At 48.7% G+C, this 143,886-nt stretch overlaps 1 protein-coding gene and 1 non-coding gene across 4 annotated transcripts; both read right to left on the bottom strand.

Annotated features, from left to right (window-relative positions):
• Positions 1 to 296: 296 nt before the first annotated feature.
• Positions 297 to 92,268, bottom strand: WHRN (whirlin). 3 transcript variants are annotated; one of them, XM_070795346.1, is made up of 13 exons: positions 90,812 to 92,268; positions 64,760 to 64,978; positions 56,837 to 56,962; positions 24,555 to 24,757; positions 23,384 to 23,420; positions 22,054 to 22,266; positions 20,838 to 21,047; positions 17,767 to 17,799; positions 6,041 to 6,112; positions 4,066 to 4,603; positions 2,056 to 2,237; positions 1,430 to 1,552; positions 297 to 1,173 (listed from the first exon to the last, which is right to left on the bottom strand). In XM_070795346.1, the coding sequence occupies exons 1-13, from the start codon at positions 91,427 to 91,429 to the stop codon at positions 991 to 993; spliced, it is 2,757 nt and encodes a 918-aa protein (XP_070651447.1). In that variant the 5' UTR covers positions 91,430 to 92,268; the 3' UTR covers positions 297 to 990. The 3 variants fall into 3 exon arrangements, with proteins under 3 accessions (XP_070651447.1, XP_019822356.2, XP_070651448.1); XM_019966797.2 differs by lacking the exon at positions 17,767 to 17,799; XM_070795347.1 differs by lacking the exons at positions 297 to 1,173; positions 1,430 to 1,552; positions 2,056 to 2,237 and adding an exon at positions 2,246 to 2,439.
• Positions 49,863 to 49,996, bottom strand: LOC139184709 (small nucleolar RNA SNORA43). The gene has a single exon (XR_011568274.1). It is a non-coding gene; the product is annotated as a small nucleolar RNA SNORA43 (small nucleolar RNA).
• Positions 92,269 to 143,886: the final 51,618 nt, after the last annotated feature.

Genomic DNA, 143,886 nt, shown 5'->3' on the forward strand with positions numbered 1-143,886 from the left:
CTCATAACATACCTGTGTATTTTAAATATTCTTATATACGTTTCAGGGGTACAGCATTATTAAAACCTATATATACCTGTGCATTTTGATCTAAAGATGTTATCTATAACCTTCAGGGAAGGTGTTCCAAGACGTGAGTGTGGCTCCAGTGCCCCTGCAACACGCTTGGTGTGACCCAGGTTGAGCCACGGGAGGCCAGGGAAGATGTGATGTCTGGGTGCCTCCATCTGTCCTACCCACCCCTCTCTCCACAGCAAGCCCAGCCACACACGCAGGCCACAGAGCACGCTGGATCCTAACCTTGTTCAGATCTCTTTATTGAAAAATTAAAGTCATAAGCTCTGTATATAAATACACTGACGTCGCTGGTCACCTGCAAGGCCTCTGGGATAGGCTGGGGGAGCAGTGGGAAGCTGGGGTCTTGCGATCCCCAGGGGTGTGGGATGGAAATAAATAATAAATACCATGGGGGATGAGGAGCTAGGAGAAACAGGTGTGTGAATGGGGGTGCTCGATGCTTATTTGTGGCACTGAAGGTCCCGCAAGAGGCCCCCCGGGTTGGGGGACATGTCCACGAATTCTTCTGCGACTTCATTCCAGACAAAGACTCCTGCATCGGGGGATAGGCCAGGTCCTAGCTGGCCAGGGAGCACTCAACCCAGAGTTACAGGCCTTGGGAGGCTTCAGGTGAAGACACAGGTGCTCCGCCCTTCCCCTTTCTTTCTCCCCTTCCTGAGGGTTCACGCTTGTATTGAGCGCCTACTGTATACCAGGCATTGCATCAGACCCTGACTTGACCTTCTGTTTGCCTCGCCCAGCTCTCTTCTCCCGGTTCTGGTCCAAAGGGCCAGTATGGAATGGGGGTAGGGATGTCTTCCTGCTACCCTGGCCATGCAGCTCCAGCCCCCGACGGAGCTCAGTAGTGCCAGGAGGGAGGAGGGACCAGGGCCGGGGGCTGGACAGAGGCGGGAGGCCCTCGGGCCTCGGCCCCTAGAGCAGCACATTGAACTCCGTGACCAGAAAGTCGATGTAGTCACGCTCCTTGGTCTTGAAGGCCTCCGCGATGATGCGCGCGGCTTCCCGGTGCTCCTTGCCCCGAAGCGTCACCCCGTTCACTTCCAGGATCACGTGCCCCACCTTGAGCTGCCCACAGTTGTGGGCTGAGCCGCCTCGCTGCAGGAGTGAGACACAGGGCATGTAACCTCGGACACCCCAGGGCTGGCCTGGACTGCCCCCCACTGCCAACAGGGGAACCACAGTCTGTGTCCACGGCCCTGATGAGGAAAACTGAGGCTATGAGCCAAGGTGCTATGAGCCGGAGGCTGCCTGTGGTGCTGGGTTCCTCTGGGCATAGCAAACCCCTGGGGATGCTGAGAGAGGGACCCTCAGGGGTAGAGAGAGACGGTCAAGCAGGTCCCTGGGGATGTACCTGAATCGTGACGATCCTAGGCAGGGGCTGGCGGGTGTTGGCACCACCCTCGATGGCAATGCCCAGGGTGGCCGCACTTTTCTTCACGCGGATGAGGGTGGACGTGGGCTCCAAGAGCCCGGGCTGCAGGTATGAGGAAGGAAAGTAGTGGAAGCCTTCTTGATGGGTGGGCCTGGCCTGGGGGCTGGCCTGGCCACGACAGGCTCTTGGGTCAGCAGGGCACAGACTCCAGCCCTTTGCTGGGAGCCTGCCGTGTGCTAGCACTGAGCACAGCGCTTGGTGCACCCAGCTGTCTAATTCTGAGGCTCTGGAGGGTAAGCAGCTTCCCCAAGGCTGCTAGAGGTGGCCACAGGCCTTGAATCTGGCCTGACTGCCTCACCTCCACCCTACGCTGGAAGGGAGTTTAATGATCCATAAGAACAACCTTCAGCGCCTGGCCTGTCTGCATCAGTGGCACAGCAGCAGCCTTCAGACTCTGAACACAGAGGTCTCTCCGGACACCCACATCCGGACAGCACCTCCCTTGTAGTCACTTGTCAAGCTGTACCCTGGTCGGGACTTCCTGTTGCTCACCCCCAACCAGACTTCCCCCCGCCTGCCTTCTGCACACCTTCCGTCTCACTTACAGGTTTGGTGGCCCCCTCGGTGGGCCTCTCATTCCGAGGCGTCTCCTTGCCACTCCTGCTCCTGGTGGGCGCCGTCTGTCTGCCTCGGCCAGGGACGCTGGCCTCGGCCTCGCCGGCATCCACGCCACTATCCTCGCTCAGGGTCTGCCCGCTATCTGAGAGCTGGGAGAGTGTGGAGGCGGCTGGGGTGGGAACAGGAGGAGAGGGATTTGTAGAGCTGGGGTCAGTAAGGGCTTCCCGGAGTAGCTGAGGGACAGGCCAGAAGGCTGGGCGGGGGATTCCCTGGGCAGAGACTCCCTGCCACCCTCCACCTGTTGAGACCTGCCCTTCCAATAGGGTCTGGCCCCAAGGCTGCCACTTCCAGGATGTCTGCCTTGACAGCCTCTGGCAAAATGGTGAAAAAAAAAGAAAAAGTCAAGAGGCAAATCCAGCCCACAGATATGGGATTTTTTGTTTGTTTTAACTCTTAGTGTTATCAATATTTAATGATGGACCAACACATTCAAATTAGGAGATTTCACATTAAAATGGAATTCTAAGCTTCTTGGGGAAAACAGGAAGGTCTGGGGCGGGGGGAAGGAAGGTCTGCCATACCTGGTCTGTGCCCTTGCTGACCCCACCTGGCCTAAGCTAAGGGGAGGAAACATGCCCTCTGGTGCAATAGTCAAACCCAATCCACTCCACTAGGTATGTAATGGCTTGGCCCCTGAGTTTGAGACACTCTGGGGTCTGGCAGTGGGGTCTGAATCCCCTCTGACCAGCTGTGCAATCCTGGGTGAGTTACACAGCCTCTCTGAACCCCAGTGTTCTGATTCCAACCCAGGGGCAATGATGCCTATCCCATAAACACTAATAGACAGGACATATGGGGTGAACAGGCTTACGCTAGCCTGCCTGGCTCCACGATTACTGCGTCTCAGTCTCTTTCGCGTGGAAAATGGGGGTGATAACAGTACCAGCCTCACAGAGCTGCTGAGAGAACTGGGTGAGTTACTAACACAGGCACGTTCCAAAGAACAGTGTCCTTGGCTTACGGAGAGTGCTGTCACCTGTCAGCTTCATCATCACGTGTGTCCGGCTCAGTGCCAGGTCCAGAGCCATCTATCGGACAGCTCGGGTTTCCCTCACCACATCCTGCCTTAGCAGCCTTCCCTCAACGAGCTACTGAATGCAGGGACCCCGCCTTCCGCATCCTAGTCCGACCCTTACTTGCATACCACAGGCGCTCAGCAAATGTCCCCTGACCTGGTTGGCCACCCACCCTCCTTGGCCACGGCGGGCCTACGTGTCACATTAGCCACGAGATGGCAGCAGAATCCAACAAAACGGACCCTGGCCTCGCAGTGGGCTCAGGCTTACGGGGTGGAAACCAGCGCTCCCTTCCTGCCACCTCCCCAGTTGGACATCCTCTGAAAACCCCGGGCTGCAGCCCCGGGCCGGCCTCCCAGGTGTCTGGAAGGTGGACCCTACACTGTGACCCTGCAGCCCCGAGCCAGGAGACCTCCAGGGATCCAGAGGTGACAATTTCAATGTGCACCTGTCCCTCGGCCCCAGCTCTGTGGGACAGAGATCACAAAAGCCACCCCTGCCCTGAACAGGCTCAGTCTTCCTGGGGAGACTGGTAGGTGGGTGCAGGGTGACCAGGTCTGGGGATCCTAGAGGAGAAATCCCACCCTCACAGCCAGCTGGCAGAACTGTTGCTGTTACAGCAACAGTTACAGAACTGTTCCAGCCCGCATGGGATGGCCCAGCAGCCGTCCAGTCAGACACGGCAGATCTGGGACTCACATTCCAGCCTCTGCCTCCAAAGCCCCTCAGAGCAGGCTCGGGGCCCTGTTCCCCGGCTCCCCTGACCCTTAATGGGGGAGGACTGGGTTCAAAGGCTTCCCACTGGGTGAGCACCTGGCCCCACCTGAGCTGTGTCAATGAGCAGATCAATCCCCCAGTGGGGAACCCCTAAGGCGGCGCAGCGGCCTCCCGAGCCCGCCCACCGGGGCCTGCGGTACTCACTGCGTGTCTGGGGCAGCGCCCTCACTTCATTTACATCCGGCTCGCTGTCCGGGCGGTGCACCTCCACCATGACAAAATGCTGGTTCGTGCCCGCCTGGTCTGGGTGGCCGGAGGGGGAGGGTGGGGGAAGGCCACCACCGGCCAACGCAGCCTCTGCAGGGGGGCTTTTCAGGTGTGGCGGTGACTGGACCCGCGGGAAGGGGCCGATGGGGTGCTGGTTGACCAGGGCCAGGTGGGTGTCCAGCGGCCTCTTGGAGCCGAGGTTGGCCGGGGAGATGGAGGCATAGATGGGGGAGGAGGGTGAGTTCTGTGCTGTGGGGGCCTCCGGCACAGGAGCGGTACCCGCGGGCGGGCTGCGGTTCTGCGGAGCCGAGAAGACGATGCCCGAGTGGGAAGACGCGGAGGAAGGCGGCTGGAGGTCCTCTCTGCCCGGCTTCCTCGGCTGGATGAGGAGGTGGTCGTGGCCTTGGATCAGAGGGGGCGGGGGAGGCGGCGGCTTGTAGCTAGGCAGCCCCTTGGAGGTGGACTTGACATCATCCTGCCAAAAGACCCAACAGGAGCAGAAGGAGTCAGAGCCCATTGCGGCCATTAAGAGGGGAGACCTGAGCGCCCCAGTGCGCCGGACCCTGGCTGGAATTCCGTCCTCGCTCTATCAGCTCCTGGCCACGCTGCTCTGAATTATGCAACACCCGAGTGGAAAACTTCTCCTAGCATCTGAGCAGCTGATAAGCATCGGGATCTTGTCTCTGGGGATGGCATCGTTACCTTCGGGAACTGAAGATCTTGGCATCGGCCAGGGCTTGTCACAGGGAACGGGACTTAATTAGAGGTGGGATGCAAAGATGAAAACAGAAAAGGCCTCTCTTTGGCTTTTCTCTTTAGGGGATTATCTAGGAGCCTAGAGATATGACAGGACTGATGGGAGAGGATGGGTAGAAGGTGGACAGAGGTGGGCCAGGCTGCTGTGTGGCCCTGGGCAGGGCACAGCACTTCTCTGAGTTCACCTCGGGGCCATGGAGGAAACGACCTACTCAGCAGAGTCGTGGGGAGGTGAGAAGTAGCGCGTGTGCTGCACTAGCAAGGGGCCTGAGATCCAGCAGGTGCTTGGTGAGTGGCAGATTCTGTCGTCACTATGCCCCCTCCCCATGCCAGCATCCAACACTGGCAAGGCTCTAATGGCCATGCAAGCACTGTTTCCAATGCTTTACTTAGAATAACTGATTTGCCCTTTGTTACAGGCTTATGGGGTGGTACAGTATTATTGGACTTCCCTGGTGGCTCAGATGGTAAAGCATCTGTCTACAATGTGGGAGACTTGGGTTCGATCCCTGGGTCAGGAAGATCCCCTGGAGAAGGAAATGGCAACCCACTCCAGTACTCTTGCCTAGAAAATCCCATGGACAGAGGAGCCTGGTGTCCATGGGGTCGCAAAGAGTCAGACACGACTGAGCAACTTCACTTTCACACTATTATTACACCCCATTTTACAGATGGGAAAACTAAGGCACAGAGAAGTTGAGAAACTTGCCCAAAGTCACACAGTCAGCGGCACAGGGTGGGATTTGGACCTGGCAGTCTGGCTTCAGAGCCCAGGTCATTCGAAAGCCACGTGAGTCAGATCACAAAGCGAGGCTGCCCGGACTGCTGCTGAGTGCGCATGGGCGTGAGGTCACGTTTCACCCCCTTTCCCAGCGCAGTCACAGGGCCTCCTTGAGGAGAGCTCTCGTCACACACTTCATGCTTCAGTCCTTGCTATGATAATGTTCAGATAACGTATCAAAAGTAACACCAACTCAGCAAACAGTCAAACAGCCTGACAGCCCTGCCTCAAATCCCTGGAACTCGCTAACAGCTCTTCGCTGAGGGCCTCAGTCCTCTCCCTGTGGTCTTACCAGGGAGCCAGCCCCCAGGAGCCTCAGGCAGACCCAGGAGGGGGAAAACACAGTGAAAGGGTCTTCCCAGAGCGGGGTCTCACCAGGGAAACGTCTGAGAGGGTGTTCGCATTGCCCTGGACGGCCTCCCCGGTCTCCTCCAGGTCCAGAGTGTTCTAGAACAGAGAAGAAAGCCTGGTGAGCAAATACACATTGAGAGGGGAAAACCACTTTGCTCTCTAGGACACAGAACTCTGCAGGCCCTAAGACACCTTCGTGGGGCTTCCGTGTTTCCTGACAAGCCCCACTCCGGGGGAACTTACATGGTAAAATGAATGTTGATTTTCCTGCCTTTCACTTTGAAATCAATTTCAAGGAGTTCAATTTCTTGGAGACTTTCCAGGCCTCCCCAGAACTACGTGGAAACGTTGCGGGGTGGCTCTGGCCTTAACTAGCAATCCCCGAAGCTCGGCCCACGCTCAACAGGCTCAACTCCTCAACCCGAGGGTTCTCTCTTCAGAACCCCAGGGAGGTGTGAAAATGGCAAGTGAGGGGCGGAGGGGGAAGGTCTCTAGTTCTTTTTTTAGTTCATCAGTTACTCGTTCATTTTGGCTGCATTGGGTCTTGGCTGCGCATGCGGGATCTTTCACTGTTGTGCCCAGGCTTCCTTCCAGCTGTGGCTGGCGGGCTTAGTTGCTCCCTGGCAGGCATGTGACATTCTAATTCCCCGAACAGGGATTGAACCCTTGTCCCCTACACTGGAAGGCGGATTCTTAACCACTGGGCCACCAGGGAAGTCCTTCTCTCTCTTTTTTAATTTTAAGGGTTTTAATGGTGTATCCTGGGGGAGGGGGGAAGGGTTATGGTTTCAGTGGTGCTTATTTTGCAAAGATGCTCATTTCTTCCTTCTTTTCCTAACTTCAGTTCAGTTCAGTTGCTCAGTTTTGTCCAACTCTTTGCAACCCCATGAATCGCAGCATGCCAGGCCTCCCTGTCCATCACCAACTCCTGGAGTTCACTCAAACTCACGTCCATCGAGTCGGTGATGCCATCCAGCCATCTCATCCTCTGTCGTCCCCTTCTCCTCCTGCCCCCAATCCCTCCCAGCATCAGAGTCTTTTCCAATGAGTTAACTCTTCGCATAAGGTGGCCAAAGTACTTTCCTACCTAACTTACCAGACGCCTAATGCTTCCTCAAGTGACACTGAGCTGCCGTGAGGCCATGGCTAGACACCCCACACCAGGAGGTTGAGCAGAGCTCTTCTTTAAACTCCTGAGGGGGCTCCTGAGGGCTCTGCAATCACTTCTCTCCACCCCACAGGACCCAGGCTTGCAAACAAACTTCCCTGACCATCACCCAGCTCAAGTCTCAAGTTCAGGGATTAATACTGGGCAGTCTCAGTGCTCCTGACTGAGGGCCTGGGGACTTAGAGGAAGTGAGACACCTCCCCTGCCTTCAGTAGCTTAGAGACAGTGTGCGCACTCAGCTGCTCAGTCGTGTATGACTCTGTGACCCCAGGGACTGTAACTCGCCAGGCTCCTCTGTCCATGGGATTTTCCAGGCAAGAATACTGCAGTGGGTTGCTGTCTCCTACTCCAGGGGATCTTCCCAATTCAGGGATCAAACTCGAGTCTCTTGTATCTCCTGCATTGGCAGGCAGATTCTTTACCATTGCCCCACCTGGGAAGCCCTAGAGAGAGCAGGGTCGACACAAATAAGCCAGGAGGAGGCTGCACAGGGTGAGGAAACACAGTTATATAATGCAGCTAAGGAAGAGTCATCCAGGAAGTCTTCCTGGAGGAAGGAGCATGGGTTAAAGCTGGGAAAAGTAAAGAATGATGGGTGTTTCAGAGGGTGGGGGGTGTGCATAAAGCTGGGAGGATAGAGGATGCTTGAGAATCTTCAGCGGTTCTACAGCAGTCAAGAGCTGCTTAGACCTAAGCCTGAGGACAGTGGGTTGCCATGGAGATGTAGTCAGGTCTCCCTTCTAAGAAGATCCCCTTTGCTCACTTCCCTTCGAGTCACACTAGAGCTGTGCAGGCATGTCAGGGCTTTTATACTGGCCCTTCTGTCTGGAACATTCTTCCCCAGAACTATCCACAAAGCGAGCTCTGTTTGTTCACCTCCTTCAAGACCTTACTCAAATATCACCTCCACAAAAAGATCTACTCTGACAACCCCACCTAAAATCACAACCTTCACCCCTGCCCTGCTTTATTTTTTTCCTTTGCACTGATCACTGTTCCTTACCCAGCAGCCAGGATGTAATCTTGAAACACAAGTCAGATGATGTCTCACGCCAGCTCATAACCCTCCAGGGTCCTTCCATTTTAAGTGGAGGGAATTCCAAACTGCATTCACTGGGCACAACGAATTCTGGGCCCTTTCTTGCTACTCTTGCAGCAGGACGGGGTGGTTCCTGCCTCAGGGCCTTTGCACTCACTGCTCTGCCTGCAGAGCACTCCTGGTTCATTCCTTCATTTTAGACCTGGGTGAGGCTTTCTTTGACCAGCCCTGTTTCAAACAGCACCCCCTCCACCCCCACACCTCTGTCTAACCCTTGACCCTGCTTCATTTTTCTGTGTAAGATTTATCACCACCTGATGGGATACTATTGATTTGCTCATTGTATGTCTTCCTACTAGGATAACTCCTCAAAGGCAGGACTTGTGACCACCTGGTCCCTACTGTATCCTCAGTATTCAGGATAGTAACTGCTTGATAAATATTTACTGAGCAAATTAATTAACCCATGAATGAATCGATGGGTGAATGAATTAATCAATAACTCTGTCTGTCATGGGGAGGAGGCCTGAGTAGACAGAGAATTGAGCCAGGCTGCTACAGTAGGTCATGGAGAGCAGCGATGATGGTTTGAATGAAAGTGAAGGTATAATGAGAGTGAAGGTGTGGGGGGATGGGAGGAGCCCCCTGACTCCATACCCCCAGAGCAGAGGCTGCCAGGTCACTCCATACTGATCCCCGTCTCAAATAAGCCTCCTGAAGCCTTGAGTATTCTGGGCAGGCACCATGGGAACCCACTGGCCAATAAGATGCTCTGTCCTCCCAACCATGAGCCTTTCTCACCCAAGACGCCTCATCTGGTCTTGTGACGCCTCTGGGGCAGTGTCACGCCAGGTCAACTGCCTTTCACCCGCAAAGCTGAGGCTTGTGCAAACATCCTGACATCTCCTGCCCTCCCCACCCTGATCTCTCACATACCGCTTCGCAGGAAGATGTTCCTGACAGCCCCGGTGATACAAGGACAGGGGCACCCTTGAGGAGGGGAGGGCTGCTCCTCCCCACCTTGCTCAGAGGCACCAGTTGTGGCTTCTCTGAGATCACTCCCAGCTCTGCCACTCACAGCTGAGTGACAGCGGACAACCCACTGGACTGCTCTGTGCCTCACTTTCCTCATCTGTAAAACGGGGAAATAGCAGTCCCTCCCTCATGGAGTGGATGCATTAACACTTGAAAAGTGCTCAAACAGAGCCTGGCACAGTATCTGAAGGGAGGTGACTGTCACACTAGAATCCTGGGATCTTGTAAATCTGCCCCAGGAACTGAATGGCTGCAGGTGCCCTGGCCTAGGTGAGCACATCGATGGAAAGAAACAGTGGTCCTCCAATAAGCCCCTCCCCCAAAACCGCAATGTGTCCAGTGCTCCTAGGAATCAGTCCGCCTGGGCAACACAAGCCATCTAGGGTGAAGGTGAATGGCAAGGCAGGCTACATGCAAAGACTTCCCAAGACTGGGCAGTCACCGCCTTGGCCTCAGCAGGAGGCCCCCAGGAGGTCAGAGACCTGGGAGCTGTCAATAGCGAGGACGAGAGGGGCCTCCATCACCTGCAATGCAGCTAGCTACTGCCACCTGCCCCCAAACTCAGCCTGCAGACACCCTGGGGGCTTAGGTGACAGTCCATGGTTGGGCCAAAGATATGGGATTCTGTCCTGTTCTGGTATCAGGAGCTTTGAACATTCATTTAGTTGATCAACAAGCATTTAACAGGCAGCCTTGACTTATGGGGAAAGCTCATGGGGATAAAAGATGAGCAGGTCCCCGTGTTCCCAAGACCCACCAGAGGGCCATGCACACAGGAGCTGCCCACAAACTCTTGTTCGGAATCACTGATGGAAGCTGGCATTGTGATAGGGCCAAAGGGAGGGAGCAAGGAAAGAACCCAGAGTCTGATAACACCAGCATGTCTTTGCCCAGCACTACAGGGCGGCTGTGACTTAGAAAGGGCGTGGGAGAACTCCAAACTGCGGCAGGCCTTACTGCATGCTAGGCCCCTGCTGGGCATTTTATTTACATGGTCTCACTGATTCTCCTTATGACCCTGTAAGGTAGGCACTCTGATTGTCCCAGCTCACAATTTTTACACTTAAGTTCAGAGAAAGCAGTGACTTGTCCAAGGCAACAGGACTATTCTACAGCAGATTAGGTTTCTAACCCACATCAGGGTGACCCCAAAGCCCATGCAACCTTAGCAGGACCCCAGAATTAGATGCTGTAGGAACCAAGGGACTCCAGGAGGAGGACCCTCTCTGAAACAAGAGAGAACACGGCCATCGCTGGCCCCTGACCTCAGTCATTCCCTGTTATTAATGGCATCCTGGAGCCAAGATGGAAGGCAGGGATGGATGGGTGGGAGGGTGAGGGTGGAGTGTGGACAGGCATCCAGCCCTGGGAGGAAGGCCTGAAGTGGAGCAAACGGCAGACGGGTTGGAGCCCAGCCCTGCCAGACTCCATCTGCCGAATCCAGACGCTCAGGAGCCCCGAGTCCCCGAGCCATGTTCCTTGTGCGTCTGAAATAGCTGCAGACAGCAGGCTAAGAACCCGGGGGATGCGTCAGCAGAAACGCTTCCGGGACAGGCTTCGAGAAGAGGATCAAGGTCAGAGCTCACGCAGGAGCCGGCCAGAGCATCTTGGCCTCCTTCCCATCCCCCTCTCAGCCCCAGCTGCTCAGTGGATGGGGGTGGGGGGCTCCTCCTGCACCCACGGAGGCCAGAGACTAGCTGAGGGTTTAGATCTGGCAGCTCAGTCAATCCTGCCAGGTGGGACCCTTTTTCATCAGTTCTACAGCTGAGGTGACTGAGGCTCAGAGACGGAAGGCCACTTGCCCAAGGTCACACAGCAAGGACAGAGCAGAAAGCTGAGCCCTATTCAAGGTCTGAGTCTGCCATCCAGAGAGAGGACTTCCCACAAGAGCCGGGATGCTCTCAGGACCTGCGGCGGTGGCTCCCTCATCCCCTTCCTCCTCAAATCTGTGGCGGTTCAGGAAATCTCCCTTTCAGACAGAATTTGTTATTTTTATTTTTTTGTCTGAGTTGGCCCAATCAGGGTTCTAGATATTCCAGGGTCTGGTTTGGGGGCACTGTGGGGCGAATATGAAGTCACGAGGTGCCATCACCGAGCTGGCCTCTGCCAGATGGACTCACGGTTCTGGAAACGGACGCCCAAAAGGCCTTGGGTGGCCCAGGTACCACCCCCAGCAGAAGAAGGCTCTCTGCTCCCCGCCCCCTCCTCCCTTCTTTCTCCCCTCCCCCCCAGCCCATTCCTGGGCTCTGCAACCCCGCCCTCTCATTACAAGGGGAGGGCTCTTACATAAAGGTGCTATTTCCAGCTCTTTGTTCTTTTGGCTTCTTTACTCTGAAGTCTGGACAACAGGCTCCCCATCACCTCTGCCCCCACCCCTGCCAAATGCACCAGAAGCCTGAGACTGGGAGTGCCCTCCTCTCTCTGTCTCTGGAAAACTGAGGCAGGGAGTCACACGGGCTTCTGGAAGGTCGCATCAGGGGGCTGCTGAGCGGAAGAGGGCCACAGGAGAGAGACAAACTAGAGAAGGGGGAGTGAGCATCAGAGGGGACAAGAGAAGGGAGGAGACCAGGGAGAAAAGACCAAGAAGAGGAGGACAAAGGGAGGTCGAGGAGGAAAAGCCAGAGGCGGTGGCCCTGCCGGAGCTGGAGAAGAGGAGCTTGTTGGCCCAGCCACGGTGTGGGCGGTGGCAGGGGGCGGGCAGGAGTGACCGCAGCCGGGGGGAGCCGGAGAGTCCTGGCGTTCTTGGCAGGTGGTGGGGCTGCCCAGAGTGAAGGGGACAGGTCTGGGGATCCAAAAGGATCAAGGGATGGACCCCGGGGGGCTGGCTGTGCTGGTGGAGACCCATCGATGGAGCAGCCCCCAGCCTCTCTGAGCACCGGCTGGGGTGGAAGTCTGGATGCTGGAGGGAAGGGTGGAAGACAGGACCGGGGAGAGGAACAATCCCCGCACTCACAGAGGGCTGGGAGCCCGCGCTCGCAGACCAGGCTGAGGCTGTGGGAACCAGCACGGGGTCCTGGAGCAGCTGGCCCACTGCTGCTACCATGTTCGGCCACCGAAGCACAGAAGCAGAAAGGGCCCAGGGAAACGAGCGCACAAAGTCCTCCCGAGATGAGGGTGTCCCTCGTCCCAGCACAGCCCGGGCTTCCTTCTACCCCTTTGCATCTCCCTCCCAACGCTCTTAAGAAAAGGATGTCATTCAGCGGGCAGAGGGCATGAGGCAGAATCTCCAGGTCAGGCCCAGAAAAGTCCTCAGGATAGGCATTGGAAAGCAGGGCTTCAGGAAGGAGTCAGACGCCCGTGAAAAACCCTGCATCCTTTATTTTCATTAACCTCTAACTGAAATGTAGCATCTCCTTCCATTGTGAGTGGAAGCAACACAGCTTTGTGCGATCAGCAGCGCCTGGGACACTGTCACAGCTCTTTCATATCACACTGCAGATGCCGCAAAGTCCCATTTATGCTCATCACGGCCTCATAATTGCAGCTGTTACCGACCTGCCATCAGACCTTGTTATGGGGCATGCTAAGAAAAAAGCACACCTTTCAATGTTTCTTCCCATCTTTGAAAACAGCATTTTATGACGTTTCCTTTGTCATTCTACATGTTTTCTTTTTAAATATTTAAAACTCTTACTCTGAGAAAGGTCCCCAGGGCTTTGCCAGCCTGCCAGAGGGGTCCATGGCACAGAAAAGGTGAACCCCCCTCCACCAGTCCTAAATCAGTGTTTAGTCTAGCTCTCCTAGGGGGTAGCTGGAAAAACGCAAGCTCCGAGGGGCGCGGGGGCTGGCCATGTTCCAGCAGGCTCTGACCTCCATGGACTTGGTTTTGTTTTCTGGAAGCAGTTCCCACACCCCCAGTCCCCACACAGAGGGGAGGATTCTCCTCAATGCACCGGCTTGGAGGAAGGGTCCTTATTTCAGACACCAGCCCAGGGAAAGCTGCACCCGCCCAGAAGGTTATTAACATCCTCTGGTGAATCTATGGTTCTGGGGAGGTAAAGGGCATTGCTGAGGCCTCTCAGAAGGGAATGGGATGTTCCACTCAAGGGAAAAGACTAATTCCAGCTTCACCGTGTCCCTGTCTGTGCACGGGGGAGCTTCCTTGGAGAGGGGCTATAGACAGCATCTCTGTGTGAATGAAGACATTGCGATCGTAGCCGTAAACAAAGGGAGGCAGTGGCCATCAAGCCACCACGTTAGAGCTGTGGGCCCCGAGGGAACTCGGGATGAGAAAATATGGGATACTGGTCCCAGAGAGCTGAGGTGCACAGCCAAGGAATGGTTTCAGTGAGCCCAGACTCTTGCATCTTCCCATATACAGAAAAGCATCAAATTCCTTGAGATACCTGGTTTTCTTTAGTGAACAGTAATCTCTTGTGGGTCTGACTACCTGATTTTTGTTACAAAAACTCCTATATATCCTGGCTCCTCTGGCCCTTGCCTCTTCGGAGCAGTCTCTTGAGTTTTCTGAGATGTTATATCCTCAGTTCTGTCCACCAAATAAAACACAACTCTCAACTTCTAGGCTGTGAGTATTTTTAAAGTTGCTATCATGTAAATAAGGAGCCACAGAGTGACTGGGCTCCATAGATGGGCTCCTTCCTGCTCCCCTACTAGGAGGGGCCTGCCCAGCAGAGGAGCTAACCCAACCAGGCTGGACCAGAGGCCGATGCAGTAGGTGGGATGTCAACCTCTCATCACTTGCTCCCTCTTTCTGGGAAGGGGTGCTTTGACAGTCAGGGGTCTCTGCAGCAGGAGGCATCTGAAACAGGCTGGAGCTTCTCCATCCTTCTCTGGCCCCAGATGAGCAGGAAGGCATGGAGGCCAAGGGGAAGAGGCTGGCGCTACCAAGGGCTGCCAGCCACGCCCACACCCCCTTCTAGCCTTATTGCAGGGGAGATGGCAATGGCCTTTAGAGGCAATGACCGCATCCCAAGCATCCTTTGACAAGACTGGAGAGCCCCATTCTAGACACATGAGGGGCCTGGAGGGCAAATCCAGGAGGAGAAGGGCTCTAGTTAAGGCCCTCAGCAGGGCAAGTTCCACTGCACCCCGACCTGAGTGACATCTACCCGGTGGGCACAAGCTTGGCCTTGGCCTCTCAACCCCTTTTCCTCCGCAGTCCTCTTCAGTGCCCTTTGCCAGCCTTAATTTCCTTCCTTCCTTCCTTCTTTTCTTTCGCTGAGCTGGGTCTTAGTTGAGGCATGTGGAATCTGACTTGCAGCATGCAAACTCTTAGTTGCAGCAATGTGGGATTTAGTTCCCCGACCAGGAGGCAAACCCAGGTCTGCTGCATTGGGAGCTTGGAGTCTTAGCCCCTGGGCCACCAGGGAAGTCCCTGCTGGCCTTTAGAGTATCAGCAGAACCAATGCTGAGTATTCCACACCTGTAAGCCCACCCAAGATCTCACTTGATCTCCACAGCAACACACAGATGGCTGATCTTATCAGCTAATTGTGCAGCTGCAGAAGCTGAGGCTTCAAAAGCTTAAGTCACCTGCCCAAGGTGACACGGCTACCAGTTGGGAGAGCCAACCCTAGTGTGTGAGATTCCAGAGCCTATACATTTAAGCCCCTCTGCCTCAGGCCTGTTTGCACCAGATGAGGAATTCAAGAAATGTCAGGCAGCCCTTTCTTCTTTTGCAAAGCTCTCCTGGCCGACATCTTTATGGGAGGGTGATGATACTGTCTGGAGGCAGCAGAAAACTGCCAGGGCTGACTCTATTAGACAAATGGAAACTAAACACAATTTGTTGAAGCGGGAGGCTGCATCTGATTTCCTCTGATCGATTGTGTCTGGTTTGAGAGAAAACGCCTGCAGAATGAGCCGTGTTGAACCTGGGATGGATAACCTGTGCAGCACGACCCAGGGATTCTGGGCTAAATGGGAACCGGCTCCAACTGGCGCATCCGTCTGGGGCATCTGGGTCACGAGAGCCAGCTGCCTGCCACCCTGCCTGTCTGAGCGCCAGAGCAGAGGACAGTTTCCTATGACAGAGGAGGTAACTGTTCAGGAGGCTGGAAAGGGAGACGATGATCCTGAGTGACCAGGGAATGAGGTTTCACTCCAGTTTCTGCTTCGCATTTCCTTGGCCTCCACCCTGTCCCAGGCCCTGGGCTGGCACTGGGGACGCAGACAGGAGAAAGCTGAGGTCCCTGCCGGTGGACCCCACCAGCTCTCCCTGTGTGCCGAAGAAAACTCAGCAATAGGTTAAAGCAACGGGGTGGGCATTTTAACGGAGACATGAAAAACACGTGTGTTCCCTGGGCGAAAGAATTTTTGCATATGAGCAAGAAACGTTTTGAGTTGATGTCCATCTAGATTGTGGGGCTTGTTTGTTACTCAGCATCTCTGCGGCAAAAGCTCACTCATACATGGTGGTTTTGTGGGCTAGTGCTGGGCACTTAGCAGGGAATAAGTGAATGTCATTTTGACCCCTTAGGAAGAGGTTCCTTAGGAGGAATGATGCAACCCTTGTTCAAAAACAGGAAAGTAGCAGGAACACAGGGCAGCCATTCCTTGCGGTGCCTCCCCTGGAATATTTTCTAGAATCTCTTGACAGAGAGGACTCTCAGGGTTGGAGGAGCTTTGGGAGCCTACCTGGGTTGTACAGATGGGAAGACAGGCCGGTGGTGGGTGAGGGGCTTTCCCGAGGGCGCCACTGCGTGGTGGGGACAGGGCAGAGGAAGGGTGTGGGCTCCTACTTCCAGGATGGGTCTGGTGCCCTGCATTCCCACACAGAGGGGCTTCCAGGAAGAGGTGTCTGTCCTGTGGCTCCGCGTGCAGGCAGCGTGGGGCGTCTAGCCTGAGACCTGCTGTGTGTGTTTGGAGGGAGGGGGTTCCTAAGAGACACTGAGGCCAGGGTTGACCAGGCAGCAGGAAGAGCTGGCCCCTGCAAAGCCTGTTATCATATCTCTTAGCAGCTTGGGCTGCACAACCTCCCCAGCACCTGCCTGGGAATGAACCTGTTTTGGGTTCAAACCCACGCTCATCCACTCTCAACAACTAAGGCAGACCAGTCAGACCAGTTGGCCCCTGTTCCAACCTCCCAACAGCTCCCATCTCGCTCAGACACAAACTCCAAGGCGGCAGCACTAACCCGCCACTGCCCTTCCCCTCACTTACTGCTCCAGTCTCTGGCTTCCTGGACTTTGCTCAGACACTCCGGGCTCCCCCTCAAAGCCTCTGCACTTGCTCTTCCCTCTGCTGGAAATGCTCTTCCCCCAGCTGTGGGCAGGACCGTCTTCCTTACCTCTTTCAGTCCTACTGAGCTGTCACTTCCTGACCACGCCCCTTTCCTGTTTCCTATTTTCTCCTTAGCACTTTTCACCACCTAACATGCTGCGTGTTTCAGTTCTTTATCCGGTTTAGTCTGCCACTCCTGCCCCACTCTAAACCGCATAATGGAAAGGATTTCTTTGTTGTTCACCACTGTATTCCCAGCACTGCAACTGTGCACGGCAGGTAGCAATCACTCAATCGAAATTTGCTAACGGGACAAAAGGAAGATAAGGAGGAAGAGTAGAAATAGATGGATGGATCGATAGATTGATAGATAGATGATGCTTAACAAGGATCCGGTTGAGCTTCAGGGAAGAATCACAATGAGAGCGCGGTGGTAACAGCACCAGCTCGGAGGTAAGCAGGCCTGGCTTGGAATCCACACTCTACCGTTCGCTAGCTGAGCAATCTTGAGCAAGTCACTTCTCCCTGAGCCTCAGTTCTCTTCTCTGTAAAATGGAAATCATGGTAGTACTTGCCACAGCTAGTTACCGAGAGGATCAAAGAAGATATACTTGGAAAGCATTATCACCGTGCCATGGAGACTCTTGACATATGCCAGCTACCATTATTATTAAGAAAGGCCCAAATTATCAATGTGGACCAGGCTCTATGCAGAGCACTAGGGAATCAACGCTGACTCCAGACACAATTGCACCCTCAAGCAGCCCATGGTTGAGGGGGGTAACTGACCAGGCTGGTAAATATTATTAAAATATAATGACACAGGAGCCATAACAGCAGGAAGCCCAGGGGGCTGAAGGGTCCAGAGACTCAAAGTCACCCCTCTTGAGAGGATCAGGGAAGTCTGCTTGGAAGAAGAGGCATGTGAGCTAAGGGCTGAAGCACACACAAGAGATAGCCATGCCATATGAAGTGGGAAGAACATTCCAGACAGACAGGCTGTGTGGCACAGGCAACGGCGAAGAGGTCTCTTGATGGCTCCATAGCACAGAACTGTCATCATCATTTTATAAAACTGAGCTCAGGGAAGTGAAATCATTTCCTGAGGTCACACAGCAAGGAACTGGCAGAGCTGGGATTTGAACCACTGCAGAGCCTGAAAACCCTGATGGACTGGCAAACAGGAGAGAGAACACCAAGAAGAACCTGGTCTCCCCGCTGGGCTGGGTGCAGGCACAAAGGACTGAGGGGAAGGGCCACAGCCCCCTGCCTCTGCCCCAGCTGAAGGATCCCCAGAGCCCCACTCGGCAAGAAGGACGGTACCTCCATCAGGTCTATAAGCCACAGCAGCCGCTCCTGGGGAGGAAGGGTGGGCAAAAGGCAAAAAGAAAAATACGTCAAATAAACACAAGAGATGGAGCGGGCACAGCAAACCCCCTTCCCAAACACACATACACACACAAGGCAAAACAAACAAAAATTCCCCAAACTCCTTTTCTCTTCACGTGGACTGCTTTGGGCAGGAATAAAGGAGGGATGAGGAAGACCCCACAGGGACAGTCAGCATGGCTTCATTCTAACTGCTTCCTGGAAGGAAAACAAGAAAGGACAGTGTCCTTGAGAAGGGCCGTCAGGAGATGGCCATGCCCCCTGAGGGCAACCCTGGGAGTCTCCAGCAGGTGAAGCTAGGATCATTATTCCCACTTGGCAGATGGGAAAACTTAGGCTAAGCAAAGGGAAGTGGCTTGTCCAAGGTCGCATCTGGGGCTGAAAGGCAGAGCCTGAAGGAGTGTCTTGTTTGGAAGCCTCCATCAGAGAAGACCCAGATTCCAGGGAAGCCCAGGCCCCATGTTGGCAGAGAACTTCAGTGCCATGAACAGGAGCCCAGGGCTGTGCCTGTGGAAGATGCCTAGTGTGGGATGACATTTGGAGAGGGAATGGCAGAACCTCAGCCCCATGCTTTCCAGAAGGCCTCAAGTGCCTGCAAGTCCCCGGATACAGGGTGGTTACCTCAGCCAGGCTGGGAAACGGGCTAAGAACAGATGCTTCCTCTGCCCTCCAGGTGTGGGCAGCATGTCTGGGAGGTTACTTGTCCTTTACTCTCCCAACAAGCTGGGTAAAGGAGCATTGCTACCCCAGTGCAAGGAGGGAGAGCCAGGCGCTGCGGAGTAGGGTGCCTTTCCACACCGCCTCTCCTGCCTGCACATCCCAGAGCTCGTCCTGACCTTGGTCAGTCCTGATCTGACGCACCTGTGCTCTCCAGGGGTCTCAGACTCATCAGTTCAGTTCAGTCGCTCAGTTGTGTCCAACTCTTTGCGACACCATGGACTGTAGCACGCCAGGCCTCCCTGTCCATCACCAACTCCCGGAGTTTACTCAGACTCATAGTTATTCACATTTCAGAAGCTGGGAGACCCTTTCCATCTGTCCTACAAACTTCCTGCTCAAAATCATCCTGTAGCTTTTAGAGCTGTGCCTTTCCCAGGGTGTTCCAATCTGGAGGGAAGGTGTCTTTGACAAAGCAGGGTCAGCTGCCACAGCGGGGCCTCAGATGGTCAGGGACAGTGCCTTCCAAGTACAGGAGAGACCCAGGCGCTGAGCTGGGGCTGGAACCCCTGCCGTGAGCCCTTCCTGGGGATACACCTCCACATCCTGCAGCCTGGCCTGCCCTCGGGGCCTTGGGCTGCTGTGGCCAGAGTCACCAAGGACCTCAGGTCATTCTACCCACAGGGAAACCAAGGCCCAGAGAAGCTGGGCTTAAACCTAAGCCCCTTACCTCCCAGGCTAGAACACACCCCATCCCACCCACTGGATCTCTCATCCTCACTTCTAAAGGGATCATCCCAGAAGTACAGTATGCAACCCCCCAAGTTTTAGAGCAGTGATTTATGGCTCCTGAATCCCCACATGGACATACTTAAGCCAATCTCAGTGCAGCTGGACGCAGAGAGAAATGAACCCTCAGGCCAGGGCTCCGCAGCCTGAAGCCAGCTCGTCACCCATGTGTGCCACATCAGAGCCAAACATGCAGCCCCAGGTCGGGGACAGCCTCCTCCCTGCCCCAGAAGTGGTCTGCAGCCGTGTCCAGAGCCTGGAGGAATGGGTGGCAGCTTCCTAGCCACCCCAGGAAGGATGAGGACTCGGGGGATGAAGGTGACTCTGGATGGTAGGGACAGGAGGTAGAGGAATAGAAGTTTCCCCAGAAGCTCAGATCCCCAGAGCTTTAAGAAAAAAAAAAAAAGCCACACTGGGAGCTGAAGCCCACAAAGTGGGCATGCTGCGGGGCTGTCTCCTGGTGGCTGTGAGTGCACCTGTGCCTGCTGACCACCTGTATCTGCAAGTGGACATCATCGCATCCTCTGACCTCCTCCTCCTCCAACAGGACAACCAACACTGTCTAATAGAGATTCCACCTGTAAGAGCTCCCAGTTCAGTGTCTGGGAGTAACAGTGGTTAAAGAACTAGACTTCCTCCTCCCCTTCCACAGGAGAGAGGGGCTGAATGACTGACAGGCAGGGAAGCAGAGGACGGAGCCAAGCCGGCTCTCCTGACCTCCAGCTCCGACTTTTCCCACGGCATTGGTCTTGGTAACTGGCTGTGTCCTGAGATGGATAATAAGGCACTTCCCCTGCCCTTTCCTCCCCAAGGCCTCCCAGGGTTCATCTGCCTCTGAGCATCCTGGGGGCACAGCCACACCCTGAGGCGGCCCAGATGCCTTTCTGGGGGCTGGCGAGTCTGGGAGAAAGTCAGGCTGGGTTCAGGGGCTCCAGAGAATCAGGAGTGGGTCTCTCAGGGAAGATCCCGGTCACCACGACCATTACCATCAATGAGACCACCAGCGTGATGTCTCATGGGATCCTCCCACTACTGGTTCTGTTCGTCTCGTTAAGAAAAATGTTAGTTGCTCCGTCGTGTCCGACTCTTTTTGACCCCATGGACTACAGCCCAGCAGGCTACTCTGTCCATGGAACTCTCCAGGCAAGAATACTGCAGTGGGATGCCATTCCCTTCTCCAGGGGATTGAACCTAGGTTTCCCACTTTGAAGGGAAATTCTTTACTGTCTGAGCTACCGAGGAAGCCATTTGTCTCGTTACCTGCATTTTCTGCCTTTCTTCCCCAGCCCACCCGCCTGCATCCCACTCAGCCTGTGAGCCCCTGAGGCAGGGTCAATCCGTCTTGTTTCGTTGTGTCTGAGAGCCCATGCCTGGCACACAGGAGGCACCCAGCAATCAGGAGGTTTTCACAGGCGAAGAAACCGAGGCTCTGAAAGGGAAGGCCCAGAGCTGGCCAGGAGTCACATCCCAGCAGAGACTCCCAGGGCTGGATTCGAACCCAGATGGGTCTTAACTCCCTTGCTGGCTGTGAGGTCAGGCAAGGGGCAGGGGCTGCTCACCCTGGCCGAGCTGACGGTGGTGGAGGTGCCGTGGCTGCCTGTGGATGAGCCAGTGTCGCTGTAGGAGACCGTGGAGTAGGTGTCCCCGGCTGCAGGACCCGGAGGCTGCCGCGCCTTCATGGACTCAATCTCCCGTCTCAGCACCAGGTGGTCAAAGCGGTCCAGGTCTTGGGGGGAGATGGTGCCTCTCACCTCGGAGAGGAGCGAGAACTGGAGGCCGGGACAAGCCAAGCACTCAGCAGGGAGCTCCACCGGCAGGCATGACGGCCCTCTGCCACCCCAAATGCAGGCGTGCGTGCTAAGTCGCTTTAGTCACGTCCGACTCAATGGACTGTGGCCTACTAGGCTCCTCTGTCTATGGGATTCTCCAGGCATGAACACTGGAGTGGGTTGCCATGCCCTCCTCCAGGGGATCTTCTCAACCCAGGGATCGAACCCACATCTCTTGGGTCTCCTGCATTGGCAGGTGGGTTCTTTACCACTGGCACCGCCTGGGAAACCCCTGTTACCCCAAACAACCTTCGTGCAAACTTGGTCACTGCCCTCCCCTCCTTAACTCTCCATGGCTCACCACTGTCCTAGGACAAATTCCAAACCCCTAGATGCTGGGCCCAGCGTCATCGACCCCTCTCCCTGCTCACTTCTTCTTCCCTAACATCTCACCTTTCATGTCCGGCTCCAAGACCCTGAACAGGAAGGCCTTGCCTGTCCCTTCCCCTTCCTTCTTTTAAAACTGACTTCCCTCTGTTAAGTCTTCCCAAAGGTAACCACTCCCAGTGGATTTAATCACTTCTTTCTTGGTGCAGCTTCTGAACCTCAAACAGGCTTCTCCACTAGAGAAGCGTTCTCAAAGAGGGTAGCATGGTTTGGTCACGTGGGGGCTTGTGAAACATGCAGAGTTAGCCAGCCTGGGGTGTGGCCTGGGCATTGCTTTTTAAGAGCAATCCAGACGACTCTAAAAAGCTGCTACATTGGGACCCCAAACACAAGGCACGTGGACTGTTCCCTTGACAGTCTGAGGGGTTCAGGGGTGGGGGCTGGGGGTGGGGTCTGTCTTGGTCACAAGTCTCTGCCCAGGCTTCAGGCTGGGTCTGACTCTTTGTGGGTTCTCAGTAAAGGAGTGGGCTTCAGAGGGAGGCAGGGAAGGATGTAGAACCCCAGGGGAGCTGAAGCCAGGCCCCTCCAGCCCTGCCTTGCCCGAGGAGGCGCGGGTCACCTTGGCATGGGTGTTGAGCAGCTCGAACAGGGCCATGACTAGGGCCTCCACCGACACGCTGCCGCCGCGGTACTCCTCCAGGTAGTAGGCCATGGTGGCACGCTCCTGCTCAGTCAGCAGGTGTCGCGCCTGCTCCTCCAGCAGCACCCGCGTCTGGATCCCCAGGCTGCTCAGGGTCACCTGGGAGCCGGCTGGCCCCTTGTAAAACCCCAGCTGAAAGACAGCGAGACAGAGGCCCCGGGGGTGCCAGTCTGCTCTGGAAGCCCAGCCAGGTGCCACCCTGCAGACAGGTGGGGTGGGTCCCTCTGAGGTCTCCGCCCACGGGTAAAGCCGCAGGTATTCCCGGATGTCCTCAGGGCACCGGGTCTCGGTTGCGTGTAGCTGCAAAGTGCTTTTCTGGCTCACGGGGCACTTTTACACGTGTTGTCTCACCAGAGCCCCGTGACCATTCAGGATCAAGCAGTATTATTACGGTTCCCATTTTACTGTTTAGGTTGCTGTCTCTCTCTGGGTACATTGGGGATAACAGTAATGTTATTTCTGAAACGTGGCTCAGACCCGCACACACGGCATGCCTCCCAGCATGGCCTCCACCACCATCAGCCGTGTCTAAGAGGCCACCCGGTCTCCCTGCTTGTCCCCTCTACCTCTCCCTGTCGCCTACACAGAGCTGCTGAGGTGACCTCGTGAAAACATAGATCTCATGTTGCCCCCCTGGTGAAGCCTTTCAATGGCACCCCATTTGGCTTAGCAGCTAAACCTCTTCCCCGGCTCACTAAGTCCTATGGGATCTGACGATCCCACCAACAAGCCATGCGTGGCACCTGCCCCAGGGCCCTGGCACGTGCTGTGCCCTCTGACTGCATCCTCCCCTCCAGCTCCTGCCCAGACTCTGATTTCACTACCACCACTTCATGTTCAGCTTACAGCCCAGACACTGTGTTGCCACCTTAGAGAGCCTTCACCCTCTCCCTCTGCCCTCCCCGCACCTAAACATCTGCCGTTCTCTCTCCTAAGACCTGGCGCCTTTCTTGGAAGGCACTGAACATCTTTGCTGATGAGATACGCATGCAGGTTTGCTTCACTTTGATGTGTGTCTCCTTCACTGGGTGTGACCACCACGAGGGTGGGGACCTGATTTGTGCTGTTCGTGCCGCCAACTCCGGGGTCCAGGGTGATGCCTGGAACCTGGTGGCCTGGAACATTCCCATGAGTGTGGGAAGGAGGCTACGCAGGCAGTCGGCCGGCTGCCCACCCTGCTGGACCCAGAGCTCCCCACTCGGGCACCAGTGAAGAAGCCAAAGATGCCCGCAGACAGAGAGCAACGTACCTTGTTCGTCCCTTCTGCTGTGAGATCCCCGGGAAACCTACGAAGAAAGACAAGCACGTTCAGCCTGATGTCTGAGCAGTTCAAACAGGCACGGGCCAGGGGATGACTGCTTTACACGGGCCAGGGGATGACTGCTTTACAGCGAGAGGAATGAAACTTTGGGAGAACCACGGGCCGCGCTCACCGGGCCCTCTCAAGGGAATATCAGGCCCTGGACAGACGGGCAGTTTCTGAACTCCTGACCAACCATGTGGATGGCACTTCTAAAACCAGGCAAGGTGGTCTGCTGAGTTGTTTCACGCCCTGTAGGGCCAAGTCAGGTAACACGCAGAGGAGAGACTAAATAATAAGTGCCACGTGGTCTCGGGGTCAGGCCAGCCCAGGGGGGGTGAGGACGGGGGCACCTGGAAATGCTGAGAAACAGCCTGCAGGTGCCGCTCTCTTCCAGTCTGTTTCCATGAAAAAAAATGTGGTCTCAAGCTTCCAGAATCCCTGATTTTCAAGAAGCAGCCAGAAATCCAGGTGTTCCCCCCCTCCCCACCCATGGGAAACCTGATGTCTTTTTAAATGTTGGTAACTAATTTTTAAAAATTACTGTACTGGGAAGGAAAGGAAGACAGGAAGGAGGGGATGAAGAAAGGGAGAGAGAGATGCCCTGGGTGTGTTCGGCTTGGGGGACGCCAATCAGTTCGGGATTTCAAATGGAAAGCCAAAGGTGACACCTTACATTATTAGCAGCTCTGCAGCCACCTGGCAACTATCTCTCACGTCATGACTCCCAAGACCCTTTCACGCAACTCACTCGTGGGATCCTTATCCACACACCTGGAATGCGGGCCGCAGTTAGGATTCCCACTTTTCAGACAAAGCAACTAAGGGCCAAAAAGGAAGTTATGAGATTTGCTAAACAGCAAGTAAAGAGCGAGCGAACTGGAGGCTGCGTTTCAGCTTTCCAAGGAAAACTGAGGCCAGAAGAGCAAAGGGGATGTGCCCATGGTCAGGCCCCGCAAACGGGAGGGAGCCTGGGGTGGGACCTCAGGCTCAAGGAACCGGGGCAGTCCCCACAGCTCGGGGCCCAGAGCGTGGTGCAGGGGTGGAAGGGGCTGTTACTGGCTTTCAGGAATGGCCCTGGGATCCTGGGTCTCAGAGTGAGAGCACGGCATGGCCGCACCTTGCGCAGCTGGCGGCAGCGTCCCCGATCCGGGAACTGGCGATCCACTCGGTCTGGTCCACGGTGGTGCGGGCGTGGGGCAGCCTCCCGACGTCCTTCACGGTCAGGATGAGATGCTGGGATGACTTGAGCAGCCTGACTGCCTCGTCATGCAGGATGTTGAGAAAGCTCCGCCCATTCACCTCCAGAATCTGGTCCCCAACCTGCCAAGCCCACAACATAACACAGTCACCTGGGCTGTCTGCAGGATAGTGACTCATGCCAGGGGCTCAGAGTCCAGATCGCAATTTTCCTCCTGGGTAGCCTAGGAAGGATGTCACCAAGGCTCAGACAGGCTATGTGGATGCTTGAGGGTCACACAGCAAGAGACTCAAAGAGGTTATGTGAATGCCTGAGGGTCACACAGCAAATCAATGGCAGAACCAACCATCCAATCCAGATCCTCAGCCCATGACCCTGTCACTAGAAAGGACCACCTCCCTCAACCGAACAAGGGCTTTGAGGACTGGGTCTTTGAAGTTCCCGAGAGTCTCCTTATCTAGAAAACAAAACCCATTTCAGAGGCCTGGATGCAAGTGGAATTGGGGGGAAGATGAGATGTGAAGGTACTGTTCCAGTAATTTTCCTTTTACACTTCTACATCATTAAGTTTGTTACCTTAAGCATGCATTCTTACACTGCCTTAGTGTAAACATCATTTAAATTTACTTAAGAGAAATCAGTAAATGAGAAAACTAGCCTACTGATAAAGGAATAATATATTGCTTGGATTTTTAGGACAAGACGGTGGTTTTATTTGGCAATGGAAGAACATATTTTTTAATGAAAGGATGAAAAAATAGAAGAAGAAAAAACTAGCCTTCCAATAAACATAAATATGTGACAAGACCAGAAAGGTTGTCCAGGAAGCTGTTTCAGGGTCAGCTGGGGCACTTTCAAACTCAGAGGGTTTGGTGCTTTTTTTACTTTCATTGATGGGTGACCGGAGGGGGCTACCCAGGGTCACAGCCCACCGTGGTCTTGAAGGGCAGCCCTATAACACCAGTTATTTCTGGCCCCTCTTCCTTCTTCCCTCCATCCCTGTCTGCTGATGGCACATGGTCACCCCTAGGGGCATTTTCCAGCATTTTTAAAAGCAGAACTTGGAAAGGGTGAGCCAAACACGACTTTGGAAGAAAAAGAGAAGAAAAGAAGATGTGGTGATGAGCCTGAGAACCAAAACCCTGGTCCCCAGTTTCCTGTCTTTTCTTTAACCCCTCACCTGCAACCGGGGAGTTTTCAGAATAGAAAGTGGTTATAAATTCAGTCTTTCTGTCTCCCCTCTGCTCCAGTGTTGATGTGTTCAGAGAAGGCCCTTCGCCTCCACAACCCCATCCAATACGTCCCGCATACCTCCTGTGTGCCAGGCTCTGCGCTGGGACACGGAGCCGAGAAAGACAGACCTCCTCCTGCTCTCAGGCTGCTCAGCGGGCTCCACCTTGTGCTATGAGTGGGTTTTCCTGCCAGCCTCTCCACACCTTGTCTCCAAGGCCCAGAACACAGTGGGAATTCAATAAAAATTAATCCAATGAGTGCAGAGTCAGATACCAGTCCCCCCCAATCCTAGCTCCAGGACCATTTCTGCTGCAGCTCAGGGGGGCCAACACATGACACCAGCCTGGAGCCCCAGATTTCGAGCCACTTCTGACCAGATGCTGACTGTATGCCAAGAACCTTGTTTGTCCCTTTACATATCTATTTTTTCCCTATCTAATATCCTCCACGTTCTGCCAAGTAGGGATCATTTGCTCTGCATCTGACCAGAGAAAAGACAGAGACTCAAACAGGTTAAGTAAACAGTTTGTGGTTACAGAGGCTAGTGAAGAGGACAGCGGGGTGGAAATCCAAGTCAGGCTCCAAGGTCCTAACGCTGTCTGCTACTGGGCTGCTGTCAGGCTTCTGCTGTTCCTCCCTAGCCCTGCCTGTACCATCCAGGTCTGAAAACCCACCCTCATCATCAACTCTGTCTTTGTCCCCCCAATGCCGGAGACCCGGGTTTGATCCCTGGGATGGGAAGATCCCCAATGGCAACCCACTCCAGTATTCTTGCCTAGAGAATTCCATGGACTGAGAATCTTGGCAAGCTACAGTTCATCATGGGATTGCAAAGAGACGGACATGACTGAGCAACTAACACACACACACACACACACACACACACACACACTCTCTCTCTCTCTCTCTCTCTCTCTCTGTCTCTTTTTCTCTCCCCAGGAAGTCTCACCTTCCTCCCCCTACATCCGTTCCCTAACCTGTGGCCCCACCTGCTCACTCCTGGGGTCCTGGGCTGGCATTCTCCTCCGTGCATTAAATTCTAAACTGGCCCCAGACCTGGCACTGGGTTTTACTGTTTCCTGTTTCCTTAGCTTAAAAACCTGAATGGCCCCTATAACCCAGCTGGTGGCATAACCCTACGGTCAAAGGCTTCAAAGACCATCAGACTTGGGTAGACACTCTGGCTTTGCTACCTTCATGCCACATGAACTCAAGCAAATCCCCCAATAAACTTTTTTTTTAATCGATTAAAAGAACACATTCATTTTATTAAGGTACTTTTCTGTTACTTTAGGAGAGAAAAAAAAAAGCTTTCAAATAGTGGCTTGGTTTCAAAATTCATTGTTTTGGGTTTTATTTCATGCTATGTCAGTCCTGCTTCTTGGGAATAAATCTACAGCAAAACCTCAGAAGATCTATTACCTTGCATGAAGGCAGAAAAAAAAGGAAAACTATAGGTCAGGTTCGAGAGGAGTTTGGGTTACACCAGCATATTACTGCTGCTGCTGCTGCTGCTGCATCACTTCAGTCGTGTCCGACTCTGTGTGACCCCATAGACGGCAGCCCACCAGGCTCCCCCGTCCCTGGGATTCTCCAGGCAAGAACACTGGAGTGGGTTGCCATTTCCTTCTCCAATGCATGAAGGTGAAAAGTGAAAGTGAAGTCGCTCAGTCATGCTGGACTCTTCCCGACCCCATGGACTGCAGCCCACCAGGCTCTTTTAGAGGCCTATTTAAATTTTTCTCAGGAAATTACTTTCCAAATTACATGTAGGAGCACATTTTCCACTGTTACTAAGAACAGGGGACAAAAATCCATTAAACTTTTGTCGCTTAGTTTTCTTGCACATAGGGAGGGAATCCTAGCCCAGGATTGCCCTCCAAATTTCTACAGTCATCAGCGTCATCGGTCATCAGCATCGGTTTTCAATGCCACCAGCAATATCCACAATTTTCTCTCTTTCCATATCTTTGAGCTCCCCAGTCGAAAAATCCCTGAGAACTTGTGTGTCCTAAGTCACTTCACTCATGTGCGACTCTTTACAACCCCATGGAGTGTAGCATGCCGGGCTCCTCTGTCTATGGAACTCTCCAGGCAAGAATACTGTGGGGGCTGTCATTTCCTACTCCAGGGGATCTTCCCAACCCAGGGACTGAACCAGTGCCTCTTACACCTCCTGCTGGCGGGTTCTTTACCACTAGCGCTGCCTGGGAAGCTTAGGTAGCCTGAGTTGGTCTCCTTGTAAAGAGCTTAAGGGAAGACCCAATGTCTGATTTGAGGCTCGGCACACAGTAAGTGCTAAATAAGTGCTTATGCACAGGAGGTGTGGGTTTTGCCTCTTCCCTCTGTGCTTCTCTCCCAGTTGGTGTTTCCTGATGCTGAGAAGCAAAGCTGTGTTAAAGAAGACCTTTGCAGGCAGGTACTAGGGCCTTACTGAGAGCGGACTGGGATGCCAGCTCCCTCCAGCCCACTGTTCTGGGTCCTCACATTTCCCTGCTTAGCGGCTGCACCTCTCCCCTCTGCCCCTAGCTTCCCCCTTCCCCACGGCTCTGAGCTGGAGCCAGGCTGTACTTTTCATCTGCTGAAGTGCTCTGTTTGCTTAAGTATCCCTCTCAATAGCTCTGGCTTTTGTTAAGCTAAGGGAATCAATTTTAATCTTTCCCACATACTTTATTTCATCTCAGCAGTTTAATTAAAGGAAGTAACATCTGAGAGACCAGATAAGTGGGAGCATCCGTTGTGAGCAAGCCCCTCCCTACGGGTCTAGGCCCTGGGGGCAAACAACCCAATTCCACAAACAGATACCAGGCCCTTTACAGTGAGGACTGTCCCAGATATTGCACGGGACTTAAGTACACTAAATCAAGTATTCGCTGTTTAACCAAAACTCAGATTTACACGGTGGCATCTGTTTTTATTAGCTAAAACTGGCAGCGCTGGGTTGGGGGTATCAGTCTCCTCTGGAGGCAATGCTTGTGGGTGTGGGCAGGGGTGAGCCTATTTAGCGCTATCGTTTCCAAACTTCAGTTACCTTCCCTTGCCCTGGGCCGGGCACGTGTCATTTGTTCAGTCCTGTGAATCACCAGTGGACAGGTACTGCAGCTTCCTTGTAAGAATTAATATCTGGCAAATCGAAGGTCTGCTGTGCTAATCACATGCCTGTTGAATAAATCCCTACCCAGTCTGTGCATCAGCATAGGGATCATGTGCGATCCACCAGGGAACAGACTTGAAGCAGGAGTCACTTTCTGCTGCTGCTGCTGCTAAGTCACTTCAGGTGTGTCCGACTCTGTGCCGACCCCATAGACGGCAGCCCACCAGGCTCCGCCGTCCCTGGGATTCTCCAGGCAAGAACACTGGAGTGGGTTGCCATCTCCTTCTCCAATGCATGAAAGTGAAAAGTGAAAGTGAAGTTGCTCAATCGTGTCCGACTCTTCGCGAACCCATGGACTGCAGCCTACCAGGCTCCTCCGTCCATGGGATTTTCCAGACAAGAGTACTGGAGTGGGTTGCCATTGCCTTCTCCAGTTCCTCTCTGAAAACCCCGATTTAATGGGGGTACATGAGCCTGTCCTTCCCATCTCTTTCCTCTCTTCTCCTATCTTTCTTCTTCAGTGAGTGAAAGTCGCTCAGTCGTGTCTGACTCTTTGCAACCCCATAGAATAGTCCATGGAATTCTCTAGGCCAGAATACTGGAGTGGGGTGCCTTGCCCTCTTCCAGGGGATCTTCCCAACCCAGGGATCGATCCTAGGTCTCCAACATTGCAGGCGGATTCTTTACCATCTGAGTCACCAAACCAAAACTCTAGATAGGGCTGTCTCCAGACAGCCCTTCGCAGCATCTGAGTTGGTCAGAGTGACTCCCATTTCTGTGTCCAGCTCTCTTTCATTCCTTCTACTTGTTGGAAAGCTTCCCGAGGCCTGCGAGCCCTGTCAGAAGAGTCATCTGCATGTTCAATGCCATTTAAAGTTCACCAGCAAGTTTCAAATAAATCCAGCGTCTCCCTGTTGACCCCAGCAGCCCCAGGCCAGCAGGCTCTGCAGTCTTGTTCTCGCGGTGCAGCCGAAAGATAACTGTCGTCCTAAAGCCAGGCAGCCAGGACACAGTGGCTGTGTGGCCCTGGCCAGTTCAAGGACACCCCGAGTCTGTCTCCTGCTCTGTACAAGGCCCACAAGACTGCTTGCAATCCCCAGGTCACTGAGAAGCAAGTGGGACCACTTGGCACAGGGCCTGACATGAGAGAGGCTTTCCAGAGCTTTTCATTCGCTTTCTTTCCAAACCACAGGGACAGGTCGACATGTCAGCTGGCTCAAGGTCACCGTCACATGTGAACAGTGAGCCAACATTTGGGCCCAGCCTCTCTTGTATTCTCCCTCAACCCCGAGGCACTTGTATCCCCGCGCAGTGTCTGGCACACGGGAGACGTTTATGGGGAAGGGATGGCAGAGACCCCTCCTCCCTACTCTCTGAGGCTTACTTCCACTCGCTTCCCCTTTTCCTTTGGTTTGTGCGATGTGAAGTACAGGTAGAGTGTTTAAAGGTCTTCACCCAGCGCTTCCCCTAAAGCCCACCCTTCCAGCCACTCCCCTACCCAACCCCTCACTGCCGCCCCAGGCAACAAAAAACCCAGCTAAGAGTTCTATATGTTCAGTCATTGGAATGTTCCTCTCCTTCCCATGAAAGCCAGTTCTGAGTTAGACAGCTGGGGGCTGGGGGGCTGGAGGGGTGGGGTGGTAATCAAGGCAAAAGGTAAAGACAGGCAACGACTGTCAGGCCTTCCAGGGTCCCCTACAGATGGGGAGACTGCCCGGACAGGCAGCACAGGGACCTGTCCAGGGGACGCAGAGCGAGGCAACAGCCAAGCCCACACACCCTGAGGCTGATTAACCAAGGAAACAGCACCCACCCAGAGCTGTCAGGACACGACCCGCTAGAGAAGGGAGAGTGTGATCGAGTGTCTAATATTGCTCAGCTTGCAGACGGGCGCCGATGGGGAGGACGTGGAAGGATAAACGAATAAAGGAGGCTTATTTTATTTGTCACCACGGGCGTCCTATTCATCACCAGTGACGGAGGAGCGGAGGGCGGACCACGGGAGTGCCCTTCATTTTAAGGCAGAGCAAAGACTCCTCCATCATCCACAGCCCAGCGAGTGACAGGCTCGGGTTCAGGACGCTCCGTGGAGAGCGCAAAGGGACTTTAACAAGGACAGGACACTGATTTTCCCTGAACTTGGCCAGCCAACCACCAGGAAGCAGGAATTCATTTCCCCTGGGTCTGAAGCTCTTGGAGCAGCGGAAAGTGCTCAGGCTTGGGAGTGAGCCAGCCTTGGTAAAGGGTTCCCTGTTACTCCCTGAGAGACCTGGGGAAAATACTGTTACATCTCCAAGTCTTTCTTCCCTCAAAACAAGAATAAGACCACCACTCACTAGAGTGTTACATCGTCTAAATGAGATGCCATCTGCTGTGTGGTTATTGAACACAGATTCAGGAGTCTTGTCCTCCGAGTCTAATTCCAGCTGCCACTTCCTAGCTGTGTGACCTTGGGTGATTTCCCTACCCTCTCGGTGACTCAGTTACCTTCTCTGGGAAACGGGTTAAGCATCAGTGCCTACCTCATTGTCTGAGGATTAAAAATGAAGTCCTGCACTCTCCACTGTAGCCCCAGCACCTAAGATAGCACTTGGCACATGCAAGGTGCTCAGTGAATATTCATGGAACAAACAACTACAAAGCAGGTAACACAGTATCCAGGATACAAAGTGCTCAATAAATGTTAGCTGCATTCTTGAAAACCATGCTTACCCTTAAGGGACCCCTTGGTCACTCACCAACCAAATGTTGCGATTCTGCCTCCTCGGACTCTCTTAAAGCCACACCACCTGCCTTTCCACCTGCCCCCTCTCTGGCCCTGCCCTCCATTTCAGCACTCACACGGACTGACCACACCTATGAGGCACATACTCATATCCCCATCTTACAGATGAGGAGACTGAGGTCAGGAAGTGAAGTGAGAAGAGCTGGCATTTGGCCGACGTTCTGCCAGCCTGCCAAGCCTCTGCTCTGACCAGTACTGGCTCCTCCTTGAAGAAAAGCCAGCCTACCCTTCCACCTCTGATATGACCCTCAGCCCTGGGGCATCCTGCCATGCACACAGTCTGTGCTCTGTTCATGCTTGGTGAAGGGAACAAATGAGCCCAAAGAACCCAGGGCAGGATGGCAGTGGGGCTATGCTCCTGCATCAGAAGGAGTCGGGGGAGAGACCTGCCAACAACTCGACCCCTGTGCTGAGCTGGGTGGGCGGGAATCTTCCCTCTCCGGACACGCACAGCAGTGGAACCCTCGCTGTGCCAGGGCCCCAAAGGAAGCTGACTTCAGCCCCTTTTTCCCCACCTTCCCAAGATTTTATTGAAATTTATTGGATTTTGCGGCTTCCAATGAGGACTCTGCTGATTGTACCATCACTGCAGTGAAAATTCAAATTCCACTGGAGAGTTTTATTGCAATTATGAATCTTTAATGGTCTACCATATCAGGTATGAAACTTTAATGGGCTTGTTTTCTTTTTTTTTCGGTACAAGTGAGCAATGCAGTTTTAATGAGACACCAGTAGTTTTTCCCAACAGTTCAGAAGTCAGTAAACCTTGTCTGTATTTAATAAAAAAGATCAAGGTAAATGCTCAGAAGGTGCCTGCAGGAACCAAGCTGGGGGTAAGAGCTGGGTTTGGGTGAGCTCAGCACACACCCTCTCTGGTTCAGGGTTAGGGTTAGGGCTCTCACAAGGCAGAACTTGCTCGAGACGCCACGGATGGAATTGGCAGTGGTGCATCCTCACCTCCCTGTGGTTCCTCCTTCTCACCGGGTGCATCCATTGTCAGTCCTTGCTCATTATTTTCAGGACACGAAATGAAATGTAAGATGCGCTGTGCTCAGTCGTGTCCAGCTCTCTGGGACCCCATGGTCTGCAGCCTGCCATGGGATCTTCCAACCCTTGCATACCCTGCACTGGCAGCGGGTCCCTTACCACTGCGTCACCTGGGCTTCCCCTTCAGAACACGAGCGGTCCTCACGGAAGGCCTGCTCTAACCCCAGGTCATCAATGGAAAAACAGGCCCAGAGAGGGGAAAGGACATGCCCAAGGTCACACTCTGAGTCCATGTCGGAGCAAGGGCAGAGAAGTCACTCCTGAGTCCTTCTCACAGAAGAGTCTGGCTTCCAAATAAACACATCAGAGCAATGACAAAGGTCAAACTCAGGAGAAAGAACAGCTACCAAAACCCCCTGAGCACCTCGCTTAGGCCAGCTACCTCGTACAATTTGACTCAACACTTAGAAAGCACCACTTGAGGCATGCATGGGTACAGCCTGTTCTAAACCAGGGCCATGAAACTCAGAGTAATGAAGTCACTTCCCCAGGGACACCCATCAGGATTTGAATCCAGAGCAGGATTTGAACCCAGTCCAACTGGTAGGCTGAGCCCCAGACTTGTATTTGCCTATGCAACATTTCAACTCAGATGACGCAAAGGCACTGGAAACCAGCACCGCCCAAAAGCACTTTGTGCAATAGCAGCTCCACAGTCCTCATCGCGGTTTGAGAGCACGCTGGACTGTGAACATTGAGCTGCGGACCAGAGGACTGCATTCCCCTTGCATGGCACGCCGGAGGCACCGTTCCAAGGCCTGACAACATCAGTGAACTTGTGAATAAACAATCAAATAAATGGACAAGCAAATAAACAAACAGGAAAGCTAGTCCCCTTGCCCCTTCCGGCTTCTGCAGACGGGCAGGAGACATTTTCCATTTATGTAAAGGTCTAGTTTGACAAGGCCAGACTATGTAGGGAGGCTGGGTACCTGCAGCCCAGCTCTGTGCACGGCAGCGGGGAACGAATGTCCAATTTTTTCAATCACAAGGAAGGCAAAGAAGTAAAAACACAAGCCGCAAATTACTTTTGGCTGGAGTTTCACTATGGGAAATAGTGCACATCTATCCAGCCCTTCATTTTGGAAGAGTGAAAACTGGGATGATGGGAAGAGGAAAGATGTTAGGAGTCGGAGGCTTCCTGGTAAATCAGGGTAAAGCTGGCCTGGGCTAGCTCCCCCATCTGCTTTGGGCTTCTCCACAGACCTGTAAGAATCAGTGAGTTCTCAAGTTCAAGAGCACAGCCTTCACACACAGAGTGGCCAATCAGGAGATGAAATCCCATTTAAAACGGTGACAGAAGAGAGAAGATATTTAGGAAGAAACTTAATAGGAAATGTGCAACACATATGTGAAGAAAACAGTACACTCAAAATGACTCAACAAACAGGAAAAAAAAGATGCCCTGTTGTTGGAAAGGATTCAGCATCATTAAGATGTCAATTCTCTCTTATTTGAAAATTTAACATTATCCCCTTAAAAAGACCAACCGGCTTTTGTGAGGTAAGCTGACACAAAGGTTCATGTGGAAAAATAAAACCGCACATAGAGGAACCCTCAGTGTATATTGCTAAGTGGAGGAAGCCAATCTGCAAAGACTACATATTATATGATTCCAGCTGCATGACGTTCGGGAGAAGGTGAAACTATGGAGACAGTGGAGAGATCAGTGGTTGCCATGGGTTTGGCAAAGGAGGGAGGGCTGAGCGGGCAGAATGCAGAGCATGAAAGTATCCCATGTGATACTGTAACGGTGGGTACATTTCATTAACATTTGTCCAAACTCATAGAATGTACAAAACCCATGGTGAGACCTAATATAAACTATGGATTTTAGTTAATAATTATGTGGCTCATCAATGCAGTAAATGCAATTTATGAACACTAACGAAAGATGTTAATAATAACAGGAAATTGTGTGTGGAAAGGGTGAAGGGAGAAGGGATATATGAGAACTCTATATTTTCTGCTTGATTTTTTTATGAACCTAAAATCACTCTAAAATGAATCTATTAACTTTTTAATAATAGTTTTTAATTAAAATCAAATGGCAAGAATAGTTATGAAAACCCTGAGATCGAACTGCTGCAGGGAGAAGTATTAGATACTAAATCCTGTTCTAAAGCCTTTATGTGAACGACGGGGGACCGACCCATCAGAAAACAGATGGACATACAGGGGAACAGGCTAGAAATAAGTCCCAGGACACACAGAAATGCAGTATATGAGAGAGAAGCCACCACAAATCACTGTGGTAAAGATGTGCTTTGTAATACATAGCGTTGGGATAACTACGTAGCCATTTGGAAAGACAGAAGATTGAATCCATACCATATACAGCACACAAGAATAAATCAGATCCACACTCGGTTCGGGGCCAACATGTTGATCAGAGATTTAAAAAGAAAAAAATGTATTCACAAGTATTCAAAGAAAAAATGGATAAACTAACTGCTCTATATCTAAAAAAGTTTTTCTAAGGAGAACTCAGATTCAATAGAAGGAAGAATTGGTAACCAAACTAAATGATAATCAAAAACTTGAAAAATAGCCTGGTGGGCTGCCGTCTATGGGGTCGCACAGAGTCGGACACAACTGAAGCGACTTAGCAGCAGCAGCAAGCAGTGTTGAAAGAAAATGACAATCAAGGAGAAAACATTTGCAATATTTATCACTGATAAAGGGCTAGCAAGTCCTGATATATAAAGAATTGTCAAGTTTAGGGGAAAAATCCAAAATCTTGACAACAGAAGGATAATAAAAGACACAACCACAAAACCATTTTTATGTTACAAAAAGACATAAAATGGCCCACAAACCTACTAAAAGATGTTCCGTTTCTCTCATAATAAGAAAACCGCAGATTAAGCTACATCAAGATACACTCTCACCTGTCAGATTGGAAACAATAATCGGACGGCGCCTGTCGGTCGTGCTTGGACGCGTCTGCCGGGAACTCAGAAGGGAGCAGCACTTGCATCCACTTCTGCAGTGAACGTGACTTCGCAATATTGAGCAAACTATGCATGTATTCACCTGCTGACACAGAAATCTCACTTCTAGAAATTTACCCTGAAGATACACTTCCAAAAGTGATAAAATACACACGCAGAGGCACTCATTGCATCGTTGTTTGCAACTGTAAGATGCTGAAAGCGGCCTGGGTGCTCAGAGGACAGCGGGTGAATTAAAGTACAGCAGAGCCACAGAAACGGAGTCCTACGCAGCTGTCTAAGAAAATGACAAAGATTTCTGTGCACTGACGTAGTGATTTCCAGGATACTAAAACTTTATAAATTAAGTGAAAAAGAATATCTACCTTGTCTATAAGAAAGGCAAAAGAATGTATCCATGTCCTTGCTTATTCTTTACAAAAAGAAACAGAAACAGGTCAGAAACTAGCTCATTTAGTTGTCTTGCAAGGAGTGGTGGGGCGGGGGTGGGCAGAAGGGATATGAGGGAGAAGTAATACTCTGAGTATGCTTTTTTGGTAAAGTTTTGATGTTTTTGTTACTCAAAAAATAAAATTAAATCAGTCAAGATGCCAGTATCTTTGGTCCAAATCCTTCTCATAGAGCCATCTTTCTGGTTCTCTCATATGATTCTCTCCCCCACTTTTAGGGCCTCTTGTGATTACACTGGGCCCCCCCACCCCGGATAATCTAGAAATCTCCCCATGTAAAAGTCAGCTGATTAGCAATCCTAATTCCATCTGTAATTTTAACTCCCCTTTGTTATGGAACCTAACATACTCACAGGTCCTGGGGATCAGGATGTAGACCTCTTTGGAACTCACCATCCTGCCTACCAGATGTTGTTCAGTCGCTCAGTTGTGTCTGACTCTTTGTGACCCCATGGACTGTAGCCCACCAGGCTTCCCTGTCCTTCACCACCTCCCGGAGCTTGCTCAAACTCATGTCCATTGAGTTGGTCATACCATCCAACCATCTCCTCCTCTGTCACCCGCTTCTCCTCCTGCCTTCAATCTTTCTCAGCATCAGGGTCTTTTCTAATGAGATGGCTCTTTGCACCAGGTACCCAGAGTATTGGAGCTTCAGCTTTAGCATCAGTCCTTCCAATGAATATTCAGAACTGATTTCCTTTAGGATTGGTTGATTTGATCTCCTTGCAGTCCAAGGGACTCTCAAGAGTCTTCTCCAACACCACAGTTCAAAAGCATCAATTCTTCGGTACTCAGCCTTCTTTATAGTCCAACTCTCATATCCATACATGACCACTGGAGAAACCATCGCCTTGACTATAGGGACCTTTGCCTACCACACGGGTGGCCCCAAACCTGGCGGCAGTCACGGCTGTCCAGAAAGAACCAGGGCATGCTACCTGTAAGCATAACACTCGGGGAGGACAGACACCACAGCTGTCGCTTGAATTTTCCCCTTAGTGTGGATCTCCCGGCATTTTCTATGGTGGACATGCTTTACTTCCAAATTCAAGTTTTTAAATGATATCTTAAAATTGCCCATCTCACATGTCTTCCAGTGTGTTAAAGAGACTGGGAAGGAATATGCCAAAATGTTCACAGGAGCTGCCTCTGCGTGGTGAATTCCAAGCAATTTTAATTTCAAGCTCTTTAGGAATTTCCTGTGCCTTCTGGATTGCATGTGAAGACTATATTGTTGAGGCTAAAGAAAAAATATTCTAAAAAGAAATGTAAAAATTTGCTGGGAGACATGATATAACGCTAACATCTCGCTCAACATTCAGCGGCTTGGGGAGGAACAGGCCTGGGCCCTTGGCAGATCTGCTGTGCCCCCTGGAGAAGAATCTTTTTTATACCAGCCAGTCCAATCCTTGTCTCTTAGTAATTCGGGATAAGTCATTCCTGTCCCCCACTGGGCTCAGCAGCTTGCTGGCACTGATGGGCTGAGAGATGATTTAAGCTCTTTCTGGAGGGATCCTCGGAGGTTTTTCTCCATTGATGCTCCTTTTAAAACATTATTTCAACTGGAAACAACTAAATGCATTGACTTCAAGGGAATGGTTAGGTAAATTATAATTCAGCCAGAAGATGGAGTATTATCATGCAGCTATTACAAACTGCAGTTATGAGAAGTTTTTAATTATGTGGAAAAACACAAGTGAAAATGGGGGATGCAAAAGAGTGTATATTGTATAATATCAATCGTGTAAAAGCGTACAGAGGAAGGGATGAAAGAAGCTACATCAAGGTGCTAACAGATGGAGACGACCCACACGTCTATCAACTCACAAGTGGACAGACAAAATGTGGTATAGCCACACAGCAGAATATTTCACTATAAAAAGGAATTTACTGCTACACGCCACAGCATTGTGCCAAGTGAAGTGAGCCAGACACCACAGCCTCATATTCTATGATTCTATGAGGTGCCCCAAACAGGCAAACCTATAGAGGCAGAAATGGGGGGTGGCTGTTTAAAGGGTATAGGAATGGGGCCGGTGGGGGGAGTGTGAAGACATGTTTTGAAATTAGATGGTGATGACAGTTGTGCAATCTTACGAATATACTTCACTGATTTGTACACTTTAAAAGGGCAAATTTTATGATACATAAATTATATGTAAAAAAAAAAGATGTTAACAAAGGTTGTCTTTGGAAGGTAGGATGTCTGAGTTCTTTTGAGTGTATATTATGGATTGAATCTATTACTTTAATAGCTGGAAAAAAATAAAAAGAAAAAAGTCCCCCAAACAGTGTGAGTTAACAGCCCTAGGGCACAGCCCCACCCAGGCCGCTGGACTCCCCAACCTCTGAAAGCTTTGGCCTCCCTCTGTCTGCCTTGACAGCAAAGAGCTCCTTGATTCAGGAGTTAATGCAATCAGTCCAGGGCCTACGTGTGCCTCTGGGTCTGTCAGCCACCAGTGCGGTCTGGGAAAAGCCAGGGCATCCTTCCCCGCCCAGGCCCCCTCGCCCTGCCTCTCCTCTTGATCAGCCTCCAGGTCCTCCTCTGCAGACCTGTGCCCCCCAGCCCAAGCCTCTGTGTGCTGGCTTCTGCTCGGCCCGCCCTGAAGTTCTATGCCTGGTATAACTGCCCACAGCCAACACCCCAGCCAGACCACACAAGGGCTGAAAGCGCATGTCTTTTGGTCCCTGCTTCCTGGTCAGGCACACACGCACACCGGTAGCAAATCTCTAGTGAAGGCTCAGCTTAGGGAGCAACTTCTTCTCTGCAGCCACACTGACCCTCCTCCCCTGGGCTGATGGCTCCCTTCAGAGGTCCCAGCCCAGGCAGGGTGGTACAGTGGTTACTGCAAGGATTCTGAACCAGCCCTGTCTGGATTCAAGTCCTGGCTCCACCACTTCCTGGCTGCGTGACCTTGGCTGTCATTTAACCTCTCTGAGCCTCAAATCTGAGACCAAGGACAAAAACCCTTATTACAAAGCTTAAATCCGATCACTGGTATCCATAGAAAAGAAGAGAGATGGAGACATGCAGGGAAGAAGACCAAGTGAGCACGGAGGGAGACACTGGAGCAATGCTGCCATAAGCCAAGGAATGCTAGGGACACCAGGAGCTGGCACAGGCAGGGAGAGATTTTCCCCTAGGGCCTTCAGAAGAAGCATGACCCTGTCGACACCTTGATTTGAGTTGTTTTAAGCCGCTAAATGATCAGGGCTTCCCTCATAGCTCAGTTGGTAAAGAATCTGCCTGCAATGCAGGAGACCCAGGTTCCGTTCCTGGGTCAGGAAGATCTGCTGGTCAGGAAGATCTGCTGGAGAAGGGATAGGCTACCCACTCCAGTATTCTTGGTCTTCCCCTGTGGCTGTGGCTGTGGCTCAGCTGGAAAAGAATCTGCCTGCAATGTGGGAGACCTGGGTTCGAGCCCTGGGTTGGGAAGATCCCCTGGAGAAGGAAAAAGCTACCCACTCCAGTATTCTGGCCTGGAGACTTCCAAGGACTGTATAGTCCATGGGGACACAAAGAGTCAGACACGACTAAGCGACTTTCAGTAATCACTGATGAAGCCACTGAAGTTATGACAATCATTCGCTACCACAGCCCTAGGAAATGAAAACAGGAAGTAAGTTATTCGCCCTCCCTTGAACCTACCTTCTGTTGTTGTTCAATCGCTAAGTGTTTCTGGCTCTTTGTGACCCCCAGGGACTGCAGCACACCATGCTTCCCTGTCCATCATTATCTCCTGGAGTTTGCTCAAACTCATGTCCATTGAGTTAGTGATGCCACCCAACCATCTCATCCTCTGTTGTCCCCTTTTCCTCCTGAGACTGGGTCATAAAAAGAATACAGCTCTACCTGCCTCTCTCTGGGACCCATGACTTCAGAATCCCCTTCTAAGCTGCCATGCTTAGAAGAAGCCTGAGCTAGCCCTGTGAGAAGATGGCCCCAGCCAGCAGCCAATGTCAGTCTCCAGACACGAGACAAAACGAGCCTCCCAGCAGCTCCAGCTGCAGCCTGAAGGGTCATGGAGCCGAGACAAGCCGCCCTGCTTTGCCCCGTCCACTTCTTGACTTAGTGGACCCACAGCAAGGCAGAGGAGAATCCGGGGCTATTGCATATGTCTCGGTTTGGGAGTTGTTATGCAGCCATAATCGGAGAAGGTGATGGCACCCCACTCCAGTACTCTTGCCTGGAAAATCCCATGGACCCAAGAAGCCTGGTAGGCTGCAGTCCATGGAGTCTTGAAGAGTTGGACACGACTGAGCGACTTCACTTTCACTTTTCACTTTCATACATTGGAGAAGGAAATGGCAACCCACTCCAGTGTTCTTGCCTGGAGAATCCCAGGGACGGGGGAGCCTAGTTGGCTGCCGTCTATGGCGTCGCACAGAGTCAGACACGACTGAAGTGACTTAGCAGCATGCAGCCATAATAATGGTATTAATAGCACTTGCGGAATCATTATCTGCATTTGACAAGGTCCCTGACCATTCATATGCATGGTCAAGGGCCGGAAGCACTGCCCAGCCATGTTTACTGACCTCTCTCAAAGTGTGCGTGCCCTATCCTACAGCTGGGAAATGCTGCTGAAATGCTCATTGATCACTGTTTCCCCTGCAAAAAGGGAGAATAGGCTGACCTTCGATCCAGCAACCCATGCACATCCTGGATTGTTGTTTAGCTGCTAAGACGTGACGTCTGACTCTTTGTGACCCCATGGACTGTAGCCTGCCAGGCTCCTCTGTCCATGGGATTCCCCAGGCAAGAATACTGGAGTGGGTTGCCATTTCCTTCTCCAGGTGATCTGCCCGACCCAGGGAGCGAACCTGCATCTCCTGCATTGGCAGCAGATTCTCTACCACTGAGTCACCAGGGAAGCCCACACATCTTCAATATGCAGGCGCTGAACTTGGCATGGCCACAGGTGGAGCCAGAGGCAACTGCTGACCCCCTGTGCTGGTTAGTGGCCACCCAGCGTCTCAGGCTCTTCCCTTGGCCACTTGGGATGAAGGATGAGAAGGAAAGCCAGCCCTTGCTGACCCACTCCCTCCTGTGGACAGCATGGTTCACAGGGCCGTGGGAGCCTGGATGAATGCTATCACCTTTTCCTGTGACCGGGGTAAATGACAGCTGGGCTCCTGCTCCAAGTGGCCTCCCTGTAGAAACTGTTACTCTTTTTGGCAGTAGCCTGCCTGGCAGCAATTACTACCCTGGCAGGGGCCCCTTTAAAAGTCAGGCAGACCTGAGTAGCAATAAGTACTGGCCAACCCTCAGCAGAGAAGGAAATGGCAACCCACTCCAGTGTTCTTGCCTGGAGAATCCCAGGGACGGGGGAGTCTGGTGGGCTGCCATCTCTGGGGTCACACAGAGTCGGACAAGACTGAAGTGATGCAGCAGCAGCAGCAGGACTAAGCAACTTGAACACTGCAATTTACTGAACCTCCACTCAGAGGCCAGTTCACAAACTCGGCTAAGAGAACAACTACGGAAGGACTGAGAATGTGGTCCAGCCGGCAGGGGTCGGGGCAAGTATGGGTGGGGTGGGGAGACGCTTAAACCGGGCCCAGCCTGTGCTGGGATTCCCAGGAAAGAAACCATCTTCTGGCTCCTCGGAGAGGTGTTCATCATCAGGGCAGGTTCATCAGCTACCGGAGAGTTTCAGATGGCATCAGGGGCCAGTCTTGCCCACCAGCATACACACTCGTGTGGATACTGACGATCACTCACACAACCAGAGCCATCGTTTGGGGAGGGCTTCTCCTGTGCCGGGTCCTGGACTTTCTTGCACTAGCTCATTGTGTCCTGACGATATAGGACCCAGGGCTCAGGTGGTGGCGGTACAGGTATCATTATTTAAAAAAAATTATTTTTAGAGAACCTGGAATCTATCGAAAGCACAACTCCTCTCCCACAGTCCTTGGAAGGGAAGCAAGATGCCAATTCGGAAGTTCATGGCTCATGGACTCCTGGGCAGGGAGAGAGGTGGCCACTCCACCCCAGGGAGGGGCAGCCCCCAGGGACACGGAAGGCCCTGCTCCAGCGAGGGGCTCTGGAAAGGAGGCACAGCCAGTCTTCTAAGGCGGAGCTCGGCAGTGATGTGAGAGTGTGATCCCACCTTTTGCTGAAAGAGCGGGGGACTGTCAAGACCTCCAGCAACCAGGGGCTGCTCTGCCATAATTCCTCGTGAGCAGGCCGTGCGGGGCCAGGGCTGGCAGGTCAACGAGGAACCGAAGGAACTGCCTGAGCTTATTCCATCCTGGAGGGGCAACACCAGATTGACTCTTCACCCAGGAGACAGGGCCCACAGTGGAAACCCCACGGATGGGCATTAGATCTGAGAGCCAGGCCTGTGACCTTGGCCAGCCCCTTCTGGACATACAACCTTGGGCAAATCACTCCCACTTTCTGATTCTCATTTTCTCATCCATATACAGAATCAATGCTATTTACATTCAACAGTCTTATACTGAAACCAGACAGACTTTTTTAAAAAGCCAGCACATTTTGAATACCTTTATCTGTATTAAGTGTTTCTATAGAGATTCTCTGGCTACATCCTCACAAGTTCCTAAAGGTACTACTTTCCCAGTTTTACAGGTGGGGAAACTGAGTCCAGGCAGATACAGCTGGTAATTTTGACTCCAAAATGTGTGCATTTAACCACCATGTGATACTGCCTGCCAACAACTCACAGTGCCTGGCACAGTGGGTATGAGGAGTGGTAGGCATCATTATTAGCTTTCTCCAAATAATGCTTTCTTGCCGGAGTACAGCTTTAGTCATAAATTCTTATTTAAATCATCTTAAAAGTTGAGCTGGGCCAGTGCTCTCACATGGAGGTGGCGCATGTCCAATCATCCGGGCCCCAGGGCCCCCTTCCGCCCACAGCAGATGCTACTGCGAGAGCCTTAGCTAAGTCCCGTCTCTGGCACAGCCCAGTTGCTAACACACAGCACAAGCGCTTTTGCAACCACACTAAGTTAGTGGTGCTGGCATACACAATGGAGATTATCTGCTGCCCTTGGGAGTGGAAAAAGCACTGAATGCAGAGGCGCAGAAACACGGACAAAGCCCTTCTCAACACACAATTTTAAAAACCTCGTGACCAATCGGAGACATTCATCCAGTTGGCAGCCGAGGTGAACATGTGACCTTGGAGAGCCCTGCATTTGACTTGCCAACTCTCTGCCAGCTAAGAACACACTTTGGGGCAAGCTGTTTAAACTCACTGCGCCTTAGTCTCTTCATCCACAAAATACGGATGATGACAGTCAATACCTCTGCGTGGGGCTGAGATGAGGATAGAACGAGATGACTCTCACCACCCCCTCCCCCGCCTCCCTCCGCCCGGCTCCAGACAGGACTGGGCTGGGAGAGGCCAGTTACTACTAGGGCTTTTGTGCTCTTGCCATTATGTAGATTTGGGGAATATCACTGGGAGTGTGTGGACATGAGCACACACACCACATATACAGAGAAATAACCCAAAGTTGTGGGGCTTCCCTGGAGGCTCAGTCGGTAAAGAATCCGCCTGCAAGGCAGGAGGCCTAGGTTCAATCCCTGGGTTGGGAAGATCCCCTGGAGGAGGGCATGGCAACCCACTCAAGTATTCTTGCCTGGGAAACCCAATGGACAGAGGAGCCTGGCAGACAGCAGTCCATGGGGTAGCAAGAGTCAGATACAACCGAGCAACCAGACACACTAATGACTCACCTCCAGGGGACAGTAAGCTCAAGATGCCCCATTGTGAGAACCATTTTGCAAGGGGATGAACTTCTAAGTCTTGAAAGAGCCACTGGAGCTGGCCAGAGGAGGAGTTGTGAGGGGAGGAAGCGATGAGAACCGGATTTCTGTGACTAAGCTCCAGAGCCACCTGAGTTTTCAACCCCAGCTCCTCCACCTACCCAGCTGTGTGACCTTGGGCATATTGCTTAATCTCTCTGGGTCTTGGGTGCCCATCTCTAAAATGAGGATGATTCTGCTCCCTCCTCACAGGGTTGCTGGGAGAATCAAACGACTCAGAGCAGGAGCAGCCTTCACTGAGCACCCTGGTTGACACAGAGGGAGCTCTCCCCGGATGCTCATGATTCCTATGAGTATTACTGTCAATCAGAAATAGTAGACGACTCCTCTGCCCTAACTTATTTCCATTATTATTTTCCCCTATCATTATCATCACTACCCTCACACTGCCATACCTTCTGCTACTTCCACCACACTTTTACTTAAGCATATTCTGAACAGCCAGGAGAATCCTCCAGGCCCCAAATTCAAAAGCAGAGTGTGCAGAAACCCCCAGCAGGTGTCACAACTGTGCTGACGGTAGAGAACCCGAGCAGAAGCAGGGAAGACTGAGGGCCCAGCCGCCAAGAATCGTCAGGCTGTTTGTTTTTTTCCATCACATAAGCTCAGGGGTTTAACATCTTGTGGCTAACAGGGGAGGCCTTAGGGCCAATCTCCACCCAGTTTCACCACTTCCTTGCTGTGTGATCGTGAGCAAGTGATGACCTCTCTGAGCCTCGGTTTGTTCATCTTCAATTAATGGTACAGCGTCTATGTCAAGAATTGTTCAGGGATTCATTAAGGTGGAACATAAAAAAAGCACTTAGCAAGGTCAGGCCTGGAATGATCACTCAGTGGACACTCGCTGTCACCATTTCTGTTACCGATGCTCAGCAGCTCATCACCTGGGGCACCAGGAGTCTTCACTGCCCTCTGTAGCCCACTCCCACGGCCCCCGCCCCCCCGCCCCTCAATTCAACACGAGTTCCATGCAGACCACACAGGGGGCATAGATCCAGGCTCTGCATTGCACACACCTCGTTCTGGCCCCCAGATCACCAGTGCCTGATGCCCACCGCGCTCTCACCACAAGAAAGACTCCGAGGGCCCTGGGGTGCCCTGGGAGGGACACGGCTGCCCACCCTCCCTGCCACTCAGCCAGCAAGCCTCTCTCCAAAACCCCGCTCAAGGTGAGAAAACAGACACGCTCAGGAGACATCCTGCCCTTTCTCCTTTGTTTTGGCTCTCTCTAGCTGGCAGCAGGAGAACACTGTAGATACTAAATAGTAGCAGTAAAAAATGATCAGGAGATGGCTAAGACATTTTTTTTTTTTTGCTACATTTTGTGCTTCGACTTTTGAGGAGGGCCTTCTATGACACTCTGAGGTGGCAACAACTTAGTCCAAATCTTATTAATCAGAGACGAAAGGTTTTGAACTGAGAAAGGAAGCACTTTTCTAAAAAGCTGGTGGTTGGATCATCAAAGGAACAGAATGAACAAGGGCCCCCAAGTCACTGTGTGCACAGCAGGTCAGGGAGAAAGGGGTCTGGAAGGACGTGCCAGCTGCTGACAGCTGTCACATCCTGGGCTGGCAGGTGCAGGGGGGAAGGACGGTCACTGCACACCCGAGTCTGCCTGCCCATGATCGGACTCCTTCACAACCAGCAAGCGTTACATTTACAATTAGAAACAAGTTAAGATTTTTTATTAATACTTATTACACTTGGCTAACTTGATACCTGCCAGGATTCTCCACTGTGAACTTAACAGTTTTCCCCTTTATTATTACAAAATATATGGATAGAGGTACTTTGAAATTATGCAAAACATCCTGTTTCTGCTATTTAGCATCCTTTGGTGCTCCTTGCCTATAGCAATGTAATATAATGCTCTAACTGTGATTTTCTCTTCCTTTATTCCTTCTATGCTTTTTCATGGCAATGTTTCTTTAAGCAGGAGTTGTTGCTTCTCCCCCATTGATTTATTTATCCTGTTCTTTATGTAATTACGTTAGTATGGATCCCTGGATATTTACTTCTCCTTTGGCCATGGCTGACTGTACACATATGATAGGCTGATTGATTGATTGGGTAGTACATCTTTATCTTCTGGTCCTAAAAGATAGCCCAGGGTCCTCTGCCCTAGACCTGGAATCAATGATTCCTACAAAGAGCCGTGGTTCCTTTTATTTGGAGAATAGTATTTAGAAACTAAGATCTCAGTACTAGCTGTTCCCATTTTTATTGGGTACAACCCCCATCAACGGATGGAGTAAGGAATTATATGTATATGTACTAACTCATGCATACATACACAGCTGAATTGATTTCTGCATCTATTTGTGTATATACGTACAGATTTTTTTCTTTTTTGTGAATGAGTCCATATTGACATCTCCGATGAGTCCAGCACCACGGGGTTTATTCTATTCCCAACCCTTTCCTTCCTTGTGACTTTCTTTGAAAGTAACAACCTGGCTCTCACTATCTAAAATGTATTTATTTTTTCAAGCTGTACAAATGAAGTAGTTTCAGAATTCCTAATCCATTCCCCTTCGAGGCAAAGAAATTTGCCAACTGGAATACAGAGTTTGAGGGCAGTTCTTCTTGTCTTTCTTTGCCTTATAGTATCAGTTGAAACGATGTTTCTCAAAATCACTTAGGTCAGCTTCCTCCTTCTCCACTCCCTTTCAGTGTGGCTACATGAATCATTTGTAATACAGTTAGATTCCTTTGTCTTCATTTGTCTCAGTCTGCACTCCCTCTATCCTCCAACAACCAGGCTGAGTTTTTAAAAATTTTATATATAGCAACATCCCTCTGTGTACAGTTCTGTGGGTGTTGACAAGTGCCCAGATTCATGCGTCCATCACTACATACAACCACCTTTCCATACAGAACCATTTCCCAGGTCTTCTGCCCATTTTGAGAGTTCTTTATGCATTCTCAGTGCAAGTCCTTTGTCAGAAATGTAATTAGAAAACACTGACTTCTCCAACTCTGTGGTGTGTCTTTTCATTCTCTTAAGAGTGTGTCTTTTGCAGGGCAACGTTTTTAACTTTCATAAAGCCCATTTTGTCAGTTTTTTTCCCTTATGGGCCATGCTTTTGGTGTCTCATCTGCAAACTCTTTGCCCAATGCGAGGCCCCACAGATTTCCTCCTAGGCATTCCTGTAGCAGCAGTGCGGTGTTATTTTACCTTTAGGGCTATGGTGTATTTTGAGTTCATTTTCATAGAAGGTGTGAGGTTGAGGTTGAGGCTCATTTGTTGGCATGTAAATGTCCAACTGTTCCAGCACCATGTTGAAAGGACCATCATCCTTCCTTTCTCCATTGACTTACCTCTTCACTTTTGCCAAGCGTCGGTTCAGTATGCAAAGGGGGCTTTGTTTCTGAACGCTCTGCTCCGTCCCACTGGCCTACACGTCCGTCCTTTCACGAGCACTGCACTGTCTTGTTCATTGCAGTTTTATAGCAAGTCTTGACATGGGGTACTAAGTCCTCTAACTGCTCTTCGGCTTCAGGATTATTTGAGCTCCTCTAGTTTCTTTGCCTTTCCAGTACAAAATTTACAGTCAGTGTGTAAATATCTATAAACATTCCTGCTGGGATTGGAATTGGGATTGAATCAAGATTCAATTGATTCGTTGAATCAAGATCAAACTAGGGAGACCTGGCTTTGTAATAATACTGAGTCTTTGTATTCCATGAACACAGTATATACCCATTTATTTAGGTCTTTTTCAGAGTTTTCAGCATACAAATAACTGTACATATTTTATTATTTATTTCTACCCTAAACTGTGTTTTTTTAAATTGATGCTGAATTTCACTTGTTCATTGCTAGCATATTGAAATGGAGGTGACTTGTGGAAACAGTGTCAGACTTTTATTTTGGGGGGCTCCAAAATCACTGTAGATGGTGATTGCAGCCATGAAATTAAAAGACACTTACTCCTTGGAAGGAAAGTTACGCCCAACCTAGACAGCATATTCAAAAGCAGAGACATTACTTTGTCAACAAAGGTCCGTCTAGTCAAGGCTATGGTTTTTCCAGTAGTCATGTATGAATGTGAGAGTTGTACTGTGAAGAAAGCTGAGCTCTGAAGAATTGATGCTTTTGAACTGTGGTGTTGTAGAAGACTCTTGAGAGTCCCTTGGACTGCAAGGAGGTCCAACCAGTCCATCCTAGAGGAGATCAGTCCTGGGTGTTCATTGGAAGGACTGATGTTGAAGCTGAAACTTCAATACTTTGGCCACCTCATGCTAAGAGTTGACTCATTGGAAAAGACTCTGATGCTGGGAGGGACTGGGGGCAGGAGGAGAAGGGGACAACAGAGGATGAGATGGCTGGATGGCATCACCAACTGGATGGACATGAGTTTGAGTGAACTCCGGGAATTGGTGATGGACAGGGAAGCCTGGCGTGCTGCAATTCATGGGGTCACAAAGAGTCGGACACGACTGAGCAACTGAACTGAACTGAACTGAACTGTGTATGCTAACTTTGTGTCCCTCCATCTTGCTAAACTCATTATTTCTTGGAGTTTTTTTTGTAGATTCTTTGGAATTTTCTATGCAGACGAGCAGTCTCTGTAAATAGAGTTTTATTTCTTCTTTTCAGATATGTATGCCTTTTCTTTCTTTCTATTGACTTCTTGCACTGACTACAGCTTCTAGTATGATACTGAATAGGAGTGGTGAGGGAAGATATTTTTGCCTTATTTCAATCTTAGAAGAAACTGTATAGTTTTCACCATTAAATATATTATCTATTGCTTTGTGAAGATGCTCTTCATCAGGTTAAGGAAGTCCCTTTTGACTCCTAATTTAATTAGAGTTTTTAAAAATCATAAATGGATATTGTGCTGTGCTTAGTCACTCAGTTGTGTCCGACTCTTTGTGACCTCATGGACAGTAGCCCGCCAGGCTCCTCTGTCCATGGGGATTCCCCAGGCAGGAATACTGGAGTGGGTTGCCATGCCCTCCTCCAGGGGCATGGTGGATACTGAATACTGTTAAATGCCTTTTCTGATTATATGGTTTTTCTCAGTAACACTAGTTTTCAAATGTCGAACTAGCCTTGCATTCCTTGGATAAAACTCATTTGGTCATGGTATATATATATTTTAATAGATTGTTGGGGTTGTTAAATTTCGTTGGGGGTTTTCACATCTAAGTTCGTGAAGAATAGTGATCTGTAATTTTCTTTTCCTGAAATGTGTTTGTTCTTGCTGTTCTATTATACTGGTTTCATAAAATGAGTTGGGAAGTATTCCCTCACTTTTTATTTTCAGAGAGAGATTGTGTAATAGTTCTTCCTTAACTATTTGCAAGAGATCATTAGTGAAGGCAACTGGGCTTTCGTTTTCTTTTTTTGGATGGTTTTTAACTACAATTTCAGTTTCTTTGACACACACAGAATTTTCAGGTTATCTATTTTTCTTTCTTGAGTGTTAGTGGTTTATATCTTTCAAGAAATTGGTTCATTCATTTAAGTTGTAAAATTTACAGGCAGAGAGTTGCTTGTAACACACCCTTTTTTTTTTTTTTTTTGAATCTAATCATCGAATCCTCCCAAACCCTGTTTTCCTGCAGCAGCGCTATCAACCGGATCCTCTGGCCTTCCCTCAAGGGACTCCTTACATCAGGCGTTCACAGGCCGGGTGGCGCAGGACACCAGCTCAGCAGCCCCCAGCCAGGGAGGTGCGTCACAGGTGCTCAAGGACGCCTAAATGTCCTCCCACACAGAACCATCGTTTCCAGCAGACCCTCTCCTGGTCAATCCCACCGGACCCAAGCTTGCCGTGTGCCTGTCCGCTCCCTCGGTCCTCCCCAGCCTTCTGTGCACGTGGGAACAAGGGCCTCCCTCGTGCGGTGCCCACTGATGTTCGGCTACAAACCATTCTTAGTGCCCACGGTTCTGAGCACTGAGCGTAGAAACAGCCGCTTCCTCTCTGCCCCAACGGCGCGGGCACAGCGGGGCGGCCGCACCCGTGGTGCCGGCAAACCCGGCATCTGCAGGGCAGTTAACACACCTTTATTACCTAAGGTTTTTCTTATTGTTAGAAATATGAAGAGGTAATTTTTATCATCTTCATTAGGGCTGCTATAAAATCAGTCGTGAGATCAGATCAGATCAGATCAGTCGCTCAGTCGTGTCCAACTCTTTGCGACCCCATGAATCGCAGCACGCCAGGTCTCCCTGTCCATCACCAAATCACAAATAAAAATACTTTAAAAATATCTTTACTAAACAAGTATTATGTAGCAGCCACACCCTTTTTCCCCACTGAGAATATGCAGACTGCATCCTTGGAGAGTATGCCAGGCTCATTCTCTCCCAGCAGGACTATTTCAGGGACTCACGGAGACAGAGTCAGCAGGCAAAGGAGCTGCCTGATGATGAAGAGGCTCTGTCCAGGGCTCTGTGCTGGGGATTCAGACACCTGGACCTACTTCTCCATGATCCTCAGCCAGTCCTTCCCCTCCCTCTGGTCTTCAGTCTCCCCAGGTGGGAAATGGGAAGCTTGGAGGCTGAGATCTATGCATATAGATGGGTTCCTGCCACCACCTACCCTCCATCAGGGAAGAGCTGAAGGTGGTCCTGAATGTCCACCGGTACCTTTGATGAGCAAACCTCACTGTGGGCCATGGCGCTATTCAGCTTTTTCATCATGAAGGCACGTGTCTCTAAAGGAAAGGGTCTGATTGCTCAGGTCCATCCCAGGTGGTTATAAAAACCACTAAGGCCTCTTAGCAGGATTCATTCCTCAACAGAAGTCCAGCTCTGTGCTGTGTTCAGAACAGGATGAACAAGAAGCAGTGGTCAAGATTGGAGCTTTGGAGTCAAAAAGACCTGGCCTGGGGCCTGCCTCAGCTGTAGCCGCCCTCCTTCATTCAGGACATCCACCGTGGGCCAGGCGCTGTCTGCACAGCGTGTAGAGAGCATGCAGTCTCTGCTCCACGCTGCTGGGGCCTCAGGGGAGAGACAGTCATTAACGTCACGTCTGACTGTGTGACCCCATGGGCTGTAGCCCGCCAGCCTCTTCTGTCTATGGAATTTTCCAAGCAAGAACACTGGAATGGGTTGCCATTTCCTCCTCCAGGGGATCTGCCAGACCCAGGGATCGAATCCGAGTCTTCTGCATCTCCTGCATTGGCAGGCGAATTCTTTACCCATGAGCCACCTGGGAAGCCATTATCAGTTTAGTTCAGTCGCTCAGTCGTGTCCGACTCTTTGCGACCCCATGAATCGCAGCATGCCAGGCCTCCCTGTCTATCACCAACTCCCGGAGTTCACTCAGATTCACGTCCATCAAGTCGGTGATGCCATCCAGCCATCTCATCCTCTGTCGTCCCCTTTTTCTCCTGCCCCCAATCCCTCCTAGCATCAGAGTCTTTTCCAATGAGTCAACTCTTCGCATGAGGTGGCCAAAGTACTGGAGTTTCAGCTTTAGCATCATTCCTTCCAAACAAATCCCAGGGCTGATCTCCTTCAGAATGGACTGGTTGGATCTCCTTGCAGTCCCAGGGACTCTCAAGAGTCTTCTCCAACACCACAGTTCAAAAGCACCAATTCTTCGGCACTCAGCTTTCTTCACAGTCCAACTCTCACATCCATACATGACCATTGGAAAAACCATAGCCTTGACTAGACGGAAGCCATTATAAATAAGCCCAAATTATGATGAGATTATAAGTTTCTATCTCACAGAGCTGCAGTGAGGGTCAGAGCTGACAAGTGGAGATCACCAGCTCCTGGGTGAGTGCTCCATGAAGGATGCCATCCCAGGCTCAGGCCAGAGAGGACCAGTCAGCAGAACAGACCTTGGTAAAAGCCAGTCCACAGAGAGGTCAGCCCAACCCAGTTGACACACAGCACACACGACAGATCTGGAAATAGTGGTTCATCCCCATAGTCACCGAGACACCAAATCAGCAACAGATGCTCCATGGCCAGCCCCAAGGCCACAAGCAGCACAGTGGTGACCCCAAGAGTGGGGCATTCATGGGAACAGAGTTCCTGCCCCCCAAAAACCCCATCCAGGATGGAAGCCTGGCTCCCACTGGCAGAAACCAAATAGGTCTTCCACCCTGGGATGACCTCAAGGGTGAAGGCCATGGAGCCTGGCAGGATAAGATACAAGCACCCTGGGCTTCAGAAACTCAGTGATTCATAAGAAGACTAAATGGCCTTTGTTTCCTCCTTCTGCATTCTTTTGATATTTGACCAATACAGGGTCCTAGGGAGGTGGTGGAACAAAGTCCATAGCTTTTAGAGGGCCTGAAGGGCTAGGGCTGGATCCCTGTGTGAGCCCAAGCAAGGTACTACGCCTCTCTGAGCCTCAGTGACGCATCTATGAAGTGTCCACTTACTAAATGCCATCTATTAATGCCCACCAAAGGGCTACTGGGAGGATTAAATAAGCGTGTATCTAAAGTGTTTAGCACAATGCCTGGTTCATAATAACTGGTTAATAAATAGCATTATTATTATTAAATGCCAGTCAACTCTGGCTGTCCTTAAAGGAACAAACAAGGTTTTATGGCCCCTTCTCTGGTGGGGTTTGCTGGGGGCAGGTGTAAAGGCATAAGAGAGGCCTAAAGGTAAATGCAGAGGCAGGAGTCACCCCTGCCGGGAGGGCGGGACAGTTCCAAGTTCCAGGCAGCTGCCCCTGGGTGAAGGCTGGCAAGTGCAGGGCCTCCTCCTCTGAGCTCTTTTCCCAGCAGTGTTCCAGGACTCACAGGGCCCCTCAGGAGCGAAGGGAGAGGCTGAAAGCCAGGCACAAGGTGCGCTATCACCCCAGGAAAGCTCTGCACGGTGGCAAGGAGCCCTATTTACAAATAAAGTTTGTTCTTGGCTCCACCACCCACACAGCCAAGCCCCTTTATTCCATTTCAATATGCTTAATTACGTGGAAAGTGCACTGGCAATAAAACAGAATGAATCAGTCCCGGACGCCTGAGTGAGTGTAGGCAGGTGTTAGCATATGCGAGGGCCCTGGGAGGGGAAAGTCCAAGAGTGGCAGGGAATATACTGATAAAATGTTTTACTACGGTGGGGATGGAAGATGCAAGGGCCTTTACTGAAGGGGGGCATTTTAGGAGCAAATAAAGCTTCTGATCGCCTGCAACTGAGAAGCAGACTAAAGTAAATGAAAAACTTCTTCTACGGAATATTTTTCTTCTGCCTTGTTTCAAAATGGAAATCACTTTCTTGTTGCTGCTTCCATGATTATAAAAGTAGCATTTGCTCCATTGAGACACTGTCTAAGGATATAAAGAATTAAATGAAAATCATCCATAATCTTACCACCTCAGGATACCCACTATTGACATCTTGGTGTGTGCTGCTGTAGAGGGTTCTCTGGATATGTTTTTGCATACGTATACAATATGCATGAGATCCTGTAGACACGTGGTTTGGCAGCCTGGTTTCCATCGAATAACACACTGCGGACGTCCTTCCGTAGTAATAACAGAAGATCTCGAGCATCATCTTTTTACGGCTGCAGAGTCCTGTGTGCATTATATGATCTGTGTGATCCAGCTATTTGCCTCCTCAGCATGGTCTGGCACCTTCTCCCCGCCTGGCTTTCTGCATTCAGCCAACACCAGTCTTCCTTTGCATCCTAGAACACTTCTTTCTGCTTCAGGGACTCAGCGTTAGGTGTCCTTTCTGCCCCAAATTCTCCTTCCTCCTTCACATAATTCATCTTTTTCCTTTCAAATTTCCACTGAAATGTTTCTCCAGGAAGTCTTCCTGGATATCTACCCCCAGACACTGAGAGTTCCATTTATCACATCTTGGTATTTATTGCATTTAAATACACAGTCGTGAAACTTACTCCCCCTCCCCCTTGTCTTCCCACTAGAAAATAAGCTCTCGGAGGGCAGGGACTGTGTCTGTCTTTCTCAGCTGAGAAGCCACAGGGCAAGTACAGTGTCTGGCATGCAGAAGTGCTCAGTATACATGCGCTGACCACGTGGAAGGAATCGAAGGAGAGGCAGCCAGGGAGCCCCGCTTCCCGCATTAATGCCTACTTCCTGCCTGCCTGCCAAACGATCTGCCAGCAGGTCACCTACTTTGGCACCTCTCTGTGGGTACAGGAGCCTCCAGGTGAAGGAGAATAGATCACGGTCCTGTGCCTGGGCGCCCGCTGGTGCTCCCCGGCCAGAGATAGTCCCAGAGATCTGCCTGCCCAACTGTTAAACTGCTCACGGCCCAAGCTGGGAAACCAAGGCCCAGAGATGGTGACTGCAACCACCAAACTAAAGTACGCTTGCTCCATGGAAGAAAAGCTATGACAAACCTAGACGGCTTATTCAAAAGCAGAGACATCACTTTGCTGACAAAGGTCTGTTTAGTCAAAGCTATGGTAGTCATGTAAAGGATGTGAGAGTTGGACCATAAAGAAGGCTGAGTGCTGAAGAATTGGTGCTTTCAAACTGTGGTGCTAGAGAAGACTCTTGAGAGTCCCCTGGACTGCAAGGAGATCAAACCAGTCAATCCTAAAGGAAATCAGTCCTGAATACTCATTGGAAGGACTGATGCTGAAGCTGAAGCTCCAATACTTTGGCCACCTGATGTGAAGAGCTGACTCACTGGAAAAGACACTGATGCTGGGAAAGACTGAGGGCAGGAGAAGAAGGGGGTGACAGAGGGTGAGATGGTTGGCAGGCATTACTGACTCAATGGACATGAGTTTGAGCAAACTCTGGGAGATAGTGAAGGACAGGGAAGCCTGGCGTGCTGCAGACCACGGGGTCACGAAGAGTCAGACACGACTTAGCAACTGAACAACAACAACAAATAATTGCTTTGTTAATATTGTGTTAGTTTCTGTTGTACAACAGCATGAATCAACTATATGTATACATATATCCCTCCCTCTTGAACCTCCCTCCCACCCACCTGCTTCCCACCCCTCTAGGTCATCACAAAGCACCACGCTGTTTCCTGTGCTATACAGCAGCTTCCCACTAGCTATCTGTTTTACACATCAGTTCAGTTTAGTCTTCTCCAACACCACAGTTCAAAGGCATCAATTCTTCGGTGCTCAGCTTTCTTTATGGTCCAACTCTCACATCCATACATGACTACTCGAAAAACCATAGCTTTGACAAGATGGACCTTTGTCAACAAAGTAATGTCTCTGCTTTTTAGGTATGAGAAGGAAATGGCAACCCACTCCAGTGTTCTTGCCTGGAGAATCCCAGGGACGGGGGAGCCTGGTGGGCTGCCGTCTATGGGGTTGCACAGAGTCGGACACGACTGAAGTGACTTAGCAGCAGCAGCATATGTATGTCAATGCTACTCTAAATCCATTCATGGGGCTACACCTTTATAACCTAATCACCTTCCAAAGACCTCACCTCCTAGTATCATCACTTTGGGAGTTAAGAGTTTCAAGGTATGAATTTGGGAGGAACACATTCAGTCTGTAACACAGACACACAATAATTTTAACCTTTATCATTAATGCCATCGAGTGTATTCTTCATTTTCTTCTGAGAAAGAGATGCTGTATATTATCATTATCTAGGAAGGGGAAGGGGAACAGTGAGGTGGAGGGATTCTCCAAGGTCACAAGGCTTCGATAACAAAAGCAGCAACGCTGGGATCCGGCCTCCAGACCCAGAGCTTGCCTCATCGTGTTGTGTTTCCTAGGGGGATCCCCCTGAGCCACGTCACGGAGGAGGAGGTGCGGGCAGCCTCCTGACCCCCACTCTGACCCGCCGTGACCCTTCTTCTCATCCACATGGAGAACCAGCTTCCCCGGGTCAGTAGAGCACTCAGGCCCTTTGTTACGAAGACGCAAGCTCATCTCCTGCCTTCTTCCCCAGCCTCACACGTGGCTAGTGGCCCATCGGGTCACACCTGGTCAAACCACATGGCTCCTTCAGCCAGAAAGCCCTGCAGCCCAGCCCCTTCACCCTTATCCTCTCGTCCACCGGACTTGGCTCAAATGCCACCTGTACCCAGGGTCAGTGCCGCCACAGCACCTTTGGCCATAGGATTTAGCCACAAAGCATGCTGCTACTTATCTAAGGAATCTGTGTCTGGGGTCCAGTGTAACACAGTCTCCGCCTCACCCACTGTACCTCCCCAAAGCCCTGGGGCAGTTCCTGGCCCTCCTCACTGGGGGATACAGTGTAACGGTTAAGCCCATGGGCTTTGGAGCTAAGGCTGCTGGGCTCAAACCCTGCTCTGCTCGCCATTGGCTGCATGACCTTGGACAAGTCTGTTTAACCTCTACAGCCTCAGTTTCCCCAACTGGACAATGGGGGTAAGAACATCTCACACCACAAGGCAGGATAATGTTCAGAGAGATGATATGTGTGACATTAAGGACAAATCCCGGGCACGCAGCTGGCCCTCTTCAAGATGAGCGCTAACTGCTGGTTGCCCTGGATCGAATGCCAGCCCTGAAGCTGCCCAATGCGACCCCATCCCAGCCCACAGCTGCCTCTCCTCTTCCCTCTCCAGGTGTCACAATAAACCCCAAAATCAGGGCCATCGCCGGTGTTTATAAAACAGCAGCCTCAAAGAGCTCAGGCTGGCCCGCTGCCCTCAGCGTGTGGGAGGGTGCCCTGTGGGAGGATGACTAGGAGAACTCCAGGCCTGGGAGTGGGGGGGTGAGGTGTTCTGAGCTGTGAGCTGTGAAGGAGAGTCGTGGAGCCAGGGGAGGGCTCCCGGCTGGGACAGGTCCTTGAGGCGGGGTGCTGACTGCTCTGCTGGACATCCCATTGCAATCAGCGGCCCAGAGTTCCACACATAGGAACCTTCCCTCCCTCTCTCCCAGGCCTGCAGCCCAGCGCCCCATCCCTCTCCCTGGAGTCAGGGGTCTCTCACCTTGAGCCCGCTGCTCTCTGCTTCGGAGCCTGGGTCCACGCCGGTGACGTAAATGCCCAGGCCGTACTCCGCTCCCCCGCGGATGGTGAGGCCCAGGGACCGGCCGTCCCCCAGCACCAGGTTCACCTGCAGGGGGAGAGGAGACAGTATTGGAGGGCCTGGAGGGCACCGGGAACTTCGGGGTGCAGGGGGCGGCCGCTTGAAGGGCCCCCTCCCGTACTCTGAAGGGCACACCTACTCGGGCTTGCAAGGTGTCCTGGAACATTCTGGTTTCTGCCCCAGCTCTGCCCCCGACTCACTGAGTGATGCGGGGAAGTCCCTCTCCCTTCCTGGGTCACAGGCACAAGTGAAGTAAAGGGAAGGCCCCGAGGAAGCGACCTCTAGGGACCCCCTGGTATTGACACCCCAGGTTTTCATGTTTCCCTCACATCACGGGGGCCCGGACTCTCTCAGCCCGCACTGGCCGCCCTTGACTTCACACCCTTCAGTCAAGGAGTACCTGTCAGGCCCAAGGCCTCCACCCAGCTCCCCCACCTCCCGTCCTCTGATCTGAGGATCCAGGCTGAGTCCAGGATCAGGGCCCACCACCAGGCAGGCCACCCGCAGCGTCCCCCGCCTCCCAGGGGCCTGGTCTCCTGCCTCCCTGGGGGTATCCTGCTCTGCCACCCGTCCTCCCAGGCCACGGCAGTGTCATTTCAGCAGCCCTTCATCTCACAAACACGGGGAGTGCCCACCGAGTGCAGACCCAGTGCCAGGCCAGGGATGTGGAGATGACCCAGACACAGGTCTGCCCCCAAGGGCGCCGAGTCCTGAGGGGCAGAGAGACCAGCAAACAAACCTTCAGGGTGCCGCGTGATCAGAGCCGGATGGGGTGACATGGGGGCCATGTGGGTGCAGAGAAGGAGCAATGGCCCTGCCTGGAGATGGGGGTTGGATGGGGGGAGCTTTCTGGAGAAGTGACATCCTTCACGAAGAACTGGAGAAGGGAGGCATGGTGGCTGGAGCAGGAAGCGCTGCAGGTGGTGGGGGAGGCTGAGGGGGGTTTGTCAAGAGGCTAGCGCAGAAGCCTCAGTATCCATGAGGGAGACTGGTGTGCTTGGCCAATTACAAAAAGAAGTCGCCAAACAGTTGAAAGTGCTAGTTGCTCAGTCATGTCCGACTCTTTGCAACCCCATGGACTGTAGCCTGCCAGGCTCCGCTGTCCATGGGATGCTCCAGGCAGGAATACTGGAGTGGGTTGCTATTCCCTTCTCCAGGGGATCTTCCTGACCCAGGGATAGAACCGAGGTCTCCCTCATTGCAGGCAGATTCTTTACTGTCTGAGCCACCGGAGAAGCAGAACAGCTGAAAACTTACCCCAAAAAAGGGCAGAAAACACCCCGAAACAAGTTAAGACCCAGTGGCATGTAAGGGACCCAAACAGAGCACAGTGTGACCGCTCACAGGAGATGGGGAGGCGGAGGTTGCAGCAGGCATTGGGGAGGGCAAATGTCATGGAGTCAGTTAGGAAGCCATTCAACTAGCTATCTCTTTCTGAAAAGTCATTCACCCGACAGTTATCAGGGGCTCTGCACCCATCAGGCGCCCCTTACATCTATTATCTCACTTCATTCTTCAGTCCTCCCCTCTGGAGATCAGGGGGGAAGTAACTTGCCCAGGGTCACGTAGCCAGTCCCCTACCGGTCAGGGGGAGGTCCTGGAGAAGACAGACTCAAGTCCAAACTGACCACGAAGATTGTCGGGGGAGAGAGCAGAAAGGAACCTGGGAGCACACAGATGGCTGTGTCCCCTTCAAATACTAAAGATGAAACAAGCCCCACGGCTTGCCGGTCACTTCCCCGTAAATCCTTTACATGGGAATAAAATGGAGTCTTCATCACAGGACTATAATAACAGACCTACCCACAGCAGGGTATCTGCTTCAATCACCTGCTGGCAACTCCACCAGCACTTGGCAGGAAACAAAACTCATCTAAGGGAAAGGGCACTCACTATGTGAGAGGCATCCTGGCACAGTGAAAAGAAGACCATTCAGGCTAATAATAAGATATAAAAATAATAACTCATTAAAGCAATTGGTTACTGAATGTACTGCATCTTTCCTAAATCCCTACTCAACACTTCACATGCCTTACCCCCTTTAGTTCTCTTTCCTCTTCTGTGGTTTCTCTTATTATCCCCAGTTTCCAGATAAGGAAACTGAGGCTGGAGACGTGAAATGGCCTGGCCAAGATCACAGAGCTGGCAGCTGGCAGAGCCCAGCTGTTTAACCAGCTTGCCGCATTGCCTCCCAGAGGACTGAGTTCACATCCTGCTTCTGCCCTTTACTCCTGGGCAACTCTGGGGCAAGGCCCAATGCTTTTCTGATCTTCAGTTTCCCCATCAGTGAAATGAGAGCCACACAGCCTAGCTGGGGCAGGCACTGCCATCCTTCTTCCAGCCCCCGCTTAGAACCCCAAGGAAGCAATGTGAACAGCCCCAGGAGATGACGTCCATAAATATTTGGGGGCAAAAAAAAGATATGAAAGGTACCTAGCACGTAGGCAGTGATGGATAAATGATGGTTGTTGCTGCCATGAATTACTGTGTCCCAGGCACCATCCTCTGTGCACACGATTTATTGATTCTTGAAACAGCCCCGTGTGGCTCCTGTGATCACCCCCAAATCACGGCTAGGGAAGCTTAAGTGACACACCCAAGGTCAGGTGACTCACCCAAGGTCACACAGTCCGGGAATTCTGAAACCAGGGGTGATACTGTGATTTATACTAAGAAATACATATTTTTGTCTTTGTCCTCCTTCCTGGCAATAAGCTCCGGAAACTTTGTAGATTCCTAAGTGATAAGACCACTAGGGGCATCTTTTGTTCTCATAAGGCGACTCTGGGTGCCTGGAAGGCATCTGGTCACCAGAAAGACCCAGCCATGATCAGAAGCTTGGAATTTTCAACACCACCCCCATCTGCTTCAATGACCTGCTGGAAACTCCACCTTCCCCACTCTCCAGAGACGGAAGAAGCGCTAGAAATGGAGTTAATAACTGGTCATGCCTATATGATGAAGGCTCCATAAAAATCCCAATTGTATGGGGTTCAGAGAGCTTCCGGCTCAGTGGACAGGTGGAGGTATGGGGAGTGTGGTACATCCGGAAGGGGTGTGGAAGCTCCGAAACCCTCCTACACACCCTGCCCTACGCACCCCTTCCGTCTGGATGTTCATCTATCCTTTATCATGTCCTTTATGATAAACTGGTAAACAGTAAGTAAACTATCTACCTGAGTCCCATGAGTCATTTTAGCAAATTAATCAAGCTGAGACAGGGTCATGGGAACCTCTGAGTTATGCCAATTGGTCAGAAGCACAGGTGATAAGCTAAACTTGAAACTGGCATCTGGAGTGTGGCAGTGGGGGAGGTGTCCATTGGACTGAGTCTTTAACCTGTGCGACTGGACACTGTCTCCAGGAAGAGCGTGTCAGAATTGAGTTAAATTATAAGACACCCAGCTGGTGTTCCAGAGAATTACTTGGTGGAGAAAACCTGCACACATCTGGTGTCAGAGCACCCTGAATGTGATGATAAAGGAGAAACACAGGAGGAGCACTGTAGGATTTCCTTATACGGACTTCAGACCCAGTTCCAAACCCTCCTCACCTTCCATACCCAGCTGGTTCCCAGCCTAAACCAAAGGGGCAGGTCCCACCTTGTCTCTGCAGTTACTGAAGGGATGAGCTTGGGGGAGGGAACAGCTGCTGCTTCAGAGGATCTGCCTGCTTAGCCCAGATTGGGCCCGTGGCTCTGAGAAGCCACTGAGACTTGCCCACTTGCTCAGTGACCCTGGTCAGGGGTGGGCAGTAGGGGACATTTGAGTCCTGCATTTTAAAACAGTCACTCATGCAATTAATACTTCTGACTAGTCAAGGCTATGGTTTTTCCAGTGGTCATGTATGGATGTGAGAGTTGGACTGTGAAGAAAGCTGAGCACTGAAGAATTGATGCTTTTGAACTATAGTGTTGGAGAAGACTCTTGAGAGTCCCTTGGACTGCAAGGCGATCTAACCAGTCCATCCTAGAGGAGATCAGTCCTGGGTGTTCATTGGAAGGACTGATGTTGAAGCTGAAACTCCAATACTTTGGCCACCTCATGCGAAGAGCTGACTCATTTGAAAAGACCCTGATGCTGGGGAAGATTGAGGGCAGGAGGAGAAGGGGGCAACAGAGGATGAGGTGGTTGGATGGCATCACCAACTTGATGGTCATGGGTTTGAGTGGACTCCGGGAGTTGGTGATGGACAGGGAGGCCTGGTGTGCTCTGGTTCATGGGGTTGCAAAGAGTCAAATACGATTGAGTGACTGAACTGAACTGAACTGAAGCATGTGCACTGTGCCAGGCCCTGATTCAGGCCCTGTGAGTGCACCAAAGCACAGCACCAGTGCTGGGGAGGAGGCCCTACCCTTGTCTCCATTTTATAGAAGAGGAGGTTGAGGCTCAGAGGGGTTATGTAACTTCTCCAAGGTCACACAGCTGGCAAGTGGTGGGGTGAGGATTTGAAGCCAGGCAGTCTGGATCCAGTGTCTTACTCTTCCTGTCATGCTGACGAGATCCCGTCTAACCCCCACAGCAGATCTGTCCTAGGTTTTTTATACGGAGACCACATCTGTACCATAGAGACTACAGGCCAGCGCAGAATGGGAAGCTGGAATGAGGAACAACTCTGCACCCTATTCACCTCTGAGCATGTGACCGTGACTTGGGAGCAGACAGGCCTGATTCTCGCAGGAGTTACCTGTGTTCCTCCCTTCTGTTCCGTCCTGCAGCCTCTGGGATGGTTCTCACACTCCAGTGTAGAGAAGAGCCTTACTAGCAAGGGCTGCAAAATCAGAACTAGCTTGGGACAGTGGAGCGGCTTTCAAGGACAGTATCACTACCGGGGATTTTTACATCACTTTTGCCTTGAGAACTCATTTGCCTAGAAGGTGTGTCCCCACGAGGGTTGAGGTTAGGCTTTTTGAAGTTTGGCACGGGAAGTCCAGAGTCTGGGGTGGCTATTTGGAATACCGGATGAGACCAGGCGGCTGGAGAGAAGAGAATCGGGCCAAGGAGCCAAAAGTGAGGGCTCCGGAGACATTTCCCCTATGCCCGTCCTCAGTGGCAAAACAGGGGCTACAGACTGTATCAGCAGGAGGAGGAAGGGGACGATGGAGAAGCTTCTCTCGTGTGGGTCAGGGCACTTCCTGCCTCCCGGACTATCTGTGTTCCCTCTGGAGCCTGACTGTCTCAGCTTCTGCCTTCTGCACACTCGCGTTCGTGCATGCTCAGTCACTTCAGTTGTGTTCGACTCTTTGCAACCCTATGGACTATAGTCTGCCAGGCTCCTCTTCTCTCGACAAGAATGCTGGAGTAGATTGCCATTTCCTCCTCCAGGGGATCTTCCTGACACAAGGATCAAACCCGTGACACTTACATCTACTGCACTGGCCACTAGCGCCACCTGGGAAGCCCTTCTGCCTTCTACATTCCTATATAAGTTACTCCAAGACACCCACAGGGCACCTTACATCCTCCCAACCTTCCCACCCACTCAATTCCAGTGCCAGGGTCCTTTTCTCTAAGCCTTGAAGATGCCACATTTATTCCCACTTCAGGGCCTTTGCACATGGTGTCCTAGCTGCCTGGTATTTTCAACGCTCAGAATGATACACAGCAGCTCCATCTTCCTCTCGGTCTCAGCTCAGAAGTCACCTCCTCAGGGAGACCCTCCCAGCCCACCTCATCTGAAGCAGGGGCTCCCTCCCCATCACTCTCCATCACCCTTCCTGATTTTATTTCCTTCCATCAAGCCTCACCATCTTAATTATCTTGTTCAAATATGCTCATTTCTGGACCATCGTCTCATTCCTCCTGTGACGTCCAAACTCACCAGTAGCTTCCCCAGAGCAGGGCTTCATGTCTTCTGGCCATTTCTCCATTCCCACCTCCCATGACAGCACCAGGTATACCATAGGTGCTCACTAAGCATGGGCTGACTCACTCAATGGATCCTAGTTGCTGCGGCACCTGAGTCTTGGATTTTGCATCTCCAAAATGTTGCTAAGGGCACCTATCCCACAGAGCAGCCACAAGGATATGGGAAGATGCTGTAAGCAAAAGCCAGCACATGGTGAGCTCTTCCCTGATCATAATTACTACCCTAAGATCATGCCCTCCAGAGGGAAGGCTTGAGAAAAAGATACAAGTTCTCTGCCCAGCCCTGGAAGGCTGGCCTTGAAAACGACTCAATGCCACAGGCTGTGCCGCTTTCTCGAGATGGCCAGAGAACAGCAGCGCCTGGCGGGAGGCAGGCATGAGCCCCTTTCTGCCGCCAACCAGCCCTGGCCCCCTTGAAGAAGCCCAGGTAGGTGCCGGTGGTGCACACGAACTGGCTACCCCGCTGCCTCTCTGCCGGCAGAAGACCCCGCCACCTCTGCTGGATCCAGCATACTGATATTTGAGCAAAGAACACAAAACACATTAAATAAATGTTATGGTCTTATCGACAGGAAAGGAGAGCTAAGAAAGAGTCTCCAGAGGGAAGGCGCTTGGCTCAGAGCCCCAAGCTGTGTCAAGGTCTTAAAACGTCAGAGAGCTGCTTACAGGAAGGACTTTCTTGGTCCCAGGAGCAACGAAAGGGTGCAAGGCAAACAGCACCCCGAGTTAACCTTAAAATATCAGGGGGGACCATCTCTCAGTCCTTTCTCAATTTTATTAAAGAAACAATCATAGTCTTGGGGAAGGAAGGCTCTGTAGGGGGTATTGAGGCCCCTGCCCTCTTCTTCAGGTTACAGCATCCCATGGTGCTTTGGGCTACAACCCATCCCCCACCAGCCACAGTACTGGTGTTTCTGTCAATCAAAGGCACCTCCCTGCCAGCCAATCAGGTGCTCCCTTCCCGATACACGAATCTTGAGCGAAAGGATGCAGAGAACAGAAACCGTGGGGACCCCTTTCTTCCTGGGGGCTGTATCTTGAGTTCCTCAGCTTCAGTTCTGGGCTTGCCCACACACTGCCAGTCAATTCTGACTTTGTGGAAGGTGACCAGGACCAGTTTCCGTTCCTTACAACCCGAGACCCACACTGCAAAAGGTGCCCCGTGAGGCTTGGAGTCCTGGCAGCTGCATGTGGCCATGCGCCTGGATCTGGGGCACTGAGGAGTTAAATCATCGCGAGTGTAAATCATCTGAGCATCTTCTCTTCCTCTGTCCACTCTCGGGGCTACATGAAGACTAGGCTTCAACCATAAGGGGCAAAATATCACAGAAGACAGCAGAGGGAGAACAGAGCTGCCCCCCAAGCCTAGAGGGTCCCCTATACTCTGCCATGGAGAACTGATGCTTTCTAATTGTGGTTCGGGACTCTTGAGAGTCCCTTGGACTGCAAGGAGATCAAACCAGTCAACCCTAAAGGAAATCAACCCTGAATATACATTGGAAGGACTGATGCTGAAGCTGAAACTCCAATACTTTGGCCACTTGATGCGAACAGCTGACTCATTAGAAAAGACCCTGATGCTGGGAAAGATTGAAGGCAGGAGGAGAAGGGGACAACAGAGGATGAGATAGTGGGATGGCATCACTGACTCAAAGGACATGAATTTGAGCAAACTCCGGGAGATGGTGAAGGACAGGGGAAACCTGGCGTGATGCAGTCCATGGAGTCACAAAGAGCTGGACATGACTGAGCAACTGAACAAATAACAACACGGGAATTGAGGGAGATGAAGACCAGAGCCCCTACAAAACCAAGGCCTTTCTTCCAGGCTCTAAGAAGTTTCCCTGTTCTGGGTTTGGCAAGGAGAATGGCATCTCAGTGGCCAGCTCCCCTACCCCGACTCCCACCAGCCCTCCATCTCCAGGAGGCCCTGCGAGGCCAAGGCCAGGAGGCTCACCTTTTTCTCATCCCCGCCTTGCAGGAGGTGTAGGGTGCTCCTCCGGTCACCCTCATGCTGCCGCAGGGCGCTGCCGTGGGGCTGGGGCAGGCCTGAAGGTGGGGAGATGCTGCGGCCCTGGGGGTCCACCCAGGTGTAGATGTGGTTGGTGACGTAGCCACCGGGGATGCGCCCCGCTGAGTACACCGACAGCACCAGCTTCTTGGAGCCCTTGAGAGCCTAGAGAGAGAGAGACACCTGTTAGCAGGAAAGGGGATGGTGAGAGATTGTCCAAAACTTGCTTCCTCTTAGGACCCTGCACACAGAGGAGGCAGCCAGCCCCTACATCTCTTCCCTTTCCCAGCCCTCAGTTTTGTCTTAGGGAAATGAGGACATCTGTCCCACCCCACCCCATCCCTCACCTTGAAGTGGTCCAAACACAAGAAATAGGACCTCTCAGCAAATCTTTGCTGAAGAGTCGATGGAACAGGCCTACAACTGCATCCTTAGAAAGGCCTGCTGGGCTGCCCTCTGGGAACATGGACTCTGAATGTTCCCCCCATTCCTTACTTGATATGGGAGGCTCACCGTGCCGGGACTATTTGTGCAAACAACGTAGTGGTCTGGAAGGTGGGTACAGGCAGAGGCGCCTACAGGACCAGCCCCCAGATCAAAGCCCCCTGGTGTGAGTCTGTAGAGCGTGCCTGGAAGGCATTTCACACATCAACACGACTCAGTGCCGGCGGAATCAAGCGCACCCTGTGTGACTGCACAGGGAGAGGACTCAGGAGCCACGCCTGGTCTCCTGCCGTCCAGCCCCGTGTGCTGTTCTCCACGCTCACTGTGCTGTGTACCCTTTCTCTGTAACAAATCTTAGCCACTAGCACAGCCATATGCTGAACCCACGAGCCCTCACGGAAACTAGGGAAGATCTCGACGACCCCAATAGAGAGTTAAGAGATAAAAATACTGATAATAATGGCCATCACTTTATGGCAAATAGAAGGGGAAAAAATGGAAACAGTGGCAGATTTTATTTTCTTGGGCTCCAAAATCACTGTGGATGGTAATTGCAGCCATGAAATTAAAAGACACTTGCTCCTTGGAAGAAAAGCTATGACAAACCTAGACAGAGTGTTCAAAAGCAGAGACATCACTTTGCTAACAAAGGTGCATATAGTCAAGAGTTACGGTTTTCCCAGTAGTCATGTTTGGATGTAAGAGTTGGACCATAAAGAAGGCTGAGCGCCGAAGAATTGATGCTTTCAAACTGTCATGTGGAAGAAGACGCTTGAGAGTCCCTTGGACACCAAAGAGATCAAACCAGTCAACCCTAAAGGAAATCAACCCTGAATGTTCATTAGGACTGATGCTGAAGCTGAAGCTCCAATACTTTGGCCACCTGATGTGAAGAGTTGATTCACTGGAAAAGACCCTGATGCTGGGAAAGATTGAGGGCAAGAGGAGAAGGGGGCAATAGAGGATGAGATGGTTGGATGGCATCATTGACACAATGGACATGAGTTTGAGCAAGCTCAGGGAGATAGTGAAGGACAGGGAAGCCTGGTGTGCTACAGTCCATGGAGCTGCAGAGTCACACATGACTTAGTAATGGAACAACAGCAACAATGGTAGCTTAACAATGATAAAAGGCCTGTATGTGTGAGACATTCTGCTGTGTACCTGACGTGCTTTATCTCCTGAAATCCTTATGGAATCCAATCTTGGTGAGGAGGGATTCCATGACTCAGTTGAAGTAAAGGAGGAGAAATGACCTGCCCACACAGCTAGTAACGGATTTCTTTCCCACAGCAACTAATGTTGAGTGTAGGTACCACCTTGACTTGACACTTTCTAGTCCGGGGATGGAAGGACCACAGGGAGAGGTGAACCCAAACTCTGCCCCTGGGAGCAGCCATACTGCTTTCCCATGATGCACCTCTACTGACATGAAGCACTTTATTCTGGGAGGTGGTCACTCAGCACTGGGATTAACAAGCAAACACACCCCAGAACCTGGGATTTTGTATCAGTGACAGTACCTACACATGGGTAAGCTCATGTGTATTAAAATCACATTTACAATCATTACAAAGCATTTTAATGTGATAGATCTTACAATCATTACAAAGCATTTTAATGTGATAGATTTTAATGTTAAGTGGGGTCAGAGGATATAAATCCTGTCTCACAGTGTGATCTCAGTTAAGAGAAAAATTACACAGGGAAAAAAAATTGAAACCGAGGAGTAATGTGCCAAGATGCCAGCAGTCCTTCTCTCTGGGGGGCAGGATTATGGGTGGTTATTATTTTGTTCTTCCTGTTTCTCTATATTTTCCAAATGTTCCAGAAGGAAGGTGTAGTGCTTTCAATATCAGAAAATAGCAATATGCATAAAAGGGGAGGGTGGCACTTAACTCTCTGAACCTGCAGAGCACTGTGTAATACTGACCCCCAGTTCTCTCCATGGACAAAAGGGGTCAAGGGCGTGGCTTTCAGAGACAGTGGAGAGCCCTACTTGGGTAGAGTTTCCGGACAAGGACACTGGACCACAGGCCTGGACACTCTGACACCTGAACCTCTTCCAGAGGAGGAAGGTCGGGCTGGGAGGGCCCCTCGATCCCACAATTAAATGCCAGTCCCAGGGCAGTGCGATAACGAGCAGATGGCAGCTCTCCAAAATTCTGCTTGTAAAAAACATTTCTGAGAAGATGAGCAAAGAAAGATTTACAGTGTTCTTTTCCCATTCCCCGGGACTCCCCTGACAGCACAATTGGGAAAATAAAATTTCTGTGAAGTTTAAGATGCAGGATGGAGGAAGCCTGAAACCAAGTAAGCTGTTGCTGGAATTTAGTGCACAGCATCCGCAGAAGCCACTGTGGCCTTTGAGGGGTCTTCCTAACCCCTCTGCCCCGCCTCTGGCTCCCTCCTCCATGAAGGCGTTGCTGAAGCTCTGATGCTGCTTCGATGGGCTTGCCTCTTCTCTGCTTCCTCCCTGGGACAGACGGTGAGTCTGAGCCCTCACTCATTCCACAAGGGCTGGCCAAGAGCCTACTGTGTGCCGGGCCTGGAGAGAGAAATGTGAGCATATCTTCAGGGCACCTGCGGCCTGAAGAGAGACAAGGCTTCGCTGGGCCCAGAGTGCGTGCCTGCCCGCGAAGCCGCTTCAGCCGTGTCTGACTCTTTGTGACTCTGTGAACTGTAGCCCCCCAGGCTCCCCTGTCCATGGGATTCTCCAGGCAAGAATACTGGAGTGGGTTGCATGTCCTCCTCCAAGGGATCCTCCTGACCCAGGGATCGAACTCAAATCTCCTGTGACTCCCATGTTGCAGGTGGATTCTTTACCTGCAGAGCCACTGGGGAAGCCCAGGCCCAGAGTAGGTCCTCAGAAAAACCTGTTTGCCCTGACTGGGTGAAAAAGCAGATTTTTGGCCTCCAAATGAACCATAACACGCACAGGCATCACCCCGCAGCCACCTTCCTCGTCGGATCTGGAAGGCTGCGCTGGAATTTGGGACAGGGGAAGGCAAGTGGAAAGAACGGGACCTTGTGGATCTGGGCAGAACTGGATTTAAGTCGTCTGTGTCACTTGTGAGTCCGGGGTCACTGAGGCCGGCTGCTTCTGCTCTTAAAGCAGCACAAGTTGGTGGGGGAGAGGCGCGGACAATGCCCACCTCTCAGAATCCTGTGGGTAAAACGGAACACATAGAGGGTGGGCGTCTGCACACAGTGGGGGGTCAGCACGTGGCGGAGCCCACTCCCCTCTCCTAGCAGTGACTCCGCATTGAGAAGGCAAACCAGGTGTAGAAAAGCATTATCCAAGGAGTGGAAAAAAAAGAAGGTGTCTGAGAGAATGAAAATCAACGCACAGTGCACGATTTGTATTCTGTATCACTGGCAATAGTGGCATTTTCTTGGTCAGTTCTATAAATAGGCGAGCAGCAACCTTGAGAATGGAGAGGAGGTTAATGCCTTTGATGAGAACAAGAGGGAAGGCTGGCACCGGAGAGGGCCTGGCAGGTCACTGAGTCTCCCATGCACCGCCAGCCCCCAGCGTGCTGCAGAAAGGGACCCTGGCAACCCGAGAAGGGAAGGGACACAGAAGTACAGCCCGGACACAGGAAGCCAGCCCTGGGCAAGCGGCTTCCCCTGTGCACCTCGGTCTCCCCGTCACCAGCCTGTGGGGCCAGAAAATCTGAAGGCCACTCCAGCCTGGACCATTCCAGAACCTCTGATGTTGGCTCTTTAGGGGCAGGGGGTACATGTGGGCTTTCACTGGGTCTTGGAGAGCTTGAATATCATCATCCACTGCTGCTTTATTTTTCTGGGAAAACTGCAGAAAAACAGGACTCCTGAGACAGCACTTTCCACACCTAAACAGGCTCTGCGAACACGGTCCTGGTGCCGGGGCCATTAGAATGCAGTGAGGAGGGCTCCATCCATGGCGCTTTGACCAAACTGTGTGTGTTATGCAGGGAAGGCGGGAGGAGGGGAAGGTCTAGGAGTGCAGTTTCTGCTTTTTCCTGGCTGTCTTATCTCTCTCTCTCTCTCTTTTTTTTTTTTTTTTAAAACAACCATTTGCTTATTTTTAAAAGGTGTCCCTGGCAGGAGGCGAAGGGGACAACAGAGGATGAGATGGTTGGATGGCATCACTGATTTGATGGACATGAGTCTGAGCAAACTCCGGGAGCTGGTGAAGGACAGGGAAGCCTGGCATGCTGCAGTCCATGGGGTCACAAAGAGTTGGACACAACTGAGCAAATGAACTGACTGAATGGAAGGATTAATTCATAAAGAGAGCTGGCTGGCGCTTTCTTGCCCCGAAAGCCCTTCCACCTGCCTACCTCACACACTCACCATTGCCACCTTGATCCCTGAGGCTCAGGCCATCTGGAGGATAATGTGGTTCTCGTTCCCGGTTAGGTGCCCAGAACTGGTGGCTTCTCTCACTGGCATGCCTCAGTAGCAAGCAGCCTTATACAGCAAGGCAAACTAGAAAGGACTCTGGTTGTGAAACAGACACTCAGGCATATCTCCATTGTGTTCTGCTGCGTGGTCGAGGGCTATGCCCTCCTCTTGCTGGCCTCAGTTTTGCCAGCTGGCAATGAGCAGGTTCCTAGGTGGCGCTATTGGTAAAGAAACCACCTGCCAATGCAGGAAACAGAAGAGACGCGGGTTCCATCCTGGGTAAGGAAGATCCCCTGGAGGAGGGCATGGCAACCCACTCCAGTATTCTTACCTGGAGAATCCCATGGACAGAGGAGCCGGGCGGGCTACAGTCCATGCGGTCACAAAGAGTCAGGCACGACCAAAGTGACTTAGCAGCAGCAATGAGCAGAAGGGAATCTCTGATTGCTAAGGTCCTGCCCCAAGTTAAATTTGAATGTCCTCTGGTTTATTGCTATATTTAGGAGAAATGACGCTGCTACCAGGTCCTTGAACCAGATCTTGAATCTCGGGGCTCTGAGGTTCCACATCAGTTGGGAGGGACCAAAAGGGTTTAAGAAAACACCAGAAGGGCAGATGGAGCATCTCAGGTGTGGCAGGATATGCACCCCAACTCGGCATTATCACAGCAGCAGGGACCTTCAAAGGGACCCGATGGCTGGGGAGACAGCCTCCAATGGGACCGCAACCACGCGTCTTTGTTCTTCACAGACAGCAGCCTGTGTGTGGTAGACAACCTCCAAAAGCTACCTAAAAGCAGTGTACCAGTGCCTGCTGGCGACTGGCGACCACACCCCTCTCCTGCTGCAGCAGCCGGCAGAACGAGCCAGTCTCTTGAATCAAATGCTTATAAGTTGTGCCACCTCACGCAAGTGACCAAACCTCTGTTCATCTGCTTCCCTCCTGGAAAATTAAGATCTGTTTTCCCCAGTCTCTAGGTAGAAGAAGCCTATTAGCATAGTGCCTCGTACTTAAGAATTCAATGAGCTAAGGCTAAACAAATCCCATGAGATCTGGGAAGAGTCCACTGCAAGCAAGAGCCGTCATCAGAGCCCCCTGCTCCCTTGCTTGCTATCACATGTTTACTGGTGAAACTCCACCGGGGGGTTTGCCAGCATGCCACCAGGTCATATCACAGAGGAATCTCGATCTGCCCAGGCAGATGGCACGGCTGAGACATTACCCATCACCAGATGATGACGCAGGCAGCATGCTATGATTGCGGGAATGTAAATTATATGTGGATGTCTTCAAACTTAATAACTGGCTAGTTGGATTAATGCTCTCAGGAGGCACATCTGCCTCACTCAGCTCTTCAGAGCTGACTCTAACACCCCAAAATCACAGACCAGGCGACAGAATTCTCTGCTCAGCAGAAGACTGAGAAATAGACTGGAGATAGTTACAGTACGAAGAGACTGGGGAGTGGGGAGGAACTGTGTTAACAAGCAGGTGCACACATGTTCCCGTGTTTAAAAACATGCACCAAAGTGCAAGCATAAGGTCACAAGACCATGAGACTACTGCCTGGAGAGGCAGGTGCGAAAGAAGCGTTCCGGAAAAGTCTTGAGTGAGGACACATCATGGTGAGTCATCCAGCTTATTTCAGGGCAAGGTCTTCTCTTCTGGGGAACAGATCACTCAGAACAGAAACTCAGGAGGGAGGGCTGGTCTAAGACCCAGGTTAGTGACGGGGAAGAGAGGGAAGGATCGTGCTGGCCTGCTCTTCCTGATTCTACCTTGCCTAGCTGGGTTTTGGGTTCCGAGTCTCTGGGCTCCCATCCTGGCTCTGCTGTTGACTTACTGTGTGACACAGAGCAAATGACTTAAGCTCTCTGTACCTGTGTCTGCATTCAAAATGCCACTGTTTTAAGGATGATCAAGATAATATAAACTACCTATACAGTATATATAGCCACACAGCAGTAAAGAATCCGCCTGGCAATTCAGGAGACAAGGGTTCGATTCCTGGGTCGGGAAGATCCCCTGGAGGAGGAAGTGGCAACCCACTCCATTATTTTTGTCTGAGAAATCCCCTGGACAGAGGAGCCTGGCAGGCTATAGTCCACTGGGTTGCAAGGAGTGGGACAGTACAGAGCGACTGAGGAACAACATAGTACGCGGCACAGAGTAGGTACTAAAGGCACGTGAACTCCTTTCCTGGGCCTGCCAGCTCCTTCTCTAAACAGAAGCCCTAGAAAACCTCTAAAACTCTCATCTGCATGGACACCAATACCCGAGCAACTCTAGCCTCTCCCTCCCAACTTGCCTCCTCTTCAGAAACGTCCTCTCTTTTGATTGATACGTCCTCATATCGGCCCTGACTGACACTCAGCCCCTTTCTCACCACCTCCAGGAAGCCTTCTTAGACAGTGACTGACTTTCCTTTTCCGAGAGCAGCCGGCACACTTGTATGTTTTTGTTGCCATCTATACTACAGCTTCTGTATCACCTTCATGCATTCTGTCTCTAAGACTGCAAGAGCAGCTCCTTGAGGCACACTGCCTATTCTGTTTTCTTTATCCCCTCTCCCTGCTCCTTCTCCTCCACTCACTACCCCTTCATTCATTTCATTCATGTGCTCATTCATTCAAGATATCCGTTGGGCTTTGAAGATGCTAGGCAGCCCCAGGAATCTGTTAAAAGAGGCCACAGAAAGAGCAGTGCACTGGCCTGGGGCCCAAATGCCCTGGATCACCATCCCATGCTTGTTCACACTCATGTGAGCATGTCTCAGACACACGTGGAATTCAGAGAAGCAGAAGGGGTAGTGCTTTAGAGCCACAGCTCTGAAACAAGACTTCAAGGATTCCGTTCCTGGCTCTGCCATTCACCAGCGGCAACCCCAGGCAAGTTACCTAGCCAGCCTGTGTTCCAGTTTCCCAGGCATGAGATGGGATAATAGTAGTATTATCTCACAGGGCCGGGGGGACGATTAAATTAGTTAATATGCATAAAGTGTTTAGTGTCTGGAAGATAGGTAAGAGGTACAGAAGGGTGAGGGTTGTTATTACCATGGAGAGCCCAGAGCAGAAGTCACAACCCACCATCCACAGCAACCACGGCTACATTCTGGTGTCTGTCCATCTCGGTTTGTTCTGTATATTTTACAAACACACGGATGTTCACACACAAAACTATTGTTGTCTGAGGTTTGCATAGGATGACTCATGCTTAACATTTCATTGACATCTTTTTTCAGCTAAAAAAACGTATTTTGAGGATCTTTCCTTAAAAAGATCATCTCTTCCCATAATACACGGCATTCCCTGGCTGAGATGCACCACCACTGAATTCCAGCTCCCCTATTGCTGGAAATTTATGTTGCTTCTAAGTTTTTGCCAGCACGAACAATGCTGCGATAACATATTTATACTTGCATCCAATTTTCTACACCAAAGAAAAGTGGAATCCCAGAGACTGTGTTTTTTCATATGCAAACCTGTCCCTCTCTGTGTAGTTCCTCTAACTACCTGCAGGGGGCAGCACTATGACACCTTAGTCTGTAAAAGGCATGAATTCCCCCTAACAATGGCACCCCACTCCAGTACTCTTGCCTGAAAAATCCTATGGACAGAGGAGCCTGGTAGGCTGCAGTCCAAGGGGTCGCTAAGAGTCGGACACAACTGAGCAACTTCACTTTCACTTTTCACTTTCATACATTGGAGAAGGAAATGGCAACCCACTCCAGTGTTCTTGCCTGGAGAATCCCAGGGACGGGGGAGCCTGGTGGGCTGCCGTTTATGGGGTCACACAGAGTCGGACACGACTGAAGCGACTTAGCAGCAGGAGCAGCATGGGCACTGCGGATGGGACTGAGTCAGGGCTTTCCAGTGATTTCTTCCTGAAGCAGAGTTCACTCTGATGCAGGGATCCAGCCTACTATGTGCCTTCTTCCATAGGATCCAGAAATCTCCTAGTGCATGCAAATCTTTGCTCTATCTTCCAATTTCTCCTAGAGACGAAGTACTGTATTGCAAAACACCAAAATAAAAAGGTGGCTTAGGGGGAAGACCCCTCAAGAGTTTTAAAGTCATAGATGTGCTCACTAGAAAACTATTCCCAGACAGAGGACCACGTCGTCCTAGCTGCAAGACTTCGGGCCAGTTCCTTAAGCCCTCCGGGCTGCACCCTTCTCACCTGTTTTGTGGTTGCTGTTTAGTCACTAAGTCGTGTGCAACTCTTCTGTGACCCCACGTACTGTAGCTGGGCTCCTCTGTCCATGGGATTTCCCAGGCAAGAATACTAGAGTGGGTTGCCATTTCCTTCTCCAGAGCACCTTCCTGAACCAGGGTTCGAACACACATCTCCTGCACGCATCTCTGGCATCACAGGCAAATTCTTTCACTGCTGAGCCACGAGGGAAGGCCTCTCACTTGTTAAATGGGGTTATTCATGCCTACCATCATGGAGTTGAGTGGACAAAAGGAGGACAGACAAGATACTGGACACAAGACATCTTGCACTGGGCATGGTGCATAGCAAGTGCCCAGTAAACAATGGTTAACATTATTGATCACAGCAAATTACAGTGATGACTATGGGTTATATTCTTCCCACTGCACCTATGAAGAAAGACTGTCTGGGTGGTCAAGTGTCTTATGTAAGGTCAGAAAGAGGAAGAGAGGCAAGGCTTGAACTTGAATCTTGGATTCTTCAAACTCATGTATCTTTTACCAGTAGTTCAAGAGGGTTCAAATAGGGACTTCCCTGGTGGTCCAGTGGTTAAGACTGCAGGCTCCCAGTGCAGAGGGCCCAGGTTCGATCCCTGGTCAGGGAAGTAGATCCCACATTCCACAACTAAAAGATTCTGCTTGCTGCAATTAAGACCCAGCACAGCCAGATAAAATTTTTTTTTAAGTAAGTTCAGATAACACAAGGCCAACCATATGTCAAAGCCACATAAGATGGACAAGGAGAGGGCCTGAAAAGGGGGCTTGGACTTACAGGTTGCAAGTAAATGAGACACCTTGGCCTCTGGAACCCTGAGCTGGTCCCAGGCGCAGCACAGACACTGGAAAGACCCTCTCCGCTCAGCCCCACTGGGAGGGAGGGCGGAAACTGGCGCGTGGACTCCCTCTCTCTGTGGCATATTTTAATGTCATGAGAAAGTAAAGCCCTAATTAACACTCTGTCTTCAGAGCTCCTTCCTCTGCACCACGTTTTATCTGTGTTAATTATCACCTCTTACAGGGACCACTAACTGCAACAGCTTTCCAGCCTCCTCTCCCAGCCTCCAAAATTAGTCTCTGCAGGGCAATCTGGACATCCTTTTAAAATGAAGTGGGCCCTGTCCCTGCCCTGCCCCAAACCCTCCCAGTGCCTCTCCAGCCTGCACAGCCAACTCTGCTGCCCAGCCAGCCTCCTCTCCTGCCCTGCCGCCTGGCCTTTTTATAGTATCAAGAACTCCAAGCTACTTACATGTTCTGCTCCCTGTCCCTGAACATTCATATCTCAACGTGCATGCATGCTCCATCGATTCAGTCATGTCTGACTCTTTGCGACCCTATGGACTATAGCCCACTAGACTCTTCTGTCCATGGGATTCTCCAGGCAAGAATACTGGAGTGGGTTGCCATGCACTACCCAGGGGATCTTCCTGACCCAGGGATTGAACCCGGGTCTCCTGCATCTCCTGCACTGCAGGCAGATTCTTTACTGCTGAGCCACTGGTGAAGCCCTACCTCAACATACTCACCTTACATATAAGTGATTATTTTATCAACATCTTTCACAACAGAGAAGACAGGAGATTCTGGTTTGGTCATAGATGTGACCAAATGTATCAGTGACCAGATGTATCAGTAAATATGTAAACCAGTAAATATGAAAGATAGGAGACTGTGGGTGATCCCACGTAAAATGAGAGACACTGAAAAAAAACAACTAAAATTGCCTTCCTCCTGAAATTGACCTCCTTCCTCTTGAAATTGAGTGCCAATGAGGAGTTTTTACCTCTGCTGAGGTACCAGTGAGTTTTCTATAGAATCTGAAAGAATGTATTAATTTCTCTTTTTGCCTTGGTTTTACCAGGAATTTCAGAATTCCATTTGAATATGTAATATCAATCCTATAAAGGCAACACCTTGCACATGCCTATGTGTGTTAACACACACACACACAATACACTTTCCAATATTGTTTCTGATCTGCCTCTTTCACGATAAGCTTTTTAGGTTAATTCACTCAGTAATTTTTGAAACAGGACGTAATATTAATTACAAATATATTAACAAATAAGTAAATGGGATACATGGCTTCCCACGTGGCTCAGCAGTCAAGAACCCTCCTGCCAATGTAGGAGACGCGGTTTCGATCCCTGGGTCAGGGAATGGAACCCACTCCAGTATTCTTGCCTGGAAAATCCCCTGGACAGAGGAGCGTGGCGGACTACAGTTCATGGAGTCTCAAGGAGTCAGACATGACTGAGTGCACACACGCACACAAATGGGATTCAAAGAGTTAAAAGAAAGTGTTAACCATTTCTTTGCTCACTTCTACTTCTTGCATCCCCAACCTCACTCCTGGGAATTCATCTTCTATTATTCTTTCATGAAGATAATAGATTCTCTTGATTTTTAAAAATAAACAAACAGGGAGTTTGGAGGAGAATGGATACGTGCATCTGTCTGGCTGAGTCCCTTCACTGGTCACTTGAAACTATCACAATGTTGTTAACTGGCTGTACCCCGATACAAAATAAAAAGTTTAAAATAAATAAAGAGGATGTTCAATCACACCAATCACATAGGAGGTGCTCAATAAAACAACTGCAAAGCGGATGAATGAAGGCTAAAGGCCATCTCGATGATTAGATCTCCTCCACATGCAGTTGGAAGCAGAGATACTTTTCACAGACACTTGGGCAGTAACTGGGCTTTCTCATCCAACCTCTATATCTCCCTCCACCTCTCAGAAATCCTTTGCTGCTGCTGACTTTGGTCTAAGAATGCACGTCATTTACAAACAGAAGTCCAAACATCGTCAGTCTAAATTCTTGTGGAATGTTGACATCAGTTGGGTGGCAGCGTGGTGAGAATTCACTTGGTCTCCAAGAAGGTCAGCTTCGTTGTCATGTACCTGAGGTCTGCATGCCCACTGGGGGCTAGATCGAGACCAAGACGAGCCCTGACATGGCCCATCCGTTCTGGCTCTTTGAGGCCACTTCACCACCTTGAGCTGCTGCATCCAGGGAAAAGCAATTGAACTGCAGAGCAGCTGCGTGAGCCCAACCAAACGACCTCCCAGAAACGCAGCTCCACATAAAGGTCAGGAGGCGCCATGACAACATACGTAGGAAGCAAACATGAAAGGAGGAAGGTAATTAAACCATTGGGAAAATGTGAATGCATAGAGATACAGGCCAGGGGAGGTGTAGAGAAATGATGACTAGCTGACATCTTCTTTCCCCCTTTGCAGTTTTCTTAATGATGTTTAGATTTGCCTTGGAACCTAAGTAGATTTTCCAAAATCAACTGTGCATCCCCCCCTCCTTCTCTTTTCTTTATAAGTTTGACCTTCTCCAAAGGCTCCAGTGTGAAGATACAGAAGCAAATCTTTGCTCCAGTGCTGAGAATGCCAGGATCCCAAAGGCTGGAACGGGCACCTGACATTTCAAAGCCCCTGCTCTCCAGCGTCTTTGCTCCTAAATGTCTGGGTGAGCTAAGGCTGGGCAAAAAGGAAAAACACGGAGGATCAAAGAGAGGGAAAAAAGTGCTGTCTTTGGGGATAATGCCATGAGAAATTTACAAGAAGATAGTGACAGAGTGACCCTACCTTTGCAAAACGTCTCACAAGATGAGGACAGAGCCAATTCCAGAAAGATATTGATTCCTTTTTAATGCAATTCTTCAATTATCCACTAAGCCTGGCTTTTAGTCTCTTATAATTTAAGTGAATTGCTTTACAAATGTTCTCTTAAATTTTGTCTCTTTATTCTTTTCTTTTTTTCCTTTAAGGAGGAACTAACAAGATTCTAGGAGTCATAGATAAAATCATGAGATGCACCTCGATGGGTTTGCAATGGACTGTTTGCTGTCCAGAATCAATGTCCATAGCACATCCATCCATCAGGAAAATCAGTTTCTATCAATATCGTTTTCTTGGTGTACAAGTGGATACACAGATGGGGAGTGGTAAAGAATCCTCCTGACAATGCAGGAGATGCAGGTTCAATCCCTGGGTCTGGAATATTCCCCTGGAGGAAGAAATGGCCAACTACTCCAATATTCTTGCCTGGGAAATCCCACGGACAGAGGAGCCTGGCGGACTACAGTCCATGGGGTCACAAAGAGTCCAACAAGACTTAGCGACTAAACAAATAGCAATTATGTATGTATATATGCATTTAATATATGATATATTCTATATACCATTTATATGTACGTGTGTGTGCTCAGTGGCTCAGTAGCATTTGACTCTTTGGGACTCCACAGACTGTATCCCACCAGGCTCCTCTGTCCACAAAATTTTTCAGGAAAGAATACTGGAGTGGGTTGCCATTTCCTTCTCAAGGGGATCTTCCCGACCCAAGGATGGAACCCACATCTCCTGCATTGGCAGGCAGATTCTTTACCACTGAACCACTTTGGAAACCCCTATATATGTATATACAGCTATACAAACACTAAATATGCAAAGGGGTTCAACTTCATTATATAAATTAGAGTAGGATATTATATAAATTAGAGTAGGATTCATTTTGTCTATCAGATTGGCAAAAATGAAAAAGGAATATGATATCCAGTGTTGGCAAGGCTGGAGAAAAATGAGGCATCTCATACACTGCTAATGTTGGAGGAGGGACTGTAAAAAAACAAACTCTTCCCCAAGAGCACTTTGGCAACAGTTACCAAGCCTGAAAAATCTGCCTATTCCCGGAGCCAATGCCACCTCTAGAAAGACAGTCCAAAGAATTATTAGAGATGCGCTTCAATATTAATGTACAAGGATGTTTAAAGCAGAAATAAAGATAATGCTTTAAAAAAAAAAACAGTCCAACAAGAAGAAATTGGTTAAATAAATCATGTCTCTCTTTGTTGTGATATATTATGCAAGCATTAAAAATCATTTTTAAGAAATATTTATCAAGGTGGGAAAAAAAACAGTTGTGATACATTGTCTGGTGAAAGAGGCAGGTTACGTGACTATGTTCAGAATGGCAGTTTTCTAGGCGGTTCCCAGGGCAAATTTACAGGCACAGACACACGGGGGACTGGAGAGACAGGAATCAATTGTCCACAGCGATGGTTTAAGGGAGGATTATCAAGATTTGGGGTTTCTTCCTTTGTGTTTTTCTGGGTTTCTAAGTTTTCTAAATGGAACCTATCTCTCTTAGGTCATTAAAACCCACACACTTGTGCACACACACACACATTGGTATTTTAAAAGCTCAAACAGACTCCTCTGCTCCTCATGTTTCCTATGAGCTAAAGAAAACGGCCTTTGATGCGCCCAGTCCGCGATGGGGCTGACAGCCACCAGTCTTCTACGCAAGGCCCGGCAGACTCTGTCCTCATCCTGCCCAGAGGGCAGACAGCAAGACAGATTCAAGCCTCCACCAGTCAGCAAGATGATTTCATAAGTTACGGGTTTATCCTAATGGGGGTGCAGTTGAGGTCACAGTTATCTATTTAAGGAATTTCCACAGACAATGCACAAAATAAAATCCTGTCAAAGACCAGGGCATAGTGAGAGGGATGCGAGGAGGGACAAGGAGGGGCAGGTGGCCGTGCCCCCTCCGTGCCTGCCATCCAGCAAAGGACACGCGGAAAGACTTCCTGGGAAGGGCAGGGCGGCCACGGCCTGGGTTGTCTGGCTCCTTGTGGCTTTTCTTGCTAAGTGGAAAAAACTGGGGGAAAGACGTACATGTACTGACCCAGCTCTGACCAGCACCACGGCTCATGCACCCCACTTCTCAGTTATTAATAGAAGCTGTCGAGGGCAGTGGCTGTGAGCAATGCTTTGGAGGCAGAAAGACCTGGGTTCAAATCTTAGGCCTGCCACCTCCCATCTGTATGCAGGCGGCCGATCACTTCCTATTCCAGATGCTGTTTCCTCTCCCTGGGGACTGTGAAAAGTCAGTATGCGAAGCCCCGGCAGAGTTCCTGGAGCCACACAGAAGACCCTCCATGTGGCCATACGTATTAGTGTGCTCGGTAATGCAAGCTTGTAAGCATCTTGTGTTACATATTTTATACCAAGTAGAACATCATTTGGCAGGAAAACAGACCCCAACACAGTGGGTAATCATTCAGTGTTCGAATGAATAGATACGCGCGGTGCTTCAATACGTTACCTGTAAGGCCGTCAATATGGAGGAAATTGAACAGAGAAGGAACACAGAAGCTTAGTAACTTGTCTGCCATCTGACTACTCTTTCCATCACAATTTTATGGAAGAGGAATTTGAAAATCAGAAAGGTTAAGAAGTTTGCTCAAGACCCTACAGGTCCAAAGTGGCAGAGTTGAGCTTGGAACCCAGAATGTCTGACTCCAGAGCCCAGATTCAAGCACAGTAGGCTGCTCCCTCTCTCTGGTGTTGGGGTGATGGTCACAGTCCCTCAAATGGACACAACCTGGGCTTAAATCCTGGCTTTGCCACTTTCCATCTTGGTGACAACAGGCAAGTGACAAATTCTTGGCAGTTTTGCAAAATTAAGTGAAAAACATGGTGCCTATTAATAAGGCTGTCGTGATGGTCAATGAATTTTATATGTACAAAGGTTATTATTGTTCACAGAGCAACACTAGGAAATACATACTCTGTAATGATGAGAGAAAAGGAGGCCACCACCCAGAGGAAGCAGAGGGGAGAAGAGAAGGTTTCCCATAGATGGAGTAGCTGCCTGTGGGCAGCAGGTCTGCTAGGGGGAGGCACAGGGGCCATAAGACCATGGGTGGAGAGAAACGGACCCTTGCTGCTTGTCTGACCAAGTGTGAACTACACTCTGGCACAGCTGGGGAAAAGGACTGTCTGTGGGTTAGAAAGGATCGGCTCATGAGCAGCACGAACGTCAGGGTCAGGAGCTCGGCCTCTGCCCCACAGGTTCCCAGCTCCACTGGGAAGCGCTAGGCAGACCCAAGTTTCTAAAGTTCACTTTGCCTCCAGGACGCGGAATGGACTGGCGAGTAGATGAGCAAGATGGGAGACAGACAGGTGGACAGCAGGGAGGCCTCTGCCATTTGGCAGTGGTGATAGGGGTCGGGGGGAGTGGTCTGAGACCTGCTGGAGAGAGGTCAGGCCGGAGAGTCGAACTCACCACGAGCAGGCGCAATCCCCAACAGGGATCGTGGAGAAGTTTTCGAACTGTGGTGTTGGAGAAGATGCTTGAGACTGCAAGGAGATCAGATTAGTCCATCCTAAAGGAAATCAACCCTGAATATTCATTGGAAGGACTGATGCTGAAGCTGAAGCTCCAATACTTTGGCCACCTGATGCAAAGAGCCAACTCATTGGAAAGGACCCTGAGGCTGGGAAAGACTGGGGGCAGGAGGAGAAGGAGATGACAGGATGAGATGGTTCGATGGCATCACCGACTTGGTGGACATGAGTTTGAGCAAGCTCCTGGAGATGGTGAAGGACAGGGAAGCCTGGCGTGCTGCAGTCCACGGGGTCGCAAAGAGTCGGACACGACTGAGCCACTGAACAACAGCAGAGAGGTGCCATCAGAGGGTCAGAGATAAGCCAGGGCTTCCAGGCCAATAATACAGAAGAGCTGAAAACATAAGTAAAAATAAATACACTAAAGGGAGGAACAGATCCTGTTCAGAGACGACACAGGTAGAAGATGGGTGAAGAGACAGACATTTGGGGAGAAAGAGGAAGGAATCTGTGGGTGACCTGGACATTCTGACATGCCCCGTTGACTTAAAAAATCTCAGGATTTGGAGGAACTCTTGGAAGGGGGAGATGCTTCAGGAGAGTTGGGGAAAAAATCTGGGAGAAGGCTGGGGAACCCAAGGAGAAACAGGAAGGAGGAAGAAGAGAGAAGAAGAAAAGGATAAAGATGATGCTGGGTCCAGACACACCAAAGGACCCCACACCCTCTATCTGGGTCTGGGAGGACAGAAATGGAAGAAGGACTTACGAGCAAAGTTTCTGATAGCTGGATCACTTTTCTATTCTCTTATTAATCAGAAACCTCTTAGTGAAGCCTAGAACACCATTTCAGAAGTGGTTCAAATCAACTGCAGAGGGTTTTTTTTTTATTGTTTAAGAGTGGATGCCCTTGTTGTCAAATTACCACTTTCACCTGTATTAACTGCTTAAATGGGTTCTGCAAACAGCTTTATCTCCTCCACCTCCTCATCAGGGCCCCTGGGGAGCCCATCAGGGAAGGATGCTGGGGAACAAGGCTGGGGACGCAGCTGACCGGGGGGGTGTCACACACTGGCCTCTGGGCCACGCATCTATCTTGCCTCCCCACATTTTTAAGGGAGGTCGAGACATACAATTCCACTCAACACCTGGGCCTGATGACTGCTGCAAAATGAAAACGCAGATGCTGACATCCAGATAGGAGCAAATACATTTTTAAAGAAACTCTGTCTACGTGGGAACATTGATTACATTTAGTAAATGACCCTGCAATTCAAACAGTTACGATGGAACACGAGAGCCTCAAGTTCCAATATTTTCTGCCAAGTATATTTTTGCTTTAAAAAAAAAAAAAAAAACAGGCACAACAAAAAACTGTCAAAGCCAAGCAAACTCAGTCGATAACATTTTTCATTTCACTTCTTGCAGTGGGACCTCCATGGCCTTATTTCTCAAACTTTTGATGTGCAACAGTGTCAGTAAGCTGTTCGTGAGGGCAGTGAGCCGGGCTCACCGGTGGGGGAGTCTGAGTCACAGAGAGGCAAAGGGAGTTAGCTGCCCAAGGTCACAGCCAAGTACACTCTCAGATGAACCCAGGTCCATCTCCAAAAGCTGCCTCTTGGGTACAGACCTCCCTTCCCTTGATTTTCCAATTTATCAGCTGACCTTGCGCATCTGGGATTGTGCTCTGAAATAGTTAAAGATGGGGACAGGGTGGATCCACGTCTCTGATCAAATCTTTGTGTGGATAAATGGGGGTAGGGAGGGGAGGAGGGATGGAATCCAAAAGAAAGACAGGCTTTCCAAACTTCAGAGTGGTTAAGAATTACCTAGGGGGCTTGCTGGGCTTCCCTGGTGGCTCAGTGGTAAAGAATCTGTCTGCCAGTGCAGAAGATATGGGTTCCATCCCTGGCCAGGGAAGCTCCCCTGGAGAAGGAAATGGCAACTCATTCCAGTATACTTGCTTGGAGAATTCCAAGGACAGAGGAGCTCGGTGGGGCTACAGTCTATGGGGTCGCAAAAAAGTCAGACACGAATTAGCAACTAAACAATGGGGGCTTGTTAATTTGTGAATCACCTCTTCTAAGGCCCCAACTCCTGGGTGTTTGAAAACACCCTTTGATGTCACTGTACTCTCTTCTTCCCTGTAGCCAGCATCTTTAAAGTCCTGTAAAGAGGACATCTTGGGACCTGTTTATGGGAGGCTGATGTATTTGCTTTGCACTCAAAGTTGAGAGGATGCTGATATTATGAAAACTCAGGTAGAGACGAAAAATAACTATGAAACTGGCTGCCAGCTGAAGCAAAGCCACAGCCAATTTAGCAGCAGGAACACAAATTCTCAAAGGGGAAGGAGGCAAAGGGGCAGGGACTGGAAAAGAAGAAGGGGAAAAAAAAGAAATTATGCATTCTCAGATAAAGCAGCTTTGAAACACACATGTGATTAACAGAAACTTGCCCTTCACCTAAAATGCTGAGGTTTCTTGAAACCCGCCAGAACGGTGTTTCTTTTTTTCTTTTTAATAACAAAAAACCAGAAGATACAGAAGATATATCTCATCACCCGAAATTGGTTCATTGATTGCTTCAGAATGCATAAATGGTTCTATTTTGGAAGCTCACACAGTCAGGCTGTGAAAATAACCCACTTTGGGGAATGTGATTTTAAAATTAAGAGCAAAATGACAAATTAAATAACCGAAGGGGTCTCATAGGGTAGACTTGGGAGGGTAGAGGATGGGAAAGACTATTGCCCACCAAGTCAGACTACACTATTTTAAAGACTTTTCATTGAAACAGTTTCCTACTTACCAATGTTTTCACACTTGTTCAGTCATTTGATCCCTACAGCCCTGGGAAGGAGGCAGGTGGGAGATTGCTGTTGTTGTTTAGTGGCTAAGGTATGTCCAACTCTTTTGCGGTAGCTATGCCCATTTCACAGTTGCAAAGCTGAGGTTCAGAGAGTCACATGACCTGCCTGCAGCCACACAGCTGATTTCCTGGCACACGACACTAGAGTTGATGGCTTTCCTTGAGTTTTCTATTCAGCACCCACTACATTGCAACCCCCAGACTTTCTTAAGCTATTACACTCAAGAACCAAGGTGTCCTGAACTCTCCAGCATGGCATTAGTAGTAAGAGCATTCCATTCATTCAGCAAATATTTATTTATGTATTAAAACACCTACTCTGCACCGGTCACCGTGGAGGTATTGGGGTATGTGAGTGAGCAATGCAGATCAAATTTCGGTTCTCACAGAGCTTACGCACAGGGGGGAAAGCAGATGATAAACAGTTAAAATGTCCTTCTAGTAGTGACAAGTGTGCTGAAGGAAACTGAAGCAGGTTATGAGGATGGATGCGGGGGAGTGTGGGAGCGGGCGATGCCTTTGGAGAGGGTGGCAGGGAGGCAGAGGCAGGCCGGCATCACAGCTCTTAAAACACTTGGTGTCCTGTGCCTATGAGTAGTTCCAAGTCTCCCTCATGACTCCCTGAGGGCACAGGCTGTATACATTCATCTCTGATTTCCAAGTACCAGCCTGGGTGCAGTAAGTGCTGTTCAGAGCGCCTGTGGACAAAAGACTGTGCCTGAAGACAGGAGGACTAAAACATGCTGCTTTCTCTGGACGTGCGGGCATCAGACTCCCCACTTGGTCGAATGAAGCCTTTGAAAGACACCCTGAATGTCAGGCACAAAATGTGCCTTTTGCCTGCCTTCCAGCAGGGGGCTGGCACTGCCTTCTATGCGGATGGCTGTTTAACCCTAGGGCTGAGTTCCAGGGTAGGGAGGTAAGGAAAAAGGGCCACTGAAGTCCTGATCCCATTGGTGACTCCAGCCTAGTCAGTTTTACCTCCTTGAGCACCAGGCTCCCGACTTCCCTGCCTCCCCTGGGAGGCAGAAAGCATGAAGCAGTGTAGGCACACACTAAGCCTCTTCTCTTCCCCACAGAGTTCCGGTGATGCAAAGTTAAAATACAAGCCCCAGGGGGCTGCCTCCTGCAGTGACGCCAGGAGTGCACGGGAGTGGAATGCAGAGTCTGTTTCCTGCTCTTTGCGCCCTTTCCATCCGCCCTGCTGGAAAAGTAAAATGGCAACGTCTGCAGCCCAGGAATCTTGAAAAGGTGGCCCCCACCCTGGGGGGCGCAATTAGAAGTCCTTGTGAGCTCTACGTTAACATCAGTTTCTTGCTTGGGGGTTTTTAAAGAAACAGAAAGAAAAAGAATTGGCTTTGAAAGATCTGTATTGCAGCCTCCAGCTACCTCTGGCCATGAAATGCCATTCTTCCCATCAGAGCCTCTGGTCTGGAGTCCCTAAACGGTGGAGACCAGACGCTGTCCTTCCAGGTCATCAAAGAACCTTGCGGGAAAGCCAGTTGGAGCCTAATCCCCATGGATGACTGCTTCAGTGCAAAGCCCTCTGAAGGACGGCGGGGGGATTACGGCTCGGAGAAGCTTGTGTGCGGTGAGCACGAGCAGACAGGCAGGCGAGGGGCTGCGAGCGTTTGACAGGTGCATACAGGCTGTGTGCCGTGTGGCTGGAGGCAGGCAGAGGTGGGAGGCAAGAACACGGACAGAATCCAATTGGTCGAGGGTTAAAGGATCATACTTATCTTTGCAGCTCCATCCACACGATGAATCTGTGGCAGGTAATAAACATTGCCGTTGGTCGGGAGGGGGTGGGGTGACAGAGAAACAAGAAGCTGGCGCTGGAGTGATTACTATATCTCTTTCCTGTCCAGCTTAAGTCAGGAGGCAGGAATCGTCTACTATAAAAATAACAATTCTGAAAAAAAAAGTGTTCTCTTCTACCTTGCAAAATGTTTCTTTGATTTGAACAGTAAATAACCAGTTGAAAGGCACCATCATTTTCTAAAGCCTTCAGGATCTACTTAAGCCAAATAAATACATAAGGTTAAATTAAAGAAATGGACTCTCTCAAGGTACTGCATCACACTCTGGATCCAGCAAGCAAACATCTATTCAATAAAGGTTTTATTAATAGTGAGCTTTCAACATGTCATGGCTGGCAGGACTCAGAGGACCCAAGAATGAATGCAGGGCCAAAGGAAAGTCTGTGTGTCCCCATGAACACATTAGCCAGGGTTTTCCAAACTGGAAGACAGGAATGAGATAGGGAAGGAGGAGCTGCGTTTCAGACACCAAGTTGGAAGCAGCAATAATTTGTCATGGCTTCAGCTAACCGTGTACAATGTGAAAATGACAAATGTGTCGTTGAGAATGTGCCGGACCAAATACAATAACATATTATTATGGGCAGATTCTCCCTGGGTTATTATGCAAAGGAAGGGGGGGTGGGATAACTCTAATTAAATGAAAGGGCCAGCCCCTGCTTTAAACTTCTGGAACATTTCAAATTCTAATATGCTCCTTGGATGTACCCAGCGGTGGTGGGGGGTGGAAATTCAGAGACTGTAATAAAGCTGTTTAATTTTTATAGAGATGAAACACAGGCATTCATACACACATCCCAGTAACACATAGATACCCCTCCCTTTCTACTACCCGATGAATCAGGGACTCAGAAAGCAAGCCAAGAGGGCGAGTGAATTTGATTTTGAATACTCACAGGGTGGTGCTGTGTGTGCCACAATCTAACTGTCGCTTTCTCATGTACCCTGGAATGTCACAAGGGCTAGTGTTCCTGGGCTGAGGAGAGCGGTCAAGTTCCTATCAGCACAATGTGTAACCCACCATTTTTTTAATTTCGTAGCAGGCTACCCAAGAGTGCCAAGATTCTTGTCTCCCAATCCTTAGCCAACTTCCTTTACTCTGCCTTAAACGAAAGCAATTCCAAAAGAACAAAGAAACCCCTGCCGAATTAGACTCCTAAATGCCTTCTGGGTGGTACACATGAAGCAAACCACAGTTTGTCTGGCTGGAAGGGACCTCGGGCAGTCCCTGGCTCATCCACCCAGGACCCAGAGAGGGTCCGTGACTGGCCCAAGGTCACACAGCAAATGTGCCGCAGAGTCCAATACAGCATCCTTGGCCTGGGGACTTCATGGCCAATTTATCAAGCATTTTTGGCTGAAAATCTTTGAAAGGTCTTCTTTTTTGTTAGTATTGGCTTGGCTCCTGTTCGTTCAAGATAGACTTCTCAAAAATCCAACGTTTCAACATAATTGCAAATAGTAAATGGCTTGCCTTATCTGCGCCTGTCACTGCTGATTTAGCAAATAGGCTTCAAGAGAGGGCTGGGAGCTTCAGCAGACAGAGGATAAAGTCCTCCTTAAATTCGCTGTAATGGTGGATACTTGATTTGTCTGACAGAGAAGTGGAAGAACCTTTGTATATTCAATCTCCTCTGTTCACTGAGAGGAGGTGACCCTCTCTGATTCATAAACTATTAAGTAACCTGATTTCTAAAATTTAATTTTCTTTTGACACACACACACACACACACAGGTGTGCACGCGCACAATCTCTCCTTTGAGAAGCTCAGAGGATCTTTTCCCCCTTTCTACCTGCAGAAGAAAAATAAAGATTTAAGACTGAAGCCATATTGCCTCAATAGGCAAGTGTCTACTGACAGTGAACAGAGAAGGTAAAGGTGGCATATATTTACACACAATGGAATATTATTCAGCCACTAAAAAAGGAAATCTTGCCATTTGTGACAACACAGATGAACATGGAGGACATACTAAGTAAAACAAGCCAGACACAGAAAAATATTGTATGATTTCAATTATAAATGGAATATAAAAACGTTGAGCTCACGAAAGCAGAGAGGAGGATGGTGGTTACCAGGGTTTAGGGTTGGTGGAAAACGGGAGATATTGGTAGAAACTTCCAGTTATGAGTAGCTTCTGGGGATCTCATGCACAGCAAGGTGACCACATTTATTAATAATAATTCTAAATTGTATTCTTAAAATTTTCTAAGTGTTTACATCTTAAGTGTTCTTACCACAGAAATAAAATAACATGTAAAGTGATGGATATGTGAATTAGCTTAATTGTGGTCATCATTTTGCAATATAAAGGTGATCAAATATCCCATATTCCATTGTATACCTTAAATAACCTACTCCAGTATTCTTGCCTGGAGAATCCCATTGACAGAGGAGCGGGGCAGGCTACAGTCCATAGGGTCGCAAAGAGTCAGGACATGACTGAAGCAACTTAGCATGCAACAACACACCTTAAATATATAAAGTTTTTACTTGCCAGTTAGTTACACTTCAATAAAACTGTGGGAGGAAGCAAAAAATAAATGAATACAGTTGAAGAGGACAAAGGAAAACATATCTCCTACTAAAGGCAATGTGGTATCCTGGAACAGGAAAAGGACAGAAGCAGAAACACTGATGCCATTTGAATAAAACCCGAAGTTAAAAAATCCCTACACCATAGCTTTTAAAGAGGGGCTGGCAGTGCAGAAATCCTGATTAAGGGCAGCAAACTGGGGCCTCCCAGTTTAGAGAAGCTGGGGGACTTTCAGTTAAGGGGACTCTGCACCCTGAATTTTGTGGAAATGTGTCAATAGCTGCACGTGTTCTAAACTGTCCCTGAAATCCCCGCCCATCCCGCATGCCTAGGGCTCCTGAGGCCTCCAAGATGAGGTTCCGCCTCCTCCGTTTTAAATTCCACCCATGGAAAGTCCGTACCCCTCTCGTCCCTGGAGTTAAGGTGACACAGAGCTGCTCATTTGCCTGTTGCTTCTGAAGGGTCCAAAGGGGTGTGTTCCAGGCAGGTTACACGTCTGGCGTTGGCCGGGAGGAAGCGGGTCACCTAAGAGGATGGTGTTCCCCAGCCTGTGCAGGGAAAGTTTCAGGGACAAGGAACTGCCTGGCTCCCACTGGCTCCCACCTGTCCAAGGGCTGTTCCGCTCTGATCAACCCCTCCCTTCCTCAAGGAGAGTTCTGGAGCTTCAAAAGCTATGCCCAGTGAGTTTAGGTCTGACTCCGGAGGCAACAAGAATAAACACACTAGCGAAGGCCTGGTGCCCGGGGGCAGCAGCACTTTGGTGTAGTGGAGGGAGGTTGGGGAGAAGATGCAGGGCGCCATCGACAGATGGGGAGGGCAGAACGGAAACTCTGGAGCGTCTCCAGCCTCAGAGGCGTGGCTGAGTCTGGGGTGGGAACTGAAGGGGCACTTGGTGTTCTTAACACCCAGGTTTCCTGAGGCCTTTCCCAAGTCTATCACCTCCTGACGGTTAAGCTACCCGAGTCCTTTTAAACTGCCACTAAAATTGAATCCACATTTATAAATGACCATTGGATCAAATATCTTTCAAGTAAAAATTTGTCATCTGGGAACTCCAGACCTTTCAGGATCAAAGGCTAATGGACTATTTCTTTTTTTAAAATACGTGGAATGTCAGATAATGGGAAGAGATGAACTGTTGGGGGGTGGGGAGGAGACAGAGAGGAGGATGTTTGCTGGAAACCCAGAGGGAGCTTTATCCTCAGTACCCCCAAGCAGTGTGAACTCGTCAGCCTTTTTTCTGGGAGCAGCAGGGAAGTTTCTAAAATCCTCAGGGGCCTCCCTGAGGGGCAGATAGGTCAGGAAGCAGAGGGAAGCCAAGGTCAGAGGATGGTTGTGCCCAGGGTGAACAGTCAGGAAATGAGCTCTAGAGGCACCTGGTCACAGGTCATTAACAGACACGGGAAACAGCCCAGGGACCTCTGCTGCCTGAGTGTTTCCCAGCAGCCTGTGGTCCCTCCGCTGGAGTCCAAACACCTGCATGGAGGGGACCAGAGACTTGGATGAGGGATGGGTGGTGAGAAGCTGGGTCAGAAGCCTGCCCAATCCCCTGGGAAGCATTTTCCTTGCAGAAGCAAACTGTGCCACTGTTCCTTTTCCCCAAAACTCTTCACTTCTTGACACAAAGGCGGGTGTGTGTGTGTGTGTGTGTGTGTGTGTGTGTGAGTGAGTGTGTGTGTGTGTGTGTGTGAGTGTGTGTGTGTGTGTGTGTGTGTGTGTGTGTGTGTGTGTGTGTGTGTGTGTGTTCGCGCGCATGCGCAGGGCATGCACCTGCAAAGCATCGCTGAATCCACACATAAACCAAACACTGTCCCATACTTCAACTGACTTTCAACAGCCCTGGGCGTGAGATTAGCAAACACACACAGTCCTTTAAAGAGCATGTTAAATTCCTAAGAGTTAGTTGCCATGAGGTTATTTTTCTCAATTAACAGACACAAAAAGCACAACCACTCTCCAGGGGGTGGGAGATTCATTCTTGGCATTCAGGCAAACACCCCATCAAGGCTAGGGACACTTACGGTCTAAATGGAGAACCAGAGGTTCTGAGGGACCTGTCCCAGGATACACAGCCTGGTCCGTAAACAGAAGGTCAGGCCAGACCTCAGTGGCTCACCAGCACAGCCTCCTTGGACCACTCTGGAGTTCACAAAACTTTCAGGAGCAAAAGCCTCCAGAATAATGAGAATAACAACAGCAGAAGGGGAGCTCGCCCACTGATTACTAACCATATGCCGAGCAGACACAGTACCTCTTTTAAAGCTCATAAGAATCCTTTTCCCACTCCGTGGGAATCATACCTTTGCAGGAGCGTTTGATAACGCCTGTCTCCCGCACACTAACCTTTATGCCCCATGAAGGCAGGGTCCCTGTCTTTTCGCCCATCACTATGTCCCAAGTGCCTGGTATCTATTTGCTCAAAAAACCCTAGATGTTCGTGTTTTAAGGAAATACTTTTAAGAAAAACGGGGCCCAGAAAGGTCAAGCGATTTGGCTAAGGACACACAGCATGGAGTTACTACTAATATGAGGTGCTTCGCCACTCTGCCCCAAAGTCAATCCCAAATCAGAGCCCTACCTTGACGGCTTCAGCGTGGGTCACTCGGGCCAGGGATTTGTCGTTGACACGCAGAATCTGGTCCCCGACTCTCAGCCCCTCCTTCTCGGCCAGAGAGCCCGGCTCCACCAGCGACACATAGATGCCCACGCCATGCTCCGAGCCCCCGCGGATGCTGAAGCCTAAGCCCTCGTGGGCCTTGGCGCGCCGCAGGCTCACCAGGCGCACCTCCCCGGGCCCCGCGCCGTCGGGGCCGCCCCAGACGGGTTGCCTGTAGGGGGTGGTGGCGGGCAGGTAGAGGCCCTCCGCCGTATACTGGTCGAAGAGCAGCTGGTCGGAGCGCGGGATGACCAGCCGCAGCATCGGCAGCAGGCGCCGCTTGACCGGGCTGTCCAGCAGCACGCGCAGGGTGCGCACCAGGTCGAAGACGTTGCGGCGCGCGTGGTAGGCGTTCAAGCAGTGCGTGAACTGCTCCCGCTCCGCCTCGCTCAGCAGCGCGGTCAGCGCCTGGTGCAGCTGGCGCACGTTGGCAGACAGCAGTCGCAGCCCCGCGCCCCCGCTGCCGCCCGCCCCGGCCGCCGAGCCCAGCGAGCCGGTGGAGGACGAGCCCACCGACAGGCCGTCCAGCTGCGCGTTCATCTCCCCGCCGAGGCCCGGGCGGAATCGGGGCGCGCGGTGGGACACCCGCGGCACTCGCCGGCACTGGCGCGACAGCTGGATCCCGGGAGCGCGGAGATCGCGGCTGGAGTCTGGGTCTGGGAGCTGAGGATGGCGGGGTGGGGGGGCGCCGGGGGATTGCCGAGACAGGGGCTGGATCCGGGAAGACCTGGAGAAGGCTGGAGTCTAGGTTTGGAGGGCACGGAAACGGTGCCTTAATCCCGGGGCGGGATCGCGGAGACCAATGCTAGATTCCCAGGCGCGCGAAGACCGAGGGGGTCGCGAAACTGGAGTCCAGAGGACGCGGAGACAGCGGCTGGAGTCCCGGCAAGGCGGAGACGGCGGCGGGGTCCCCAGGGACAAGGAGTTGGCGGCTGGAGCCCGGAGGTCGCGGGGACTGCGGCTGGAGTCCGAGGGGACGAGGCGAGAGCAGCTACATTCTGAGGGGCACAGAGACCACGAGTGGCCAGAGCCGGGAGGAGGGGTGCAGCAAAGCCGACCGCCCCGTCACACCATACCCGGGGCTCCCCCAGCCGGGACGCCTGTTCCTCTCGGGCTGGGGGACCCCGAAGTCATAAATTGGGGTGGGGGCGCTCTAGACCCGGAGTCTCTAGGATCGCAGCCGGTGGAGCCGCGCGGACGTCCGGCAGGGGGTGCGAGGCATGTCCAAGGCAGCCCCGGGATGCAAACAGCCCGGGGACACCTGCGCCCCTGCACCGCCCGCGCGCAGACGGAGCCGCGCGGCCGCGAGCCGGGACTTTGAGAACTGTTGAGCCGCCCGGGGCCGATCTTCCAGTGAGTTCCGACGCCGTCGCCGTCGCCGTCGCCAGCCCAGTCTAGGCCCCGCCCCTTGCCCCTCCCCCCCTCTACCCTCCCCCCCGCCCCGCGCGGGCTCTTCAGGAAATGACGTCCCGCCTCGCGCCTGGCGGTTGCCTGGAGACGGGGTGAAACAGTCTAGCCCCAGGGAAGAAAGGGGTGAAAGTGGGGGTTAGGGGTGGGAGGAGCTCCAGGGTTGATGAGAGTTACCCCCACTTCTCCAGCAGGTGGCCGGGGGGGAAGGGTGTACCTCAAAAACTGTTCTCTTCCACGATCGAGGCATGGTCATCTGGATCGCTTTGGAGCAACTGGCCAGTAAGCTAATTCACAACTCTGGGAAAATAACCAACATCTTGCCCCTAAAATGTTAAATGCCTCAGGCTCAGTTTTCTACCTTAAAGCCTTGAGGTCCCTTCTTGCACGCACTAACATTCAAGTTCATGTGTTTATACGGACGATTGTTGAGCACCTACTGTGTGCAAGAGATCTGTCTATTCAAGCATATTCGGTATCTGTGGGGTCAAACTCCAATGCAAGGCTAGATCAGACTGGACCCCTGCCCTATATTCAGTAGGTAGGAAAAACGTTTTCACAAATATAAAGTGGACAACACACACACACATGGGCATATGAAATATAAAAATATAAAACATAAAATATTAAAGTTTTACACAAAATATTTCAAGTTCCAAATAAGGTGGGTGGATTTTATCAGTGTCAAGATCAGAGCTGTGATCTTGTCAGCATTAGGGGACACTGGGGGAAGGGCGCATGGGACGTCTGTGTATTATTCCTTACAACTGTGTGTGAATCTACAGTTATCTCAAACACTTTAAAAAATGTGTTTTAAGAGTGTTGGGGAAAAACTATTCCGTTCCTTTCCATCCCAAGACAAATGGGAAGATTCTCCAAGGTACCCCCTCCCTCAAATATAATCTAAGGGCACTCATTCTGTCCTGACTCTTGTGCTGAGTGCTGGAGACTCTAGTTAAAAAGATGAAATCTATTACCTCAAGGAGGTTATCGTCTAGCAGGGGAGAAAGCCCACATAAATAAAGTTAAAAATCAGAATGATAAGTTGTTGCAACGGCTGAGAGAGCCCAGGTTTAGGGGAAGAGAAAATGGCCAGGACTTTATCAGTCAAAGAGCTGACACCTGAATGAAGGGAACGGATTTTCTTTTCTGGACCACGGGGAACCATGGAGGAATTTTTCAGCTCTGTAGGTTTAGAGCATTTCTGAAACCAAGGCTGGGAACTGAAGCTATATTCAGTTCAGTTCAGTTCAGTCGCTCAGTCATGTCTGACTCTTCGAAGACCCATGGATTGCAGCATGCCAGGCTTCCCTGTCCATCACCAACTTCCAGAGCTTACTCAAACTCATGTCCATCGAGTTGGTGATGTCATCCAACAACCTCATCCTCTGTTGTCCCCTTCTCCTCTCGCCTTCAATCTTTCCCAGCATCGGGGTCTTTTCCAATGAGTCAGTTCGCATCAGGTGTCCATAGTATTGGAGTTTCAGCATCAGTCCTTCCAATGAACATCCAGGACTGATCTCCTTTAGGATGGACTGGTTGGATCTCCTTGCAGTCCAAGGGACTCTTAAGAGTCTTCTCCAACACCACAGTTCAAAAGTGTCAATTCTTCGGCATTCAGCTTTCTTTATACATTATCCCCCTCAAATTGCCAATTGTCTTCATTTCCCTAAAACAGGCCTCGATTAAATTAATGCCCAAAGAACATATGTGAAAGGGTGTCTGTTTAAAGATTTATGTGTTTCTTTTGTGTCTGGCTGTGCTGGGTCTTTGTTGCTGCGCGAGTCCTTCTTCGGGGCAGGGGCTACTCTCCAGTCGTGGTGCGCAGTCTTCTCAGGGCAGTGGTTTCTCTTGTTGCAGATCACAGGCTCTAGGTATGCGGTCTTCAGCAGTTTCCGCTCATGGGCTCTAGAGTTCTGACTCAGTAGTTGTGGCACACAGGTTTAATTGCTCTGCCGCATGTGGGATCTTCCTACACCAGGGATCGAACCCATGTCCCCTGCATTGGCAGGCAGATTCTTTACCACCAAGCCACCAGGGAAGCCAGACAGGGTGTCTAAACAGCCAGTTAAGCTACCTTGGACATCCATCTGGCAGCTCTGTTAGAGCAGTTCATAATGTGCATTCTTCTTTCTCATTGAAGGCTTTGATATAACTAGCCAAAGATAGTTTTTAAAAAATCAATCTCGCTCACCCCTAAAATATATTAATGGCAAACCTCAAAATGCCACCAACCAGGGCTTAATTGTATGCAGTTCAGGTTTTCTGCAAATGTATTTCATGCTAGGCTTTCACTTAGTTTGTGTTCTAATTATAATTACTGTGATTGGCTTGATAAATGCATCCCAGGAGCTAAGATCCCCATTCCCCACATTTTATTTCTGTGCAAAGGATATTTGCAAGAAGGTACTTTGCTTTAGGCAGCAGAAACTACTGTTGCACACACGTTTGAGTAGGAAAAGCAACACCTTCTTCTGCAAACATCAGAAACCCATCTGGGATGCTGGGCTATTGCTTAGTCATAGAGGCTGATTAGGGGGGGCAGACAAGTTCAAGGACATGGAAAAAGAACTCACTGGGTCTTCTTCCATCCATCTTGCAAAACCTCCTTCGTATCAGTTTGCCCTGTGTACTCTTGGATACAAGGCAGTGTGTAACTGTGCTCAAACCTCAAGAATCCTATTTCATGTCTGAAGATGTGTTTGTTGTTCAGAAATAAGCTCTTGGAAACCCAAGATGCCTGGGCTCCTGAGGGCTGCCCAGCCTCCGGCCTTGAAGACCTGGAAGGAAATCCTGAGTACTTGAGCAGACCTGGCCTTGGTTGCATACTGCCCTCTTCAGAAGGAAAATAAAATTTTCCGGTATCCGCTGCAGGCTTCCTTTGGCTGTCTTCACCAAAGCGCCTTTTTGTATAGTCCACTGTCATTCCCTAACTCTGGCAAATCACTGCCCTTCTCCTGTGGATGTTCCGGGAAACTCGGACACACTGGTGTGGTTGAAAAGGCAGAGGGAAGAAGACTGACTTGTCTTCAACTGACAAGTTGTTTGTGTGGAACTGAATTTTTGGTTGTTTATTTCTCATGCGTTTGTTTTAACCAAGAGACAACATATTAAATTGCACCCTAAATATTGGGCAGAAAACGTGGTTTCAACTTCATAATGTCCCTTTACTAGTTGAGTGACCCATGGCAAATGGCTTCCCTGCTCAATTGCAAAATGAAGTTTCTAAGCCTTCCCTGTCTCTCCTGAGGACAGCTGTAAATACCACATCCTGTGCGGTAAGTGAAAACGTGACGCAGTGCACAAGGAGGCCTGCCGTTGTCAGTTTCTCCTCTTTTCAATAACAATTTTTAAATTCTTTTTCTATTTTATAGTCATTTGGCGCTTCCCCCCGCCCTTCCCTCTTATCTACTGAAACATATCCTTAGAAGTCAATAGAGATTCATTTCATTTGAGATGCATTTCCCATGGGACATATAAAAAAATAGAGCAAATGTTTATTGAGTGCCAGGCACTGTTTTAAATACTTGTAAACATTTTAACTCACTGAATCTCCCAATTATTCTGTAAAAAAAAAAAAAAGATACCACCATCATCCTTGTAAAAAAGACAGAAAACTGAGACGTAGGGACATGGCTATCTATCCCCAAGGTTACAGAGGTAGCTAATGAAAGAGTTGGGATTTGAACCCAGGCTATTTGACTCTAGGGTTCTTACTCAATCACTGTGCCATGCAGCCTGTCACCTGTCTGGTTCAAAGATGCTAAAAGGCCCCCAATGGGAATGGCATAAAGACCTCATCTTCTTGAAAGTAGGGCTGGGAATGTCAGAAGTTTAAAAATAAGGCACATCCTAATGATTCTTGGTTGGTAAGCTGACAGTTTGTGGTGGAGAGAATAAGTGGGGGGATGATAAAAAGATATCCTTGAGAGGACTTCCCTGGTGGCGCAGCAGATAAGAATCCACCTGCCAACGCAGGGGACATGGGTTCGATCTCTGGTTCGGGAGGATTCCACATGCCTCGGAGCAACTGAACCTCTGTGCCACAACTACTGAGCCTGCACTCTAGGGCCAGTGCTCTGCAACAGGAGAAGCTATGCAATGAGAATTCTGGGCACTGCGATGCAAAGTAACCCCTGCTTGCCTGCCGCATCTAGAGAAAGCCCATGCAAAGCAACGAAGACCCAATACAGCCAGAAATAAATAAATAAATAGTTTTTAAAAGTATCATTCAGAGAGATGGAGATGGAGAGGTTTGGAGGACCCCCGGGGCTCTCAGCCTGGACACAGGAGGAAGATATTCAAAGCCATTCAGTTCAGGGCATCCTAGGGAGCCTCTCCCAGCTCTGGGATCCGTAAAAAAAAGGAGAGTAGCAAGCCAAGTCATGACTTCTGCTCCAAGACCTCAGCCTGTCTCTTCCCTGCAGTGAGTATGAAATCAGCAGAGAAAAGGGACACGTTCACCTCTGTGACTGGTAGATAATACAGACAATGTTGGTGGAAGTGCCAGGAGATAAGAGAGAGGTGAGAAAAAGAGAAAGAACAAAGCATCAGGAAAAGAAAAGAGATATAAGTCTTTATCTTAGCCTGGATATAATCTCCAGAGTCTGTCTCATGGTAACAGAGAATCATGTGATGTTTGCGCTGGAAAGGCATTAGAGCACAGCGCTGATCTCCAGGTTCAAAGCCCATCTCTGATAGTTGTTACCTGTGTGACCTTGGGCAAGTCACTGGAGGGCTTTTGTGCCTGGGTGCCCTTTCCTGTAAAATGGGATCAGTGACACTGGCATCAGTGTTACAATGAATATCGATGGAACTCAGGTATGCAAAGTACTTACCACCCTGCCTGGCATGTAATAGGCACTCCCACAAGGCTTGGCATGCATCTTGGGTAAAGCTCTTACCGCACAGGAGGTGCTCAAGAATAGGACCAGAGCTGGTTTACCTCTGTGTGCAGTGCTCAGCTAAAGGACAAGCACACAGCAGGTGCTCAGTGATCACTGTTGACTGCATCCTTAGTTCTCTCCCTCTGCCGCCGTTGGTTATGGATAGGACAACCAAGGTCAGAGGAGGTCATTGTCTTGTCCACAGTCCCAGTGGCAGCTAGAGCCGTCTGTCCCAGGCTTTCTCATCTGTAACTAAAAGGAAAATTTACTGAGTGCTTCCAGAGAGCTCAGCCCTTTACAGGCATTTCTTTCAATCCTCATGACGGATTCTGTGAAACGGATATTATTGTCCCCACTTAACAGATGAGGAAAACTGAGTGTCTGAGCTATGAAGTGGTTTCTCCAAGGTCTGGGCAGTTAGCCACCCACCATGTCAGCTCACTACCTACTCTCACTGTACCTCGTATTAAGATAGATGAAATTGAGACTCACTTTTCTCACACAGCTTTGGGGAAACAGAGAACTGTGATGGCACTAATAAACGGCAGGGAGCTGATCTGTCGGCTGGAAAGAGGCAAAACAGTGGAAGTGACCTTATCAGGAGTGCTGTGTGTAATCCGATTGCTATGAGGTCTGGAAGAGCTTCTTTAATCAGAGGATTATATATTGGTTAACACAGGGACACTCACTCCAAACATCAGCTTGGTTCAGATTGGAGGAGCCCCCAGCGAAAACATCTTCTCTATGCACACGTCTCGTGTTAACTGGAACATCCAGTTCATGCCTTCACTCTGTCCATCATTCATCATTCAAACAACTGTTCTTAGCTCGTCCTCTGTTCTGCCAGGGAACTGTTCTGGGAGACCCAGTAGGAACAAGATCACCATGGTTCCTGCCCTCCTGGAGCAGTCGAGAGCTGTTGTGTTTCATGCATTAAGTGTACTATTAGGTGGCTGGAGGCGGAGCGTGATGAGCCCTGGCATGAGGGTCCCAGACCAGACTCCCCAGCTGGCAGCCCCTTCTCTGTAGCTTCCTTTGGCATTACAGCAAAGGATCAGTACTACAGACAGGCTGAGTTCAGTTATTCCTGCTGTGTAACCCTGGAGGAATCAGGTCACCTCTAGGAGCCTCAGTTTCTTCATTTATTAAAAAATAAAGAAACAGCTATAAAAACAGCTTAAAAAAAAAAAAAGGAATAGTTGGAAGGCTGGTGATGCCTTTTCAACTTTCCAACTTTCCATGCCTTTTCATGCATGTAAAGCAGGTAGCTTGGTGCCTGGGACTAGGGCAGTTTGGGGCTGCTATAAGAATTGCTTTGAGAAAGTAACTCCTTAGCGTGCCTTACCTGTATCGATCTCCTAAAGCTTTTTGTTTTTAAAAGCTAGGTGCTTTGAATTTCCGGTTAACTGACTCAGTTCCTCACTGTTTCTCAAGGAAACTTTTTGTTTCCTGTGTTTCTATTTTTAACTCCACAGTCTTCTGCAAATTCTGAAACAGAACACTGTTCTTAGGACCCTCTGTACGTTGTTGATCAAATCCTTTCTCTCCGTGCCTCAGTCTTTCCATCTGTACAATGAGGAGCCTGGAGGTAGGGATCAGCCGGCTTTTCTAGTTCTAAGAATTGAGTTTTTCTTTCTAGGGCAGAAGAAGAGAAAGGGAGGGGGAGACAAGGACAAGGGGGAGACTTGAAGAGTTTTCTGGAGGATCTGAGCAGATTTAGATTTAGAATTCTGTCTCCATGACTGACTGATGACTCTTCCTCTGACTGGTTTGAGGCTCATAACGTCACCTTGCCTCCAGGTTTCAAATAGCAGCTAATGGTCTTAGCTGCCTTTCAGCAAGTTCTGTGATTTTTTGCCCTTGACTTTGACCATCTTCAAAGACACTTGACAGACATTGTTATTACATTTACAGGGCCCAGTGCGCCCAACTGCTTGGCAAATTGTGTCAGAGAATCTGTAACTGTTACAGAAGAATGCTTGCTGTCTGCATTCTTCTTTGTTCTTTGGAAATTTGATATTCTTATTGACCTTCTATGAAGGTAACAGTACATGGAATTCCAACATCCCAGAATTATAGTGATGTTTTAAAAATAAAGTGGATCCTTAAAGATCACACTTATTCATTCATTCAACAAACATATATCAGGTACCTACTATGTGCCAAGCACCGAGTGGGGCTGAAAGACCTGAGCTCTAATTCTTGCTTGCATGGCTCCCATCTACTTGGGAATAATACATAAAGAATAATACTGGCCATGTGTTGTAACAGTGTCCTAGTTATTATCTATTGCTCGACTGAAGCAACTTAGCATGCATGCATACACTGCAGAGGGAAATGGCAACCCACTCCAGTGTTCTTGCCTGGAGAATCTCAGGGACGGAGGAGCCTGGTGGGCTGCCGTCTACGGGGTTGCACAGAGTCGGACAGGACTGAAGTGACTTAGCAACATGTAGCAAATTATAACAAACCTGGGAGTTTAAACAATACACATTTATTATCTCATAGTTTCCAGGGATCAGGAGTCTGGTTTAGCTGGTTCCTCTGCTCAGTATCTCGAAAGACTGCAACCAAGGTGTCGTCAGGGCTGTGTTCTCATTCGAAGGCTTGATTAGGGAAGGATCCACTTCCAAACTCAATCAGCTGATGACAGAGTTTATCTTTTGTGACCGTGCCTTTTTGCTAGGGTCAAAAGGCCCCACCTTTTTGCTAACTGTTGGCTGGGGATTTCTCTCTGATTCTAGACGTCAGTCACAGCTCCTTTGCACGTGGCCCACTAGGGCAGCTGACATCTGCAAAGCTAGCAGAGAAATCTCTGTCTCTAGTCCACTAAGACTAGGCTAGAGCCTAGACTAAAATCAAGGCTTTTACAGTGTCAGGTAATCTCAGGACTGCCAAACCATTATCTTTGTCATAAAAGGTAACCTAATCAAGGGAATGGTTCACTGTCAGTTTCACCATATATTGTTGCTTAGAAAAGCCAGTCAGTGTTTCTGAGCACAGTGATGGGGTGAGGAACGTAAAAGGGCGTGACTCACTGTGGGAGTCACCTTAGGAGGTGTCCGTCACAAAGAAAATGGGCAAAGTGTAGCAAGTGCCCAGAGGAGGAAGCCCTGATTCTTCCAGGTGAAGTCACGAAGGCTTCCTGAAAGAGGGGAGATGTGACGGGCGACACTGGGAGAATGAGTCAGGGGTCACCAGGTAGGCATGCTGCGAAGGAGACTCTAAGAAGGAACAGCATGAAAAAAGACATGGAGGCAGGAAAGAGTGCAGACTGTTCAGGAAACAACAAGGAAGTTCTGTATAGTTGGGTTCAGCAAGCATGTGGCCAGAGATTTGGCTGGAGACAGGGTGGGCAAGGGCGAATCATGACAAACAGGGAAGGCTAAGTTTGGCGAGTTTGACAATATCCTAAAAGCAATAGAGAGCCATCAATTTGCAGGTGTGGATTCTGAATCTTCCTAGAGGAGCATCCCGTATCTTCTCCAGCAGCTCTGGAAGATTTATAGCAACACTTGTACTTCATAAAGAATTCTCAGCGAAGGTGGCACTCTTTCAAGAGCATGATAGACAGTGGAGCTGGCTAAAAATATGTCTGTGCACAAAACCATAGACTGTTTACCTTGGAAGGGACTTTTAAAATTCATGCAGGCTAGTGACTGCCTTGTCTCCTCATCTCAAAATTTGATGCAGCAGTGGGTGGCAGGCAGCGAAGTCGGACTGGGCTGGATTCAAATCCTGGTTCTGCCTCTCACCTGCTGAGAAGACCTTGAGCAAGTGACTAACCGCTCTGGTCTGTTTCCTTGTCCATTCAATGCCGATAGTAAAGAATGCAATGAGGATTCAATGTAATCATATTTGCCAGGCACTCATCTGCCATATGACACATATATTAGTTTGCTGGGGCTGCCATAACAGAATGCCACAGGCTGAGCAGCTTAAACAGCAGAACTTTCTTTTCTTACAATTCTAGAGGTTAGACGTCTGAAATCAAGGTGTCAGCAGCATTGCTTCTTCTGTGGTCTCTCTCCGTGGCTTGTAGATAGCTATTTTCTCCCTATATCTTCACAGTGTCTTCCCTCTGTGTCTATCGGCATGTCTCTATTCAAATTTCCTCTTCCTGTTGTTCGGTTGCGAAGCCATGTCAGATTCTTTGCAACTCCATGAACTGCAGCACGCCAGGCTTCCCTGTCCTTCACCATCTCCCGGAGTTTGCTCAAATTTGTGTCCATTGAGTTGGTGTGCTATCTAACTGTAACCGTTTCATCCTCTGCCGCCCCCTTCTCCTTTTGCCTTCAGTTTTTATCAGCATCAATGTCTTCTCCAGTGAGTTGGCTCTTCACATCAGGTGGCCAAAGTATTGGAGCTTCAGCTTTAGCATCTAGTCCTTCCAATGAATATTCAAGGTTGATTTCCTCTTCTTGTAAGGGCACAAAGCATATTAGATTCGGGATTACCCTAAAGATCTCCTCTTATTCACTTTTTCAATGACCTTGTCTCCAAACATAGTCATATTCTGAAGTTATGTTACCTCCTGGGGTTAAGACATCAGTGTATGAATTTGGGGGTACACATTTCAGCGCACAAGAGTATACTCTCAATTCATGTTAGCTACTTCTTCCTCTACCTCTGATTGGTGAAAACCCTTATCTTCCAATTTCAGACATGATTTCTCAGCCTCTCCTAACTATTCCATGAGAATTAGTTTGTCTCATCAATAATCTTTCAGAAGGACGTGTGTTCATGCCTCACTCTGTAAATGATAGTAATAGCCAGACAGTCGGTGATGCTATCCCACCACCACTGGGATATGCCTAACGAATCAGTTGAATAACCTTTCTTTAATTTAACTCGATGGCAGTCATTTTCTGGAACACACCATTACAAGGGAGCAGTATGATCTCCGGGCTTTTTGATGCCTAATTAAAAGGCAGTGTAGCAAGGAGACTGCAGTTACATCTCAGAATCATGTCCTGATTTGGGAGTTGGAGGGAAGGAGTTTTTTACTGAATTGTAAGGAGGTTGGGCAGGGTGGCCAAGGGAGACTATGGTGGGCGGTGGCTCTGCTGGTCTCATGGAGAAGGCCTTGTGCTATTATTTTTGCTTGTTAGAGTAAGCCAAGGTCATTCCTCATTCCTTACAGGTGATGGGCCTGGAAGACCTTCTCATGGGCTGAGATGGTCATTGACTAAAAAATTTCAGGAGAGTTGATCCATTTTTAATACTAACTCATTCAGCAGCACCTCCTTATGGAGCATTTATTAGGTACTCCTTGGAAGGAAAGTTATGACCAACCTAGATAGCATATTCAAAAGCAGAGACATTACTTTGCCAACAAAGGTCCATTTAGTCAAGGCTATGATTTTTCCTGTGGTCATGTATGGATGTGAGAGTTGGACTGTGAGGAAGGCTGAGCTCCGAAGAATTGATGCTTTTGAACTGTGGTGTTGGAGAAGACTCTTGAGAGTCCCTTGGACTGCAAGGAGATCCAACAAGTCCATCCTAAAGGAGATGAGTCCTGGGTGTTCATTGGAAGGACTGATGCTAAAGCTGAAACTCCACTACTTTGGCCACCTCATGCGAAGAGTTGACTCATTGGAAAAGACTCTGATGCTGGGAGGAATTGGGGGCAGGAGGAGAAGGGGACGACAGAGGATGAGATGGCTGGATGGCATCACTGACTCGATGGACGTGAGTCTGATTGAACTCCGGGAGTTGGTGAGGGACAGGGAGGCCTGGCGTGCTGCAATTTATGGGGTCGCAAAGAGTCGGACACGACTGAGTGACTGAACTGAACTGATAGTGGACATAATAAAAAAGACAACCGATAATTTCTGAAAGTCACTCAGTCGTGTCTGACTCTTTGTGACCCCATGGACTATACAGTCCATGGAATTCTCCAGGCCAGAATACTGGAGTGGTAGCCTTTCGCTTCTCCAGGGGATCTTCCCAACCCAGGGATTGAACTCAAGTCTTCCGCGTTGCAGGCAGATTCTTTACCAGCTGAGACACCAGGGAAGCCAAATAATTTATAAATACCTCTAAACTACGGTCTGTTAACCTCGGGCTGGTGCTTCAGTGCATCTGTTAAATCCTTGGAACTGTGCACATATTTTTCCATATGTGTGTATTAATGTTTTGTTTCTCTAAATTCTGCTGTCCATGACCCCCAAAGATTAAGACCTCCCTATTCCAAATAATGGGCTTCCTGGGTGGCTCAGTGGTAAAGAAATTGCCTGCCAATGCAGGAGACAAAGGAGACTCAAGTTGTATCCTTGGGTCAGAAACATCCCCTGGAGTAGGAAATGGCAACTCACTCCAGTATTCTTGCCTGGAGAATTCCATGGACAGAGGAGCCTGGTGGGACACAGTCCATGGAGTCACAGGAGTCAGACACAACTGAGCAACTGAGCACGCATGAATGCATGCATGCATTCCAAATAACACTTCCTTCTCTTTAGAGCTTACTCTGTATCAGGTACGTTATGGTGCTTTCTTCATTTAAAACTCAAGTCAGCTCTCCCATCTTTCTGCATTATCTCTGTTTAATAGACAAGAAAACTGAGGCCAGAAATCTAAACCTTCAAGAGGCAGAGCCTGGATTTTGTCCATCCGTGCAACGAATACTAAGTACCATGCATTATTCCAAGAAGAGGAGATGTAGTGGAAAATAAAATAGAAAAAGTCTTAGTTCTCCTGAAATTTGCATAGTAGGGAGATTTGAATAATCTATTGAGATTACAACTACTGGACTGAAACTTGCTGTTATACTATTTTACTTGTAAAATTTATATGATGTCATATAACAGTTATCAATTGCCACGATAATATTGCATAACAAACAACCACAAAGTTTCAGTGGCATACAATAATAAGTACTCATGGGGGGTGGGCTGAGTGTTCTGCTGATCTGAGCCTGCTTGGCCGCTTTTGGCTAGGCTCGCATATGCATCTCTGGCCAGCTGGCAAATCAGCTAGAGTCTGGCTGGCTGTACTGACCTCAGCCAAGAGGCCTCTTCTCTGCACCATGTGGACTGCTCATCCTCCAGTCAGCTAACTTGACCCGACTCTTATGTTGGAAACAGCAATCCAAGAGAGAGAGAACGGAACCACATTTCCACCACATTCTGTCGGCAAAGCAAGTCACAAGGCCTGTCTATGGATGGGAACAATTGGGACTCTTTTGACAATTCATCTACACATAACAAGCTGCAGTGGGTTGAATGGTGTCCCCCATCCACAAATTCATGTGTACCCAGAACTTCAGAATACGACCTTATTTGGAATAAGGGTCTTTGAAGGAAATGGCAGCCCACTCCAGCATTTCCGCCTAGAGAATCCCACGGTCGGAGGAGCCTGATAGGTTACAATCCATGGGGTCACAAAGAGTTGGACACGACTAAGCGACTTCACTTTCACTTTCCAGTGTGAGAATCCACCTGCCAAAGCAGGAGACACAAAAGACGCAAGTTTAAGCCCTGGGTCAGGAAGATCCCCTGGAGAAGGAGATGGCCACCCACTCCAATACTCTTGCCTGGAAAATCCCATGGACAGAGGTGCCTGGTGGGCTATACAGTCCACAGGGCTGCAGAGAGTCAGACACGACTGAGCAACTAACACACAATTAAGTTAAAGATCCTGAGATGAGATCAACCTGAAGGCGAGCCCTAAACCCAATGACTGGCGTTCTAATAAGAGAGAAAAGAGGGAGACTTGACTCACAGGGACATGAAAGGAGACCCGATGAGGGCTAAAGCAGAGGCTGAATGTAAGCTGCCAGCGGCCAAGGATACCGTGGGTCGCCAGCAGCCACCAGAGCCGGAAGACGGGATGGAATGGATCCTCTCTCAGAGCATCTAGCAGGAGCCCACCCAGTCAGTGGCTTGATTTGGGGCTTCTGGCCTCCAGACTGGGAAAGAATACATTTATGTCCTCTTAAGCCACTCATCTGTCATTGTCATTGCGGTCTTCTGTTACAGCAGGCCTGGGAAACGGATACCCGTGGTTAGTAACAATTGTTTAAAGTTGCTGTGTTTCAAGCGTTACAGTATTTGACTCTCCCCAGTTTAGGGATGGGCCTCCGAAGTTGAAAGAGTATGATGACTTGCTCAGGGTCCTTCCCTCAGACGGGTGGCGGAGGGACTCAAATTCAAGCAGCCTGGTTGGGCAGGGCTTCTCACACACAGGCACAGGAATCTCCCAGGTTCCTGTTACAATGTAGACCCCAGATGGAGATCTGAGATGGGACCCGGCGCTCTGAGCTTCTCACGGGCTCCGGGCGATTCCAGTGCTGTGGTGCCTGGACCCTCACCCGGGTCTGCACCTGGACCATTTGCAAAGAGGTAGTGGCCGACAGGTCCCAAGCACTGAAGATCCAGATTCAGGATTCCGGTCTCGAGTCCTAGCTTCCGCATCACTTCAGCGTGCAACCAGGGGCGAGTGACTGAATCACTCCGCTTTTCACAGTGGGAGTGAACTAAGGGTGATCAATCCCACCTCCCTCAGCTTAAACGAGACGAGGGGACGATGAAGGCTGAGCAGTGGAAACTCATGGAAGGTTTGCAGGGCTAACTTCCCTTTTTTGTGCGTCTTGATCTCAGGTTCATAGATGCAATACGGCTGCATGACTAAGAGCAAAACACAGGCTGTAGAGTCAGACTGATCTTGGATTAAACCCAGATTCAGCGACCTCTGAGAGTCTCATTTTCTGGGCCTATAAAATGGACATAAACATTGTACCTGTCTTCCTTGTGTGGTCTCTGAGAATTCAGTCATAAAATGAGTGTAATATGCTAAGCACAGTGCCCCTCACATGGCTAGTCTTCATTAAATGCCATAAACATAATAACAATTAATTTATTCAGCAGTATTATTATTGCTAAGTCAAAGTGAGATGAACTTGCAACCCCTCTATAAACCATCAAGACAACAAACAAAGGTTAAGATATGGTCTCAGGGTTTGTGAGGTTCATTCAAATTTGCCCTTTTGAACCCTCCCCATGGAGAGCTGTTTGGGACAGAGCCCGCCCAGGGCTCCGCGCTGAGCTGAGAGGGCAGGTCCTGGAAAGAACACTGATTCCCTGGTTCTCTGACCTCTGCTGAAGGAGGGGAGTTAGTCACACAGCAGTGAGGTGGGTGCTTAGAGGCAAGGAGCCGAGCCTGGCACAGAAGGGCCTGATCAAATGGAGGGGCTGGAAGTCAGGAAAGGCTTCCTAGAGAGACAGTGCCTGAGCTGAATCTTAAGGGAGAAGGGAGTGGAAGAGAGTTGGTTGGAGAGGGTACTCCGGAATTGAAGCCTTACTTCTTCGAGCGTCTTAAGGAATGAGTGGGGATCTTTTCCATAACAGGTGGAAAAATGCAGAAACCCCATCCAACCAATAAATGTCAGGGAAGATGTTCCAGCTCATTTGTGAGCAGGAAATTGCAGATTAAAACAACAATAAGACATTATTTCACACCTATCAGATTGGCAAAAATCAAAATATCTGACATTATTGAGTATTAGCAAGAGGATGGTACAAGAGGTACCCCCTACAGGGCTGGTGGGAGTGTAAATTGGCGCAACGACTGTGGAAAACTACTTGGCAATCTCTAATAGGCTTGAAGACATGCCCAAGCTGTAACCCAGCAGCTCCACAGCTTGATACATTCTCTGAAGGAACTCTCGGACTTCTGTATGAAAAGTGTGTCGGTTAGTTTCTGCTGCATAACAAACTACCCTTAGACAGCAATCATTTATTTAGCTCATACTTCTGTGGGTCAGCTGGGCAGTTCTTCTGGTATGGTTCAGCTTAACTGATCTCTGCTGGGCTCTGTCATTAGCAGGACTGGCAGCTGGAGGAACTAGGGTGGCTTCGCTCACATACCTGCTGCCTGTTGGCTGGGGTAAAAGGAGTGACTGGGCAACATGTCTCTTGTCCTCCAGCTCCATGCGTGATTAACACCTTTGCCTGGTACAGGGGTGTTCTTAAGAAATGGGAGCTGTCATCACACTTGCCTAAAGGATAAACTGATAAACCAGTTTGGGGAAGACTTTTGAGAGTCCCTTGGACTGCAAGGAGATCCAACCAGTCCATCCTAAAGGAGATCAGTCCTGGGTGTTCACTGGAAGGTCTGATGTTGAAGCTGAAACTCCAGTACTTTGGCCACCTGATGCGAAGAGCTGACTCATTTGAAAAGACCCTGATGATGGGAAAGATTGAGGGCAGGGGGAGAAGGGGATGGCTGCGGATGAGATGGTTGGATGTCATCACCGACTCAATGGACATGAGTTTGGGTGGGCTCCGGGAGTTGGTGTTGGACAGGGAGGCCTGGCGTGCTGCAGCTCATGGGGTTGCAAAGAGTCGGACACGACTGAGCGACTGAACTGAACTGAACTAATTTGGGGAAAGGCAGCCTTAGAGGTTTTATTCTTTTTCTTTCTTACTTTAGCAATAGCTTTATTAAAGTATTATTCATGTACCATACAATATACCCATTTAAACAATTCAATAGTTTAGAATATATTCCCAGAATTGTGAAAGCATCACCATAATCAATTTTAGAACATATTCAATCACCCTAAAACGAAGCTCCATACCCTTTGGCTCCCAGACCTTTCAGTACACTATCCCCCTGATCCCTAGGCAACCACCAATCTGCTTTCTCTAGAGATTTGCTTATTCTCGACAGTTCACATAAATACCACCAAACCACATGTGGCACTTTGTGACTGGCTTCTTTCACTTAGCACAAAGTTTTCAGGGCTCCTCCATGTGATAGCATGTAGTAGTACTGCATTCCTTTTTAAAACTTTGTTTAAAACTTTTTATTTTATAGTGGGGTATAGTCAATTAACAATTTTGTGATAATTTCAGGAGGGCAGCAAAGTGACTCAGCCATGTATATATTTGTATCCATTCTCCCCAAAACACCCCTCCTATCCAGGCTGCCAAATAACATTGAGCAGAGTTCCCTGTGCTCTATTATACAGTAGGTCCTTGTTGGCTATTCATTTTATATATTTATTTTTTAATTAGAGGATAATTGCTTTACGATGTTGTGTTGGTTTCTGCCATTCGACAGTGTGAGTCAGCCCCAAGTATACATCTATCCCCCTCTCTGGAAACTCCCTCCCACCCCAAGCCCATCCCACTGCTCTAGGTCATCACATCGTAAGGACAGACTATGTTCTGTTTATCCACACAGCCGTTGACGTACATTTGGATTGTTTCTACCTTTTGGCTATTACAAATGGTGCTGTTTGGCACATTCATGTACAGGTTTTTGTGTGAATATACATTTTCATTTCTCTTAGGAGTAGAGCTCCTGGGTGTTATAGAAGCTCCACGTTTAATCATTTGAAGAGCTACTAGGGTTTTTTTGTTTGTTTGTTTTTCCAGAGTGGCTGCAGTAAGCCTTACAGAGATCTGTAGCTCTCGAGAGTCAGTCCTTTGGGTTCTCCTAAGCCAACCTCTGTTGGTATAACTTTTAGTTCCTATTCTTGTTTGTTTGGCTTCTCTGCTGGCTTTTTACAAACCAGGATTCAGGTGTGATGTGGCTTCAGGCCCAGTTAAGCTGACAGTGTTTGGGCAGCTCTGACGTGCCTCGTGTTGGTCTCTGAGGCCCCAGCAGGGTTTACAGTCACAGGTTCCCTCACCAACATGCTTTCACTGAGCTCCTGAGGGATCTTTCTGTTCCCAGTTCTGTTTCATTCCTGTTCCCTCTTCTACAGAGCCTTCCACACCCGACTCCTCCACCAGACCACCAAAAGGGCGTGGAGGTCATCGAACCAACCCTCACTTCTTGCTGGGAACAGAGGCAGGGTGAAGGGAAGAGGGAAGTTATGATTTTAAAAAATAAGTTGATAGCAGAATGGAAATAGACACCCAAGGGTTTGTTTTTTTTTTTCTTTCTTTTCCTCTTAGTATAGATGTAACACATGCTTATTATGTAGAAATGAGAAAATAGATATGTTAAAAACAATAAAAGCGCATTTAAAAAAAGATCACCCATAGTTTCACCACCTACAGAAAACTAGTTTTAGTTTATAATTCATTTTTTTAGTCTTTTTTTTTTTTAGTTTATAACTCTTATTCATGATTCATTAATTTATTCAGTAAATGTTTATTGGGTATCTACTAATTGCCAAGGGCTTCCCAGGTGGCACTAGTGATAAAGAACCCGCCTGCCAATGCAGGGCATGTAAGAGATGTGGGTTCAATCCCTGGGTTGGGAAGATCCCCTGGAGAAGGAAGGGGCAACCCAGTTCAGTATTCTCGCCTGGAGAATCCTGTGGACAGAGGAACCTGGCAGGCTACAGTCCATAGCGTCGCACAGAGTCAGACATGACTGAAGTGACTTGGCACGCACCACACTAACTAACTGCCAAGTACTTTACTAAACCCTGGAGTCATTTTTCTTTGCACATGTATGTGTGTAAATATATATGTCTTTCCCTACAGAAAACACTATCATCTGTATATGTACTTCATCATTTAAATTTCTCTAGCATTCCTACAATATGTTATAAAGCCTTTTCTGGGGCAATATATTATATTATTTTAATGAATGCAAAGAATAGGCTATGATTTATTTAAGCAATCCCTTATTTTGTACATATAGATTATTTTATAACTTCCCCTATTATCAGTGTAGCTGTAATCATCTTTTTATTTTCTTAGTTCTCCAGATAAATTTGTAGAAATATACCTGCTGGATCAAAAGGTATATGTGTATTTTAAGGCTGTTAAATTGATACCCTTTACCAATTCATTCATCAAAAAAAACTGCCCAAGCACAGTCTCTCATCAGCAGTGCAGAAGAGTGCATATTCCTCACCCCTCGGGAACAGTCTAGTAAACCCTGGGGAACTTTCTCTTCTCCAGTGTGAGAAGTGAAAAGTGGTTTTCTTAGTTTCCTAGGGTTGTTCTTACCACAAACCACGTGACTGAAAATACCAGAAACTTATTGTCTTACGGTTCTGGAGGCTAATGTCCAAAATCAAGGTGTTGGCAGGACCACGCCCCTTCTGAAAACTGCAGGGGAACCCTTCCTGCTTTTCCTGGCTTCTGGTGGTTTGCTGGTAATCTCTGGTGTTCCTTGACTGTACTGCCTAACTCCAGTCTCTGCCCTCATCATCAAGCGGCTTTCTCCCTCTGCCTCTGTCTTCGAAAGGCCATCTTACTGTAAGGACACCCATCATATTGGATTAGGAACCTCCCTGCTCCATTGTGACCTCAACTTAACTGCCCGCAACTGCAAAGACCTTATTTCCAAATAAGACCACATTCTGAATACTAGGGGTTAAGACTTTCCGGTTTTTCATTTTACATGATTTCTTTTTTTAAATTGAAGTGTAGTTAATTTAGAATGCTGCGTTAGTTTCAAGAGTACAGCAAAGGGATTCGATGAAACAGACACACACATACGTGTACACACATATAAATGAATCTTTGATTCTTTCTAAGATATTCAGTATATCTCCCTGTGCTATGCAATAAGGCCTTGTTGGTTACCTATTTTATATATAGTAGTGTGTGTATATTAATCCTAATTTATCTAATTTATCTCTCCTTCATCACATACAAAATTATGTGTTGGGTTGCTGTTTTTTAATTACTGGTAAAATTGAGCATTTTTTCATGTATACCTTAGGTCATTTTTCTACAAAGATGTTTGTCTTTTTCTTATCTATAAAACTGTTTTTATAGAACTATGAAACCATTTTATTTATACAATTAAAATATTAATCACATGCATAAATACATACATAAATCACAGGTTTTTCTTTTTTACCCAATTTGAAACACTGGAAGATCTATCCAGACTCTGGAGTATTTGTAAAGCAGCTAGAGGATGTGTCTGGCTCTGGGTGTAGCTCTCTGCCCACAGCACGGTGCAAAAATCCTCTGGACATAGTTCCAGCTGGAAGACAGTGAGCCTTTATGGCTTCTGTATTAATCAAGATAAGTTAGATTGTGCCCCATCCAAAAAACTAACCTCAGGAAACTTGCTGGGTCACAGCACAAACGTGTGTGTGTGTTTCTTGCTCAGACTATGTGTCCACTACTGAAGCCCACGCGCGTGCCTAGAGCCCCTGCTCCGCAAGAGAAGCCACCGCAACGAACAGCCTGCACACTGCAGGGAAGAGCAGCCACTGCTCACGGCGATTCAAGAAAGCCCGCACAAAACAACGAAGACCCAGTGCAGCCATAAATAAATAACTTTTTAAAGGAACTATTTCCATGTAAAGTCACGTTCTGAGGTTCCAGGTAGACATGGATTTAGGGGGAATCTATTTAACATACATGTGTGCTGCAGGAGCAGTTCTCTGGGACATACTCCAAGTGTAAAATCCCTCTGTGGGCTGCATGATTTCTTTTCGGAATGCTTCAGGGCACCCTGGCCTCATACCTCACCTACAGCGAGGCCCTGTGGTGACAAGGGACAAATGTCTTTCCTGCAGGTGAGATTGTACTAAACCTCAGATGCAAATACTGTAAGATAATTAAGAACAAATCTCTTTGTCTTTACAGCATGCAAATCCATGGATGTCTTCTGCAATTGACTGTTCCGTTCTGTTGCTCAGTCGAGTCCATCTCTGCGTGACCCTATGACTGCCACACCCTAGGCCTCCCTGTCCATCACTAACTGCCGGAGCTTGCTCAAACTCATGTCCATCAAGTTGGTGATGCCATCAAACCATCTCATCCTCTGTCACCCTCTTCTCCTGTCTTCAAACTTTCCCAGCATCAGGGTTTTTTCCAACGAGTCAGTTCTTCACATCTGGTGGCCAAAGTATTGGGGTTTCAGCTTCAGCATCAGTCCTCCCAGTGAATATTCAGGACTGATTTCCTTTAGGATGGACTGGTTGGATCTCCTTGCAGTTCAAGGGACTCTCAAGAGTCTCCTCCAAACCACAGTTCAAAAGTGTCAATGCTTCGGTGCTCAGCTTTTTTTATAGTCCAACTCTCGCATGCATACATGACTACTGGGAAAATCATAGCTTTGACTAGACAGACCTTTGTCAGCAAAGTAATGTCTGCAAAGCCAATTATTTTTAAAACTCCTCTTAATTTTCCATGTGTTGTGGATTCTCCTCAAAGTGGCAGTCTTGGGCAGCTTTGAGGAACAAGGCAGTTCCGGCAGGTCAGTTGAGCACTTGGGTAGCTGCTCTGTTGCCCAAGCTATGAGGGAGCATGGTTATTTGCAGAGAGAGGGCCCAGAACTATGTAGTCCCACCAGACTGTAAGCTCTCAAAAGATAGAGGATATGTCTTAATCCTTTCTGCGTTCACAAGACAGTTTCCGACACGAGGCACTTACTCAGTTGATGTCGATCAGATCTCCCATAAACAGACCTTGAGATGAAGATTTGTGGGCATGTGGGTAGTTCTGGAAGAACTGCCAGGAGAACCCTGTAAAAGAGTAGGGGAAGGAGATAGGAAAGAGGAGGAAAGCCAGCAAGCAGGCTGCAGGGCTGGGGGAGCCGAGTGAGGCCCCAGGGTACAAGACACATGGAGGTTTGTGCACGAACCTGGGAATAAATGTCCCTGTAAATTTTGCAGCCCATTGCCTCACCTGCCTCACCCTAGTCCCAGCCCTCTGGGCCCAAATGCAATTTCAGACAAAATCCCTCAGAGGGCAGCTTCAGCCTGATCCTCTGGGGGACCCTAGAGTGTAAATTGCACCTCAGTTTTCCTGATTAGAGGTTTCCCTTGTGGTTCAGCTGGTAAAGAATCCACCTGCACTGTGGGAGATCTGGATTCGATCACTGGGTTGGGAAGATCCCCTGGAGAAGGGGAAGGCTACCCCTCCAGTATTCTGACCTGGAGAATTCCATGGACTGTATAGTAGACACGACTATATGGACATTACTGAGCCGCTTTCACTTTTCCTGATTAGAGGCCAGCAGTCTGGGACTTTCTGAATCCTGCACTCCACAGTCATTGGTAAAGTCACCCTGGGGGTTTCCAGGATGTAAATTCCCCAAAAGAGCCACAGATGTTTGCTGTTGGAAGAGAACGCACAGCTAAGGAGAGGGAATGGGCACAGAACAGTAAGAAGGGATCTGGGCAGGTAATTAACCACATGGCTTGCCTATGTTTGTAGAATGAATGAATGAAAGAAGGAGATCATTTATGAGTGAATTAAGACTTGAGCAAATGAATGAATGCACTGTAAGTTGAGAATGCTCATAAAAATCCTGTCCTTCAACCACCTCTGAGCTCCTACCTGACTCAGCCTGTGGACTGCTTGGAGCTAGTGTCTATTTAAAGCTGAGTGGCAAGCATGGGGGTGGGGGGGTGGACATTTTTCCAGCGAAGACCAGGACATTTCCCGTCACTGGTGGAAGCACAGAGGGCCCAGTGACATGATCCAAATGCTGTGGATGAGCGGGTTAGGGTGTCCTTCCTTTCCCTGGGAGATTCCCCTGAGGGAGAGGAAGGGAACAAGGAATGTAGTCACTGGCTGATTAGTGTCCTGGATGCTGGCCTCTTGTTCTCCCAGTTTCTCCATCCTGCTCATTACTAGGCCTCCCCAAAGCAGCCCAGTATATGTGTCACTGTTTAAATGCCATCACATCTCCCTGATGACTCTCATTCCTAAATATTTATTCATCTGATGGCTCAGAATAGTTGCCTGAGTCCCCAGCCTCTGAGACTGGCAGTGCAAAGCGGCAGATAATTCCCATCTTTACCTGGCTATCTTGCTGCCAGGGGATCAATTGTGGCACCAACAGCTCTGGGGCAACATGAGACACTCAAGACATCTGCCCAGCACAGCCCCTTCACTCCAGAACCCCATTTCCTATCCACACTCTCACTTTTTGTCAGGGACATCCTCATTGTTCTCTTGACCCAGACTTAAGACTGAGGGTCATCTATTAATTCACTCAAACATGTATTCGGTACCTAGTTTGGACCAAGCCCTGATCCTGCCTTTTAGCTATATGCTAGGTGATCTATACGTGAGTGCCTGCAGAGTGCCAAGCACAGAAAAAGCTTTAACTAAATGCTTGTTAGATAGAAAAGTAGATGGATGATGGATAGCTGGATGGAAGCGTAGATGGATGGGTGCATGCATGGAAGGGTTAAATGGTAGGATCTGTTTACTATGTCTCTTCAATATACTGTACACATTCCTTGTGATTAGATGGGGCTGAACTTGACCCCTCATACTCTCCAACATGGCCCTGTGTCCCAGGCCAAACTAATCAGACTATTCCAAACCTCCAGCTACAAAAATTGGTTTTAGGCAAGCACATGTAACAGGAGCCACATCGGAGTTTTCCTTGGGATTTTTCAGCTGGGGTGAGCAATAGACAGTCTCTTCCCTGGATTGCTAAGCTGCTAAGATGTTTACTTAGGGCTCCTGGAGCCTCTTTTACTTGCTGTAAGGAGAGGACTCGACTAAAGGAGGGGAAGGTGAGAGGTGGGAGAAGGTGAAAAGGAAAGGAGAGAAAGAGGAGGAAGAACACAGACACTTGGGGACATAATTTAAGTCCCCAGTGTGGGAAGCCAGTTGAACTCTTGGACTTTCCAGGTACGTGAGCCAATGAATTCCTTTTCTCTGGCTTAAGACAGCTTGAGTTGTGTTTCTTTTACTTGTAACCAAGAGAATCTTGCCAGTGCAGAGCAAGGAAGTGAATAAATGAATGAACACTTGGTTGAATGACTGAATGAACTCCGTAAATATCCAACTAGACAATGTTATTTTTGTCCCTTGAGAACTAGACCTGAAAATGTAGAGATTTAATTAGATGTTCCTGGTTTCCATGGGGCCTGTTTGATTGTTTCTATTATGCATGGTGTTGATGCTAACTCTTGAAATGTAAATGAAAAGTGAAAAGGGAAAACAGCCCACTAAAATTAATGAAGTTCTGGGGTGGACTTTCAACTCTGGCCTCAGATCCCAGACTCTAGAAATTATTATAAAAGGAGGAAAGTAAAAGGGTTAGTTGCTCAATCATGTCTGACTCTTTGCGACTCTATGGACTATAGCCTGCCAGGCTCCTCTGTCCATGGAATTCTCCAGGCAAGAGTACTGGAGTGGGTAGCCATTCCCTCCTCCAGGAGATCTTCCCAACCCGGGACTGAACCTGGGTCTCCTGCATTGCAGGCAGATTCTTTCCCATCTGAGCCACCAGGGAAACCCATAAAAAGAGAACTGAAACTAAAACCAAAAAAATTAAAAATTCCTCCCAAATATTCTTCCCTATCCTCCCACCTCTGTTCAAACCAAAGAAGTGGGAACAGGTGGGCGGGCAGATCTGCCCATACATACATTTTGTTCCTCCTTCCCTGCCCCCATCTTCTAGAAATTTATCTCCATTCAGAACTTTTCAAGGGCTCCTCAATGACTGACAACAAGCACAGTCTGAGGGTTCATGGAAGCTTTCCAGGTTGAGAGGATGACTGAGCTGCATCTTGGGGGCTGGGAAGGATCCAGGTCCAGAAAGGTGGGAAGAGCTTCATAGAAATGGAAACAGCACAAGTCAAGTCACCAAATGGTAAGTAACGGTAGTGAGAGTGGCCAGAGATGACACTGGAGAAGCGGCAGAGGCCAACTCACAAAATCCCTCATAAATTCAGAGTTTGCATGCTTCCTTAACCAATTGTAATTTTTAGAATTTGGTGTTTCTCTAATTCTCTTACACGGAATATCTATAATAGGAGCTCCTGGGAGCTTCTAGGATTCTTTTATATAATACTGGTCCCTGGGCCCCACTGCAGATCTACTTAGGAGAGAGTCCATCGGGGCGAAGTCCCCACTGTGAATTTGTGTCAAGCACCCCACTGGTTTGGGGTGTAAACTTACTGAAGTTTACAAACTGCTTCTGTAGTTGATGGGAGAGTCTATCAGTTAAGACTGAATCTGACTTCAGTAACAGAAACCAAGATTCAATTACTTAACCTAATAGAGATTTATCTTCCTTGTGTAGGAATGGAAGTCTGGAGCTTGACGGTCCTAGGTTACCACTCCTGCTCCAAGAAGTCATTAAGAAAACAGGCTTTCGTAGCTTCCTGCTTCACCAAATTGATTCATAACATTCATTCCCCCTGGGGTCAAGATGATTCCTTCTTCTCCAGTCATCTGTGTGTCAGACAAAAACAGGGAAGAGAGAAAGGTGATGTGTACCACTTAAAGCCATCTCTTTTTAATCAAGAAAATCACAGATTCCCTAGAAACGCCACTCCATAGACTTCTGCTTACATCTTTTGGACCAGAACATGCCAGAACCTGGTTGTAGCTGGATGTCAATCATCCTCTCTGCAGAGTAGAGATTGAGTTCACAACGGACAAGGCAGAAGCAGGGGGCTCAGGGTGGAGGTGGAGCAGGGGCAGGTGGAGGGTGTGAAGTGGCGTTGCTGCAGCCCATCAGGCGAAAGCTGACAGTGATCTACATGGGGTCATGGCTGTGGTTGAATTCAGGAAACAGCAGATAAGACTTGGTTGTACAAGATTGGAATGAGGGGATGGGCAGAATGGTAGATGATACAAGGTAAAGGAAAGGAGGAAAATGAAATATCAAGGAGGTCAATAAGGTTTTTGGCTTCAATCCCTGAGAGGATGATGTCATTTATAAACAAGCTCGCAACCACAGAGAGCGGAATATTTCATCTGAGACAAACTACATTGTCCAGAAATGCAAAATCTTAGCATCTTGGGTGGGAGTTCAAACTCCTGGGGTTTATGTGATTGTCAAGGAACACAAGCTAAGAAAAGCAGTGGAGGAAGACTTCCCTGGTGGCTCAGTGGATGAGAATCTGCCTGCCAATGCAGGGGACACAGGTTCGATCCCTGGCCCGGGAAGATTCCACATGCCGCCGGGCAACTAGGCCCGAGTGCCTAGAGCCTGCGCTCCACAGCCAAGAGAAGCCACCACCGGTGAGAAGTCTGAAAACTGGAGCAAAGAGTAGCCCCCACTCACTGCAAGGAAAGCCCACGTGTAGCGACAAAGACCCAGTGCAGCCAAAAACAGAGGAAATAAAATTATTTTTAAAGTATTTTAAAATAATTTGAGGGTTTTTTGAACCCTTGGGCCAATGACGAGCAGAAATATTTGAGGTTTTTTGAAACCTTGGGCCAACAGGGAGCAGAAGTAGAATGCTACAGCTTCCAGCGTCTCCCAGGTCCAGGGAGCCACCAAGTAGCTGCTGCTGCTTATGGGGAACCATCTAAGATCCTTTCCTCTGGACTGGGAAAAAAAAAAAACCCAATGAATAGTAATAGCTGACTTGGAGTGATGTACTAAGTACGTTACTTACCTTGTTTAAGTCACACAACTGCTCTCTCTCCATTTTAAAAAACAGAAAACAAACGAGGAATAAAATGACTCAGGTAATCAAATGACTTGCCCAAAGACACATAGTCAGTAAAGGTCAAAACAAGTCTGACTCTAAAGTTCAAAATCGTAACCACTATGCCATCCAACTTTTTAACATGAAGTATTTTCTACAGTGAGTTTCAGTAATTTTCGTCCTTGTTTTATATTCCTATTGAACTACAGCCATCTGAGACTATGAGGTTATCTTAGACCTTTTCTTTCTAACTGTTGAGTAAAGGAATCAAAACAGGTTCCCAGTGAAGGCCCAAGTTTAAGTGCAGACATGCTCCCTGAACATCATGGATTCTTTTGTACCCCATCAACCCTAAAACAGCCCTTGGGACCAAACTTAACCCTTTTTTACAGATAATTGTGAAAATTCTGTTTGTGATTATGTTGCTTTCAGAGATGAAAATAGGCAAAATGACTTTTTATTAATGAACTGCAGGTACCATTATGCAAAACCATTGTACTAGTGGTCACTGCTGATTTGAGCATAAGAATTTTAGTTCTTAATGACAAAATGACTTTTCTGAAACAATATAAAGCAGGACAAGGGCTCCTGCTTCTTAAGAAATTGTGTGGGGCATTATAAGCCCCTGAAGCATAAGTCTCTGTACCACTAGGGCAGGATGAGACATGGGGAACAGACCCTATTTCTGATGACTGAACCAGGTGGGAAGAGTCTTACAGGAAGACTGAAATGAGGGCTGTCTGAGGCTGTCATAGAATACATCCTACTTGTTCAGGTGACACATTTGTGTCTTGCCTCAGAACTGGCTTTCCTCAGGCCTCCTGAAGGATGCAGGCAGATGTCTGGTCCATAAAGAGTTATAAATATTGCATTTGACAGCACCCGCATCAACACTGATGGAAGATGTCTGAAGGTTAGAAGCTGGAAATAAGGAGACTGAGGAGCTGAGCCACTATTTCCTTCATTTCCGCTGCATATCCCAAATAGCTTTCTCTCTTTTTTTCCTTTGTTTTAAATATTTATTTAGCTGCGCTGGGTCTTAGTCGTGGCATGTGGGATCTTCCATCTTCATTGCAGAATGTGGGATATAATTCCCTGATCAGGGATTGAACCCAGGCCCCCTGCATTAGGAGCACAGAGGCTCAGCCAGTGGACCACCAGGGAAGTCCTTCTCTCTTTTTTAAAGAGCCGAGTTCTCTATCTTATTTGCCCATACGACTAGCCTGGGAAGGATTGGAATAAGCTTTTTCTTTCCTGCCCTGAATTCCTCTTGCTAACTCAGAGACTGACCTCCAGACTCATATGAATTAAACTCTGGTTTGCTCTTCTGAATACCCTTGTTACATTAACTTAGGGGGCATAATAAATCTGGAGTGAAATATGTTTGCTGCAAATGCTAATTTGCTCCATGAGAATATCAATTAGATCTCTGAGGCATAGAAATGATGGCTGTTAAAGATCTCAAAGGTCATTCTTAGCCTGCTTCTAAGTAGGAGGCTCAGTAGCTATCTACTGCAGAGGTCTGGGATAGAGCAGTAAAGGTACAAATATTTAATACCTTGGAAGTGTCAGGGACTGTGTTTGGAATTGAAAATTCAGGAGGTTTACAGATCCTAGAAACCCATCCATAGATAATAATAACAATAACAGTACAACAGCAATAACAATTAAAACAAAAATGATAACTTCCACTTATTGAGCAATTAACAGGTGTTAGATTCAAGTATTAAAGCATTTAATTGTTGCAACAATTAAATGTTGCAAAGTTCTGTGACATTGCCACTATTTTTATTTGCATTTTATAGGTAAGGAAATGGAGTCTTAGAGAGTTTTAAAATTTGTTCTGGCTTCTGCTTCCAGCCAAGCTGGAGAAACAGGTATCAGATGTACTTTCTTCCTTGAATAACTGAGAAACCAAACAACATTCTCAATAAAGGGGCTTCCCTGGTAGCTCAGATGGTAAAGAATCCACCTGCAGTGCAGGAGACTCTGGATTGATTCCTGGGTCAGGAAGATCCCCTGGAGAAGGGAATGGCTTTCCACTCCAGTGTTCTTGCCTGGAGAATTCCATGCACAGAGGAGTCTGGCAGGCTATAGTCCATGGGCTCGCAGAGTTAGACACAACTGAGCAACTAATGGCACCCCACTCCAGTACTCTTGCCTGGAAAGTCCCATGGATGGAGGAGGCTGGTGGGCTGCAGTCCATGGGGTTGCTAGGAGTCGGACACGACTGAGAGACTTCACTGTCACTTTTCACTTTCATGTATTGGAGAAGGAAATGGCAACCCGCTCCAGTGTTCTTGCCTGGAGAATCCCAGGGACAGGGGAGCCTGGTGGGCTGCCATCTATGGGGTCGCACAGGGTCGGACACGAGTGAAGCGACTCAGCAGCAGCAGCAGTAGAGCAACTAATACTTTCACTTTCAACAAAGGACAGTAATCCCTGAGAGATGGGAAATGAATGAAGTGTCTCACCCACGCTCCAGCTTTCCACCTGGAGAAAGTTTCCAGTCTATAGTGTTGATGGGAGAATCAGGTCAAGCCAAGTAGGCTCCTTGAGTTGAGGATACAGACCTGGGAGTTTGAGAAAGTCAAGGTGGCTTGCATTTGTAGGGCAGAGTACCAGAGGGAAGACAGCTGAGCAGAGAGAGCGCTGGCTGTCAGCAGGGGGTCACTCACAAGTATCCCATTTACTGACACCTGCCTGTGTGTGTGGAAATCACCAAGACTGAGGAAAGAAAACCTGAGAGAACTAAAGGGAATATCGCTGAGCGTTCACACAGCATTGGGAGCAGCCAGAGCGGAAAACTCTCATAATACATGAAGCATCAGCAAGAAGACTGAAAAGGGGATTGCCTCATTAGTAAAGAAAATTAACACTAGACTAAATATTTCTCTGTTCACGCTTAATAAAATATAGAGTAAAGCCATGAAAGGATGAAACTGCTGCCAAGTAACTGAAACACATCTCAGAAAAACAGCTCAAAGTATTTTATAGAAATAAGTGACTGTGACCTGGCCAGATAAAATGCTAAGTGGATGGGCTAAATGTGTACAAAGTTTAAAAGTAATACATTTTTTCATTTCTGATTTCAAGTGTAGTAAATTAAAATGGTCACGATTCAAATTTGCTTGTTTAATAAAACAATGTCCAGTACCCAACATGGCAAAATTTACAATGTCTGGCATTCAATAAAAAGTGACGAGGTGGGCTACTCAGGGGGAGGTAGTGGTAAATAACCTATCTGCAAATGCAGGAGACGTAAGAAATGGGAGTTTGATCCCTGGGTCGGGAAGATTCCCTGGAGGAGGGCATGGCAACCCACTCCAGTATTCTTGCCTGGAGAATCCCATGGACAGTGGAGCCTGGTGGGCTACAATCTCAAGAGTCGGGTCTCTTGATAGGGTCTCAAAGAGTCAGACATGACTGAAGTGACTTAGCACGCACACACGCAAAAGCAGTAAAATAGGGAGAAAAATCAATTAAACCTGACCCAAAATTAGTGAACTTAAAGATTAGCAGTAGAAACTATCCAAAAGTAAACAGAGAAAATGCAAATCAATCTTTTATGACAGAAATCAGGTCAGTGGTTTTCTGGGAATGAGGGTGACTGGGAGGGTGGGTAGGGCAGGAGGGAACGTCCAGAGGTGGGGGATATGTTCACTGTCTTGGTGGTGGTGATGGTTTCACACGTGTTCACGTGTGTTGAAACGTAAAATTGCATGCTTTGAACATATGCAGTTTATTTTATGTCAATCATGCCTTCATAAATCTATTTTACAAAACAGGTTTACAAAGGCCATACAGCTAATAAATTGCAGTCTGGCTCCAGATGCTAAACACTTAAACACTACTTTATACCTCAAGGTAGATAATATTATTCCCATTTTATAGATGAAAGAGTAAGACTCAGAAATGATATGACTTCTCCAGGGTCACACAGCTGGTAACTGAGCTGAAAGTCAGCCCTCTGTCTGTTTTAGCCCAAATCAGTGCTCTCTGTGTCCCATCCTCTGTTTCTGCTGTTTGACGTCTGTAGACACCATACACACAGCCTCTGCGCTCCCCTGAGACTCTGGGTCACCTCCTCCTCACTCTATGCCTCTTCCTGCAGATACAAAGCCCCCCCATGGACTCCTAGTCCTCACCCGTGGATCATTACTCAGCTGCTTACCTTCTCCACCTGGAAACATGGGAACAAATCAATTTGTAAATGCCTAGAAGAGAACAGACTCTGAGTAATTGCCAATGCATCTTTGTGAAAGCAAGAGCTTGCTGGGCACTTGGAAAGCAGCCCCTGCCTGTTTTAAAGAAATAGGCACTCTGAATCGAGACAAATAGACCAGCATGTATGCAGCACTTAGCATCAAGAGAATCTTTTCTCCTCTCTCGTGTCTTTACAACAGCTCAGTAAGCTCTGTTTTCTCACTCCCCTTTTCTTTTTTTCAAAATGAGGCAATGGATGGTAAAATTGGTTATAAGGCATAGAAAAACATAAGTAGCTAAGTTTGCCCTGAAATTCATCCTTGTTATGGGAGGAAGTTTGCTTTAAATCCTAAATCTTATTTAGGTCAGACCAGAGTGGACATCCGACCACTTTTTTCAGTGTAGGCATGCAACTTATATAGTCAGCATTAAAAACGAAAAGAAATAAAACAAAACAGAAAAAAGGAAACCTCTAACCACCTGGTTCCTGGAGTGCGTGTGTGTGCCCTCAGTTGTGTCCGACTCTGTGACCCCATGGACTGCCCGCCAGGCTCCTCTGTCCATGGGAATTTTCCAGGCAAGACTACTGGAGTGGGTTGCCATTTCCTTCTCAAGGGGATCTTCTCGATCCAAGGACCAAATCCGTATCTCTTGTGTCTCCTGCATTGGAAGGTGGATTCTTTACCTGCCATGTCACCAGAGAAGCTCTTGGAGTGGGAGAGAGCTTTCTATTCCAAGTGGGGATTTCCAATGTATGGCTCCTATCAAGAAGTATACTAAGGAGACCCCTGCACAGAGTGGGTCCAGTCCTGAAAACTTCTGAGGTCCCTTCCTTAGCTGGTGGTCTCTGATAACAAGGGTGCTAAGCTCACACTTTCTTTGTGACCCCATGGACTGTAGCCCACCAGGCTTCTCTGTCCATGGGATTCTCCAGGTAAGAATACTGGAGTGGGTTACCATTTCCTTCTCCAGGGGATCTTCCCGACCCAGGGATCGAACCCGGCTCTCCCCGTCTGCGTTGGAGGCAGACGCTTTAACCTCTGAGCCACCAGGGAAGCCCACTTAAAACACTAGTACTGTTTATATACGAGATTAGGGGTTAAAGAAAAATGTCTGCCTGTCTTCTATCCTCTTCCCGGTTCCTGACTCATTCAGCATTTCTCAACACCAGACTGTCTCTGCATGTGTAATGCAAAGCTTTAATCATTACATTAAAACTATTTGTAATAACTAAGAAAAGATACCATTGCGTACTGTCTGTTGGATGTAATGTTGAGTAGTTACAAGAGGCAGGGCAGAGCAGGGCAAGCATCACCCCTCCAAGGACACATCTCGTGTACATTCAAATTTTATGAACTACAAATGTCGTAATGTAAAATGTGTAATTAAGCTTTCATTCTGTGGGCAAAATTGGAAATAATGCAAATCCTCTAAATCGGAAAAAAAAAAAAAGTTCATCATGTAAAGAGTGATTTTCAAACTGGAAAGAGGTTGGGATGATATATCCTGGGTCTATGCTATTGATTCATGGCTGTACCTTTTTGGCAGGTAAAGATTCTGAGCACTTCCCTTGACCAGGATCTGTCTTCAGTCAGGTGTCGCTTTCAGGAACTATGTTCCTTGCCCTGTCCTGTTAAAAAGTGAGAAGCAACACCAAGTCGGCTCTGACGTGGTGGTGTACATTTTCTGGAACATGAGGGAACTTGGTCTCCAGAGCAGCTTGGTCCAATGGAAAGACAATGCTAACTGCATACATAATTTTAACTTTTATAGTGGCCACATTAAAAGACCTTAAGACAAACAAATGAAATTAATTTTAATGATTTTTATTTAACCCAATATTCCCAGACTGTTAACATGGAGTCAATAGAAAAAATTAATTTTGACATATTTTACATTCTCTCTTTCATACTAAATTTTCACATCATGTGTATATTTTACAATGACAGTGCATCTCAGTTCAGAACGACCACATTTCAGACGCTCAGTAGTCACGCGTGAACGGTGACTGCTGTATTGGGCTAGAATATGTGAGGGGTGGGGTCGGAGCTCTAAAGAAGTTTACTTGGTGAGGGGACTAGTTGTGGGTATGGTTCCTTTCAGAATACAGCATGGTACCTGCCTCCCTTGCTGCTACTGCTGCTAAGTCACTTCAGCCGTGTCCGACTCTGTGCGACCGCATAGACGGCAGCCCACCAGGCTCCCCCGTCCCTGGGATTCTCCAGGCAAGAATACTGGAGTGGGTTGCCATTTCCTTCTCCAATGCATGAAAGTGAAAAGTCAAAGTGAAGTCACTCAGTCGTGTCCAACTCTTAGCAACCTCATGGACAGCAGCCTACCAGGCTCCTCCATCCATGGGATTTTCCAGGCAAGAGTACTGGAGTGGGGTGCCATTGCCTTCTCCGACCTGCCTCCCTTAATGATGCTCTAAAACGTTCTCTGACTCTGGCTGCCATTGTACCATGATTACTGCTCCCTTTATCTTGCATGTGTGCGTGTGTGCATGCTAAGTCACTTCAGTCGTGTCCTACTCTGTGCGGTGATGAGTGCTAGGGACTGTAGCACACCAGGATTCTCTGTGGGGATTCACCAGGCAAGAACACTGGAGTGGGTTGCCATGCCCTCCTCTAGGGGATCTTCCCAATGCAGGGATCAAACCCGTGACTCTCGTCTCCTGCATTGACAGGGGGGTTCTTTAAAACTAGTACCACCTGGGAAGCCCCCCCCACCCCCGCCGCCGCCACCGCTTTATCTTAGTATGTCTTATAATCCTGCCAAGTGACCTGCTCCAAACTCTGGTATTCAAAGGAATCTTCTCACTCAAGAAGACTGAGAACCACTGGATATGATATTGGACAAACCAGAAGTCAATTAACTACTTTTTACGATAAACTCATCTGTAGAATGATGATAGACAAGAATACAAGAGGATAAAATGAGGCAGCTGATATGAGTGTATAATTTAATTTTTATTATGGATGGTTAAAGTTATACTCCTTGGCCATATTGCTGTGTTCATGTCCCTGTATAATTTCATATTTCACCCTACCTTCAAAGCAGGTATTTGAACTTAAAGCAAGCAAAAACAAATCCAAACAAATAAAAACCAAATGAATTGCATGTGTTTGTTGAATCTCTAACAAACCAAATCCAATTTCTAAAAAAAATTTGAGGACTTCCCTGGTGGTACAGTGGATATGAATCTGCCTGCCAATGCAGGGGACATGGGTTCAGTCTCTGATTTGGGAAGATCCCACGTTCTACCGAGCAACCAAGCCACGAGCCACAAGTACTGAGCTGGTGCTCTAGAGCCGGCGAGCTGCAACTACTGAGCCCATGAGCCACAAGTACTGAAGCCTTCGCCCTAGAGCCTGTGCCCCACAGCAGGGGAAGCCACTGCAACGAGAAGCCACAACCAGGAAAAAGTCCATGTGCAGCAGCAAAGACAGTGCAATCAAAGATAAAACAAATAGAAGTTTTAAAAATACATATTTTTTTAAAAAAGTTTAGAACTGAACCAATCTCCCCCAAACAATAACAACAATAAAACTAACAAGACCTAGTGAGTCACCTCTAAGTGGTCTGATATACTTTTGGTCTTTCCTGTTGCTGCCGAACCTGTGTCATAGAGCCCGGTCCAGGCCCAAGACACCAATACATGCAGCTCTGGGAAGGTACAGAGGCATTATCAGGATAATCATTCTTTTCTTACGATGTGATGCAAATGCAATGAGGCTTATCTGCCGATTTTATGGAATGTGTAAAAAAAAAAAAAAGGATCATTTCCTTTTAGAGGAACTTCCATGCTGCCAGGACAGGGCACTCTGTTCCAAGTCAATTATTCCAACATGTCTGGGTACCCTGATTGAGTACTCACTGAAAGAAAATTGCCCTGAGTGAGAATCCATTCAGGAGCCCATTCCACTCTGCCCTGCTCAGAATCAGATTATTTTCCTTCCATTTGAATGATAGGTTGTTATTATGTACCCAATAAAAGATTTGAAGCTACTGAATGTGGGTGTTGTACAATATTTCACTCAATGCAGTTTAATGAAGAACAACCAGAATAAATGTGTTTGGTCTTCTTTGCTTAAAAAACCAGTGGCACGTCCGAGTGCTAAGTCATAAAGAACTCATCTACCATGCTCCAGTGGAAAATCAATGGGTTTTAGAGTGGGGCATACCTGGTATGTATTTTTATTTTCCTCCTTACACTGTATTTTAGTTTTTTCCATGAGTAAACTAGAGATAATGCTGGCTACCCATCAAGAGATAAAATGAGGTCATAGAAGTAACTTTTTGGCACACAGAAGGTGCTCAGTAAATACTTTCCTTTCCAGTTACCAACCCCAGAATTCCCCTCCCAAACTGATCTTTCAAGTAATCGTTGGACGTCTTTCAACAAGAACAGCAGGTGATGAATTTGTGGACCCTGTATAAATCCTGATCGGTGTTATTACAGCAACTTACTAAAGGCTTCCCACCGGCTAGTAACTAATAATCAAACCACTACCCAACTAGAGGATTTTTCTGCTCTTGTCCCTAAATTAGTGGTTAGACACTATCCGCTCCCTGCTTGTAGTATTGGCCTGTTCTTAGAGGTAGAGTGATCAATCAAAGAGTCGTGAGAAACTAATGGGAGCTCTATGTGAAGATGTGTGTGTATTACTGTTTAATTCCTCGGAATAAAAATTCTAGAAGTGGAATAGTTGGTTAACAGAGCCTGCACATTTAGAAGATTTTAGAACATATTGTCAAAATACAAGCTCAGGAGGGACTTCGCTGCTTATCCAGTGGTCAAGACTTCTCTCCTCCCAATGCAGGGGATATGGGTTTGATCCCTGGGCAAGAAGCTAAGACCCCACATGCCCCCAAGGCCAAAAAACTACAACATAAAACAGAAGCAATATTGTAACAAATTTAATAAAGACTTTATCAACCCACTCTAATATTCTTGCCTGGAAAATTCCATGGACAGAGGAACCTGGCAGGCTACAGTCCATGGGGTTGCAAAGAGTCAGACATGCCTGAACACATGGCACATTAAAAAAAAAAAAATGAGCTTGGGAATATTCTGCCAGCAGTGGAAGAGAGTCTTCATTTTCTTTCAACCTCATTAAAACCAAGTCTTGCCATTTTTCACATTTACCAATATGGAATATGAAATGCTATAATGCTTAATGTATAAGGCTTTATTGGACTTTTTTCCCCCAAATGTTTATTGGCCATTTGTGTTTATTTTATGTTCATGTTTTTAGCCTCATGCTCTTTGGAGGTTAAGTTTTCCTTATTCGTTCATAAAAGATCTTTGTAATATAGATATATTAACTATTTATCATATGTAAAACAACTGTTTTTCCCCAGTGTGTTATTTGACTTTTAAGATTTATTATTCTACTTTTCAAAATTGTCTACAAAGTAATGAGCAAGCCATTTATCCATCCAATAAACATTTTCTGTGCCAGGCATTGGTGTTATAAGAGAAAAAAAGCTCAAATCTCTGCCCTCTAAAAGATCATAGTCTAGAGGGGGACAGACATTTTTGTTTAAGTGCCATCAGCCCAGTGTAATGGTTGCTGTGGCCAAGAGAAGCACTAGATTCCACAGGAGCAGAGTAAGGGCATTCTAACCCAGTTGGGAGAGGAGGAAGGGAATGAGGGAAGGCTTCATGGAGGTGGTGACATTAGAGCCTAGACTCAATTAGACACAGCAAAGAGGACATTCCAGGAAGAGGAAAGAGCACAGACAAAGGGCCCAGGACATTGAAGAGGTTTGATCTTTTCAGAGATTTCAAGTGCTTCAGAGTAACATGATACAATGGGATAAGGGAATGCTCATTTATGGAGACAGATTTGACAGCAGTGAAGCTGGGCAAGTATGCAAGAGCCAGATTATGAAGTTCCCTGGGCATCAGGGCGAGAAGCTTAAATGTGATTCCAAGGAACATGGGTTGCCACTGAAGCGTTCTGGGCTGGGAAGGGACCAGGTCAGAGTTATGTATAAATGTTAAGGCACAGACCAGAAGCAAAAATCCAGTTAGCTGGGGAAGCAAACCAAGTCAAGAAGGAAACTTGATTTCTAATGGGGCAGACAATTCTTCAGTTTCCTCTGGGATAAGCTGAAGTTGGACCCTGTTTACATGCATAAGCCTTTCCTGGAAAGATTAGCTGCTTTTGCTAATAGCCTAACATCAGAATCAAGAGACACAAGAGGAAGACTCCTAAGCCAGGGAAGTTGCAGTCCTAGTTCCTGGGATTGCTCATACTGTGGAAGCAAGACAGAGGGGTGAGAAGGAGGTGGAAGTTCATATTTCTGTTGGTTTCCATTCACCAGGCTCTTTCCAAGCACTCTCTTGGAAGCCAAGAGATCAAGCCATGGAGGGACCATAAGTTATGGTCCCTGAAGGCAGGAATAGAGACGAGAAGGGACATGTGGACACAGGGTGGGAAAGGCAGGTGGGATGAACTGGGAGAGCGGCACTGCCATATACACTATCATGTGTGAAATCAGGAGCTATGGGAAGCTGCTGTATAGCACAGGGAGCTCAGTTTCATGCTCTGTGATGACCTGGGGGGGTGGGATGTGGGGCAGGAAAGGAGGTCAAGAGGGAAGGGGTATATGTATACACACAGCTGATTCACTTTGTTTACAGCAGAAACTAACACAACATCATAAAGCAATGATACTCCAATAATAAAATAAAAAATAAAATTATGATCCCTGTATATAGTCCAGGGATAAGAAAAGCACATAGGAGAAGATCTAAGTTGGCCTAAGCTTCCCACCAGGTAATAAAAGCCATACAATTAGAGTCTAAGCCACCTGATGCTAAGAACTGAGTCATTTGAAAAGACCCTGATGCTGGGAAAGATTGAAGCGGGAAGAGAAGGAGACGACAGAGGATGAGCTGGTTGGATGGCATCATCGACTCAATGGACATGAGTTTGAGTAAACTCTGGGAGTTGCTAATGGACAGGGAGGCCTGGCGTGCTGCAGTCCATGGGGTCACAAAGAGTCGGACACGACTGAGCGACTGAACGGAACTGAACTGAGAGTCTAAGAATTAGGAAAAGCATCAAGGGGCTTTTGGAGGTTGGCCCTAAATGCCTCGGTTACATTTCATTGTAAGAGAGATCAGATCAGATCAGATCAGATCAGTCGCTCAGTCGTGTCCGACTCTTTGCAACCCCATGTATCGCAGCACGCCAGGCCTCCCTGTCCATCACCAACTCCTGGAGTTCACTCAGACTCACGTCCATCGAGTCAGTGATGCCATCCAGCCATCTCATCCTCTGTCGTCCCCTTCTCCTCTTGCCCCCAATCCCTCCCAGCATCAGAGTCTTTTCCAATGAGTCAACTCTTTGCATGAGGTGGCCAAAGTACTGGAGTTTCAGCTTTAGCATCATTCCTTCCAAAGAAATCCCAGGGCTGATCTCCTTCAGAATGGACTGGTTGGATCTCCTTGCAGTCCAAGGGACTCTCAAGAGTCTTCTCCAATACCACAGTTCAAAAGCATCAGTTCTTCAGTGCTCAGCCTTCTTCACAGTCCAACTCTCACATCCATACATGACCACAGGAAAAACCATAGCCTTGACTAGACAGACCTTTGTTGACAAAGTAATGTCTCTGCTTTTGAATATGCTATCTAGGTTGGTCATAACTTTCCTTCCAAGGAGTAAGCGTCTTTTAATTTCATGGCTGCAGTCACCATCTGTAGTGATTCTGGAGCCCAGAAAAATAAAGTCTGACACTGTTTCCACTGTTTCCCCATCTATTTCCCATGAAGTGGTGGGACCGGATGCCATGATCTTCGTTTTCTGAACATTGAGCTTTAAGCCAACTTTTTCACTCTCCACTTTCACTTTTATCAAGAGGCTTTTGAGTTCCTCTTAAGAGAGATAGGAGAGATAATTAAACATTTCAGACAGACGATGTTCCTTTTCAGCCTGAAAGAAGTATTCCAAAGTCAGAAAGAAAAAGAAAAAGAAAAAAAAACAAAGTCAGAAAGAAAGTGGAGCCAATCTGGCAGCGGGAAGTCACTGACGATTTTGCCTAGGGAGCATAAGAGAGGTGTTTAGGAGGATGACTTTGGAAGCATATGTGGATAGAATGGGAGCCAAGAGACTGGGTAAGAGGTCACTGTGACATTCAGGCCGCTCTACACGGTGGTGGTGGGCACGGAGAATGGGAGAAATTGTAGGACACTATAAAGGTCGAGGGACCTGAGGGATTCAGGTACAGGTTACCTGAGGTTCTCTTACAGGGTCAGTTTAAGGAATTAGACAATTGCTCCTGGAATCCAAGGCCAGACTGTTGAGTTTTTGAACCAAGAGACATCTGAACTAGCAGAGCCCTTGGAGGTCATTGTGATAGACTGTATGTGGCTGCAAACTCTTGGACATTCCTTCTATTGCGAGGTGGAAACTTTGTCTCCTCTGCTTGGATCTGAGTGGGCTCTGTGACTGCTTGACCAGTAATAGCAGAGGGTGGAAGTTGCCTTGTCCCAATTTTTAGACTCAGACCTTGAGACACTGGCCATTTCCACTTTTCATCTGTTGGAATACTCTTAGAACACAGCTACCATACTGTGAGGAAGCACAAGCAGCCCTGTGCAAAAGTCCACATGAAGACGTATCTTTTTTTTTTTTTCTCTTCTTTTCTTTTTTTAAAAGATATCTGTATGAGATGACAGATGTTATACTAATTAATCTTATTGCAGTAATCATTTCATGATATCTATGTTATTTTTTTGTTAAGTCTCTAAGTCATGTCTGACCCTTTGAGACCCCATGGACTATAGCCCCCCAGGCTCCTCTGTCCATGGTATTTCCCAGGCAAGAATACTGGAGTGGGTTGCCACTTCCTTCTCTACAGGACATCTATAACTCAACCATTATGCTCTACACCTTAAATTTATGTAAGGCTATAAATCACTGCAGATGGTGACTGCAGCCATGAAATTAAAAGACACTTACTCCTTGGAAGAGAAGTTATGACCAACCTAGATAGCATATTCAAAAGCAGAGACATTACTTTGTCAACAAAGGTCCATCTAGTCAAGGCTATGGTTTTTCCTGTGGTCATGTATGGATGTGAGAGTTGGACTGTGAAGAAAGCTGAGCACCGAAGAACTGATGCTTTTGAACTGTGGTGTTGGAGAAGACTCTTGAGAGTCCCTTGGACTGCAAGGAGATCCAACCAGTCCATTCTGAAGGAGATCAGCCCTGGGATTTGTTTGGAAGGAATGATGCTAAAGCTGAAACTCCAGTACTTTGGCTACCTCATGCAAAGAGTTGACTCATTGGAAAAGACTCTGATGCTGGGAGGGATTGGGGGCGGGAGGAGAAGGGGACGACAGAGGATGAGATGGCTGGATGGCATCACTGACTCGATGGACGTGAGTCTGAGTGAACTCCGGGAGTTGGTGATGGACAGGGAGGCCTGGCGTGCTGCGATACATGGGGTCGCAAAGAGTCGGACACGACTGAGCGACTCAACTGAACTGAACTGAATATGTCAATTATATAATAAACCTGGGGGGGAAAAGGATCAAGCCTCTTGCTGGCAGCCCCAGAGGAGTTCCCAGCTGATCGTGAGCACAAGCTTGCCCACCAGGTGAGTGAAATATCTTGAAAGTAGATCATCCCATCTCAGTTATGCTTCCTCCGCTGACATTGCCTGCAGCAGAGATAAGCCATATTTGACAAGTCTCTTAAATTGCAGATTCCCAGGTAAAACAACTGCTTCCTGTGGTTTTAGGCTGCTACAGTTCTGAGAGTGACCTGTCACACAGCAATAGATAAAGGAATGATCATCTACTAGAGTAGTGGCAAACACTGGCTACACTGACAAATTTGGGCCGTCATGCATTTTTTAAGTCACATAATATAAGACAGACTGCTTTAACTGTAGTTAACTGTACAGTTCAGTGGTACAAAGTACATTCACATGGTCCTGCAACTCTCACCATCATCCATCTCCTGAATTTTTCACCTTCCTAAACTGAAACTCAGTCCCCATTAAATACTAACCCCTCATCCCCCACACTCCCCCTCCCCCACCCAGCCCCTGGCATCTATCAGTGTAATTTCTGACTCTATGAATTTGACTATTCTAGCTACCTTGTAGCACCACTTGTTTTTGTAAATAAAATGTTATTGAAACACAGCAATGCCCACTTGGTTCACAGATTATCTGTCTGCTTTCATGCTGCCGCTGCAGAGCTGAGTAATTGTGACAGAGACCCACGGCTCTAGAAGCCTAAAGTGTTTACTGTCTGGCCCTAAATGGACAAAGTTTGCAGACCCCTCATCTGGTATATTAGAAAGAGGCCCAAAGGGAAGAAGGCACTGCTCAAAGTTAACATACAAGTTAGGGACAGAAATCAAGACCAAAACTCAGGATTCTCTGATCCCACTTCTTTGCTAGTTACATCATTCCACTCAGATTTAATAAGCACCTACTATATACAAGGGTGGCGGTGAGGAGATACCCCTCGTCCAAGGTAAGGAGCAATGGCTGCGCTTTGCTGGAGCAGCCGTGAAGAGATACCTCACGCCCAAGGTAAGAGAAACCTAAGTAAGATGGTAGGTGTTGCAAGAGGGCATCAGAGGGCAAACACACTGAAACCATACTCACAGAAAACTAGTCAATCTAATCACACTAGGACCACAGCCTTGTCTAACTCAATGAAACTAAGCCATGCCTGTGGGGCAACCCAAGATGGGCGGGTCATGGTGGAGAGATCTGACAGAATGTGGTCCACTGGAGAAGAGAATGGCAAACCACTTCAGTATTCTTGCCTTGAGAACCCCATGAACAATATGAAAAGGCAAAATGATAGGATACTGAAAGAGGAACTCCCCAGGTCAGTAGGTGCCGAATATGCTACTGGAGATCAGTGGAGAAATAACTCCAGAAAGAAGGAAGGGATGGAGCCAAAGCAAAAAGAATACCCAGCTGTGGATGTGACTGATGATAGAAGCAAGGTCCGATGCTGTAAAGAGCAATATTGCATAGGAACCTGGAATGTCAGGTCCATGAATCAAGGCAAATTGGAAGTGGTCAAACAAGAGATGGCAAGAGTGAATGTCAACATTCTAGGAATCAGCGAACTGAAATGGACTGTAATGGGTGAATTTAACTCAGATGGCCATTATATCTACTACTGCGGGCAGGAATCCCTGAGAAGAAATGGAATAGCCATCATGGTCAACAAAAGAGTCCGAAATGCAGTACTTGGATGCAATCTCAAAAACGACAGAATGATCTCTGTTCGTTTCCAAGGCAAACCATTCAATATCACAGTAATCCAAGTCTATGCCCCAACCAGTAACGCTGAAGAAGCTGAAGTTGAACGGTTCTATGAAGACCTACAAGACCTTTTAGAACTAACACCCAAAAAAGATGTCCTTTTCATTATAGGGGACTGGAATGCAAAAGTAGGAAGTCAAGAAACACCTGGAGTAACAGGCAAATTTGGCCTTGGAATACAGAATGAAGCAGGGCAAAGACTAATAGAGTTTTGCCAAGAAAATGCACTGGTCATAGCAAACACCCTCTTCCAACAACACAAGAGAAGACTCTATACATGAACATCACCAGATGGTCAACACCAAAATCAGATTGATTATATTCTTTGCAGCCAAAGATGGAAAAGCTCTATACAGTCAGCAAAAATAAGACCAGGAGCTGACTGTGGCTCAGACCATGAACTCCTTATTGCCAAATTCAGACTTAAATTGAAGAAAGTAGGGAAAACCACTAGACCATTCAGGTATGACCTAAATCAAATCCCTTATGATTATACAGTGGAAGTGAGAAATAGATTTAAGGACCTAGATCTGATAGAGTGCCTGATGAACTATGGAATGAGGCTCGTGACATTGTACAGGAGACAGGGATCAAGACCATCCCATGGAAAAGAAATGCAAAAAAGCAAGATGGCTGTCTGGGGAGGCCTTATAATTAGCTGTGAAAAGAAGAGAAGTGAAAAGCAAAAGAGAAAAGGAAAGATACAAGCATCTGAATGCAGAGTTCCAAAGAATAGCAAGAAGAGATAAGAAAGCCTTCTTCAGCGATCAATGCAAAGAAATAGAGGAAAACAACAGAATGGGAAAGACTAGAGATCTCTTCAAGAAAATCAGAGATACCAAGGAAACATTTCATGCAAAGATGGGCTTGATAAAGGACAGAAATGGTATGGACCTAACAGAAGCAGAAGATATTAAGAAGAGATGGCAAGAATACACAGAAGAACTGTACAAAAAAGATCTTCACGACCAAGATAATCACGATGGTGTGATCACTGACCTAGAGCCAGACATCCTGGAATGTGAAGTCAAGTGGGCCTTAGAAAGCACCACTACAAACAAAGCTAGTGGAGGTGATAGAATTCCAGTTGAGCTATTCCAAATCTTGAAAGATGATGCTGTGAAAGTGCTGCACTCAATATGCCAGCAAATTTGGAAAACTCAGCAGTGGCCACAGGACTGGAAAAGGTCAGTTTTCATTCCAACCCCAAAGAAAGGCAATGCCAAAGAATGCTCAAACTACCACACAATTGCACTCATCTCACACGCTAGTAAAGTAATGCTCAAAATTCTCCAAGCCAGGCTTCAGCAATATGTGAACTGTGAACTTCCTGATGTTCAAGCTGGTTTTAGAAAAGGCAGAGGAACCAGAGATCAAATTGCCAGCATCCACTGGATCATGGAAAAAGCAAGAGAGTTCCAGAAAAACACCTATTTCTGCTTTATTGACTATGCCAAAGCCTTTGACTGTGTGGATCACAAGAAACTGTGGAAAATTCTGAAAAAGATGGGAATACCAGACCACCTGACCTACCTCTTGAGAAACCTAAATCAGGTCAGGAAACAACAGTTAGAACTGGACATGGAACAACAGACTAGTTCCAAATAGGAAAAGGAGTACGTCAAGGCTGTATATTGTCACCCTGTTTATTTACCTTATATGCAGAGTACATCATGAGAAACGCTGGACTGGAAGAAACACAAGCTGGAATCAAGATTGCCGGGAGAAATATCAATAACCTCAGATATGCAGATGACACCACCCTTATGGCAGAAAGTGAAGAGGAACTCAAAAGCCTCTTGATGAAAGTGAAAGTGGAGAGTGAAAAAGTTGGCTTAAAACTCAACATTCAGAAAATGAAGATCATGGCATCCGGTCCCACCACTTCATGGGAAATAGATGGGGCAACAGTGGAAACAGTGTCAGACTTTATTTTTCTGGGCTCCAAAATCACTACAGATGGTGACTGCAGCCATGAAATTAAAAGACACTTACTCCTTGGAAGGAAAATTATGACCAACCTAGATAGCATATTCAAAAGCAGAGACATTACTTTGCCAATAGAGGTCCGTGTAGTCAAGGCTATGGTTTTTCCTGTGGTCATGTATGGATGTGAGAGTTGGACTGTGAAGAAGGCTGAGCACCAAAGAATTGATGCTTTTGAACTGTGGTGTTGGAGAAGACTCTTGAGAGTCCCTTGGACTGCAAGGAGATCCAACCAGTCCATTCTGAAGGAGATCAGCCCTGGGATTTCTTTGGAAGGAATGATGCTAAAGCTGAAACTCCAGTACTTTGGCCACCTCATGCGAAGAGTTGACTCATTGGAAAAGACTCTGATGCTGGGAGGGATTGGGGGCGGGAGGAGAAGGGGACGACAGAGGATGAGATGGCTGGATGGCATCACTGACTCGATGGACGTGAGTCTGAGTGAACTCCGGGAGTTGGTGATGGACAGGGAGGCCTGGCGTGCTGAGATTCATGGGGTCGCAGAGTCGGACATGACTGAGCGACTGATCTGATCTGATCTGATCTGATATAGTAGGCTTTAAAATGCTAGTGTCCAGATGATAAGGATCATGGCTGTACCCTTAAAGCATACGAGCAGGTAAGGAAATAACCACCTAGAAAAACCTATGGTAGGTGAGAACAACATAGGCAGCGCGAGCACTTTTCCTTCCTGCTGTGGGGACAGGACTGAGTGGATTCAGCGTGCACGTGGTGACTAGAAAGAGCTCCTGGGTTCCTCCCCAGCATCTTGTCCCCCTTCTTCCAACAGCAGCACCCTAATTTCCCCTTAAAATGCCATTGTCATCCTGTCAGTTCGCATGGTTTGGGGTGGCGGGGGCGGTTGCTGACCTTGCCTTTTGCCTCCAGGCTTGGCTACTGTGCTTTGCTCTGCTCTGGGAATCCAGATGACACGCCTGCCAATGAAATTCTACCCTCAGACTTTGGCTGCAGCTTTCAGACAAAGAGGAATTCTTTCCCTGCTGTGGATAAGCTGGTGGCCTGGAGCCACTGGGGCCATCTCTGCCACCACAATGGGAAGATCTGGCCAGGACTTAAGCCCCCATAAGACGAAAGCAGAACCAGAAGCTAAAGAAAGGTTCCTTATGACACTGAATCAGATATAACTCTGGGCTCTTCCGTAGATGATAATAAGTTTCCTTTTTTCTTAAACCACATAGAATCTGTCATTGTAACTAAACAATTCCAGCCACTATCGGTTTTTTCCCTAGGCAGCCACCACCCGGCACACGTCTGAATGCTTCCCTTCCCCACCCCATCTCAGCCACCAGCTATCTACATCCCCATCTTCCATCTAGGAATGCAAATTTCAGAAATGAATGGTGCCAAGGGCACAAGGGAGAGGAGCGGGGCCAAGTCTGATAATGAATTCCCATGCACTCTGTGAGCCATTTGGTGGTTATTCAAAAACCCATTCAATGTTTTTCTCCAGTGATGATAAGTACACTGTTCTTGGTATTGTGTCTGTCACCAGCTGAATGATAGTGATATTTCCACTTAGGATCTTAGTAGACTCGTGGCTCTGAAAATAATGTTTCTCAGAGAGAGATTGGCAGTGCAACAGATGTGTGTGAGCAGAATGCCCCCAGCCCCACCCAGCCGAGCAGCTGGCTGCCCGAGATTCGCTGCCCTCAGATTCGCTGAGGTCTGGACCCTAATATTTTCAGAGATTCCTGGCTTCAGAAGGCTTTTTCTTTCCCTTTGAAATGGGGGCTGCCTCCTGAAATTGGTGTCTCCCATGTGGGCAGTACGCAGCTGGGAAGGAAGTGGTTAGCAGTGCAATGGGGGACTTCCCTGGTAGCCCAGTGGCTAAGACTCCACCATCCCAATGCAGAGGGCCCAGGTTCAATCCCTGATCAGGGAACTAAGGTCCCATGTGCCACAACTAAGAATTTACATGCCTGAACAAAGATGGGAGATCCCACATGCTGCAACTAAGACCTGGTGTAGCCAATAAATAAAGAAATCCAGTATTCTTGCCCGAAAAATACCATGGACTGAAGAGCCTGATGGGCTACAGTCCAAATGGTCACAAAGAGTCCAACACAACTGAGTGACTAAGCGCGCGCGTGCGCACACACACACACACACACACACACACACACACACACACATATCAAGCAAGATGATGGGTTGGCTCAGATCTTGGATCTCTACACCTGCTGCTTCAGAATTTCCTGGGGAGCTTTCTGAAAGTGCCTCTTCCAGTCCCCATTCCCTGCAAGATTCTTAATCAGTAGGTCTGGGAGCTAACCTGATATTTATCAAGGTGTCTGATTCTAAAGGGCAGCCTTGATGCAGAATCATAGGTATGAGATGTCCAGAGGCCAGCGTTCCTCTGTTTCCTCTTTGGGGGGGCCCTCTTCTTCCAGCCTTTAAGGTCCCTTGTGGGAACCCTCCCAGAGTAACTTTTGTGAGATCAGATGGTGTAGGGAGCAATAGTAGAGACCATTGATGTAGTGAAACCCTGTAACTTCCAAATAAGAACCAGAAAGGCCAAATGAATTTCCAAAGATCACACAGCAAGTCTACAGATTAACCAGGGTACAAACCAGGGAGGCTAAACATAGAAAGCTCTCCTGGGCCTGGTTTCCCACGCTGAATTATGGGTGGGGGTGATATCCCCTGATTGGGCTTCCCAGGTGTTTCAGAGGTTAAGGAATCCACCTGCCAATGCAGGAGATGCAGGAGATGTGGGTTTGATCCCTGGGTCTGGAAGATCCCCTGGAGGAAGAAATGGCAACTCACTTCAGTATTCTTGCCAGGATAATCCCATGGACAGAGGAACCTGGCGGGTTACAGTCCATGGAGTCACAAAGATTTGGACAGCACTGAGCAACTGAGCACACAGATATGCTATCCTCTGATTACCACACTCAGCCTCCAGTGCAGACTCAGCAGCCTTTTTCTCCATCCTCATAAGAGAGGGGAAGCTGCCCACTGAGGCAGGGATAGAGAGGGGCTTCTCTCAGTTCCTCACTCCCAAGCACAAGCTTTGGGCTCTGCAGAAGTTGCTTGGAATTTAACATGCATCTCACCAGCATCTATAAGTAAACTTTCCTTTCCTCTTCCAGCCTGGGGTGGCTCTGTATGGTGGATATGCCCCTCTACCTCCATCCCTCCTCCTTTCTTAAGCTGCTACTCCTGCTGCTGCTGCTGCTGCTGCTGCTAAGTCGCTTCAGTCATGTCCGACTCTGTGTGACCCCATAGACGGCAGCCCACCAGGCTCCCCCATCCCTGGGATTCTCCAGGCAAGAACACTGGAGTGGGTTGCCATTTCCTTCTCCAATGCATGAAACTGAAAAGTGAAAGTGAAGTCGCTCAGTGGTGTCCAACCCTCAGTGACCCCATGGAGTGCAGCCCACGAGGCTCCTCCATCCGTGGGATTTTCCAGGCAAGAGTACTGGAGTGGGGTGCCATTGCCTTCTCCGAAGCTGCTACCCCTAGTACTCCATAAAGCCACACCACCACTTAGAATCGGCTCTTTCCAGGCCAGTGTGTCAGCAAGCATGAGTGATGGAGCCCATAGACCATTGTTCAGAGGAGGATGGTAGTGAGTCAGCAGGAGAGACTTTCCAGGCTGGCTGGGAGGTAGAATAATGACACCTTTGCTCCGGCTTCCTAAGAATAGAACAGATGGAGAAGGCAATCATCTAGGGATAAGTCCTAGGAATCCAGTGCCCTAGGCACTTGATCAGTTAGGTTATAATTCACCATAGGACGCTAGCTTCTGGTTTGCCCTCTGGTAATTGAAGAGTTGTTTCAGGCCATTCGAGGTGGAGCTTCTGAGCCTTTGGGGGGTTTCAGGAACTTTCAGGATGCGATATAAACCACAGAACACTCCATACCCAAGATTCATATACACATTTATTCAAACATTCCCTAGAGTTTCAGGGACTCATGGAATCCCAGACACTCAGTCATGGGCTCTAGCAAAGAATTCCTTTTCTACAGACTTTAATGTTCATTAAGTCTATGAAACACATTTCTTCCAAATTCTCCCTTCCTTCTGCTTCATAAAACCAAACCTTTTCTTCTTTTTTGTTGTCATTTATTCATAAAACACTTATCAAGTGCTCTCCAGCTCCTTGGGGGGACTTTGAGCATTCCTGGGACTAGGGGAGAGGGCCTGTCCCTTGCAGTGTTTGCAAGAAGGGCCAAGGTCTTGGAGATGCAGAGGCACTGAAGAAGTGATGGCCAAGGGGAAACAGATGGTCAGAGTTGGCTGGCTTCAAAGCCCAGAAGCCATTCTCCATTCTCCACCCTCCATCCCTTCCCCTGGGATGTTGTAAGGGCAGAGATCCCTCTTCCAACCCTAGGAAGAGTCATGTTTGTCTTAGGCAGCCCTGGAAATCCCATCCCTCTATGTGAGTATTCTTGGCCCCAGTACTGGTCAAAGAGACCTGTGTGTGTGTGTGTGTGTGTGTGTGTGTGTGTGTGTGTGTATAAAACTGATCCACATTTCTGTACATTATAAATAAACTATATTTTCATTAAAAAATACACATTGAATTTTTTAAAATTGCTTTGGGAGGTTGGTATGAGGATTTCTGCCTAATTGCTATGACCATCTTGTGACTTCAAGACGACAAGAGTGAAAATGAAAAAAACTTACAGTTTAGGAAGGAGGAACAAAAGGGCAAGAAGAGACTGGGCTCCTGAAGGATCTCACTGGGCCTCCGACTGGCCCTGGATCCTCAGATTCTGAGTCTTCTTATGAAACGAGATAATAAGTGTGTATTTAATTTAAGGTACTACTGGATGAGTTTTAACAGAAAACATTCCTGATGCCAGGGAACAGTCGGGGTCTTCAGTAGGAGTATGAACCTTGTCAACCACCAGGGCTCAGAGAAGGAAGTGATCTACTCTAGTTGGAGGTGAAGGAGGGGATTAAGGGAGACTCGAAGCAGGTGGCAGCTTTGGGTCAAGTCAAAAAGGATTGCTTCTTCTTTTTCTTTTTTTGGATGAGGTTGAAATGACTAGTGACAGATGAAAAGGTGGATAAGAGAGGAGAAGCGTCCAGAGTGCAGTTGCCTTTGTCCCCATGGAGACGGGATGAGCCACGCTCTTAGCACATAGATATGTTCACCAACTGAGAAGATCCCCCAAACCCCCTGTTTTGGGTTTTAATGGATGTTTCATTGTGTAGGCATGATTGATAAATCATTGTCCATTGGTGATTGAACTCAACTGGCAGCCCCTCTCCCTTCCCCTGAAATGAAGTGAGGCTGAAAATTCCAGTCCTGTAGTCACAGGGTTGGTTCCTCTGAGAACCAGTCTCCATCCTAAGTTATCTAAGGGCCCAGCAAGAGGAACCTCATTAGCGTAAACTCATAAGCTCATTACGAATAATAAAAGACATTCCTATATCTTAGGAAATTCCGAGGGTTTTAGAACCTAGGAACATGGTGTCGGGAACCAGGGACAGAGACCAAATACATATTTTTTATTATACCACAGGTTGTTTAACCAACTATTTATTAAGGAGTCTCAACTTTTAGAATATAAATAGGATGAGCAGGATGCTCATATTCAAAAGGATGCCCCCTTTTGAAAATAAAGGGGGCACAGGGCACATTAACCAAGACTGTCCTGGGTACACTGGGGTGTGTGGTTACCTTAGTACAGAAATAGCTTTCATTCCCTGGTAGATGCTTCTGCTAGCACCTACCTCTTCTTCCCCTGCCCTTTTTCTATTGAGCTTTGTTTTTGATCTTCAGTTGCTCAGTCATCTCCGACTCTTTGCTACCCTTTGGACTGTAGTCTGCCAGGTTTCTCTGTCCATGGAATGCTCCAGGCAAGAACACTGGAGTGGGTAGCCTTTTCCTCCTCCAGGGGATCTTCCCAACTCAGGAATCGAATCCACATCTCCTGTGTCTCCTGCTTTGCAGGAGGATTCTTTACCCACTGAGCTATCAGGGGGAAGCTTCTACTGAATAGTGGTCCCATTAAACCGTTTTGGTGAGAACCTTTCATTTTATTCAGTTCAGTTGCTCAGTCGTGTCTGACTCTTTGTGACGCCATGAATTGCAACCCGTCAGGCCTCCCTGTCCATCACCAACTCCCGGAGTTCACTCAAACTCATGTCCATCGAGTCGGTGATGCCATCCAGCCATCTCATCATTTGTTGTCCCCTTCTCCTCCTGCCCCCAATCCCTCCCAGCATCAGAGTCATTGGAAAACCAATGAGTCGACTCTTCGCATGAGGTGGCTAAAGTACTGGAGTTTCAGCTTTAGCATCATTTCTTCCAAACAATACCCAGTACTGATCTCTTTTAGAATGGACTGGTTGGATCTCCTTGCAGTCCAAGGGACTCTCAAGAGTCTTCTCCAACACCACAGTTCAAAAGCATCAATTCTTCAGTGCTCAGCTTTCTTCACAGTCCAATTCTCACATCCATACATGACTACTGGAAAAACCATAGCCTTGACTAGACGGACCTTTGTTGGCAAAGTAATGTCTCTGCTTTTGAATATGCTATCTAGGTTGGTCATAACTTTCCTTCCAAGGAGTAAGAGTCTTTTAATTTCATGGCTGCAATCACCATTTGCAGTGATATTGGAGTCCAAAAAAATAAGGTCTAACACTGTTTCCACTGTTTCCCCATCTATTTCCCATGAAGTGATGGGACCAGATGCCATGATCTTCGTTTTCTGAATGTTGAGCTTTAAGCCAACTTTTTCACTCTCCTCTTTCACTTTTATCAAGAAGCTTTTTAGTTCCTCTTCATTTTCTGCCATAAGGGTGGTGTCATCTGCATATGGAGAGGCAATGGCACCCCACTCCAGTACTCTTGCCTGGAAAATCCCATGGATGGAGGAGCCTGGTAGGCTGCAGTCAATGGGGTCGCTAAGAGTCAGGCACAACTGAGCGACTTCACTTTCACTTTTCACTTTCATGCATTGGAGAAGGAAATGGCAACCCACTCTAGTATTCTTGCTTGGAGAATCCCAGGGACAGAGGAGCCTAGTGGGCTGCCGTATATGGGGTCACACAAAGTCGGACACGACTGAATCAACTTAGCAGCAGCAGCACCAACATCTGCATATCTGATGTTATATTGATATATCTCCCGGCAATCCTGATTCCAGCTTGTGCTTCTTCAAGCCCAGCATTTCTCATGATGTACTTACTCTGCATAGAAGTTAAATAAGCAGGGTGACTATATATAGCCTTGACATACTCCTTTTCCTATTTGGAACTAGTCTGTTGTTCCATGTCCAGTTCTAACTATTGCTTCCTGACCTGCATATAGGTTTCTCAAAAGGCAGGTCAGGTGGTCTGGTATTCCCATCTCTTTCAGAATTGTCCACAGTTTATTGTGATCCACACAGTCAAAGGCTTTGGCATAATCAATAAAGCAGAAATAGATGTTTTTCTGGAACTCTCTTGCTTTTACCATGAACCAGAGGATGTTGGCAATTTGATCTCTGGTTCCTCTGCCTTTTCTAAAACCAGCTTGAACATCTGGAAGTTCATGGTTCATGTATTGCTGAAGCCTGGCTTGCAGAATTTTGAGCATTACTTTACTAGCATGTGAGATGAGTGCAATTGTGCGGTAGTTTGAGCATTCTTTGGCATTGCCTTTCTTTGGGATTGGAATGAAAACTGACCTGTTCCAGTCCTGTGGCCACTGCTGAGTTTTCCAAATTTGCTGGCATATTGAGTGCAGCACTTTCACAGCATCATCTTTTAGGATTTGGAATAGCTCAACTGGAATTCCATCACCTCCACTGGCTTTGTTCGTAGTGATGCTTTCTAAGGCCCACTTGACTTCACATTCCAGGATGTCTGGCTCTAGGTGAGTGATCACACCATCGTGATTATCTTGGTTGTGAAGATCTTTTTTGTACAGTTCTTCTGTGTATTCTTGCCACCTCTTCTTAATATCTTCTGCTTCTGTTAGGTCCATACCATTTCTGTCCTTTATCAAGCCCATCTTTGCATGAAATGTTCCCTTGGTATCTCTAATTTTCTTGAAGAGATCTCTAGCCTTTCCCATTCTGTTGTTTTCCTCTATTTCTTTGCTTTGATCATTGAGGAAGGCTTTCTTATCTCTTCTTGCTATTCTTTGGAACTCTTCATTTTATTGGGTTGGCCAAAAAGCTCATTTGGGCTTTTCTGTAACAGCCTATGGAAAAAAACTAAATGAACATTTTAGCCAACCCAGTAACCCACTTTGAGTCAAAGCTCTGCACGGCACACCAGACTCTGAAAGTGCAGGCATGTTGGATCCTTTGAGCCCTCAGAGCAGCCTGGAGGGGGCTCGGGGCAATCAGAGCTCCTGGCCAGGGCCTTGGGCCATGAGTATTCAATACACAGTGTCTGTTTCTAGAGACTTTGGAAGGACTTTTTAGGTTATTAGTAGAATCTCATTTTGGGGTGTAAGACACAATATTGTTCATTTAATTAACTCACTCCAATTCCAAATGCAATTAAAACTCCCGTCCTCCTCTTTCCTGTGCAAGTACAGGAGCTCCCTTTGAGCAGACAGAGCCACGAGTGTTTGGCAAACAGAGCAAGCTCTGGATCTAAGCCCTGCTTCCTACCTCTGCTGGGTAGCCCTGTGCTGGACACACCGCCCTGTGCTAGACATGGAGCACAGACATGCAGAATACACACCGCAGAGACCAGTGATCCTGGGCTGGTGCAAGGCCATTGCTCACGTACTTTCTCTCCAAAGAGGCTCCTCATTGCCAGTACAGTCAGCTCTGCTATCACATGATTATATTATGAGCTCCCGAGAATCACCGTGCTATGTCAACCATGCAATTACAAACCACAGGGGTTGTAATGGGGAAAATGGCTAAGGGCACAACCCTGGAAAATATTTTCAGGGACTCGTTTTTTTTTTTTTTTTAAAGGTAGGAACCTA

The sequence above is a fragment of the Bos indicus genome, chromosome 8 (assembly GCF_029378745.1).
Source record: "Bos indicus isolate NIAB-ARS_2022 breed Sahiwal x Tharparkar chromosome 8, NIAB-ARS_B.indTharparkar_mat_pri_1.0, whole genome shotgun sequence".
NCBI lineage: Eukaryota > Metazoa > Chordata > Mammalia > Artiodactyla > Bovidae > Bos > Bos indicus.

Coding starts and splice junctions, on each gene's coding strand:
- WHRN (XM_070795346.1), bottom strand. CDS start 91,429: ATGAACGCGCAGCTGGACGGCCTGTCGGTGGGCTCGTCCTCCACCGGC. Junction 24,758..56,836: donor CAGAGAGCAGCGGGCTCAAG/GTGAGAGACCCC, acceptor TGGGCTTGGCAG/GTTGGGGACCAGATTCTGGA. Junction 4,604..6,040: donor CCCTCTCAGACGTTTCCCTG/GTGAGACCCCGC, acceptor GTCTTTTGGCAG/GATGATGTCAAGTCCACCTC.